We start from the raw sequence: 103,830 nt of genomic DNA on the forward strand, positions 1-103,830 counted from the left end.
CATGAGATGAAATGACCAGTACATTTTCTCCATTGTGATCAAGTTCTCCATAGTTTTTGGTTGGCGAGAGCTTGGACAGTAAATCAGTGAGCCCTGAAACGAAAGCCCCATAAATAAATTGGTTCCAGTGGGCTAGTCACACGATGGATGCTGTATTTTCCAGTCACTGCCATAATTTTAATGAGCCATCCTGGTGATGGATGAAGCTCTTGTGGCACTCTGTCCTTAACGTGGTGAGCGGTGGTCCTGGAGGTTCAGTGTCCTGTCTTTATATTACAGGCCAGATCTTTATCTGTGTTTTGGCAGGTATAGCTTGAAGCATTGCTTGTTTGTTTATTTATTTACTTACTTATTTATTATTTAACTAACAACAAGTTAAGCTTGAGGTCATGCTCAGACTGCCATGATTGAATGCTATAGAGAGAAAGGAATTTCTTCATTTCTTTCTGGAGAGCCAGATGCAGATAAGCAAGCATGTGTTGGTGGCTACCCATTTATCCTCCCCTCCATCCCCCGCCCTTTTGAAAGCATCTTAGTGGTTTTCTGTTGAGCTGATTTATGACAGTGATACCCAGCTAGAGGATACAAAGTGGGATTTTTTTTTTTTTTGAGAAGATCTGAACTTTGGATAAGAAACGATCTATTATATGTACTCTAAATGTTTCACAAGATTATCATTTCTAGACATGGTTTCAGAAACAGGTCAAGAAAACCATTTTTTATTTGAGAAAGTGGGCTCAGCCATCATGTTTTAAAAGGTGATACTTCTCATTGCCTGTGCTGCCCAAAAGCAGCCATTTTCAACCTGTGGGTTGCAACCCCTGTGGGGGTGTAATGACCCTTTCACAAGGGTCACCTAAGACCTTCCTGCATACAGATATTTACAATTCATAACTGTAGCAAGATTATAGTTATGTAGTAGCAATAAAAATAATATTGTGATTAGAGGTTACCATGGAAGTGTATTAAAAGGTCACATCATTAGAAAGAGAGAGAACTGCCCTATAGGATTTCCATGAGCACCTCCTCCCTGCCCTGTTTTCAGGAGATGGTAAAAGGTCATTCTAAAATACATCTCCATGCATACCATAGAGGACTCAGGTGCCAGTTTGGCTTCACTAGAAGGAAAGCTTTTAAGATGTCTGCAAGACTACTAGACTCCAGTTCTGCAATGCTGTTCCTCAGCCACCTTGCTGACCCTGCAAGAGACTGACAGATATTCAGATCTAACTGTCATGCTTGTGGGTTATAATCGTAGCCAGATTGAAAATGGAGTGTTGGAGGGGGGTGCAGATGTTTCTCTCCAACTCCCTCTGTAGATCCTACAAAGAGGCTCAGGAATCTCCAGAATCAGACTTTGTTTCCATAGAGAAGGAGGAGGAGGCCTGGATGGCTTACATGAGTTAGCCAGATTCTCAGAGTTCCTCAGAGAACCACCAGGAAGACAGTCCCTCCCATGGTAAGTTAAATTTCTCTATCTGGAGTCTGTGCCATGAACATACATTGAAGTAACATTTCTAGCACTCATTAATGGAAATACACTTTTTTTGAAATGCTAGAAGCACTCAGAAGAGATGACATAAACAGCTGTTTTCAACCGTTTGTATCCATGAAGAGAGGCTGCAGAATTTGTGGGACAGCAAAGGGACAGCTCTACTCTGAGTCTCAAAGTGAGGGATGAGAGAGTTGTAATATCAACAAGGTCCCAACTGACGCCGATGTGTTCCTCTGTACAAGGTCAAGCTATTTCAGGCCATTCATCATAGGGTACCATGTTCTGTCTATCAGCTGTGTCATATTGTTCAGCCCTTAGCACGAGGGACTACTGGTGACCCCTCTTTGAACTGGTCTGTGCAATTTTTTACATGGGAAGTCTTTAGATTCTGTCCCGGGAGGGAGCATGCCTTGACTTTTAGTGAGGTGGTCTTCTCACTCTGTGTTCTAACAAGTTGCAAGACCTTGAATAAGTCATTAGTTTTTCCTATCTGTTGAATGGGGGTAATACCCCCTCATTTACTTCTAACTTCTAATTGTTGGGGGATTAGAATGGATAAAGCATAGGAGATTAATAGATATAATCACTTGTGTGTCAGAGGCCAGCTGTGAGAAGAGTATAGCCATGTGCCACACGGTGACATTTCAGCTGATTGCGGCGCTCCCCTAAGAGGAGTTTGGGTCGCACATGGTTGTGACACCTGCACAACTTGTCACGTGATTGTGCAAAGGCTGATGCAAACCAACCCACAGTGCGAGCTGACATAAAAAGTAGCACGGGCAGTACCTGAGACCTGACAATCAACAGTTCTCATTGGCTAATGTAGTTGATGTATCCTAGAGCGCACTCCTAATTATAAAATGTTCTCTGCAAGAGTTTGCTACACCAGCACCAGCCCCGGATAGTTTGTTTTATGTCTTGATTGTACCATTTGCTCTAGTGCTTTGTCTACTCTCATATTCGTTCATTTATTTGGGCCCTGGGAGCCCATAGGCACATGTCACACAGCCCAGGTGTAGTCTAATAATCTGCGCCAGCTAGGTGTATGGGAACACGCCCTATGATGCTCACGTAATGACAAAATTATCCCCGCTGCTGGGTACCCGATAGTGCTACTTACAGGCAGAATTAAGGAAGTAGAATTACTCAGCCAATGAAAGGGTTAAAAACCCAAAAGTGGGGTGAGTTCAGAAAACAGAGGGTTAGAAGCAGCATGAGGCTGTAGACGTTCATAAGACTTCAGTGTGAACAGAGCCTTGTCTGGGAGCTGAGCGCACAGGATATCACTCACATAGCAGGAACTGCAGCCATGGTGGGGACTCACTCAGAGAAGCAGGGTCTAAGATCCAGGGAATGACTTTTGTGATACCTGAGAGCTACTGCCATGCGTACCAAGCAACGGACATTGTTGGCATAGAAATAAATGTGGGTCCTCTCACTCTTACACCTAACCCACATCTTTGTCTTCTGGTTTTCGTTTTTTGGTTTTTGGGTTCTGGTTTTTTGGGGGGGTAGGGAGTAATCATTGATTTTTGGGGGTTTTGTTTTATTTTGTTTTGTTTTAAGAGACAGGGTTTCTCTGTGTAGCCCTGGCTATATTAGAACTCCTTCTGTAGACCAGGCTGACTTTCAGCTCAGAGATCTGCCTCCAGAGAGCTGGGATTAAAGGTATCAGACACAACAACCCCACCTAGCAACCTAGGTTCCCTAGCAACCTAGGTTCCCTAGCAACCTCACTGTACTCACACATAAAATGTGTGGCCTCCATACAGCAAACATATACAGTAGTGAGGTCATGGGTTCAACTAGCCAGAAATGTCAGTGGGAAAGTTATTTCACAGTAAAAGCTACTTCTTGAACAGGTGACACAGTGCACACTGGTATTTGGGGATGAAGTTTATAAACAGGGGGCCCTGTTTATAGCTTCAGGTCACATCATGGCATCATGAGTTTAAATAATCCACTGTACAAGAGATACAACCAGAAGCTATCAAAAACCCAAAAGTACTAGTAGATAATTGTGAAGGTTGGGTGGAGGACAGGAAAGATGGAGGGAAATGAGACCCTTTGAATAGCAAGAATATGCCTTAAAATGATATCACCTAGAGGTAATTTTTGTTTCTACCACCAACACATTGAGATGCTATCTAAATAACACCCAGTACATTCGAGTGACCGATTTGTACCTTCAGTTTATAAAATGGAGTTGGAATGGTGAAACCAACAGGTTGGCGGGAGTTTAGAAATGTCTCCGGTGAAAACTAAACTTTCAAATGGAAACTTTTAAGTTTCAAAACAACCTTTATTCTGTTTGAGGACCTAATACAATGCATTAAGCAACTTAAAACAATACATAGCTTCACTGAATCTATAACTTGAACAAAATGTCAAGGAGGCACACTCCCTCCCCACCCCAATCCCAGTTACCTTGTAAAGGCAAAATTACAACCAACCATGACATCCTCCCTCTCGTCAAAAGACCAACTTTAGTTTATCAATGTCATATAAACAGATTTGTAAAAACACTGAACAGAGTGTAGCTTTAAAAAATACACACATATAAATGAGGGTTCTTTTTTTTTTGTTTTGTTTTGCTTTTTTTTTTTTTAAATAGCAGCATCCTGGGCAGCCAATGCTATCTCATGGTGACAAACAAGCTTAGTGTGAAGTGGGAGAGTCTTTCCAATTGAGCCAATTCTTCCCCCTCCCCACCCCCAGTACTAGTTATTTTACATAACTACAGGTTGTTGTAAAAAATAGAAGAATTTGGCATTTTGGAACTTTGTCCCATGTGAGGCATTGTGCTTTTTTTTAACTGCCCCTTTCTTAAGTGACCCTAAATTCAGACAGACAACAACGCCCACTTTCCAACTGACTTGGATACCATGCATTGCGAAAGCACACTTGGGAAAACCAGCAGGAACATCAGTAGACTTCCCAAACAAGTTATAGTTCGGAACCAGATATATGACAAAGCGATTGGTTCCCCACAATGACAGCTCACAGAAACACACTCTGACCTGACAACAGGGACACATCAGGTAAGCAAGTCATGCAGACCCGCTCCCCAAAAGGGAGTAGCTTCTAAAAACAGGAAAACGTCAACTGATGGACTTCTCACTTCACTTGCCGACAAGCTTTACCTTTATAAGACAAAACAAAGCAATAGCGCGCGCACACACACACACACACACACATACACACACACACACAGCGCGTCTACAAGACCTGAACTGGACATCCGCTTGTTACATACTTGAACTCCACTGTGGATCTGCGTGGCTGAAAGGTGTACTGGAAACAGTCCATGCACACTATACATATATACATATATCCAGGGCTGTGAAGTTGTCAAATGTTGCAAAACATGCTTGCTGCCTCATCACGTGGTTATGATCACTCTGGTGTGGAACACGAAGTCCCAACCCTCCCACATCTACAGCCTAGCTCTGTCTCTCAGCAGCTTAGTGTCTGCTGGCTCTAGGATGTGACAGGTCGTGAGAAAAACCGATGCGGGAATGCTCACACCTCAGCCATGCCCTCTCTATCTGCGATCATGCTACTAGAGGAGGCCTGGATGGAATCAGGTCAAGCTTCTCTAAGGACAGAGCTGGTGAGCATACCAGCCTGTCATCAAAAAGGCATTCAGCAGGACGCTGAGTGATTTAACTCAGTGGCTCCTGCCTTCTGACAAATGAAAGCTCTATTGGACGTGTGTCGGTGAGATGAGAAATTGAGGCAACTGCCTAAAAGTTGCAAGTCATCCTGCAAAGAGTGCTGAAGGAAGGAAAAAAAAAAGGAAGAAAGAAAAACCACTGAACAGAACTTGTAACGGTGCAATCTCAGATCCATTTTTAAAATTAAAGTTAGTTGTGTTTGATAGCATACGTGATGTGCTACAAAAAGGAAAAGGGGGAAGGAAAGAGAGAAAGAAAAAGAAACAGAATCCAATTAACCACCAACCTAGCTTACAAACAAGTGTTAAGTCTTCAGTCACATGTGGCATGGCAAAACGCTACCGCTGGAAGTTGCAAAGCCTGGGGTGAAGCCGGGGAATCAATGGCCTGGCAGTCAGGAGGTGGGCAGGTCAAGTCTGCAGGCTGACAGTCTCGCTGACTGACTCTTCCTCTTGAGGATGAGCAGTGGCTTCACAGGAAGGAAAAGAATACATTCGACAGACCATTAACCTGGCCACTGGGCTGCAAATTCTAAGATTCAAACAAGAACGACATTACGGGACCTGCAAACACCTTCACCTTAGTCTAGAAAGGGAAGAGGTAAAGCTGGGGGTGCATCTGGTAATTAAGAGAAACTGAGGATGGCTGGTGAATCTACCTAGGCTGTGACCGTGATTCCCCACGATCACACCAGCTTTTGCACACGTACATGAGGGTAGGCAAACTCAAACTCTTGTCCTAAATTAAGGATGTCACCAACTGCTCCCTTCTCACACCCTGACGTATACAACATGCACCTTTATGCTAACGAGAAGGACCGTCAGAACTGTCAGTTTGCATTTAACAATCTCCTCAGAGCACAGGGACCGCCCACTTGGGTCTACTTGTCTTCCGGTCTAAGCGGAACTGAACAGAGAGCTAGGAAAGTAACAAGTATCCAGCTAGAAGTACTGTTTTTCAGATCACGCCTTTGCTGAAATGAATGGTGACTGGCTGCTGTGACTAGTCCAATGCTGCAAAGAGAAAAGAACACGTTTTCTAAATGCAGGGATTCAACCTTGAGGCCAGTGTGTTATAAGGACAAGAACGGGCGCGTCCCAGGAACCCCAGAATGAACTCAGCACTTCCCTCAGGAGAATGGAGATGCTGGCCAGCTGTGCTGGGTTCGAGTTACATACAGTAGGTCTGGAGTTACTGGTAATAAACTCAGATGGGGAAAGACGGGAGATACACAGCCTCGCTTCTCCCCTTCTCTGGGATCCCAAGAAAGTGCACACCACCTTACCGCCCCCCTCCCCTTAACCCTGCCTGTTACAACCCACGACTGCCTCCCCCTCCCTCCAGATTCAAGAAGTTCACAATTGATAAGGAAACAAACATTGCCAGGTACCGTATTTCAAGAGTCTTCACACTGTTGGACTCAGCCATACTTTGTCATATCATATATCGTTTTCTTTTTCTTTTTTTTTATTGAATAAAGCAGCTTTGAAGCTTATCAGGGCCCTGCCCAACATTTAGTCCAAGAAAAAAAAAATCTGTTATGAACTTTTTAACCTTGGGCTAACAACAGCCAAGTACTCTGTACAAGAAAAACTGTAAAATATTTCATAGTTTTAATTCTGAAGCCATTTTTCCTTTCTGGCATCCTGTACATTTATTTTATTTTATTTTTTTTAAAAAAAAAGTAAGAATAACAAAAACAAATATTAACAAAAATCAGGGACAGTATTTTCAAGCAACAAAATCCTGGGTGAGGGAAGCTTACTCTGAAGGTGATCGGAAACTGGTAACAACGTAGTAAAAATCCAGAATTGCATAGCGCTGCACGTTCAGCCTTTAGCAAAACAAAAACAGAAGCTATTTGGTATTGATACAAATCCATCTATTTGATAGTTAGTCACTCGTTATTATGTACATGTTTTATATACTGAATGTCATTTTTAAGTCCCCTTGTCCACACTCTTTTTCTCTGTTGGCAGGTTGTTGGTTTGACAAGCTTGAACAAAAACGTTTTCTGGTGTCTTTGTTTTTCCTCCGAACGCACTGTATCGATGTTCTCTCTCTGAGCAGTTCTCCCTGTGTGAGCAGACTCGGCTCTCTGCTACATGTCATCCGTTCATTTAAAAAGGAAATAATCCACAGTGTGAGGTGTCTGGATCACCACACCCAGCGACACCCAGGCTAAACCAGGCTGGACCAAGCGGCCCCAGGCGCAGGCTCCTCGGCCCTGTCTACCTTCTGGTCTCCAAAGTCCCAACTTGTAGCTGGTAAAGCTTCAGAAAGCATTCACAAGCACCATGGTTAAAGGCCTCTTTGTCCCTGCACGGAGAGATTTTTGCATTTCTTTTTCCTCTGTGTGTTGTGGCTTTAAATTAAAAGGAAAAAAAAAAAAAAAAAGGAAAGATAAGGTTAGAAACGTCTGGTCATCCAACAGCCCTAGGCTGCGTGTCTTCCCCGACTTCTTTTTGTCCAAGAAAGCTCTAGTCCCATGTGCAGACAGCCGGCTTCGATTCCGCAGCTCAGTTCACAGGTCGGGCTGGAGAGGAGCCCTTTGCTTCCCAGAGGCCTTGGGTGGCTTGAAGGTGAGGAACTGTATCCGAGGGAGGGCAGCGCTTCATCGCCTCTGTTGTGCATATACTGGGTATGCTAGTGTGACATTGAGGGAGTCATTGTGCTGCACCAGGGAGGTGTGTTGGTAATGTAGCACCAGCTCTTTCAGGGAGCTGTACAGGTTGTAGGGCTCGGCGAAGCCATAGCCGGTGGCAGTCTTGTTGATGACGCAATGTTTGACTTCGCCATCTACCCTGGAAAGGGGAAGGGAACAAGAAAAGCCTTTTGAGCTGGTCCCAGACAATCTGGAATGCCGCTGTAGGGCATTTTTAACAAAGCTGTCCTCGTGGAGGGGGCACAGTGAATGCGGTCTGTTTCACTCCTGGAGAACCAAAGCCCCAAAGCCACAGTAGACTATTAGTGCCCTTTATGCTGGGGAAGCGACACACACAGCATTTGAGCCTCCTTCACCGGACTGCTAAACGTTTTAACAAGAAGAGAGGCATAACTCGTGTGTATGGAGTAGGGTTCCTACGAGATGTGAGTGCTTGCTAGATGTGTGGCTGGATGTGCCATGTGGCCAGCATGTGACAAATGGCAGCTTCCGACCCTTTCAGGTGCTGTTGTTACTGTCTCAGTAGGACCACGTGCTAGCTTCCCTCCTCCCAGTTATAATCAACAGGTCTCTTCAGCTCTCCTTGAAATGCCATCAAAGCTCTCCATCTTGGCATTTATCCTGCATTCTCCTAGTCTCTCATCCTAACTCAAAAGCTCTCCCCGTCTTTCTCATAGGGATAGCTCTTAAACGAAGCCGTGGGTTTTTTTTAGTGTCTTTCCATACAAGAGGGTGGTTATTTTTCTGTCCCTGGGATGCTAGTGACTCCCAACCTTCCTTGCATTGTTCTTTCGGCTGACTGGGGTCTCCATGTGGCAGCCTATGCTGAACTCAATCACTCACCATCCTCTTGCCTAAGCCTCGAGTGCTAGGATTACAGGCGCCATACTCCGCCTTCTGACTGTACTTTTCAAAGTACCCCTTCCACAGAGTTAAGGGGTAAAAAGAAACTAGACTACAAGATAGAAATGTGTCCACTTCTGGGGGTATCTCTGAACAATCGCAATGGAGCCCTTGCTCTTGTTTAGGTCGTCCCTGAGGGAGTGCCTGGTCTACTTCAGGTGTTCTCACAGAAACGTGACTGTGCATTCTAACTATATGGACTCTTAGAGGGGTGGGAACAGTGGGCCATCTCTGTTTATAACTAAGAAAGAAAGAAAAAAGGCCTAAAGGCATCTAGGAACCACTTGTCCCAGCTGCCCAACCAAATGGCAGAGGGGTCTCTCCGTTAGGTGTTCTAAACAGAATCGTTTTCAAATTCTAATGGCCGACGAAGAGCTGAAACAGGAGGAGGAAGTGGCTTTGAGCTACTTACACTACAGAGCAGGCATAGCAGCCCTGCTTACTGCTCTCCCGGACCAGGAAAGTGCCATCTCGTTTCCCTCGCAATAGGTTCTCGGCTTTGTTTCGGTTGCTGCTCCCCACATTCCACGTCTTCTCATCATGGTGGGGCAAATCCTCGTCATCTTCTACCAGTGAGTATTGGCTGCACAGGCAGAAGGGAAGGTTTGTGACTGAAGAGCGTGGGAACCCAGCCTGCCCCCAGGTCTCCTTCCAAGCAAGTCATTCAGATGACTCAGCTCTCTCTGCTTGCCTTGTGTCTGGCCTTCTCACCAACCCCCAGGGTGAACGGTGAGCAGAACCTTATTACTATCTCCTCTTGCTAGTCCGAGGCCACCCTTAGATACCCGGGCAGGGGCAGAAACCAGAAGACTGCCCGTTCGGAAATAATTCAAGCCAAACATATACTTAACCTTCAAATTATACTAAACATAATTGTCGGTTTCCTCTCATTGTTCCAAAAAATATTGGGGGATTTTTCTGATATTCAGGGGCATCATTATGGGCATACATACAGGGTCAATTTATACAACTGTGGGTTAAAAAAACAAACAAAGGGGCTGGGGATTTGGCTCAGTGGTAGAGCATTTGCCTAGCAACCGCAAGGCCCTGGGTTCGGTCCCCAGCTCCGAAAAAAACAAACAAACAAACAAACAAACAAAGCCAAAAACCCAATCTTCCTGGGCCCAACTCTCCCTTTGTAAAGCTCTGGGTCCTGCCACTGAGTTTATAGTTTTTCCTTGGGATGTGCCCCAAAGTCAGTGAAAACCCATTGACAAAACTCCCGGCTCCGCGGCTGGCTGCCTCCCTCCCGACTTCCGCGGCTACTTACTCTTCTGTGTTTTCGTTTCCCAACCATTCGTTCAGCTTCTTCTGCCGGACCCCTTTCTGCGTCAGCCACCTGAAAGAGTTTTGCAAAGTAAGGACCTTGAGGATTGCTCCTTGATTTTAGCCACTGTCAGTGTCTCCAGGCCCTATTTCCAACACTCACATCAAGTATTGATCTCTTGTCTTTCTCAGCTGAATGAGGTCCGGCTTAATGCTGTTCATGCGCTTGTCGATCTCGCGATACTCAGCCGCCTGCTTCTTCAAGTCTTCCTCCAGTCTCCTCCTGCTGTCGATGATCTCGCTGATCCGAGACTTCAGCTTATCGTGATTATGCATTATCCTGCAGGCAGGAGCAAACAGACCAGTAAGTGCCTACCCACGCCGGACAAGGCGCCCAGAGGAAACGGAACGCGTTGTTTACTTCATTTGAAAATTGCTCAAATCCCAGGAAGTGAGATCTCCAGTTCGACTGGTCTCAAACACAAGTTTTTGTTACCTCCCGTCACAGGGATAATGGGGACCTCTCATGGGTCATCATCTACCTTTGAATTTCCTTCTCGTTGCCTTCGCGTTTAAACTTCTCTATGTATTCTTTGCTGTACCGCTCCTGGGTTTGGCACTGCTCTTCGAATATTTTTATGGTTTCATTAAATGCTTCGATAGCTGTTCTTTTCATCTGTATTTCCTGCAACACAAGTTTCACATAAGGCAATGTCACTACTTTCAGAGTACGACTTCTGTACCGTCAGAGAGACAGGCTAGCAGGTGATGGACCGCAGATGAGCCGATAGTCAGCACAGCCACCCATAGGGACCAGAAGCCCGTTTGGCCACTAACAGTCAGGTACTTAAGTCCCCTATTGAAGTGATGTAATGGCCACACAGAGCCTGAGCAATTTTGTCATCGACCCCAAACCACCTCTAAATTGCTTGAGCCTGCTCCCACATCAGCGCTACGTAAACAGCTGTGTGGTGTGGCCTAGACTACAGCAGCAAGGGGGCGGGGAAAGTCTGTTCTGTGTCTCATTCCCAGAATGCAACAGCATCAGGATGTAGGAGCAGGAGACAGGGAAGGCCGGTGTAAGCTGTTAGCAGGGCTGGTCAGGAATTCACAAACACTTATCAAATAAATGATAAAGAAACGCATGTTCCTTGTGGAGAATTTTCTGACTACTTTCACTTTTTAAAATTATGTTCTAGTTTTTTTTTAACATTATAATTACATTATTTCCTCCTTCCCTCTCAATCCTCCCATATTTCCCCTCCTTGCTCCTTCAAATTTATATTGCACGCATGCGTGTGTGTGTGTGTGTGTGTGTGTGTGTGTGTGTGTGTGTGTGTGTTGCTAAGTATGAAGTATAAGCTGGTCAGTCTTTTAAAAAGCCATTTTATTTTATGACATCCATGCTGCTTTTTCTGATGATCAGCACGGTCACTTCTCCTCCCAGCAGGAAGAGATGGATCTGAACTTTCCACTCCAGAGCTTGGACAAACTGACATTAGCAGTTATTATCAATGTCCAGCTTAGGCAGAAGTATCCAGTGAGGAATTGTATCAACTGGCAGCTTACAATAACCCTGCCAGTTAGAAGCAAGCTTCATGTGGGACTTTATAAGCACATGGGCTACCCTGAAAAGGGTTAGAGACACTTAATTCTTCTTCTGAATCTGAATATAAGATGTGTTCGTCCAAAATATCTTAAACTCACCTGGGAAGTACGAGTGTATTCCTCATATAACCTATCATATTCCCGACTTTTTTCTTGAAATTGAGTATTATATTCATGTAATTTTTTCCCTACAGCTTCAATATTATCTTCTTTGACTACTTGATCCTGGAAGGAAACAGAAGCAGGGAAAAAGAATTCAGTTGATAAGGTATTTACTTAAATACCAATCCTTAAAGACATAGTCAATGCGGTGTCTGACTTAGCCATTAAAAAGTTCTGGCCAAGGTGTAAATTTGTCGAAACCCAGTTTCAAATCATTTTCTATGTTGGAGAGTCTCTTGGCCCCCATGGTACCGCAGGGTGAGGAGCTCTGTGCGAATTACCTGCTGGTATTTGGACACTGGGTAGAGTAACTTCACATCCAGCTTGGGATTGTACTGAGCTAAGGACTCATTCCGGTAGTGGTTTATTAATTCGACCACAGAGTTGAAGGTTAATGGATCAGAGAACCCGTATTTCCCATCCCGGTGAAAGATTTTGATTAATTTGTTATTTCCTCCTTTCCTGTAAATACAACACAAAAATAATGATTATTAGAGTTTTCTGATGCGGAAGGAGGGCCCTGAGGGGAGGGGAGGAGAAGGCGGCTGACCTCCTGGCTCACCTTAGTGTGAGAGTGTAGTCGCCGTGCATTTTAGTGGATGCATCTCGTACCAGAAAGGTTCCATCAGCAGTGTCTCGGAGTTTTTCATTTACTTCTTCCCTAAAATGGTTTATTTTTCGATGTTGAATAACTACACACTCGCAAAGACAGACAGACAGACAGACAGACAGACAGACACACAGACAGACACACACACACACACACACACACACACACACACGCACACTTTCCCCGCTTCTGCACTGGGGATTGCTTTACCTTAGCCTTAACAGACACTATTCTTTAGGACGCTGAGCTGAAAATCCAGAGGTTCCCTATCTTTACATTCTGCTGTCCTTGGACATTTGCACGTCAGGACTGTTCATTTTCGAACGTCACTAACAGTTTACTCCTTCTTTGCTTATACAGAAGTGTTACAAATTCATCCCACCGAAAATAAGTGCACTACACACACACTTCCATACACACTCCTTTACATTACTGGGGACTATAATACAAAAGTTGTTGTTTTTAAAAAAAAAAAAACAAAAACAAAAACAAAAAGCCAGATTCTGCCAAGTCAGCACAGAAAATCAGGATCCACAGAAAAGGCTCTAGCAGCTTCCTCACTGAGCACCAGCACCCGAAGAGCTAAAGGAGCTCTTCCTGAAACCCTGGCCTAGAGAGAAGGCAGGCAGTGCCCTGTTACCCTGAGCTTCCCTGGCATCTCTGGCAATGGGGAGGCCTCCCGAGTATTCAATGTCCTGTGTCACCCAGCCCCACAGCACTCCAATGCTCAGTGACTTTTCTTGTCGTCTTTGGAGGAGACCCAACTGTGCTTCGTGTTTATGTTGGATGGCGCCCTAAAAATGGAACTGAGCAGGCTGGTGCTTTCTGCTCCTGCAGAAACCTCCCCGCAGCCGGTGAAGGAGAAGGGCTCTGTGGCCTTACCTCGAGATATCTCCCCAGTACCATTCAGCATCCTGTAAGGACATATTGTTGTTCATGCTGTTGTTGGCTACAGTAGTGGGCTTGGGTGGTTTAGGGGGCAGTGCTGCAGGACACAAAGGAGGAGACAAAAGAAAAAAAAAAAGTTGTTTGCAATCCGAACTCCAAGTATACATTTAAAATTAGACTTGCATCTTTTCATTGCAAAAAAACAAAAAAAAAAAAAAAAGTAAAGGGGGTGGGGGTGGGGAAGTGGTGAGATTCTACATCAATTAAAATGTATAAAAATTCAATTCTATTTTCAGTTAAAAAGGCAACTGAATTTGCTAAAAGACATTTACAGTGGGGGTGGGGGAGAGGATGGATACCAGGAATTCATAATATCATGTACCACAGAAGATACTTACTTGCCTTTGAAAGAAACCTCAGAATTGACTTAAAAGGAAAACTTAAAAAGGAAAATAGTAGTAGTGCACGACACTGGGGGGTAGGGAGATGACATAGACAGACGGACAGACAGACCAACAGACCGGCCTAGAGGTTCGAAAATAAATGGGGCTGGCTATGGGAGGAAAAAACCTCATAGCAAACCCAGAGTTGACATCGTCCACCTCTAGATTTTAGCTGTGCTAAAGTTGTGCACCCTGGCAACTTGTCTAAAGTAAGAAAGCAGGAACATCTGAGAAGCAGAAATAAGCGAAGCCTTCATCCCCCTCCTCCTCCTCAATTATGAAAGACAAATGTGGCTGCTGTGTCTTGCCTGAGCACCGCGGTCACATTTTCAAACAGCCCTCGTTTACAGCAAGTATGCTGTAAGAACTGGGTTTTTCTATGTTGGTACTTCAGGCACAGCTCTGCCAAAGCCACTTTAAGAAACTCATCTGTGACCTAAATCTCCTTAGTCTTCATGTTACTATTCTGCTGGGAGGGGGGACACTGGGCTCTACATGCTAGGTCCGGTTAAAAACCCTACCCACTTCTTCAATGTCAAATCAGTATGTACAGGGGTGACAAGAATCCTCTTCAGCCTTCTGAGTCTCCTCATGGTAGGAAGGGCTGACCCCAGAGGGAACAGCCAATGAGCCTAAGATTTTTTTAGCTAAATCCCAAACCATTAACTTAGAAAGCACTGTAACTGCTTTAACTTATGCCCTGGAAGATTTCAGGTGTCTAGCAAGACTATTTTACAGAGGAGAGGAAAGTCGACTTCTTTTCCCATTGTAGTATCTCAGCGAGCGAGCGAGCGAGCGAGCGAGAGAGAGAGAGAGAGCAAGAAAGTCCCCACATCTGATTTACGAGACACTCTCAAGTCATCAGAAACCAGTCTGAGTCACTGCTACATCTCACATGCTTTCTAAAGCACCCCGTGTCATCAAAGTAGCACAGAGTCCAAGCCAGCAAAGGAGAGCAGAGCGGCACAAAAGACGAGTCCCCTTAATGAGAGGAACAATATACAACAGTATAGCCCAACTTGCCAAGGATCACAATTAACAAAAGACAGCAGCAGCGAACGTAGAAAGTAGAAACCAGTTCCCATTCATCCAGCAAGAACTAGCATTTCTCCAACACAGCCTGAGGGAGCCGCTTGCTGCTACAGGCAGGCAAAGAGTCTGTTTAATCTTAAAGTCCTAATCAAACTAATTTTAAACCGTGAAACAAATCAGTAAAAATAGCAACCTCAAGAGGATCTGTTACAGCAGCTTTCAAAAAAAAAAAAAATTAAAGTCACAAAATTAACTATCTCTCTCCGTTAATACTGCAGCATTACCTGGTGGATCCATTTCTATATAAAACATCAAGTCTGTGCCACAGTTTATATCTGTCTTGGCACACTCTAAGTCCAGGTCTTCCATAGTCCAAACCGTGGTGTACATTTGTGCGAGAGTTTCCTTGGCTGTGCTCAGTTACAAGAAAAGAGTCCGGCTTTCTTTGTAATGGTGTCTTGGAATTCATTTTAAAACCTATACGGGGCCGCACTGTAACCTATTACATCACACGCCCCAGCCAATCAAGTCAGAAAAATGTCACCAGACCACTCCTGCTTCGTCAGTTCTCCTGGATGCCAGCTTCACACAGCCCCAGCCTCTCTCTCGGAGAACCTACATGTCACGCAGCTGCGGCGTCTACATGCTCATCGTTTCCAAAGGTGTTTAATTTGCCTGCTCTCTTCCAGCAGTGCGCTCTCTAATTCCCTTTTTATTACTCTGCAGCGTGGTACAGCCCGCTGTTGGCAGACTGACAAAAGCTGATGAACTGCAGCTTCCAGCCCTGTTCCCTTCGTGCATCTGGGCTTAGAGATAGCCTGGCTATTCCTTGGTATATAAAAAAAAAATCTTACAAAGGCATCAAAATAATCTTACGGTCTCTATTACAGCCCTTAGATGTCACCCGCATATTAGGAGCAGAAAGGACCTGAGCACTCTGGATATTTAAATCCAGTCCTCCACAGTTCACCAAGAGCTTGGATCTTAAACTCTGCCATAGATGCACTACATTTTAAAAAAAGGGAAGCTTAGAGACAGCACTTAGACAAAATGCCTCTACCAGATATCCCAAGGTCAAAACAAGACTTTCTCGAACAATCATGAAAATTCAGCCCAGGAATAAAGATGTCTATAATTTTATAGAAATGGCAAGCATTATGGGAGTTTCAGTGTTACTGCCTAATGACACTGGGCAACAGGACGCTTCTGCAAAAACAAACAAACAAACAAACAAAAACAAACAAACAAAAAACCCGAGGCCATATATCAGAATGCAGAGGACAGGTGATCTCTGCCAAGTGTTTCACCCAGGAACCCACCTCACAGCTAGCTGCTTAAAGGAAGGTGATGTAATCTCTCTCTCTCTCTCTGCCCTCCCCCTTCTCTCTTTAGCTCAGAGCCTTACTGGGGGAGGGGAGGAAGGGGGGGGAGACGAACGAATACTCCTTCTTAGTAGTATTCAATATAAAGAAATCAATTCCCCTACAAATGTAACGATTCGTTTTGGTTCTTTAAATCATTCTGCATGCAATTCTGTCACCACAACTGGAGCTTGATGTACGCAGCCCCTGGGAGCCAGAACCTCTTGACATTTACATGATTATTTGGGGAGGGGGGGTAGCTTCAATGTAAATGGCTTCATTTTAAAGAGGCTTTTTAGGGCTGTGGAATGCTGTGCACCCGTGGGATGGTTTCACAGAACACAGCGGCCACTTTAGGTTTCTATCCCATTTGGAATCACACAGCACTAAAAGGCATTCCGTTCTCTGGCTGCCGTCCACTTGCGTCCCCTCTCTAGGGCATTTCTGTATTATTGGAGACTCAACCTGTCCTTTCCAGCTCACACTTCTCTATCTGCCCATAAACTATAAATCCATAGTTTAAGTAAGTCTAAACTCAAAGTCAAATAAAAATGGTAGGGAAATATGTCCTTGGATAAGATCTAAAAAAAAAAAGAAGAATAAAATGTTGAGTTTTCTCCCAAAAAGTAAAAGTGACATGTCTTCTGGGCACATGGCCCAAGGGTTAGCCCTAGGCACATGTGTGAGCACTAGTAAGTCACTAGCTGTAGACTGTTGCTACCAAGGGCAATGGGTCGGGGACCCAATGAGCAGGTCTGGGAGACAGGTGATTTTCCACGGTCTCTGCAAGCCCGGGCTTGGCCCCAACTTCCTGCCCAGTACTTTCTAAACTCCCAACCTAAACCCCATCTCTTCTCCGCAGTGTCCCCCCCTGGAGGACAGAAGGGAGTGTCTCCCCTAATCGCCCATCTGCTCTCCCCAGGCAGCACTCACCCAGGCACACACACTTCCAGAGCTCACACACACCCGCCCGCCCAGCCAAACTAGAGAGGACGGCTTGCAGATAAAGAGGCCGGTGCAGAGAAGTGCATAAATGAAAAACGACTTACTTTGCAGGTTATGCATTTCAACGGTTTCGCTTTGAACTGCCAGTATCCCACCGGGGAAAAAAAAATCCAAAGAAGCTGTTCTTCTACCAAGTGGCTCCAGCCCCCGAGGCTCCCCCGCCCGCCCGGTACCGGCAGTAAGGAACCTAGCTGGAGGTGAGCGCGCAAGGCGGGGCGCGCGACTCAGCCCAACTGTCGGTTCCCTGGGCTAGGCTGCAGCGGGGTCCTCCGCCCCATGCCCCGCCCTGGCAGCAAGTCCCCGGCCAGTTGGCCGAGCTCCCCTGCGCTACTGCAGGGGAAGAAAGGAGCCCCGGCGTTTTCTGTGTCTCTGCTCAGATAAAGATCGCGGCTTCATGATTAACTCGGGCAGGTTCAAATATTTGCTGAGCTAAGGATTTTGGGAGGGGGAGGGGCACCCAAGTCAAAGTCAAAGTTGTCATCGGGCTGACAAGTGGCCGAGGCAAGACTAACTTGCTCATTTTCACCCGGGAAATGAGAAAGGCATTGTTAAGGGGGTGCTGAAAATAGTCCTCCCTGGTGGCCACGGTGCCTGTAATGTGCTGGCAGCCCCCGCTCCGGGGGCTCAAGTGGGCCGCAGTGAAGCAGCACAGGAAGTAATCCACCTAGTTCAGCAAAAAATAGAATCAAAGACGCGCTTGTGAAGGCCTGAACCTCTCAGAACAGCTTAGGACAGGGTGCCTCGCTCTCAGTCCTCCTCCTCCCACGCACTGGCACAGTCTGCCCCGCAGGTGTAACAGGAAAGCCCTTCACATAGCTCATCGCATGCTGGCTGGCAGCCCCAGGAGGGCATCTTCCATGCAAGTCCAAATCTTTAAGGGGTCAACTTCAGCTCACCTTCAAATGGCCCTAGGACTTTCTAATCGGACAATCTAGAGTCGTGTCTGCACTGGGTTAACTGCTGGCTGTGCGAGGCAAAGGGACGGAGAAGGGCGTGCTCTCCCGACTTGGGGATTCTAGTCTTTTATTTGAGAAAGTTGCAGCTAACTTTCTGAGTTTATGATTGCTGGCTGGACAGAAATCAAGTCTTTTCCTGGGAAATGTTCACATGGCATCTACCCAAAAGCCCCCACTTCAATCTTTTGAGCCATTAACGAAAGGAAATCACAAAAGCCCCAAACCTCAACATGACAGTAATTTAGAGACCATTACTTAGCAATTCCTTCATACTATTGGGGGAAGGGGGCCTCACAAAAAGAATTCAACCTTTAGACTTTTGGTCCTAAACTCCATTCTCAGCCCACAGGCCCTATTCTTTGCTTTTCTTGGTATGGAAAGAAAGAACTAACAAACTGAATTTACTTTCTTTTAGCCTACACTGAAAAGAAAAACAAAAACCCTCACACCTATAACAAAACCCTGGCTTTCTTGTTTTCTTCTTTTAGCTTAAGAAAAATAAAGCTGCCTTCTTATTTTCATACATTGCCCTGCTTTCAAAAGAGTTTCTCTGGAAGAAACATCAGACACATTGGCTTCTCATGCATACCTGTCTGGACCTACCTAAGAACCTTCTAGAAGATTAAAATGTAAATCTGACAGTCTATTTTGTCTCAGATCAAAAGTATCTACTGTAAAGCCGTATATACCAGGAAAGATTCCAAATACCCACAGACATGTTGTTTTAGACAAATTCCTCATGATATGTAAAGTCACCTACCACAGAGGCTCTCTTATGAACGCTAACTGCAAGTGCGAGCAGACTCTTTCCCCACTGATACAGACACATGCTCTTTATTAGTTTAAGGAGGGAGCCCTCTGCTGGCAAAACTGAGTAAATCACGCCTGCTTAGGAGAAAACCATCAACTTCCAGTTTCACCTTCTCTGTATCCAAAAGGCCCCACAAATTAATAAAACATAATTATAGATAGCTTATAACCATACATGATTCACTACTAAACCAAAGGCACAGATGTCACAATGCCTAGGAATTAATTTCCATTTGGCTAATAAGCCCCTTTAAGAAACGCTGGCTTTCTTGGTGTCCTATGTATCTGGGGCTGCTGAGACCCATTGCATACAATATGACTCACTTATTCGCCTGGATGCTTCAAGCCAGTGAGCATCCCCTTGCCTAGGGCTTTGTACAACGCGCTTCAGAGGCAAAGACAGGCCAGGACTGTACTTTTCAGTAGATTGCAGCTAGCCAGGAAATGCCCCTGCTCGTTAACATGTGCTTCTCAGTTCTGTGGCATGCTGTCTGCTCTGAACAAGACCTCTTCAGGCCACCGCGGGAGACCTGAAAGCTTGCTGCTTCTCAGAGACTTGCGTGCATCACTGTCAATGAACAAAAACTAGGGAAAACAGGTGTGTGTGTGGGGGTGAATTATCCAAAGTTACCCACGGTTAAAGGAACACGTTCCTTCATAATTCCAACATGAGACATCTTAGAAAGTAGGGCTCTCCCGGATGGGGCTAATCCATGACTCCAGTGAGCTTAATGAACCCACGGGAAGGAAAAACACCCTTTCCAGTTAATAAACAAACCTAGGCTTGCATTAAAAAAAAATCCAGACACAGGCAGGCTACAGGCTTTCTGCGAAGGCACGCCCACACCCACTGTCTAGCAGACAGAGGAACTCCCCCTCCGACTCCCCAGCCCCCATCCCGTGATGTCCATCCCTTCAGAGAAAGCTGTAGCCTGAAAACAAAAGTAAAAACATTGCCTAGCACGTGCCCAGGGCGGCGCTCACAATGCACTTGGGGATCTTGGGTAAACTTTCTAGTTTCCATGAGATGGATCAGGCTCTCCCCCAATACACCTATACCCCTCTTGGGGTCTACATCTATATCGAAGTTTCAATTTTACCTTAGAGACAACTCTCTCGAGTCAGAACATACTTTCAATGCAATGGGAGGGAAAAAAACAAATCAGAGAAAAGTGAAACTCTGAAAGTTATTTCCTTCTGTCTTGGTGTTTGCTTACGTTGTCTACAGCTAAGAACCCAGCCCAAGGTATTTAAAAGCAGATGCATGAATTCAGCTCTTCGGGAGGGATGTTTTGCAATGCACCAGCAGTTAAAAATTAACCTTGACAGGTGTAGGAGAGAGGGGGAGAAGGAGTCACTTCTCTTCCAGGCTTGACGGTGCAATATCAGACTCCAATTATGATACATTACTGTTTCTGAATACATCCATGAAATCCAAAACATGGATTCAGAGGCACCCTGTGTTTGCTGGACCTGTTCCTACTGCAGCTGCCCTGTAGACATCAGCTCGGCTCCCCACTCTGAGGAGTGTAAGGAATTCCAGAAAACCCTGCTACTCAGCTTCAGGAACAATGAAGCCTTCCGGACCACAGGGGATGAACGGCAAGCTAAGAGAGCTCTGAAAATACACTATCCCCATCACCTGTCCACTGTGCCTCCATCCATAAAAGCAAGGGATCTTTACCTCAAAGGATCTTTACCTCAAAGGGCTGCTGGATACAGGAAATCGGTTAGTTGGCTTCTAAGATTTCTTTGAAAACCAAACAGTTTATCAGTGTCTGGGTATATTTGGAGAATTAGTAGACTGTGCCCAGATCTCTAATTGAATGAATCAAAATGAGGAATAGCCTGTCTTTGCTTCTTAGAAATGTAGTTGTAACAATTACAACAAAGGATAAAAAAAAAAAAAAAAAAGCAAGCAAACGAAAACAACAACAAAAACCCACAGGGCAGCTAAAGATAAGGGAACGGGGTCTGAAGGACACCCACAGTGAATGGACCAGGTTAGCCTGCACAGAAAGCTCACCAGGGCAGACTGGGACACAGATAAAGTGAATGGCACTGGGAACGTTGTGTACAGTTGTACATTCTGTGCACTGCGCAAAGGCACGCTGGCAAGGTGACAGAGGGAGTGGCGCTGACATCCAGGCCACTCCACCCACCAAGACACACAGCTTATTCAATCCTAACAACCCAGGGACAGAGGCTCAACTTTCCTTCCACTGTCCATCTCAAACAGTCCACATGGCGCTGTGGCCCTTTGCTGCATATGGCCCCTGGGATCTTCTCTCATTATTAGCTCACTACATTCGGAAGGCCTTTTCATTAGACGCTGAAAGCAGGCCCAGGATTCCTAATGGTTCCAACAATGGAGGCATTGATGATCTGCAGATGGGACAGGCTGGACCCAAAGGTAGCTTCTGGGCAGATTCAGGTGTGGCGAACACTAGTCAGGCAGCATAGAGCAAACCTCTCAGCTCTGTTTCTTCAAAGCCTTATAACACTTAAAATGTGGCCTTGTGTTGGCGCCAGCTTGGAGAAACACATTAAGAGATGGTGATACACAAATGCCCTAGAAAGTACACACACCCTGTAGAGCACAGCCTGCAACACCTCGATTTGTTGTCTGCCAGCAAACCAAAATGCTATTTTCCTTTTCCTTCCCCAGTTAAAATCGGACCTGCTTTTCAAGGCCCTTTTCAGGATGTACTCTTCCCTAAGCTTACCTACTTACTCAATTACCCCAAAAAGTCACCAACAGTGCCTCTAAGGCTCCGCTTCTCTTGGGAGAAGTGCACTCCCAGCTAGTCTGTAGACACTATGTCTTAACGAGCCTTATTTAAGTTGATAGTGTGCCTCAGACGTCAGCCTTATCATTCCAAGTACTACCTGGTAACAGCCCAGAGAAGACGCCTATCTACCCTTCAACAAACACGGCCTTGTAGCCCACACTTAAGGATCCCTTCAACGACTCCTTTCAGAGCAGGAGTCTCTATCAATGACTGGTTTATGAGCCTTCATTTGAGATGTTCTGGAGCTGAACTTCCAAAGCCCTCGGGGACTCTTGCATGCCGGGCTAGCAATGAGGACCTCTGAGAAGACATTACGTTCTCACTGTGGTCCCACACTCCAACCCCCCTGCCTGGGGATGCCAAGCCAATCAATCACTGCACTGGAGCTGTCCTAGCGCCCAAAGGCACCTTCTTTTACCCTCTTGCGGGTGGAGAGTGAAATGTTTTCACAGGTGAGAGACACCGAAGCGTCCATTTCGTCCCATGGGGCCTACAGAGTGCTCAGCACGGCTGAGAAATATCACGCGAAGCGAAAATGGCTCACGGAGGGCTTAAGGATCATTTGGATTTAATCCCCCCCCCTCCCTTCTTTTTTTGAAGAGGCTGCACAAGGACTAGGACAATCCAGTACGTTCAAATCTCTGCCTTTCTCTCCTCGGCGGAGCTGACGGAACTAATCTTCCTTTCAAATTAGTACACCAACTCTGTGCAGGGCCACAGGAGTCCACTCCTGTGTATCGAGGCGCATTATGAAAATGGCTGCTGCTGATACATGCTCGCTTTTGTAAGTCGGCCTTACAGAAGACATTTAATCCATTTATATTAGACTACAGTGGCGACCTCCCCGCAACCCCCCCAGACAAATAAGCCCTTAGTAATCAATTCGTTTGTAAAAGTCCAGTCTGGCTTTGGGCTTCCATGTATATTCCCCATGAGGCCAGAGGGTGTCCCTAAGAAGGCTGTGATGACGGACTCCTCAGATTCCACCCCCCCCCCCACATCCCCACTCCTCACCCCTCACCACCCCAAGTCCTTCAGCCCCAAACAAAGCTCGGCTGTGCCTCCTCTCCAAACAAGTAGCTAAAATGCGGGCAGGAGGAAGTGAACAGTTGCAGCTCGGCCCTTTGGCTCAGGGCCTGGCTATTCTTGGTGCCCCTCTTCCTTCCTAGCCTGTGTGGTTAGCGTCTGGGTAGGCAATCTCTAGGGCTCACAGCCACATCCATGCCTCCATGGGCATTCGGCCCCATTAAGGTCAAAAGCAGCTCCTGAGCATAACCCGGTGCTCCCGAATCCATTATCCGGTAAATTTAGCGTCATATGGGGTGATGATGGTCTTGGCCTCAAATCCCAAGCTAGGCTGAGGTTCCCCGATGTTTATAGCTACGGGCACCCCTGTGAAGTGCTGCTTGCTATGGTTTGGAACCTTTGGAGTGTACCATGCATCTGTGATCTCTAGGGACTGGGCTTCGGGCCCATCCACAGAACCTCTCCCCAGGTCCTGCACATCCCCGGTGCTCAACCAGATGTTTTGAGCCCAAGCCCTGGCCTCTCTCAAGGGGTCTCCATCCAGATGCAAAGAACCACAGCTGGCCACGCAAGGACACTCGGAAAAGCACAGCAGGATGCTCAGTCCCAGGGCTAATTGGTACGAGTTTCCCATCACAAATAGTAGAAGCAGGGTGCTTCATTTAAAAGCCTGGGCACCAAGGGAGAGTACAAGCAGAACTTAACTCTCGCCCGACAACTATGCGCCCCTGCTAAGGCTGACTAGTAATCTACAGGACCAGCCCTGCAAGCTGACTGCTGCTACTAGATCACAGGCTGTTTGAACTCTAAATGAGAAGTTGCTGTTCAGGTGAGTCTACACTTCCTGCCCTGTTAAATGGCTAGCTGAAGGCCCACCTGCTTTCAGAAAGGCATCTGGCTTAGGCTAAATAGCCCCAGCAGAACACTGCTTCCATACTGCCTGCCTGACTGAAAATGTTTATTTTGACAGAAATTTCTTGGCATAACCGCTTCCAAAACACACACGCCAAGAGACTTTAAATTATATAGTAATTATAAATCCCCCGAACTTGGTAAGATTCAGAAAAACAACAACAACAAAATGTCAACAGCTAAAACGAACTCCATAAATGTATTCAGCAGCCTGAAGCCTAAGAGGTGTAAGGTCCAGGGAGCTCTCTCTCCCTCTGTGTTCATCTAAGACAAAAGGATGGAGGTGGGAAGAAATCTTGAGGTCAAGGCCAACCAACCTCTGCTACAAAGTGAGTTCAAGGCCAGCCTGGACATGGTGAGACCTAGTCTCAAGCTAGTAAATTAAATACAAAAAGAGCAAAACCAAGATAAGTTTAAAACCTGCAAAACGCGACATCTGACATTTCACAAATACCTCCAGCCTCCGCCGTTATTCTTCCACGAACCATAAATTAGCATATTACTATCAACTGCAGTGACACCAGAGACCTGTGTGGATTCCAGGGAACTCAAAAACCACCCATTTCAAGGTCCAAAAAAGCTGAGCCGGAAGTGAATGTCAAATGTTGTAAAGCCTTACCTGGTGCTGGCTGTCGCTCACTCCACTCCGTTGAGATTAAAAGCTCTACCGCTTTTATGAGGTGTTCAGTATTATCAGAGCTGCAACCAAGAGCATTCTGTGAGAACCGTCGTTTCTACGAGGAATGCTGTTTTCATTTATCTGCATCCTACTGATGCGTGTGAAGTGAGGCCGCACAAAAGTTCATCTGTGAGCCTTCAATGTAGGGCCACTCATCACCCCCCTACCCCCTACCCCCTCCCCCAACCTTCTTTTCATCCTTCATTTACCTGGCTGCTGGGAATCTGAAAAGCACGTGGCTGAAAATTTCAGAGAGGGCTCTTGCATTCAGAAGGTTCTTGCTGGAGGCTTGAGAGAGCTTGAAGAAGTGCTTGAGCAAATACTGGAGCGTAAGCCAATACTGATGAGGTATATTAGGCGACCGAATGAGCTTCTTCAACAGCTGGATGTAGTCTTCGGAGCTTGGTACTTCTGCAAGTTCAAAACAGAACAAAACAGGAAGCAGAGTGAGGCTAGGTGTAGGTGCCAAGGAGCCAGCGCTTGAAGCATTTCTTCTCTCTCCCTCAGCTACAGGAGGAAGCTCATATGGAAATCTTCAGGAAAGGTACCTAGGGCATCTCTCCCTCTTATTAAGACAGACATTGTGAGAAAGTAAAGATCTCAGGTCAAACGAAATGCAAGCGACTCCGCTTGTAAAGAAACCACAAACTGTTCTGGGTGTGCTCTCCGAAGCCTGGCCTCCATCAGCCAGGACCAAGCATGATTGGCTACTTCCTCGGATCATCAGATAAGTATCACAGGTTAAACTTTGAAGGTCACGGACCACAATTTCCTGTCCCCAAAGTACTGAGCGGAGCCTCGGCTCCCGAGGCTGACTGCTCCACCCTCAACACGTTTTGTTCTGGGTGTTCAGTGAAGAGGGCAAGAATGGTCCTCGGCCTGCAGTCTAGTTCTGGATCTCTGAACCTGACCCTGGTACTTGCATGGCTGTGACCTGCACAGCTGCAGTGGGCTTTGCAGAGAGTGATCAAAAGTTTACAGTTTAACACATGGGCCGGCTTCGGAGCAAACACAAATCTGGGTCTCTACTATTAGATGCTGTGTGGTAAAGAGGAAGATGTGGGGTGATGTGAGGCATGAGGGGGGCAGTTTAGTATTTTCTAGATGCCTTCTACTCCTCCCAGAGTGCCAAGTATGCCTTTATCTCAATATCCATCCCGAGAGCCCTGAAAAGAGAGAACCAACCTTGGGCTAAAGACATCATCTCATTGTAAACAGCTACTGGAATGACAGGATTTGGTAAGTCGGTGAGATAGCGTTTGAAAGCATCTGCTAAAACGTGTACATCGAACATATCCAAGTCCACTGAGGCGGCATCTAGGAGAGAAAACAATTGAAGAAACGTTTGAGGCACTCAGACTTCTGTAGGGCCAATTTTCCAAGTGTGGGACTTAAATGAGACATAGGGAAGGGAGCGATGCGGGGTGGGGTGATAGTGGTGGTGGTCGGGGGAACAGGTGCCGTGGGACACTATCAGCTTGTTTCTCAAAGGGTCATTTCTGAATTTTGGACAGAACAGCTTTTCTTCCTGGAGTTCTGTCTTACACCCAACCATTAGCTATCAGGCTAGTCTCAAATTTCTTAGGGCGACAAAAATCATGCCACTGTTACTGATAGGTTAATACTCTCCACTGATAAGGTGGTGCCCTCCCCATGCCTGGATTAAAAGTCAGAGCCCCAGTGTTCATTAAGTACAGTTTGGAGAAAGATCCTGTAGGGGTAACTAGGTTAAACAAGGTTGTTACAGTAGACCCCATGTCCACGAACCGGCATCATTATAGGAAAAGACAAAGTCACAGACACAGGGACTACATGAACAGAGGAAAGGCCTTACACTGAGAGGCAGCTGTTGGAGAGCCAAGAAAGAGGGTCTCAAAGCAAGCAACGTGGATTTCCAGCCTGCAAGGCTATGTGAGAGATACATTTTGTTCTGTTTTCTGGAGTGGTTCTGCCCTGTCTGAGAAGGCTCTGGCCTAGAAATGGCTAACCAAAGTCTCCTCAAACCACAACAGGAAGATGAGAAGTCCCTGGTTTTCCCAAATCTTAACTGCTAAATGCTGTATGAAATTTAACCCTAACAGAGTGATGGACTGAACATCTAGATACTACAGGCTTTTGGCAAACGATTTCAGGATTACCTCTAGAACAATCTGAACAGTCTCAGAATGCCTCCCCTAATGCTGTTACTATGTAACCATCGGCCAGTAAGGAGGTCACGCCTTACATTCAGCAAAGGGGAAACAGTAACCTAAAGTACTTTTCTGCCCCTGTGAGGCGATGTAGTTCAGTCTCTGGGATGGGAAAGGAAATAAGGGGCACCAAGAGCAAGATGGCGTCTATAAAAAAGGCATTTGGCCATCGAAGCAACATGGGAAGGGTTATCAGGGGAAGAGTGTGCTGAGGAGGACCTGACATTACACATTCTCCTGCCTTCACTTATCACTGGGTTCTGCTGTCAGGGAGCTCTAAGGAGCAAGACAATATAAAGATAATACATAACCCAGCGTGTGGCTGGTGCAGGCAGTGGCTGGGAGATGAGAAAATACCGGAGTCCCTCTGAGATGTTTCTCCATAAGGAGAGGTCAATATTTGGGCTATCCTGGAACTAAAGATGGTAGTGTAAAACAGGGTCCACAAACTTTCCCCATTCAATTAAAAACTGACAAAACCTTTGCCCATTCATGACCTCTTTGTACCCAAGAAATTTCTATATGACCCAAGATAGTTAGGTTCATAAAACAGGCATGCACGCAGAGCAAATAATGAAATTATAAAGTAGTTTATTTCACAAGAATTGCTAAGAATATATATAACTTTTACCATTGATAAATGGAAAAAGCTAATTTGTATACTAATGAGAGATTTCTTTATATATATGCACACAAAACCACACACCCTTGACTGGCCTCAAACTTGAGATTTTCCTGTCTTTACCCTTTTTTTAATTAATTTTTATTTATATGAGTATACTGTAGCTGTCTTCAGACACACCAGAAGAGGGCATCGGATCCCATTACAGATGGTTGTGAGCTACCATGTGGCTGCTGGGAATTGAACTCAGGACCTCTGGAGGAGCAGTCAGTGCTCTTAACCACTGAGCCATCTCTCCAGCCCCTTCTTTGTTTATTCTTATACAGAAGTAAATCTTAGCTGAGTATTTGATGCTTCAAGATATAGAGCATCTTCTTCAGTGCTTTTGGAGGTAATCAATGTTTACATAAAAGAATTGTTAATGCTGGGATGTTGCTTTGTATAAGTACATGATACAAAATGACAGAATTATATGTCAAGGGTCATTCCAAATATTTCTGGATATTCTTTCTTAATGATTCCAACCCAAAATTTATTTAAGTTTTTAAAAAATGAAACTCCAAGAACAATTTTCACAATCTAACATTTCTATATAATGCAATCAAAGGCATACTAATATATATGTATGTGCATATATGTGTGTGTCTGTAAATGTATACAGACATCCTAAAGATACACATTTTGAGGATGGCAGGAAAATTCACACCCAATCACACTGTTTCTACGGAGCAGGAATCCGTGTGTGTATAACCCATAATATACAATAAATAGTGTTGAATCTGAGTTGAGGTGCGTGTGGCCTGACAGCATGGACCGCATACACAGTGAAAAGCGCGAATGTTGTATGTTCGGAACTGAGGAAAGTGGAGCGTGGTGCGTGGGTAAATGTAGCCCAAAACAGCTTAGAATGTTACGGGTTTGGTTTCAACTTAAAAATTTGGCTCACAAACCTTTATTGTTGTGAACTTCTTTATGACCACCACATGAAGTTACCCACCCCTTTATGGGAAATGACCCACAAAAGGAGAAGCTATGGGAATCTGGGCTGAGACTGAGGTACAAAAAAAGCCGTTGGGCATATCGTTCCTTTAAGCAAACCTTGTCCCACTAAGTAGCTCATGACACCACAGCCTAGTATAGGCTGTGTATAGGCCAGGCAGAGAAAAAAACTGTAAAAGTTAAGGCATCAGAGGATAAAACGCTACGCCACTAACTATCCTAGAAAGCTAACCAGAGATACCACAGCTCATCTTAACAAGCATGCACGAGCCATACTGGGCCTTTACATAAAGGGTCTAGCCTGAAACCCAGCAATTATTTGTAAAATTACATAATGCCAATTTAGATTATACGGGCACCTGTACAGACTCCAAAGGCTATCTGAAGCTTCTGGCTCCTCTAGACGCTGCCCTGGTGTGCCTCATGTCCTGGCTCTCTGCCTTGAAAAGGAGAAGCTCTGAAATTGCTCATCCTGAAAAATGTATGCGGCACCATTAGGAGACATGTGTAGACTTCAAGATGTTCCTGTCACATGTCCCTCTCTCAGACACCATCCCCTTGGTGCTCCTTCCTGCAGGGCTCATGAGCAAAGCCTTCACCAGGACACCTGGCAAGCAGTCTGTATGTATCTCACATCACACTTAGGGAGCCTCAAGGACAGAGTGTGCTTCTCCCCTCTTCTTCCAGCCTTGCCTAGCGGCCAACACAGGAACTGTGGCAGCTAAGGTCTGGAACCCTTGGGCAGGTGCTCACTCCCTTCCTAAGAACCTAGGGAGTTCTGTCCACAGGTCTTCACAGTGTGTGAATGAAATTACACCACACGAGCCTGGGGATGAAGTCACCATGTATAAAAGCCCACGGGACTTGACGATAGGGTACACTTGGTTTTACTTATTATTTTTTTTCTGTGAAGTGGCTTCTCACGTGTCCTGGGGTCGCTGACTTGTGCAATGCCTGATTCCTCTTCCGTATGAATGCCACCAGGCAGCACTTAGCTCCCCGCAGCTAAGAGGCAGTGGTCCCTCACTCCACTTTTCACCAAACTACTGATGGGTAACCAGTTCCTCTAAGGCTTCAATACTCTACTTCCCCGGGGAAGTCCCACCCCCAACCCCCAGCCAGCCACCGGTTGATCTCTATCTGGTTTAGTGGTTCCCAGGGCGTGGGGGTAGAGTGGGAAGAGTCTGGCACTATTTGGAGACTGTTCTTGACTGTCGTGACTGGGGGTGGATGCTCCTGGCACCTGGTGGGTAGAGGCTAGGGATGTGGCTAAATACCGGGCTGTGAATGTGACATTCCTCCATTCTTGATCAGCCTTACTTGGGGTTAAGAGAAACCAAAAGGTGTCCGGAGAAAATTTAGACCGTTAAAATTCAAGCAAGTCAACAACAACAACAACAAAAATTGTTTTAGGGTAAAATGAGTAAAGTGAGGGGAATCAGGGACAATCCGAATAATCTGGATATAAATCGCAGCTTTGCCACTCTACCACTAAATCCTGTTAGAGGAATTTGCCGAACGTGGACTTTCTTTTCTACAGATTTAGAGTCACTAATAACATCAGCATTAAGTTACCATGAGATGCTCTAAAAGGAGGAGGTCAGGCAGGCTGCTGCTGCCCACCTGTCTGCCTGGCATTGCAAACACAAGGGTATTTGAAAGCCAGCATTTGTCAGGTGAAACTGAGGCTTCCCATGAATACTGTAATAACTTGATGGGCTGAAACGTCCACGACCCAGAGACACTTTTGGCAGATGCACTCCCAAGTTTGGATAGTGTCTGCTCTTTTGTGGCTAGGAAAGTGTACCAGTCTTCTACATGTGGGTTTTGATGTCAGTGGGGAAGGAAAGAAAGCTGCCTGTCAAAATACATCATTGACGCGAGAGAATCTTGGTGGTTTACGCCATCTCATGAGTGGTGTGAAAAAAAAAAAAAAAAGAAAGAAAGAAAAACTTTTTCCAAAGCTAACCTGGATCGGTTTGTATTGGTAACATTAAAGCCTTAACCACAACTTTTCATAGTCTCATTAGTTTCTGGTGTCTTTTACGTTTCCTGTGACTTTTAGCATGTGTTCAATTTCATACACACACACACACACACACACACACACACACACACACACACACACACACACACACACACACCCTCCCTTTTTTTGTAAGCCAAACATGTAACTCTATTTCAATAGGCAGAGAACAACATTCAGCGTTTCTTTGATGCCCTGGTAAGGCTGTGAGAAACACAGAGAATAGAAAGGTCTCTCACTCTCGACTCTGCTGCCCATCAGCTTCTAATGACCCAGGTGGTAAAAGGTTACGTTTCCCCGTGTGTGCTCAGCTGAATTCAAGGCACACAGGGAACCGCAGCTCAGACACTTGGTTGGGTTTGCTTCAAGAGGAAAGCACGTACTGATAGTCTTTCCTCTAAGAAACACACCTTTTGTAGAAATTCCCGAGTTGCCTAATCCTGGAGTTGCTTCTCTCTTCAGAGTGTTACCTTGTGAGGGTCACATGGGCATCCTCACGCCGGCATAGCTTTGCAGGAACTTTGCGCAGAATAAGAACAAGGGCAAATGCAACCCTTTCCATTTAAATATAAACTCGAGTAAATGAGATGAGGTAGAAAGAAAAAGGGAGGGACAGAACACGGTGAAGGGACTGAAGGACCCGAGAGAGAGACATTGACAGGAGAAGAAAGCCTGCTGGGGTAAGCTGTACTACTTTACCCTGTATGGCAAAGGAAAGAGGAAGCCATACGAAGCCGCCATTTGGCAGAATAAATGAGTGTCTCTTGGGTAATGGTGTGTTGGAGCTGGCTTGCCTGGTTCAGGAGACCAGATGTTCCATGTTCAATGACATCGTGTCAGTCAGCATGAAGTCAGCCACAGAGGGGGATATTTACATCACATGAGGGCCTAATACACTAACTTGGTACTTTCTTTCTGCAGAGAGCAGGGTTCTCATTACACTGTGGAATAAAGCACCCGCTTTCATATTACCTAATGTGTGTAGGGTGTGGAAAAGCAAGCGGGTGAGCCAGCAAGCCAGGTGGGAAGAAAAGAGACGGGGAAGGAAGGGGAAGAGGAAACTGGGAGACATTCCTTAAAGGACACAGACTTAGAACCTTTTTGGCTGACCCCACAGGAATGAGACGCTCCTGACAGCAAGGCTTAGGAACAACGACGGAGACACAGACAGAGCCAGGTAAACGCCAAAAAGATAAATTTCCTCGCTTCCTGCTGGACACAGGGGCTTGTGTCTGTGGAAAGGGTTGAGAGCTTATACTCCAACCCTACCTCGGGAGCCCAGTGCCAAAGCATGTACTGCTCATGCCATGGGGTAGAAGGAACTCCCGCACGTGACTGGAGAATTCTGTATGAATGGGGGTGGGGGCGCATCATCGAAAACAGAAACTTGATCCTCACTTAGAATAGTCCTGTGACACTCACCACAATCAAGAAGCTGTCGTAACTCTGCAGGGTTGCTGGAGCTCTGTGTTCTGTATAGAGTTGAACATTCCAGTCCTAGGACACAAAACAGACCGTGTATGCAAAACACAGCTCTCAGGAGAACCCATGAGCCTGCTTCCAGAGGGACATTCCAATATCCATCCTGTATCTATTCAGATGTGTACTAAATATTCCTGGAAGCCAACTCCAACAATTAATTTTATCTGGTATGTCAATAATTTTGGCAAATCCAGCAGACTATTAAAAAGCAGATTAATCATCTTTATTAAATTAGGAAGAACTGAATAGCTCCCACACAGTAACCACATATTGGTTTCTGAGCAGCAGTTCTCAACCTGTAGATCCTGACCCCTTGGGTGGGCATTGCCTAAGACCACAGGGAAACACAGATATTTACAATATGATTCATAATATCGCAAAACTAGTCATGAAGAGGCAACGAAAATAATTCTATGGTTAGGGTCACCACAACACGGGGAACTATATTAAAGGGTCTCAGCATTAGGAAAACTGAGAACCACTCACGGACCTAGAGTTAGAAATTATCAGCCAGGATTTCTTCCTAGAACAGAGTCCCCACACGACTAGTGTGGGTAGCACAGCCTCTGTTCCCCGCAAATAAGACAGACACATAACGAGTGGTCCAGAGATACATATAAATTATAACAGTCATGAAATAAAACTCGAGTTACCTTTCTTCTCAATGGCTTCCAGGAGCTTTATAAGGAGAGGCGGGGCAACATCAGGAGGGGCAAACTGCTCGGCCAGATCAGGAAGGGTCAACACTGAAAGAGAGACAATGCCAACATTAGACCTCATGCAAGGCAGTCAAGCACATTCAACTGCAATCGGGAATATTTCAATACAAGTAATCCGATTACTCCCAACTATAGGAAACTCAGTTTCCTAAAGGGATTCCTACACCATGCTGTATACTGCTGGGCCCCCCAAGACATAGCTGTTGCTTCCTTCCAGAGAGAGCTCCCTGAAAGCCCATTAAAAATCCCAGAACCCCCGAACAACGGGTTTCTCATGTTCTCACCTCTGGGGCATTTTCCCTAGGACAGACTGCCCTATGTTAGGGCACCTCAGAGTACAGGCTGGGTCTAGGTAGAGGGGATCCAGGCTTCGCTGCAGCTTGTATGTTCAAGAAGAACAAAAAGAGATGTTTCTGCCCCATGTCCTGAACACAACCAGGGGAGTCCAGAAAACCTGAAACCAAGTCTGGCTTCTAGGTTATTATGAAAGAACTGTTGCTTGGGTAGACGAGACTAGATAGAATCTTGAGATAGTCTGTGACCATGGTTCATAACTGACATATCTGAATTCCTACTAGGTTGGTATTCTTTTGTACCCAGCACTCAGTTCTATCAATGCCCAGGGGTCATTGCAAGCCAACACAAGTGACCAGTGGCCAGCCAACAACAAGCCCCTGTTTAACTGTTGTTAAAACGTCTGCTTGCGGGGTTGGGGATTTAGCTCAGTGGTAGAGCGCTTGCCTAGGAAGTGCAAGGCCCTGAGTTCGGTCCCTAGCTCCGAAAAAAAAAAACAAAAAAAAAAAAAAAAAAGTCTGCTTGCATACACACCCACATACACACAGCAGACAGACAGGCAGGCAGGCAGATAAACAGACACACACACACACACACACACACACACACACACACACACACACACACACACACACACACACACACACACACACACACACACACACACACACCTGGATAGGAAATGAGATACTTCCAAAGGTTTTAAGATCTATTTCACATTATGTGTATGAGCGTTCTGCTGGCATGTTATGATATATATATATGATATATATATATGTACCGCTTGTGTGCCTGGTACTTTTGAGGAAAGAAAATGCATCAGATTCCCCGGAACTGGAGTTACAGATGTTTGTGAGTCACTATGTGGGCTCCGGGAACTAAACCTAAATCCTGTCAGAGCAACAAGTACTCTGAACCAAGAATTGCCATGTTTTTATAAGCTGTGCCTTCGCATGTTACGTATACATTTTACCAATGGTGTCTAATAGGGTGACAACCTCAAACGACTCCCTCTGCAACATTACAGTGATGACCACGTTCTTATTCAAAAAGAGTGTGTGAGTGGATGAAGTAAAAGTAGTTTTCAAAACTGTGCCAGAAGAGGGAGCTAAACATTTCATCCCTTAAATTTCTCGAACTCCGAAATCTAGGTTGTGGATCTTACTGACAACATCTTCAGGAGTAACTTGTCGTTAATGCTTACTGTTCAGCTGTCTATAATTATCTAGGACAGACAGTTCAGATACCCTTAGAGACACCAAATGGCCACAATTGGGTTTCAGTGAGGCTTCAGTGTTACAATTATTATAAGACATACACGACGTTAAGACAATTTCTAACTAAACCCATTGTAAGTACCAAAGATCAGCACTGATGTGGGAGTGCAGAACTGTAATCCAGCACTTGGGAGGCTACAGCTGGAAGGTCACAAGGTAAGAGAGCCCAGTCTATCTTCCAATAGCAAGACCCTGGCTAGAAGAAAGCAAACACGCACGCACATACGCACATATGCACGCACGCGCGCACATGCGAGCGCATGCCCAAACACACACACCACTAACAGCACTAACAGCAGCAGCAAAGGGCAAACCATTATTTCCTTTGACAAACTATAAACCACTTCCCTTGGCTTTAGAGTTTCAGCTCACAACAACAGAATCCTCTCCCACAAATACCTTCCCTTCTACAAGGAACAAAATGAAGGTCATCCTGTCCATGTACATCTGTGCTAGAAGAGCTACTGAAGATAAGGGGAAGGGCTAGCCATTAGGATCCAGTACAGCCTTCCTGCTAACAACCCTCAGCACAGCCCTAAGTCCAAAGGCCCAAGGTTAAGTAGTAAAGACACCTACCCATACTGTACCCATACAGCTAATCCTCTCCCGTTCTCTCTACATGGAACACAAGCATTTTTAATGGAGAAAGAAAAAAAAAAACCCACCGGCACAGAGATCGGAATTGCTTAATAAAGTTTATCTCTCTCCAAAATCTTATCAACACAATCATTTCCGCAGGCAAATACGAAAACTAAATTAAATGGTAATTAAAAATTTCATGTTAACTATTATTGAAATATGCGCCCAACAGTTGCTGGTTGGGCAAATGTTGCACATCTGCACATACAGGAGTTTCCATCTCCCTCTACTTCAGCTGGAAAAAAAGACAAAGAAAGAAAGAAAACCAGTCACTGTCCTGAGCTACAGAGAGTCATCTTCTGAAGAAGGCTGCCTATACTACTGTTAGATGAAGTCCCTGAAAGCCACTGTGGTGACCACCAGATGTCTGTGAGAACGCTGGCCTTCTCCAAGCTCTGTGCACACACAGTGAAGCAAGAGTTCTCCCTTTGGCGCCGCATTGAGAGGATGCCCAGCTGAATTTTTTAATACCGAAGGAGCTCGATTGCGCAAAGGCATGACTCACGACAGCTGATCAAGACTTCGCAATAGGAACTTGAAAGGGCGAACTTCACAAGGCAAGACAATGAAAACAACAATTCTAGGATGTCCTACTCCTTAGTATAAGGTCTCTCACTCAGCGCGCTTCCTCTCTGAAATACTTAAGACTCGGAAAGGTCCTATCACCCGCTTTAGGCAAAAAATAGGATTAGCGCTGGAATTCTAAACAGTATTCTAAAACAAGTGTTACTTTCTACAACAATTCTAAACCCGACTATTCTCTAATTCATTAAAAGCACATCTAGACCTGTATTTCTGTCAGTAGGTTTTATCGTAAGAGATTCTAGCAGGAAGTAGCTAGGAATACAGGTTAGCTTTCCCCTGATTAGTCCACGGTGAAGCATCAAATCAAAGTCTGATAAAACATAATGGTACCACAAATTATTTTTTTAAAAATAAACTACAGAACATACGGGTTGGGGCTGTCCAGCAAAACCCGAATTAGCACCATGCACATCTACATTTTACACAGAGTTACGGATATCCGGGATCTGAATCAGAATGCCCTTCGGTTCGGAGGTTTGCCATGCTTTGTTGCCTAAGGTCTGCAGAGCCACAGTCACCCTTAAGCATCTGGAAGCATCAGTAGATTTCCTGACACACCCAAGCCCGGTTTCTCACTTAGCCAAATCGTTTTTTCATGAGGAAAAGCCAACGTTGTGCAAGGGAAAATGAAAACAAAGAACAGTCGAAAGGTCTGAGAGAAGTGAGTCTCAACCACGAATAACTGCTAGGGATAGGCAGATGAGGCTAGCCTTCCGAACTCCAGTGAACCGAGAGCCCCAGGTCATAGAAGGAATTACTCATGCTACATCGGAGGCTGCATTTTCTGTTTGCTCTTTCTGCAGGCCCTGGTGACAGCCAATCACAGACCAGAAGAGAACCTCCCCTCTAAACCGAAGCCCTTCCCAAACTACTAAAGCGGGCAAGCCTCAACACTCCTGGGCACCAGCGGTGTGTGGGGAACAGGAGCATTCTGTGCTCTCAGTGGTGCCAACACTACCAAGTGAAGATGAAACCACACAGCTGCAGCGTTTGAGGCGTTCTCCATTTAAAAATTTTTTTTTTTTAAAAAAAGACATTTTAAAGTTAGTGCCTGGCAGGAGCAAGTGGAAAGTTTAAGCGGAAACATCAAAACGCAGAGACTGCCCAAGCCAAGTATTTCATTCCTAATGGAAGTGGCTTGGAAGTGTGTGAAAAACTGCTCGTTCCCACTCAAAATGTAGCACGAAATACACAGGAAAGAAAGGACATATGCAAATGGGGATCAATATTAAATCAAGATGTTAAACTGTCTACTGACTTGCTGAATCCAAGCTTTACTTCTGTCTGAGCCAATCGTCTCTAGTGACTTCAAAAGAAAAAAAAAAAAAAAAAAAACAGTGGACACAAATCAAAGCAACCCCAATTCTCTTCCTAAACAAACGCTGTGAGCACGCTCATGCTGCCTACCTATGACAGCTAATACCCTGGACTTCAAACTTCTTAAGCTCTGAGGGCTGCAAGCCACATCAAAAGCTGGTGTGCTCTTTGGGCAAGACGGTAAAGACTAAGAATCAAAAACAAAGTAAAAAAAATAAACTAGGGGTTCCTTAATTTTGGTACACAGTGGCTTCGTCAGTAGTGCTGACATGATTAAAAGCACAAAGAGACGTGGGTTTCCATCGTTGGGGTACCACTTAATGACAGTAATCTTGGACAAGTTAATTAACTTAGACCTGAGTTTTTTCATCTGTAAAATGGGTGTAATTATTTGAGTAAGGATTAGTGAGCAAGAGATCCTCAGTGGACAAAGTACCCAGGGTATAGAAAGACAATCATGTGTATCAGGATGATAACTAGATTTAAAAGGTTTCATTTGTACACGCATTAATGTCTGTCTGCATGTCTGTACATGGACCGCATGTGTGCCAGGCGGCCTAGAACTTTAGTTGTTGACAGTTGTGGCAGCCATGTGGGTGCTGGGAACGGATCCTGGGTCCTCTGCAAGAGCAGCCAGTGCTCTTAACTACTAAGCAATCTCCCCAGCTCCGTTAAAAGATTTTTGAATATTCATTCATGACAAAATTTAAGAGCAGACTATAATATTTGGTCAGTTTTCTTAATACTTCTTAAAGGAGGGGAGCTCGAGGTACAGCTGACAGAGTAGATATTAATGTTTTGCCTCTCACTCTGTAAATAATACTCAATCTTTTCAGAAGTCAACTCAAATACTATACTATTTTGAACTTATTATATTTTCTCCCAGTAAGGACCATAAAACTGATCTGTTTAAGCCATTTGACTTCAATTCTCGAATCTGAAGGGAAAAGTAAGTTGGAGTGATTGTGTAATAAATTCTATTAAGCTTCCAGAAGCAAACTAGATTTTGCTTTGGAGGATGAAGGTTGAGGGTTGGGCAATGAAGACGTGAAAGTAAATCTTCAGGTGAAACCACAGTTTTCAGAGGTAACGCGGACATTTTCAAAATGGCTAACAGATCTGAACTGAAGCCTTTGAGTCCTTGTAGGTATTCTACACTCCTTAGTTCTCCAAGTTGTTCATCACCAAGTTCATCCCCCTGCCTCATGCTTTTGCTCTACAAGTAGGAAGAGGAGAAGAATGGGAGATTCTGCCCACTTCATCTTATTTCCAGACTGGCTTCTAGGTTGGCCTCAGAAACAGCAGGCAAAGGTCTTAGGAAGCATAAGCAGGTCTCTACTAAAGCCATAAAGTGGCTTCAGCATACGGAAGTGCAAGGTTACACTTAATCTTTGACCGACAGGCTAATTAATTGTGATCTTTATCACCTAAATTGGAATCCGATGTAAAGATGACAACTTACAGTGCACAGCAAAATTAAAACGCTGAGCAGAAGGTAACTAGGAAGGAAAGTTGAGCTTCTCCCCCTCCTCCCCCATTTCCTACCAAGAAAATAATTTATAGTTGAGTCCAAGGAATTTCAAAGGCCAGTGATTTATTTATAAGGAAGTTGGTCTTTTGGTCTGTTGGCTAAGAAAGATTTCATTTGAAGCATGACTCAGATGACCCATAAAAGAAAGAATGGGGAGGTGGGGGGAGAGAGGAGAGAGAGAGAGAGAGAGAGAGAGAGAGAGAGAGAGAGAGAGAGAGAGAGGGATAGAATCACACTTCACACACATGGTGGTGATGGGCACCTGGCTCTTTGTTGAGTGCGTGAAGAACAGTTAATGACACCAGCTAGGAGCCCTGTCCTGCACCATTTAACATGCATGCTCTTATTTTTTTTTTTTTTTCATACCAGTTCAAAGAGATCTAGTCATTCTTATTCTTGACTTAAAGGCAAGGAAACAGAAGCTGAGAATTAAGTCATTTGGGTCATGCCATAAGCTCCTAAGTTGTGTGCATGTGCTTAGCATGGGCCAATTTTCTCTGCATCAGTCCCTGGCTTGGAAAAGAAACCTACGACGTTTCCCAAAATTTCAAGGTTCCCAGATTTCAGCGGTAACTGCAGTAAGAGTGTCACGTAACACAGAAGGCATGGGACCCTCAGTCCCATCCGGCAATGGCCATAATTTGTTCTGGTGGGTTCAAGAAAAGCCACCTCGATGGCAGCATCTGCTTCTGAATATCCTGCCCCACGTCAGACAGTGGATGTATCTTCTCCTTCCTCACACTAGTCAGACGGACAGGTAGTCAACAGTACACACGGTGGAGCAATGGGCACCCCTGTTCACAGCTGATGGGAGGAGGGACACCTTGCAGGCTAGGTGGGGGGACTGGTAGCAATGCTCATGTCTCGCACATATACATTTGATACTAGACCTCACCGTCCAACTTATCAAACATGCTACAGGTTCTATAATGAAGCCAGATCATAAGGTGGAATGTGAGAAGCCCCCAAAGCAATTAGTGGAAATGGAAGGGACTGGAAAGTTATCATGGTGACACCACAGGCCAGAAAGATGTCTGATGTTGGCTGGCGAGCCACTGCCCAGGCAGAAGCAAGAGTGGTCGAGGGAGGACAGAGCTCAAGAAGGAGAAACTGCCAAAGCAGCAAACTGCTTCAGCTGAACAATGCTCAGAGTTTTAAGAAAGCCTGAATGGACATCAGAGGCAACAGAGAACCACCAAACCCCATCCTACTCAGCCCAAGGAGCCAGGGCTTTTCTCTGACATTTAAAAGTATGCTGAAAACTTGAATGCCTGGATACACTCCACCTTACCCTACAGTTAATATTTTGCCCTAAATGTTATCTGTAATTTTTGGGAGTACATTTCAAGGTAAAGGGGGTGTGAATTAGTTGCCATGGACTGATTGTGTTCCCCAGAACTCTTATGTTGAAGCCCTTCAAGGTACCACTCCCATCCCCAAAGTGATGGCACCCAAGAGACAGCCTCTGGAAGATTATTGAGTTTAAATGGTGTGTGTGTGTGTGTGTGTGTGTGTGTGTGTGTGTGTGTGTGTGTGTGTGTGGTGTGTATGTGTGTGTGTGTGCGTGTGAGAACACTTGTGCATGCTCGAGTGTGCACATGCGTACGGGGCGGGGGTTGTCCTTTTATGATGAGATCAGTGTTCTCGTCCTTTCCAGAGGAGAATCCGTGGAAAGAGGCCATACACAACCCAAGAAGAGTTCTTCACCAGGTCCTTACTAAGTTAGCAGAATTTACTAAGGTTCTATGGTAACTTGAGCTCAAAAGTTAGCAACCACAGCCAAAGTGGAAAAACTTCCTTTGTCTAGGGAAAGTCAGTAGCCGAACTCTTCGAGTATTTAGAAAACTCCTCTGAGCATAAGAACGTTTCTGACAGTGATATAGGGGCCTGCGTAAACTTTCAGGCACATATCAATAATCCCAATTGAGAGAGATCTCAGACCGCAACTTTCAAGGAGCAAGAATTGAGGATGAGTGTCCCAGCTGTAGAGAGAAAAGGATAACAGGACACTGATACCTGCTGCCTACTTGTGCTTGCTTGGTTTCACAGACTGGCTTTACGATGGAACTCAGCAAAGCACCTCAACTTGTGTTGGGCAGATGGTGCTAAGCAGGTCTTCCTGTCTCAGTGATTAGGTCTGATGTCCTACCATTCCTACCGAATGTCATATCAACAGGTATTAGGGGCAGAGAGCTTTGTTGTTCAGTGCATCTCTGTACCACTATGTGAGGAGGACAAGAGTCGCAACTTGACTGAGGTCTGGAGATGAGTTCCGGCCAAGAGCAAGACTCCTTAGTATTCATGTATGGTTTAGAGAGACTGGACAAGCAATGGAGGCCAATTACCACGACTGCAGGTGAGAAGCCCCTTGACTTTAACTCTCAGAACCCAAAGAGCTTTGGGAGGCCGTATAATTGTCCCCATTTTACGGATGAGGAAAAGGAAGATTTAAAATAACGAAGTGATTTGCCCAAAACCAGTCAGTACAGGAGTTAAGTGGCAAACTGATTTGAAAGAACCCAGCTTGCTTTCTTGGGAGGCCCACTTGCATTCTGAAGGCTAGCAAGCCAAGAGCAGGGGCTGCAAAAAGCTTTGCATGAGATATAAACGTTCCTGGCCACGTTTCCGGGCCTTGGTGACTGAGAAGCGTGTTTGTTCGAGTCAGGCTTGGATTGGTGGGCCAGCTTCTCCTTTATCAGGCCTGAGGCCCTGCCAGCCCACTCAGCCAGCCTAAATATTTTTGGGAGAGCATTTATTAAATATTTTTCTCATAAGGCCAAACTAAGCACATTCTTCCTCAGGAATGTCACTGGGTTTATTCAGCTAAAAATAACTCGCCAACTTATCATATTTGGCAAAATATGAAGGGCTCTTTGTGAGTCACCAGGTAGAGGAAAGGTCCAGTAAAGAGTATGGTGACCTGGGGACTGGAGAGGTAGGTGGCTTGGTGGTTATGAGCCTTAGTTGCTCTCCCAAAGGACTCAGGTTCGACTGCCAGCACCGGCACGGCAGTTCACAATGGCTATAACTCCAGTCCCAGCAGATCCAGTGACTTCTGGCTTCTGAAGGCAGTGCATGCATGTGGCACCCAGACAAAACACCCACACATGTAAATTTAAGTGATAAAAACAAAATATATAGTGTCCGGAATATCAGAGGAGGAAGAACAAGAGAAAGATGAATTGCATATGGAATGGGCAAGAAAGATGAATGACTCAAAAATATTGAGTGGGAAATTCCCGATAAAATGGAGGACAGACATGAGAAAAAACTAAGTTTGTAACAGTCAGGTTTAACAAAACCTTAAAAAAAAATAAATAAAAAAAATCACAGGCAGAAAGCTATTCTACCTCCACGGATTAAAGGCAAGTGATCTTGAGATAGAAGGAAACACCGCCTTAATGGCCTGAAGGATCATGGTTTGAAAGAAATCAAGCAATACGTCTTTACTACTTCTGTTCCGGGCAATTAATTCTGGTGGGCTAACACAGTTTCCTCTATCAAAAGACGCCCTGTTCATCAAATAAATGAGCACACGCTTACTCACCTCTTCATTAAAGAAGTGACTTTGGCTTTAAGAACGTTAAATGGGTTGGCTGAAGCAAGATGGGCTGTATCAGTACAGTCTCTCAAAACCACCTCCAGCTGGAAATAGTACTAAACTACAGCGAGCCATTTGTGTCAGCCTAATCTTTTTTTTTTTTTTTTTAATTCCTTAACTGCAGTACCAGGAAGCGCTGCAGAAAGAACTGTAGCAAAATATTAAGTATATATTGATTGCATATGACCCTGTTCCGCCAAAGATTCTCAGAATTAGCTAACAAACAGGGAGATGACATTCGAGGAGTGCCCGCGTGTCATAATAATTGTTTAAAGGTCTGTGGGGGGTGAAGTGGGCTACTCAACATAAGGGAGCAAACCACTGAATGAAAAGGAGCAAAAATAAGCTGCCGCCCAGATGGGAGGCAACCAGTCAGGCTTTTTAATCCACACCTTAGCTCCTAGTGGAAGCGCGGCGTCCTGCAGACAGGACACAGCTGAAACTTCCTGGCCGCAAAGTGGGAATGGTGGGAAAATGCTGATTTTCTATAAATGGAAATACCTGGGAGGTGGTTAATGAAAAAGTCCCAGTGACTCAGTCTGGCGGGGCGCTGGCGGAGGGGAAGGCATTGCCCGCGCTGCTCTGCGGGGTGCTCTCTTCTGCCATTAGCATCTCAGAGAGGACCCTTTTTGTGCGCCTCCCCACCCCCATCGCCCCTCTCTTAGCCACCGCTTCTTCGGAGGGCTGAACAGGAAGTGATAGCGCCCGCGCCATGGGAAGGAGTTTTGTACATTTTGTTCTATCAGATTAGCCCCAGTAACTTTATGAATTATGAGCTGTCAACTCCGTTTTCAACCGCTATAGAATATGCTTCTTAGAAATTGTAGCTATAAATATAACAGCAGATGTTTTCAATTGGCTCCAATAGCGCTTGGGCAACTTCGTTAAAAGGGGGAGGAGTTAAAAGAAATCGTCGTAAGACTGCGTTAGGGCTCCGCCTGTTGGTCACTTTTGCAACAGCCTTGTGAGGACGTTCATTGAGGCCACTTAGGGAAACCAGAGAAGGGGTTAAAACAGTTGTGGTCTCTCTGTGAGTTTTATGTTAAGTATGATTAGATCCTCCTCTAGGCACGACTATCACTATATCTAGAAAAGAAAAAGAAAAAAAAAATCCAAAAGACTTAGAACGTGCCTCCCATGTTCCTGGTTTCTCTATGGCCAATGAGAGTCAGGTAACTTTGAACTAAACACCCAGTATCTCAGAATCCTCGTTGTGCAGCTGAGAAATGATCTCAGATTCGTATGACTAATAAGAACAGCCATATTAAACTGTTTCTCATTCTGAAAGTCTAGGACTGGGGGGAGGAAACATAGCTAAATACTCGAGTATTCAATTAACACGCCTCAGGTGGATTTAAAAATGTCTTCTCAGCTGCCATGCTACTGTGACCCCGGCAATAATGTGAGGTGCCCATAGGGACGGCTGGCGTCAGCAGCACACACGATGTGTGTGCCCAACGTTAGGAAGTGAGAGGGTGGTAGCAGTCACTGACACATCATCTGGTTACAATGACCTCTCCTCCTGAACCTAAGGTGTGGGGCTTAAAGCGGGCTTTGCAAATTTAAGTATTAATTTTCACTTTGCTAGAAATAAAGAGACTTTAGAGCTCTGTCGGCCTCCGAACATGGACCTCACGGAAGACAACGGGCCACGTGGTCTTAAGTGAATCTCAAAGCTCGGACAGCTATAAATCAGACAGTGGCTACAGGACCTTCTACGGGTGCTGATCTGGTGGGGAAGGAAGCATGAAGTCAGTCAGTGAGGGAGGAACAGGGACGGCCAGGCTACACACTCCTCCCGGAGGCGTGACAGCAGACTGGGAAAGAGCATCTGTTTGGGACAGACTCAGAGGCGGGGTGTGTGCACCAACCCCACCCCCAAAACCCCAATGGGTTTTATCCTTGACTCCCCTGTCCTCACCCTTCTGCACTTCTGAGTCATTTGTCAAAGCACCCTCCTGGGATGGTTTTGGATTTCTGAGCAATGCATGTACAGCACTCTAGGGCTCTGAAAGAGGGAAGGGAAGAACAAGTCTACTTGTGAACTACTACAGTCAGTCAATGACAGTACAGGGAAAGGTGGCTTACTCTGAGGAGCTCGCTCTGCTCTCCAGGCCCCAGGGCTTTCTAATTTTATCCATTCCCCTGGAGGGAGATTTGCCATTCAGTCATTTAATTCCTCAAAAAACTGTATGTTCTTTAAAATGTCATGGAAAATAATCCCAAACCACACAAGATCAGAAACCATGCACTAAGCCCAGAGCATCTGAACTGTGGGTACAAAGATGATGGTCATCATGGCCAACATGATGATGCATTTAATACGTGCTACATTCTGGACTTGAGCGCTTGTACTGAAATTTCCAGATATAACTGTCCACCACACCGTGGAGGGCTCTGTCATCATCCCATCTTTATGAGAAGGTGGACAGACCAGTGATCCAGACAAGTTAAAGAATTTGTTCAGTCTCACACAGCTGAACCAACCAGCACTCAATTCAAGGGACCCCCATGTACTACGCACTTTAAAAATGCACTGTTCAGATCCAGAGGGCAACATTAGAAATGGTTCTGTGGCCAGAGAACAGACTCAGGAAGTGAGAACTGCTCCTTGACTGCCCTGGCTTTTACAAAACATATTCTTCTTTTCCTAAGAGAGTTCACTATGCATAGCATATCTGATTGCTGGATCCCCGATGGGAACAGGCTCCATCATGATGACACACACTCCTCCTCACTCTTAAAAAATCACAAGAGTGTCTGTGAAGACAGTTTAGGCAGAGTTCTATCCTTTCCCAACCGATCAGTCACTTTGGAAGGGACAAAGCCGGATCCCAGATGAAACCACACAGAATACACGACACAGCCACCATATAGACTTCCAACCAAGACAGAAAGGAGGCACAGGGCCCTGCAACAGGGGCTCTGAATAGAAGCAGGTATGGAAGTTTAATCCTTTACTCACTCTTATAAATGTAAAATATGACCCCCTCAACATATAACATAAAATGAATTAACCAAAATTTCTACAGTCATTCTTGCCCTAGTCACTCTTAGAACAATGTCAGTATAGAGAAAGGATCTGCCAGCAGCTCAAGGTGGCTGGTGGACTTGGGACTGGACAGCAGTGGTCTTTCAGATAAGTTTTCCAATCTTCCTCTGTGTGGCTTTGACCAATCTGGGGGGACGTATTCATTTTAAAATATAAATTATTAAGGCAAGCTAATGAACTATATTATAGGGTTCCAAGTGGGTCGAATAAGAAGGCACACTTTTCCTGGGGGTACGTAACTACCCAAGATGGTTCAGCCCTCCTGGGAAGGCGTTTGGGCTGAGCTGAGTGGAGCTGGGAACGCCCACAGCCTTCCTGTTGGGACACCACACCAGCGATCCCAGAGCTTGTCATGGTGCCCGGTGTGAGATCAGGATATGAGCAGGGCTCTACTGAAACGGTGTGATTAATAAAGTTCTTGCATCTGATGCTTCTCCATCTGTTCCTGGCTTCCCTTGAAATGAACAGGAAGTTTGACCGTGTGCCTCCTGTTTCGAGACCATCATCTACAGACTGCAGATGACAGAAGGTTCAATTATCAGGGAAAAGGCTGGCATCGCTGAGCCATTAAGTCAGAAAGCCCACGGTCTGCTTAGGTTCACATCTGGACAAGATGAGCAGCAATAATTTCATTTATAAAATTAGGGGTCATTAACATGTCCCCATTTGGCTGAAAGACAAATGAACAGAAGTTACAATATGAAACATCTACCAATAGTAGAGACATAGGCAGGCTCCATGGAGAGCTGAGTTTCTTCTTGACAAGATGGTGAAGCCATCTTGGTATGGATGAACAAAATGGCACACATTTTTATAATACGGTCGTCACCAATCCAGTCTTTATAGAGCATTCGGGCTCATGACCTCACGCTTACAAAGACATGGGACTATTATTCCAGGCTGGTGGTTACAGTCTGAAGTCTGAGGTACACACTGCTTAAGAATGGTGACAGAGAACAGCTGAGCCATGCAGCAGTTCCTTTCGCTGCAATCCTGTCTTCCTGCCTGAGGAGGCTGGGATGCCTGGTGCTCCCCCACTAAAACCCAACTCTTCCTAAGCACACGGATGTGAAACTTCAGCCCAGCACCTGACACGTATAGAAAAGCAATGAGTTCCGTAATTCAAGTAGCCATTAATAGTTCCAGCCAGAAGGCAGTTTCCTTTTCGACAAGTGTGCAGCTTTTGCTCTTTCGTTCCAAGGTGTAGGGGTTGGGGTAGCAGTAGAGTTGCAGATAGAGTTGCATCTTGGACCACATATTATAAAACTACCAAAACCCCACCAAATTAAAAGAGAAAAAAGTTACTTAGGAAAAGCAGCAAGAGAACAGGAAAGTTATGTTCTCCACAGGGGAATCTGCCTTGGAGATGTCACTTCCTGGGTAACAGATGCTGCACGAGTGTTTGAATAAGTAGCTAACACAGGACAGGGACCAGATAATAGGCATGGAATCTCTGTCAGAAAAGACAGTTCTTTTTTTTTTTTTTAAGCTATACAATAAATGTCTGATTAGAAATGTTAATGTACTCTGGAAAAATCCGACAAAGGAAGAATATAATTTTGCAGGCAACATACGAATAAAAGCCATCAGCAAAAAAAGATAATACATTCAGAGTGCTTTACACCCTGTACATGAAATGTTCCAACATTCGCCATGACTTTATTAGGCCAAGCGGTCAAGTTCATGGTTACCCCGTTGTGTCAGCCATCTTTCTGTTAGACAGTTTAAGGGAATTTCCCTGGCTCCACCTGTCTGTATTTCTCTAAGTTCCCAATTCTGTTTCTTGCTCCTTGAACTCACGATGCTAAAGGGAACTTAGGGAAAACCCAGATGTGGTAGTGATCTGGGCCTGCTCCCATCTTGGTCCAGACCACCACCATGCCTGCTTTCTGTGGCACCTATCATAGCAATATCCAAGAAGCCTCTATGAAGTACTTCTGACCTCTCCCCAGTGGCCATACCTAATGATGCTCTATATTGCAAAATAGGTCCCAACGTACCACCTCCCCTGAAATCTGAATGTACTGCAGTTCAATAAGGCCAGCCTAGGAGGCTGAAGGACACCGGGCTTATGTCTGTTGAACAGCTCCCTTTTCTTTCCTTCCTAACCCCTTTTCTTAACTTGCCAATGTCTTCTTTCCTCTATATTCATATATTCTCATTCATTCTCTCTCTCCCTCTCTCTCTCTCTCTCTCTCTCTCTCTCTCTCTCTCTCTCTCTCTCGTCTCTGTCTCCCTGTCTCTTTCCTTCCCCTACCTACCTCTCATTGAGCCATTCTCCCCAGACCAAGGCTTCAAGGTACTCTCTGTCTTTGCTCACACAAAAGCTACCCTCTACAACTCACTAAAAAAAAAAAAACCATTTTACTGATACAGGAAACATGATATGGAAATGACCCAGGCTACCAGGACACGGTCAATTTTCATGGAGCATCAAGCCAAATTCTTCTCATTGCAAAGATGTGAAGAACAGTCTTTCCTGAAAACAACTGCTCACTGACAGGACTCTTGGGAAAGTCTGACCAAGACTACCAACATGCTCCACACAACAGTGGATTTACAGAGATCGAGATAAACAGCCTTGACCAGAATCACATACAATAAGCAAGCCATAAACTTGTGTAGCATGTAAAACTTTACAAAATATTTTTGTATATGTTGTTTAGAGACCCAAAAAAGAAAAACTTAAAAAACCCAAATAATTAAATAGAAACACAGAGTGGGATAGAGAAAATTTACTCTAAGTAAGTACAAATTGTTTCCATTAGAGACTAGGGAAATCAGTCACTTTGAACTCTGCCATTCTGAATCAACAGATATCCATTTTTAAAGACTCTTGTGAGTGTACAAATTCAGGTCTCACTCCCTGAAAGCAGATACTTCAGAGAAGTAATAAAATTGTACCCCTAAAGGCCCTGAGTCACTCAGACTACAAAACCCAAGTGTCTATGGCTCTTGGCTCCTGGCGATCAAACCCCCAAGCAGTCACCACTGCAAGTGACCGAATCGGGAATCAAGTCAATAAATACAGGTAAAGGCATAACGTTCCCTCTGTGTAATTTGCGAAGCCTAATACTCCAAAAGGTGACGTAAGAAGAGTCTCGGAGTTGGAAACCCACGGCCCCCACCATATCCGTGAACGACCACAGGATCTGATGTTGCAGGGAGTCATGGATCCTTGCTGTAGGCTGACTACTGCACTGTCATTCTTCCTCCCTTTAGGTGAGGTACAGTGAGGCCTGAGGAAACCTGGGAAGCTCGAAGAATGCTGTGCAAACATCGAGGCTGAGATGAAAACATAGCTCTCTTCCAGCGCACTTTCGCGTGTTCCCGTCCCTCACCCTCACCATTAATTCCGGCCTCATGTTCCTCAAGGATTATTTTGCAGGCAGGGTTCCATTAGCTCTTGGTCCATGAGAGTCACAAAGCAGTAGTTAACAAGTGATACTCTTTGCTGTGTTCCTGAAGCAGACAATGGAGCTGCACTGGACTGACTCCGGTCATCAAATTATTCCAGTACAGGTAGTCAAGAATGGATACCAACCAAATCTTTGGTTAGGCCCTGACTTCGGTATTTACTCCTGAACATATTAACTGCCCCTCCCCCCTTTTTCTTACAAATGAGTTTTTTACGTGTGTGGCGCTAGAAGATCTTTGACAACCTATTCTTGTAGACTAAATGAGTCCACGAAAACCAACCAAGGATTGATGCTTCTCTGGTAATTTTAGAAAACTGGACAGTGATGAATTCCATCATTTGTTTAGACATCTCACAAGCTCCAAAAGGCTCTCTAACAACCCAGGGGCTACCAGTGTTCCAGGCCCTTCTACATTTATTCCCCTCGAAGGCTCTTCCCCAGAAATGTTGCCTCAGAGCCACATCGAATCCATCCCTGGAGTCAGGGCCTGACTCATGTCAACTGGGGACACAGGCAAGAGAAGGCCTTGGAGGTGACCCAGTGGAAAATTTAGGAATCAGATTCCAGAACCTCAGGAAACTCTGATTTAATTTAAGATACTGTTTTGTTTTGTCTCATGGAAGAAGAAAAAAGCAAGAGGCAACTGAGGTAAGCTTTACCTCTGCACTCTATAAGATTCAAGACTTAAAAGAACACAACAAACAATTACTGGTCTAAACATTACTTAAATGTTTCCAAAGGTAAAACCTAAGTTACAACTGGAAACCAAGACACTTGTCAGTCTAAGCAATCCAAGAGGAAGCATGATGTATTTACATGTTTAACTGATATTTCTTCAGGCCTAGCCTTAGGATCTTGACAGGGTCACATTTTATTGAAAATTTCATTAGACGTTAAATACCTTTGAACAGAAAACACCTTGATGATGCCCCAACCTCTTGGAAAAGAATCCAACATCTCAGTATTACATCATATGCTCCTCTCCTCCTTCTCCTCCTCCTGGGATTTATTTTTTTCTTTTAGAAGGAAAGTGTAGGTGGGGAAGGATAACCCATACAGTCATTTTCTAATCCGAGATCCATGACTCAAAATTCTTTTCAGTAAACTTTCAATTTTCTATTCTAATCGGTAAGAGAAGACAGCAGAAGAGAAAGTAACCACAGAGAACAACAAAACACCTACTGACGGTCCATAGGGGAACAGTCACTGCTTTCTTGGGGATCTCTCCTGGCTGAGCTTTATTTGGGTGACTGCACCCGGTGACTAGGGACCTCACAGGAGTCCCCAGAAGTTTACTCTGACATTGACTTTATCTGTCTTTCAAATGTATGCATTCCTGTTTACTGACCATACAGATGACCAAACGGCCAACATCTCTTGAGATCCTGGAAACATGACTGAGGAGATGGCTTCCTCGATGAAATACGTGCTACACAAGCCAACTGGACTCTAGTTTACATCCCCAATACTGATGGCTGATAGCACTGACTGCTCTTTCAGAGAATGTAGGTACAGTTCCCAGCACACACATAGCAACTAACAACTACCTGTAACTCCAGTTCTTGGGGATCAAACGCCCTCTTCTGGCCTCCAGAGGCACCAAGAATACATATGGTATATAAAAATACATATAGGCAAACACTTACACCCTATATATTAATGTTTTATATATATACATATATATTAATATTATATAGTATTATCTATAGTACATGTAGGTATATATTATATTTTATTTTATTACATATTATAAATTTGTGTGTGTGTGTGTGTGTGTGTGTGTGTGTGTGTGTGTGTGTGTGTGTGTGTGTAGAAAGTAACTGAGAAAGAAACTTGGCTCTGACTTCTGGCCTCAACACACAGAGACCTGAATGAATATGTGCTCACGCATGAAACACATACAAATACACAGATACACCACACACACAGTAAAATCAAAACGAAGTCTATAAGAGTGTAAAACCTAATGCTGGGATCCATGGGATTTCAGAACGCCACTCTCCTAGAGGGGCCACAGGTGGGTTAGATGTTTCTGTTTCAGCCACTCTTCCTGCCAAGGAAATGTCCCCACCTGCTTGATCCAATGTTGGGAGACTATGAACCCACTGAGGTAGGCAAGACGCATGAGTTCCAGTTATGGTAATAAAGAACTCCAGTCAGGCCAGCCAGGCGTGCGCACCAGATTCCAACAGCTCTGCTCTTGGTGCGTACTTGCAAACACATCTGAAGGCCCCAGCTGCTTTTAATTAATAGTACATGCTGGGCGCACCTTGCCCAACTTAGCAAAATATCGCTTTATTTTAAATAGGATTCTGAACATTTTTTATAAGCACTGGATCCATTTATTTTTCAAGGCAAATAAATAACCCCAAAATAAATTTAAACTGGGCTCTTTTAAAAACAGTCATATTTCACGTTGAATGTGCTCCTGAGGCCAGAGGAAATGGTCTTTCCTTCCCTAAACTTTTTAGCCAAGTACTCACAAACCTCCGTTTCTTCCCAAGAATATTTGCTCTTTTTTTTTTTTTTTTTTTTCAATTTCTCAGAGCCCAGTTTTAAAAGGCTGGAACTTTTCACAAGGCAAAATAATTCCATTTGCTAGTTGGCTCCTTCTCTGAGCCCAGCTTAGATCCTATGGGACACATAACCCTTTACTGAAATGCAGGCGAAGTGTCATGAACCATGCTCGGATATTGGCCAACCGCAGCTCAAAGTACAAAAATTCAAAGGGAGATGGGAAGCTAGCTTTAAAGTCTGTGTGTGGAACAGACGCACCACATTAATCCAAAGGAACAGAAATATTCAAGGAGAAAATACACACTTTATACCTAGAAGGGGGAGGAGAGTGGGTAGCCAGATAGCAAGAAGTACCGTTGGGAGGATGGGACAAGGTAAACAGAGTTACAGCTACCCGGAATTCCTCAAGCCCGTGGCAAATTTTCTAGAAATATCACTTTCAGGGGCTGAGAAGCTCTCTCAGTGGCAGGGTGTTAATCTAGCATGGGTTAGGTTCTGGGTTCAATTCCTACCACTGGGTAGGCAGGAAATAGTGCAGATACCATATGGAGAAAAAAATTGAAAATTAAGCAGCAGAGTTAAACAAACAAACAAACAAAAGCCTTGGGAGAAAGAGTGGGTCCGGCTGTCAGCTCCTGTGCTGTGTAGCCAGCCGCCACTGGATGGCAGTGAGGTGTTATTTACCGAAGCTGCTCAGTGAGCATGAATTACTCAGTCTTTTCTCCAACAGGTCTGGCCCCAAGGCCCCAGAGGAAATTGTTGATTTTTTTTTTTTTTTAATGGTTCTTCTCTGCAAAATAAAAAAGATTGGGCACCTCTGACCTAGAAATCACAAATTTCAGTCTGATTTTCACACACACACACACACGCGCGCGCGCACACACACACTCTGAAGTTTGTTATTAAGATACTGTCATCCTGAACCCAGTAAACAAACTGAAACCACATCTTGCCCCTACTTTTTCTGGTGAACTTGATGGCTTCACCACACTTTTCAAAGCTACACATTTCCTCCTTTCCTTGGCATTTGATCCTTTGGTGGGGGAGGGAGGTTAGGGGCAGGGGGGTTAGTAATCTCACCAGTGACAAGCTTTGCTTTCAGTAAGGACATCTGCCAACTTAAACAGCATCTCCCAGGGCAACAGGATAATGAAAGACACATTGAGGTCCTTGCTGTCATCAGATGCAAGCCCAACTCAGCCTGAAATTGAGCCTGTAATTCTGCTGATCCTCAAGTTAGAAGAGGTGGGACCCAGAGGGTCTAGAACACAGCCCTTGACTTAACAGCAGAGAAGGAACCCAGGGGCAAACATTCTCAGTTTGCAGGGCTTCTAACCAGCACTACTTCTGCAGAGGAGACCCAGGAACCAACTACTCTAATACTTGGCAGCTAGACACCTTAACACACTAAGTACTGAAATCGTCCTCACTGTCGCTGATAAAACCAAGGCTCTGCTACCCCACCCTGGACCACAAGATGCCAGCAGAGTATGTCCAGGTGTGTCACTCTCGACCACAGCTAAGGCCCCACAAACCCCAAACCAGAGATTCCCCTAACCTGGAGCTCTAGGTTTCTCTTTTTCCCTCTCTCAGGACATAGGCAACTGTGTGCCTTGCCCTGTGCATCTAGAAAGACGTTTAGACCATGCAAAGTGCAAAAATGGGAAAGAACACAGTCTGGAAAATTTGAAAGAGTGAGCAGAAATTGTAAGAGCGCACAAATCCGCTTCCTACCCTCTGCGGCTGGGTCCAGTGTCAGGAGGCAGTGGCTGATTCATCCACAGGAACTCAAAGCTGCCCCCACCCACAGGCAACTTGACCCAAGAATGGCTTACAAGGACCCAGAGCCTCCTTTTTTTTTTTCTTTCTTGTTTTCTGTGGTACTAGGACTAAACCCAGAGCTTCCTGCATGTTAGGCAAGCATTCTACCACTGTGCTGGCTAGTTTTATTGCAATTAGCCAATTTTGAAAGAAAGAGCCTCAGTTAAGAAAATGCCCCCCACCATATTGGCCCATGGGCAAGCCTGTGGTACATTTTTTGATTGACGATTGCTAAGGGAAGACCTAGCTCACTGTGGGCAGGGCTTCCCTTGGGCTGGTGCTGGGTGCTGTAAAGAAAGCATGTAGAGCAGGCCATGAAGAGCAAGCCAGTCAGCAGCACTCCTCTAACTGCCGAGGCATCGGCAGCCTCTGGGTTTCTGCCTTGAGTTCTTGCCCTAAGGTCCCTGGAATATATCCTGTCACCAAGTTGCTCTTGGCCATGGGGTTTTAGCATAGCAATAGAGACCCTACGAATGTCAGTTACCATTCCTTCACTTCTTCATTTATTTTCAGACTGTGTCTCAAACTTGCTCAGTAGCCCAGGCAGGTCTCAAGCTTGTGATTCTCCTGCCTCAATCTCCCAGACAATTGGGATCACAGTGCACCACTAAGTCTGGCTCAGAGTCCTCAGTACAGCCTAGAAAGTGATAACTTAAAAGGACCACGGGCCATAAGGGACTGTAAGGACATACTCAGTATTAAAAAAAAAAAAAAAAAAGCCTACCTAAATATAACCCTGGAAAACTGGGTTTTCAAAATGGTGCTGATACCATTTGAGCTGAGAACCTGAGTGACCTTGGGTACAACAGGCAGTTGTCAGAAGCACTTTGTAAGCTTTTATCCAAAGTACAAAGTCACTCATACACTATAACATGGCTATTTCAAAGTTCTATTCTAGTTTCTTTTTCTTTCCTTCTCTCTCTCTCCTTTCTTCCCTTCCTTTCTTTGGAAGCAAGGTTTCCATTTGTGTCCCTTGACTGTCTTCCTTGCTTTGGCTTCATAATGGTAAGCCTACATATGTGCACCATCATACCCAACTTTAGAAATTTTCTTATAGTCCAGGTTAGCCCTAAACTCACTATGTAGAGCAGGTTGGCCTCAAAATCCTCTTGCTGCTGTCTTCTAAGTGCTAGGAGTTCCACACTGGAACTTTTACTTCCATTCTAACAAAGGCAGGGCTTGCCTGCACCACCGCTGTGTCATCGGTCCTACAGAGTACAGTGGGCAGCAGAGATAACAAGTGGGCTTGGTGACAGAGCCCGCAATCCCAGCCCTCAGGAGGCACAAGCTAGAAGGTCTCAAATCCAAGGTTAGCCCGGGCTACGCAGCAAAATCCTGTCAACAAAATCCAACAATGTCTATTGGTGCCATCCTTGTTCAGCTTGTGTTTAGGGAGTCATGGAGATGAGACTTTCATGGCTGTAGCTTCTGACATATTTAGGAGACACTGTCTCATAGAGAAGGGGGAAAGCTCACAAGGCCTCAATTATAAAGAAAACAAAACAAAACAAAACTGCGGGCAACCAAGGAATGCTGAGTGTGCAAGAAACAGGCTTCCCCAGGGAAGAGCACACAAACTGGTTCTCCAATACCAAATGATCAGCCTTATAAGTAACATTATACAGACTGAGCAGGTTGTATTTATGTATTTGGTTTTACACACACGCACACACACGCATACACACACACACACACACACACACAAACAGCAATTAAAGAAAACGAAGACATGAATTTGAAAAAGAACAAGGGGGTTCATAGGAGTGTTTGGGTGGGGAAAGGGGAAGAGAAAAAGACATGTAATTATAATCTTAAAATACAAACACACACAAACTAAAGAACCCCTACAACAGAAGGAGCAGGGAGCCAGTAGAGGTGGGTGGTTTGGAAGGGGAGCCTTTAATACTGATCTCTGATCTCTCCTTTTCCCTTGGGAGTTGTGAACAAAGCGCAGAATTAATACAGTTTGTGCAAAGTCTTGGGAAGACACAAAGTCAGTTTCTTTCACAAGAGTCACCTTCATAAACCCAACTTCGCAGTTCATTCCCCTTCCTGGATGCTACTCTTAGGAATAGGACTCGAAGAGAGGAACACAGTCACGTTCCCGAAGCAAGCTCTCCTCACAGGCTGACTGTCGCCACAGGAAGTCTCCAGCCTGCATGTGGATACTATTTCCCAAGCTCATCTGTGAGCTCACTGTATGTTTAAGATCTAAAACATGTGTTTCCCCTAGACATGTTATATATCTGAAGGTTAGGGTTCCAGACTAGGACACCAAAGTCACTTTTCAAGATTGTATGGATGACTGCAAATGGGCACGCCAAGACATTATGGGTCACATCAATTTTAGCCAAAGAATTTAGAAATCTAACACGCTTAGGGAAGTTTCCATTTTATACTGGTATGCTACCAACACAGAGAGTCAGGCCTTCTCCCCTGCCACCTTCATCACAGGCAAGCAGCTGACTAAGCGGGCAAACACAAGAGGCAGAAAAGAGGCAGGAGGAGGGGGCAGGACAGCAATGCATGGGTCTCCACTACCTTATCCCACAGAGCCTACGACTGAGGTCTGGATCCCATGGGATACAGTCCTGCTTCCTGTCTCAACCAGCTGGAAAAAAAAAAAAATCAAACCCCAGCTGTGTAACCCCAGAAGGAAAGGTCAGCCGCTGGTAGGAGTAAGTGGGAGACTAAGGGAGGCACACCACCCTCCAACACATATGCCTCCAACCCAGCTCCAATCCCAAGGGCCACTACTTGCCTGGCAGGATACCATGCAGTCTGTTTCCCACCATTAAGTGATGAGCGTTGACCAGGGCGTCCAGTCCAGGTCAGGACCGGAACCAGAACAGAATGAGTGCATACATACCACACACTCGGGAATTCTCTCCAGTTATCTTGGGAAGGTCAACGGTAGGAGATGGAACACTGTCCTTTCAAGTGTTTGTTCCCTCACCAATAGTCCATCAACCCTCTCTTAGGTGGGGATGTTTATAACTGTTTGCAGAGAAACGCTAGTGTTAACCCTCCTTCCCTGGCCGTTTTCATGCAGAGAGCCCTTGAAATACTTGGTAAGTGATGCCTATAAACACCTATTAAAAGGCAGCTTTGCAGGAGGTTAAATCATTTATAATGGTAGTCCAGTAGTACAGGGTACCAGTTGTAAGAGAACTCCTAGAAGGGCTGGCTGGGTTAACCTGTGTCATCTACATTAGTTATGAAGATGTCCAATAATCTGGCCCAGTGTTATTTAAAAGTGAAACTGTATTTAAAGAGGTCAACGGTGTATCCTTCAATTCTGGATTTTCCAGCAGGGCCACTTTGTGCCAGAGTAGCTTATCTGCCCGGGTAGGATTTTAAAGCCCAGTATATCTGCATTTATGAATCCAAAAGAGAAAGACCAAGGAAGGGTACCGCGATACAGATCTGAAGGATGAGAGGGAGAGCATTTTAAAAAAGGAAGACATCTCAGATAATGGAGACTTGAAAGAAGGACTGAACGTTTCCTGTCGACCTAACTCAATTCTTCTTAAATGTGAGGAACAAAAGCAACCAGACCTGGGAAATGACTTGGAATTGTAAATAACAAGTAAGCATATATTCCTTTTCCTAAAGGAAGGGACAAAAATAGAAGAGAAAGAAAGGTATCATTACTGGTAAGTGGGCAGGCCTTTTCAGAAGGAAATTACACAGCCTGACCTCAACAATGCATCTCAGCTTTGCCCACAAGACATGGCTGTGCCTAGAGTTGCTCGCCGATTTCCATGGCCTGGCCCTTTCTCCTCTAACCCCTCTTTTCACATCACACTACGCCACCCAGGGTGAGCCCAACACTGACCTGTAGCAGACACTATAAACACGACTCCCTCCCTCCTTCAAAACCTCCTGCTTTCTCCAAGCCCCACTCCGACCCGCTTCTTGCTCGAATCGTGCTCTGCTCGTCTCGGTTCATCAATATGTTGCTTTGTGACAGTTTATATATTTGTTTCACACATATATAGGTGTACTGTGTGAAAATGGAAGCAAATAACATATGGGTTTCCTGGTTTCTCTTGTACTACCGCCTCTTTCTCTAGCTGTCATCGTACTTACTTCACAGTGGAAGGCACATGAATTAATTAACTGAACGCCGAACACCCAGATCCCGGGCATCGGATGATTACTTGGGTAGTACATAGCATTTTAAAAAGTTTCACGTTCAAAAATACGAGCAGGCGTGTGTGGAAGAAATAAAGCCGCAAGGTTAAAATGTGAGCCTTATTCATAGTCTGTTAGGGACCTAACACACACACACACACACACACACACACACACACACACACACACACACACACACACACACACACACAACATGGGGGGTAGGACAAGTAAAGCACTAATGTGTATACAATTTAGCTTTCAGGATTTAAGATATTTTTAAATATTAGGGATGGGAAGTATATTTAAAATGATGTATTATTAATAACAAAAATTGTTATACTGGTCCTTTCTATTTAAGTTCAAGCTGTCCTAGTCATTGCGTGCGTGCATGCGTGCGCGTGCGCGTGTGTGTGTGTGTGTGTGTGTGTGTGTGTGTGTGTGTCTCCACCCAATAATAGGAAAGCAACTCTTTCCCCTGTTTACAATTGATTGAGAATTTTCCAAGACATTTCCGAGCCAAATGCATAGATGCCACTACTTAAACCTTGCACATGGTCAAGTTAACGAGACCCCAGCATCAAGAGTCACCAGTTTGCCCATTCTACAGAGCCTGTCTCGTGTCAGCTAGGCAGGAAACACCAGACTCCAGAGGCTAGAAAGAAAGGAAGCCCAAATCAACCACAGAGTTACAAAATCGGCCATCAATTTGTCTAATTAAAACTCCACTTAATATTTCACTAGAGTGGAATTCTGGCGGTCTTAAGAAATATGCATTTAAAAGAGCTATGTAGCCACTTCTCCTTATCATGACTTTCAGAGACCGTCTATGATCAATCAAAACCCTGGGCTTTAGGTTCCTAGTGAGTCATGCATTTTCATACATTTTAGCCAAGAGCTTTACCAAAACAACCTCCCTGTGACTATCATACCACCAGGAATGTGGGCCAAACGTTTCGTTTATTTCTCTCCTTGACCAATAGATGGCGACCTCTACTGGCCAAGAGAACCAGCGTCAGAGCAGGCCAGCATTTCCTCCTCCAAGGTCCTGCTTTTTTTTTTTTTTTTTTTTAAACTAATGAGCTACTTCATAATGAATTAGTGAACGAGAAAACAAAATATTTTTAAGTTATTTTGCTATGACAATTCTGGCTTTGTAAAGGAAAATGGAGTTCTGAAAAAAAAAACAAAAAAAAAACGAAGGTTTTCCTCAAAAAGAAATAGACTAAACAGACAAGGCAGAAGAGAACTGCATTTCTGGGCATGATTTTGCCAGTACTGTGCCCTCTGAAGAAATAGCACGAAGTCTACAAAACTCTGCCTAACAGAATCCATGGCCCTTGGAATGGTTTACACTTAAGTGGCACAAATAGTTGGGCCTGACTGCATACGCCTATAACAACTACCACTAGAGAAGCTGAGGCAGGAGGACTGTCATGAGTTTAAAGGTAAGCTTGGAGAGTGTGTGTAAATGTCAGTCTCCTAGGACTATATAAGAAGAGTAGTCCTGGAAAACAAAACAAGAAACAAACAAAAAAACGAGACACTAGTGAAGCAGGCGAAGGAGGACATAGAGACCCCCAAGAAAGCATCATGGAGGCAACGAGACTCTGTTCAATGATAAATGAAGACTCTGTGTTAAGAAACGAAACCGTTCCAGCGTCCTGTGTCTGGGGGAGCATGCACATAGCTCTGGAGAAAACACAGGGGGCTCTGTCTACCTTCCTTCTCTGTCTACAAGGAGGGGACCTCTCAGGTGAGGGAGCGTTTTTTAGAAGAGGCAGCTGGTCTAACCATGGTTAATTCTGCTGTCATTTAACTTCGTTTCTTCCTGGAACGCCCACAAAGAGAGCGACAGAGTGTTCGCTATCTCCCAGGAACTACTGCTTCGCACGGTTCTCAGCTGTTTAAACTGGCCTTCGGCCTTCATTTCCTGTGGCCGGGCGATTTCAACCCCTTTCATTTTCCTCCGGTTCAGACAGATCACTTAAGTCGGGAGACGCGTTGTGCGTGTCTGTGTTCTACGTGTCCTTCTGGTTTGAGCGTTATCATTAAACAATGAGCTTTAAATCCTCGGGTCCTCTGGGACTCGAGGTGTGACGGAGAGAGCGCCCTCACGGCTCATCCTTGCTCAGTGAGCCTACTGTACAGATGAGAAAGCCAGGGCTATGTATGGACATTACCATCTTTAGGTCGTACAACAAATAATTCACAGTGACTAAGAGGGACTCTTGGCCAAGGATGCCACTGGAAGTCCTTAATGCCTGGCTTGTTCACAAGCTCACTACGTAAGCAAGGCCAACAGGAGGGGACATGGAACCACAGCGCACCAGCCTCACCGATGGCCCTACGACTTCATCCCACGCACTTTCCACCTGACCTAAAGGACTCGCACATGATAAATGATGCAAAACCCGACCAGTTTGTCTTTTTTTTTTCTCTAAAGTATATTTGTACAAATTCCCAGAAAACTGCTCCTGCTGCTGAACGGGTTTGTTTTTACTATAATAGAGAACTGTCAAAGACAATCGAGATTGGCCAGTGCTCTCGAGCCGTCTGATTGCTTTGTTCTACGGATTCTCTTTGGCTAGAAAACGAGATGGGTGACAAGGTTTGTTCAGTGCTATACACGGAGGACGCTGAGATGTGGTCTTCCATCCGGCAGACAACAGCTAAGTCTGAGAGTCAACCTGAAGCCAGCAACTTGGTTTAATCCCACCACGAACTGTGAGTGAGCCCGCTCATCCACTCTGCCTCTGTGTAAGAGGCTGAGAAAGTTGCCACTTTGGATTTCTCAGAAACCCTGTAAAACCCATGGGAGAGACAATGCAATAGCATCAGACAGAATTTTAAAGGAAACACAGTCTAAGCACTGACTCTTTACCTCGAGTTGTATCCAGTCATTTGTATTGATCTGAACAATTCAATCAAATACATTTCTCCAGAACATACTGATTGCTTTGTCACTATTACTGGAAAAACAAAAAAAAAAAAAAAAAAAAAAAAACAATAGGTCTCACCAGTTTAACTATCCCAAAGCAGTCAGTTAGCCAATCAACACAACATTAATATATTTAGCATGAGTTATGATTGTGGTTAGAGCTAAAAGTCTTTTTTGTACCCACAAAAATTTAATTTACTACTTGACGTAAAATAAAATATGCAATTAGAAAAAAATTTTTCCATGAAGCCCACTGAGTTGTGCTTAATATTTCTAATTAAAATAAATAAGCCCCAACGTCTTTAATTATGACCCATTTAGGTAAGGGACTTTTGACACATGCTTTCTGCTAAGTCCTACTGAAAGGAAAAAGAATTTTCCATCACTCAGTCCTGTCTCCATGTAATACACTCATTTGCTTCATGCTTCTGGTTTTTTTGGTTTTTTTCCCTTCTTCTTCTTCTTCTTCTTCTTTTAGGTAACCAGAAAAAGAAAACCAAGTTAAATTATCTTAATTTTAAAAGGTTTTAATATAAACAGAAAGCTAAAACACCACTCAGGGTTTCAGCTAGCAGAATTTCTATTTTCCCTGGGCAAGCACCTTTATGTATCTGTCAAATCCGTAGGAACTTAATCCCAACAGAGAATAGAGTGACTGTAGTCACAGACAACTCCAAATTAATGGTTTGATTTAAGCTACAGCCATTTAATCTGTTCACTGTAAGAGACTAGGATACTTAATGCTTGATTCCAGAGGAGCCGGAAGTGACCATGGGTCAAGAAAGGAAACTGGAGTTATTCAATTGTCCATGAAGCCTAAGGAACCATTTTATTTGGGGGTGAGGGGAGGCTGAGACAGGGTTCCTCTATGTGGCCCTGGCTGTCCTGGAACTCACTCTATTGAACAGGCTGGCCTCAAACTCAGAGATTCACCTGCCTCTGCCTCCAGAGTGCTGGCATGAAGAGTGTGCCCCACCGCTGCCCAGCTAAGGAGCCATTCTATATACTTTCAATCAAGCAGTCCTCTGTCTCCTGGGTCCACATGACTGTGCAACAAATGGCAGACTTGTCCACTCTGGGTGCCAAAGATGACCTGCATCTGATCCTAACCAAAATCAACTCCGTACCTGCTTTATGTGAAAGCTGGGCTGGGGCTGGGGCTGGGGCTGGGTTTGCTGTGAGGGGAGTTTTGGGGAGACAGCGGGCTGAACTGTCCCTTCCACAACCTGTTGACAATGGCTTTCACCTATTTTCTCCAGCAGTCATTTGGGGAAGATATAACTACTGATACGAACTCCTACTAAGGCGGAGGGGGTGTCAGAGAGGGGCTGTTCCTGCCCTGTGCGGGAAGCTGAAATCTATTTTTTAATATTTTATTTAATAGCTATGCATGCATATACATTGATCAAGTCCACTCCACCTTCCCTTCCCTTTCCTGGCCTCCACTACGCTCCCTCCAACTTCATGCTATTTTTTTTTTTAACACTTCCTCCCGAGATTTCTGCAGATGTGTACTACACGTCCCATGAAGGCTGCAGCTCCAGAGAGCAGGGGCTCACACACCAGTCACCCACTGCAGCACTCAGAGCTTCCTAACCCCGCCTGCCCTCTTCTCACTGAAACTTCCCTTCAAGAATTTTGTAGGTTATGACCTCTATGGGCTCCTCCCAGAGCTGAATTTTCTCTGAGGAAAATCTTCTCATCGTCTGGGAGTTCATAGGACAGGGTTGGTTTTTTTTTATTATTATTTTTATTTTTTTATTAAACAGGAAATGAACGACAAAGCTTTATGTGCCTGTTGTTGAGGTTTAGGACTTAACAGTTCTCCCCATCCTGAGGCAGAGATGTGGCTTTCCCAAAAAAAAAAAAAAAAAAGAAAGAAAAGAGGAGGAGGAGGAAGAGGGAGAGAGTATGGAGAGAAGAGAAGGGGGGAGGGGGAAGGGAAGGGAGGGGAAAAGAAGGGGGGGAGAAGGGGAGGAAAAGGAGGGGAGAGGGAAGAGGGGGAGAAGGAAGAGGGGGAGAGGGGAAGGGGAGAAGGGGAGGGGAGGATGAAGCAGCAGCAGCAGCAGCAGCAGCAGCAGCAGTTTTTCTGTAGAAAGCTTGCATTTTCCATTATGTGGTGTCTGGAGAAGGAGGAAGGGGGAAGGGTTTGTTCTCTATCTATAAGCACTGTAATTTACGATGAGTCATGTGAAATATAAATGAAAAATGTGACCCTCCGAGGCAGGGGTCAGCGAATTTGTTTCCCACTTAGATCCAGTGTTCTCTGCCAAGCCACGGGCTTTCCCTGGATAGATGTGCAACTGACCCAGACACGGGGTGCCAAGTCCAAACTCAGGAAGGACTTTTCCACAGTGGGGAGTGCTAAGCTCTCGACTGGCTTTGTGGGCAAGCCTGGGCTTGGTGCACTGCCTACCTGAGCCTGATCTCAGTGCCGGGAATACCCGATTCCTATAAAGGATGGAATGATGTATCCTGGAGCTATGGCATCTCACAGCCTTCTACTCAGCCTTGTGGGCACAACGTGGGAAAACGCTGGAATGCTTCCGAAGACAAGAGCTTTCTTTCTTTGCCCCTCGTCCTCTGGAAACAGGACTTCAAAGATGAACATTGCATCTATCCATCGGCATGCCTTCATGGGACCACCTGACGACCCCTACAAATTTCGACTTCGCAAATTATGCCCAAGATGTGAACCTGTGTCTGACCACTATGCTCTCTGAGGAAGACCAACTTCAAGTCACACGAAAAACATTCACACCCAAGAGCTCACAACTGTTTTTTTTTTTTTGTTTGTTTGTTTGTTTGTTTGTTTTTGTCAGACTGAACATTTCCCTAACTGGTCAGATAAAGCACAAATATTCTTTTAGACGAGGTAGCTATTAAGGATTTCAAATCCAAGTTCCAAAACTAATAATGAACTAATAGTGCCTTTGCTAAATAAAAGGGGTCACTGCTTTCACCTACAAGATCTCACAAAGAAACTGAGAAAGAAATGGATGGGTCTCATGAAAACAAGTATCGGGGGAGGTAGTGGGGAATGCTGGGAAATATGTCCTATGTACATTGAATACATGTATGAAAATAGCCATACCCTATATAATAAGAAGTTAATTAAAATAAAATTTCAGAAGAAATGAGTATACAAATTGTCTCCTGCAGGTCTCTGGTTTAATACATGCTTCAAGTACATGATTTTGACACAAACAGCATCCATCAGCTTAGCATATGGCTATCCATACCCAGAGTATTTGTAAAACTGAGATTAAAAGCAGTGTTATGCAAAAAATAGAGAAATTCGAAACTGTATTAAGTCTATGGTTTAGACACTGCTGTTTCTCAGTGCATGGGGATGACTGGCTAGAGGTCCGTCTTCAGCCTGGCTCTTTGAAGGTTCTGTGTGATGCTGAGAAGCACACGTTCAGAAGCAAGTCTACTGTGATGACTGACTGGCCGCCAGCCTTGCTTGACCCTGGCCTAGTTCCTTCTCCTAAGCCCCAACATGCAATCGGAACGAGTCGGTGCACCACACTGCAGTGCCTGGTGTCCAGGACACCACAAGCACTCCACCATTTCTGCAAACTTACGAACAGCCATGTTGAAGCTAAAGTTTTTCCCGTCCAAGCAGGGCACTTCCTCTTACAGAAAATGTGGAATCTAGGACCAAGAGCTGAACAACGAAAATGTAAATTAAAGTCACGATCACAACCTTTCTAGCAAACCAGATAATTATCCAGGTGCATGCCCACAGATGAGAGGTCCGGGATCAGGTGACCACATTCCTTAGGTCCTGCCCCTCCTTCGCCAGAGTCGCTAAATATTAACTCCTTTTCTGTCCTCTATAAACAAAATATTTTTACCCTCATGTCAAAAGAGTTTACAATCAACTACCCTTTCTTCTCTTAGGAAATTACACATGGAATGTTCGATGGAACTTGGAAGAGTACTAATTCTTCAGTGGGGTGTAAAAAAAAAATCACAACACTTCCACGAGTGAACTAAACACAGTATCTGCTGTTGATAAAAGATGGTCCCTCAGGGAACAACTGAATCCAGGGGCATGGTGTCATCTAAGTAAAAACCAGCGGCAGAGACTCCGTGTGTGCTAGAAAACGGATAAGCATGGCTACCTGAGAGGTGAGGTGGGACGTTGGTTCTACTTCATGAAAGATGGTTGTGAAACTCACCAGCCTCTCACAGTGGACTCTCAAGCACAGGGCAGGTGGGAGGGAGGGAGGGAGGGAGGGAGGGAGGGAGGGAGGGAGGGAGGAAGGAGCCAGTGAGAAGTGTGAAAGGGGGGCAGAAAGGAGAGGGGAAAGATTGTTTTCCCAGTTTAAAAAAAAGTATATAGAATATATTATATATAAGTACATATATATTATATATGTGATAGCTGGGCAGTGGTGGTGCACACCTTTAATCCCAGCACTGTAGAGAGAGTCAGGGGCAGGGGCAGGAGGATCTCTAGGAGTTTGAAGCCTGGTCTAACAGAGTGAGTTCCAGGACAGCCAAAGCTACACAGAGAAACTATGTCTCAAAACAACAACAAAATCACCCAAAAGTATTATCTAGGTTTTAGAATTAAGTCGGAATTGGCCAAAAGCAATTATACAACTAAAATCTGCAGACTGATGACAGGCCAGTTCTTTGACCAAACTGTGATGAGCAAGCAGGTCTCAGATCGGCTGAGCAGACCCCAGGTCTGGCAAAGAAGAGTAAACATTTGTTGCACTGGGTAAAACTTTTCCTTCACGAGAGCCAAAGGGAGCTGACTCCAGCCGCAGAGGGCCTGGAAAGATGTGGTCTGACAAGAATGGGAGTTTAAGCTAAACAATGTTGAAGCCTCTGCGCCAATATGTTTAAACTTCCTCTACTCGAAAAAGCTGACAGCGTTTCTCAAGTTTCCCTTAAGGGGAAGATTAGACCACAAGTGACAGTTACAATGTAACTGTCCATAAAACTCCGAACATGGAGGCTAGTGAAGGAGCAAGTTACGGCTAGCTTGAACCAGCAAGCAGTTCCATCAGAAAGGCATTTTCTTTAAATAATGAACCCAGCAAAACTTTCGCTATGATCTTATATGCTACTATCAGATCTATTTGTGTAAATATAATTTTGTATATATTATGTATAAGTACATAATAATTTGTACAGAAACACAAGTTTGTATGTTGTATACATGTGATATGTAACATTGAGAACCACAAGTCAAGGAGAGGTTAATTTAAGAGTTAATAATTTCATCACTCTTATAAGATGCACAGGGCGCTGAGAGGGAAAGGCTCAGTCACTATAGGGCTGTCCACTTAAGGATAAAGACATGGGTTTGGTCCCCAGAGTTCACAGGAAAATGCTGGTCACAGTGGCTCACACCTGTAAGCCCAGTCCTGGGGAGGCAGAGAGGAGCAGATCCCTGGATCAGCCGGCCTAGTCTGAATGTCATGGTGGAGATAGATGGCCTTCCTAGAATGTCACCTGACCTTGTCCTCTGGCCCCCAAATCAATCAATCAAAATCTCTCTCTCTCTCTCTCTCTCTCTCTCTCTCTCTCACACACACACACACACACACACACACACACACACACACACACACAACAACAACAACAACAACAACAACAATAACAAAGAAGGTTCCATCCAACATGCAGAGGGGATAAACTGTCTTTAAAATCAACCACCTCTTCCGAGTGTGCTGACCTGGCATTCTTTTGATGTAAGGAAAAATGACACTCGTGTCTGCTTCATCCATTAGTCGTTCATGAGTCTATGTCCTGAGACAGGAAGCATCCATTCTGTTTAGCTCCTTTTGTCTTGGCCGACCATAGGTCACTGGAAAGCCGGGAGGGGGGGGGGGCTCTTCTGTTTTGGGCTCCAGGACACACCCTGACTGAACCAGCAGTGGGTGAGTCACACGGCATAACATGATTATCTGTTGGCTCTTGTTAGCATGCTCTATCTGCTTCAGAGCACTGAGGTCAAATCTCAACCCTCCTACTGTGTAACTTGGGGATTTAACTACGCTTTGGCTTTACAATGGGTGTATGGATAAAGTCACCATCATAGAGTTATCATGAAAAGTAAGGAGCTAACACTCAAATAGGTGTTAGCAGAGAACCTGAAATGTGTGCAAAGGCAGGTATAAAAGCTAGTTTTAGGTTTATGTGTGCACACATTGAAACATATACATATATATACACATATATATATACACACACATCGATGCATATACATATATACATATATATATTTCTTTAAAATTTTTATGCAGAGTAAGCCTTTTCCATCCACACTATTATACTTTTGTTATATCATTGTAGTTCTCGGGATTTGGAAGATGCACCCTGCATATGTCTAATCCTTAAATTAATGAAAATCACTTTTAACATATGCTCTAGTTGTGAACTTAAGGATGAAAAATGGAACTTTTGAGCCCCACCCCCAAGTGACGTGACCGGCTTCCTGTGTTGTTCCTGAGTTACTGCGGCCAACATAAAGTATAGGGAGGCAGCCCATCACCCTGGTCCCCATCAGTTCTTCTCAAAACTGGGTTGGAACTCAACAGCTCTTCAACACTGACTGCTAGAGGCAGAAGGCGATTTTGTTGCTTGGCAACAAATACCTTGTTATACATTCTGGCAAAGAACTTTAATATTTTTTTAATCTAATTTTTTTTTTCTAAAACGTATCTTGAGGTGGCTTTACAGTGACGTCATGTGGGAACAGCAGAGAACAGGTTCAGATCCGTGCAGTCCGGAAGCTGTTCCAGCCATGTTCCTATGTGTTACTTGAAATGAGCTCCTCTTCACGGACTCTTGACTTTCTCACCGTGACTCTGAATACTCTCTCCCCCTGCCCACTTCCATTCAGTCTTTTTCTCCGGATTCTACAAGTCCTTTCTTCTCGTATCCTGCTCAGTACAGGTCTTACTTTAACGCTGACCGTTCCCCTTTTTGCTGCCCACCACTAGCACACTTAGTTTCTTCAATAACTCCCTGCTCGTCCTACACCACCCTCATCTCCTCAGCTTGGAGTTGCACAGCTGCTTTCTGTCCACTCAAAGCTTGAAACACTCACTTCTACAAGTCCCTCTTGCCTTTCCACCCACGGGGTGTACAAAATGGTTTCCTGTAGGCTTGGGAGGGCTTTCCTGTTTACCAACGAATAAGCTCTCTCCCAGACATTCTTTTGCCCATCCTCTCCACGGGCTTAGGTCCTGGGTTCAAGGCTAAAGTCAGATGGCAGACTGAAACCAACAATTCCCAGGCAATGTCCAAACTGGTTCTCCTTTCAACATCATTTTGTTAATCTGGAAGGGGAAAAAAATCCTTTCCTGGTATTGATTTGGCTGCCTGAGGTCCTGAATGACCGACAGTCTAGAATGCACGAAGCTTCCCTTAGCTATTTCTTTCGGAGACACCTCTAGCACTCTGTTTCTTTATAGACTCAACTCCACTGTGCCACCCCTCCCAGCTTCATATAAAGATTTTATGCATTTGTTTGCTTCTTTGTTTTTCCGGACAGGATCTCATCAGGTAACCAAGGTTGGCTTTGAACTTGAAATCCTTGAACCTTGTCTCCTGAGCACTGGGATTACAGGTTTGAGCCGACACACATGGCTCTTGGTTATTTTCTGAATTATTACCTTCCACCAAAGAAAGGTAGGGTTGGAGAGATGAGGAAGGGGAGAGAAACATCCCTAGTGATGAAACAGAGACAGGGGCGTCGTGGGGCTACCTGGCTACTTTGAAGCGGTCAAATCTTGCTCTGTTACGTTTTGAAACCGGGTCCACTGAGCTCACAGCAGGCAGACTTTCCAAGTAGAACTGATTCCTGGAATGATCGAGAATGTGTTTTTGTTCTTGCCTCTTATGGCTGTGGTGGGAAGAGAGGTCCTCTTGGAGGCTCTCAGAAAGCTATGCCAGAGCTGCTTCCTGGTTAGGACCTTATAAACTCAGGGAACTTTTTACATAATTTTTTTTTCGACTGAAGGAGAAAAAAAAGTAAAAAATCAAAGTATTCAAGAAGTCTTCCCAGCGTCCAGTGCTTCAGTGACTTCACCAGTAGTGTTACATTGTCATGGCAAGTCCCTAGAAATGGAATTCACCTGTGCCCCACGCAAGCCCTCCTCCATCCACCCTCCTGTCTTTGGAGGTCAGGGAACAGAACACAATGTGTACATTACAGACTTGGCAGTGGCCGTCTCTGCTGAGAAATAGAGTTTGACATTCACAGGAATTCGGTAATTTACTCAGTCCTCTAAAGCAGCATTTACTGCTAACCTTGACATAATTTAGGGAACAAGGCTCCGGATTCATTTGAGTCAGTGAGAGTTCTCGTAGGTACAGACTCCAAGCAGCTGGTCTTCACACGCCAAAACACACAGCTCTTGGACTGGATATCCTCAGGATTTTGTTTGGCTTTGAAGCAGGGCAGGCCTGGCCTGCGTTTCATTCTAATAGAAAGGCTGTGAGCCTGAAATATGAAAACCTGAAACCCGGACGCATGTGAAGCGGCATTTGGCGTCTTCAAAAATAACAGAGGCGGGAGTTTGGGGCATGTTTATAAAACTATATAACTTTATATAGTTTTATATAATCATGGGATGGGGGAGGGGGTAAGGGCATAATTGGCATATACCCAAAACGTGGTCTTCCTTTTGAAGCCCCATCTTTCTCTTTGTAAGTCGACTCTTCAATGTGCGGGTCAGAAAGGAGTCATATATAACACGAGGGTAAGTTCTTTACGGCTGAGTGAATGGAATGACTGATGCCACTTAGCAGATATCTATGAAGACTTCAGCTGCCCGGGACGTCAGAGGGGACAGCAAGTCAAGGCCCATGCTGTAGCTGCCACCATGCCCGGCGTGGCTCTGCCCTTGCAAAGGCTCCTTACTAAGGAGTCCCCCTTCTTTCCAGAGACTAGCTTGTGCTGTATCTCAACACGCTCCTAAGAACCGACCTTTGAAAGGACGAGTGGGTCCTGTTGAGAAATGTCCATAAAAGGCCCAGCAAGAGGCTGGCGATGCTTAAGTCTACACAGTGTTAAGGTGTAACTTGAAACAAAGATTTTCAGTAAACACAGGTATGAGAAAGTATGGGACAGTAATCTTTATTCTAAACATATTTGCTCCACCTCAGTCCTTGAAATTAGATAAATATCAGTGTTCTGGGCTCTTTCAATATATCTCTCTCAAAAATATTCATCTTGGGGCTACCTTTAAAATAACCTAGTAAAGCTTGATATTGATACAGAATGCTTTAAAACTGTACATAATATACGAACGTATAAAGTTTTTAAATGTTATATTTAAAAATTATAAATAATCATACACATCAAGTTTAACAGTGGCACAGATACCCAGCTATAGTAGGAAAGAAATGAGCAAGAGATAGAAAAAGTTCAAATGGATCGTTTAGTGAAAAAGCAATATTCTTAAGTTTAACTAAAATATATATCAAAGGGTTGGGGTGGAGCACAGTATTAGAGTGTCTGCTTAGCATCCACAAGGCTCTCAGTTCAAGTCCCAGCACCAGAAAACAAAAGAAAAACTTGTTTTTAAAACCTGTGGTAAAATTACAGCCAGCAGCAATGAATGCAGTCACAATAGTCTAAAAGTCCACAGCTCATTAGAATACCTAATATCACAAAACAGCACCTTCTCGGCACCTTTAAATAACTCTGAAAACTGCATTTTATCGAAACAAGTAAGACAGCTTCTTCCTTTTTGCTGGGACCAGTATTAGGTGTTTTCCTGTTGAGCAGAAAGCTCGACCAAGATAATGACCATAAAAGACAGGGACTGGCTTCAGGACAGCCCTGCCTAACATGAAAATGTGTTCTACATTTTCTTCTTCTACAGATGTGAAGTCCTCAATAAGCAAAACTTCAGAAGCCAAACGAACACCTTATGACTACTGATCCTTCACTGATCCTGGAGGCTGTAATTCACATATTCCCTGAGATCCCTGGACAAGGGGGAATCCAGAGGCTGCACGGGAAGGGACGGTAGTCCACGGACACCATTTCATTTGCTACTACGATCCTTGAAGAGTCAAGAGCCAATGTGGAAGGCAGCAACTGCCAAGTGCCCACTGATAAATGTACAACTGTTATACCATGGTGAGCTATGTCTTAAGATCGGGTATCATATAGATTGACAAAAAAGTACCAACTGGACTTCATTAGCAATGGCTCCTATAATCGCCAGAGAAACTTCGAGCAGATCTTGTAATGAGCTTCTGTGAGTGTCTCTTCCAGTTATCCTAAGTCGGTCCTCCACATAAACTCAGTTCAGGGCAGTGCTGCTGGACTATTAGAGGGGAAAGAACGTATCACTGGAGGGTAGGAGAGTTAGTTCTCCAACTGTTCTTAGCGGTAGAAATTCATAAGTTGAAACAAAAACAGAGCCTGCTCTCGGAACAGCCAATACTGAACTGTCCGTTTTACAATTCGTATGCCCTGGTATTAACGTGATTATGGACTATTTGGGGAGGCGAGGCAGCTTCTGACCTAAATAACATATCAGAAAGAATCGATAGTTCAAGCATGCCAATATTCCTTCCTGTCCTGGATATCAGAGTTAATCAGATCGTATTCTTCACTAACTTCAATATACATCAAACTGTGACAGGACAGAATGATGGAAGCTTTTCGTAATGCATGACAGGAGCTGAGAACAGGTAAGATGGATGAATACAAGGAGACTGCCAGCATCTATCTCTAATCAAGAAACAGCAAAGAGAAAGCATTCCTACAAATGACACTCAGGCTATCAGGTGGTACAAAGCCACCAGCTGAGAAAGTAGAAGGTTCTGCCACTTTTTTCTCTTTCCAACACAAAGGTGCACTTTAACAATGTACATTGTATTTGACGTTTAGTTACAAGATTGTTCCTTAACAATGTTTACACGGCACTGTAGTAGAATAAGGATAGGCAAGGAAACTTTATAAATAATGACAAAGAGAAATACTTTATAAGTGGTAGCTCACTCCTTCAGTCCCGGCACTCTGGCTGCAGAGGCAGGAGGATCTCTGAGTTCAAGGCCAGCCTAGTCAACAAAGTGAGTTCTAGGACAGCCAGGGCTACACAGACAAAAACAAAAGACAAAAAAACAAACAAACAAAAAAACCTTTATAGAGTATTCTGATACTATTTTGTTAAATGGATGGCAATCGGATCCTAGTTACTGGAATAAAAGCAATTTTTACTTCATCTTGTTGGTCTCTATTTAGATTTGTTTTATTAAAAGATTGCTTTGATATTAAATGCTATAAATTAAACCAAGACATGAAAACATTCGGTAGCGCCTTTGAAGCAATGCGGTTCCTATGTCCAGCTATCAGACCACACGACCCCACCCCCCAGCCCCATCCCGGGCTTCAGTCCATTTTACACCTTCTCCCATGGCAATCTGTCAGCAACAAACAACATGCACACACCTATAAACACCAGCCAGCCGCACAGCTAACATTTACTTTGTTTGTTCGTTACTAACTAAAATATGAATATGCAAATGATATGACACACTTGGCATGCAAACTTGCCACAGGTACAAAATTTTCTCCTTTTGGGATACAACTTAGCAGATGTAAGGCACCATGTGTTGTTGACTTGCAAATTTTCTAATGTTTATTTTCTCGAATGTGAATGTTCTAAAGACATGTTTACTAATCCCTTTTGGACAAAGATACATACATACACCTAGGAACCTGACTAGACATCAAAGACTCTGGTGACAACTGAACTAATGGTATAGTCCACGGAGTTTTATCTTTATGACAGAGAAAACTTAGGAAAATAACATTAATTCAATCGTTAGTGAAGAAAACAGGAGACTTTGGCTTAAATAACTCGTTTGAAGGGAGGTGGGAGGGCTTCATTCACACTGAAAAGGTAAAGCCTGTGGCCCTTCAACACTTCACAAACACACACATACACACATTCCAACACCGCCCCCCAATGCTATGCCCAAAAATTTAACATAGAATATGCAGGAATACTGTCGTTCTAAGACCCTGAGTAGGCACCTAAATACACAAAGAGTTCCGTTCTCTTATATACACCATTGTCTTCCTATGCATACACATCTGTGATAGGAGCAGTGTGTAAACAATACAAACGCAATAATCACAATTACTACAGCAAAAAAGAAAAAAAAAAGAAAAAAATCATGGAAATACAGTCACTTCACCTCTCTCCCTCAAACGCCTACTTGTATAGTAATATGTTCAGATCTCCCTTGACCTCGGGTAACCAAGCGCCTGCCAGGGGTTACTGTATTTCACTTAAGGGAAAAATAAAATGTGGAGCTAGAGAAACGACTCCGTGATTAAGAGCATGTACTGCTCTTTTAGAGGGCCAGAGTTCAGATCCCAGGACCCACGTCAGGAAGCTCACAGCCATCTCTAAGTCTACCTCCGGGGAAATTTGAAGTCACTGTCACTTACCCACAGAACGGTATCTATAATAAAAAGATAGAAATAAATCTGGAAGGGAAGAAAAACAAGGGGCTCAAGCTGCCCGCCTCAGCCATCGATTCTGTAGAGAAGCTCTGGTCTTTCCCTGTGAGTAATACCCAGGAGAAGGACGTGTGTCTCCTCTCAGGGCCGGGAATGCCCAGGGCAGCCGTGACTCAGCTGCCAGAGGGCTCCTCTGTCAGTTCCTAACTAGTTGCTTCAGAAAAGAACTCCTTTTTCTTCTTCTGGACTTCCTTTTACAAATCAGTGTAGATATGCAAATTGTTCTCCAGGATTCCTTTTCTTCCTTGCAAACATTTCTGGGGGGGGAGAATGATTACATTTTAAACTAACAAGAAAAATAGCAAATCAAGGATTTAGTGACGGGAATATCAATTGTCTATATATGGAGGGGAGGGCTATATTGCAATGTCTAATAATTTAAAAGTAATACAGTCTATGATCACAAAATAAGTGGTTAAGGTCATCTTTTCCCAAAATTATGAATCACATTTCTACACAGGCATGGTGACGCTTTTAATCCTGGTACTCCAATGGCAGAGGAAGGCAGATCCCTGGGACTTCCAAGCCGGCCTGGTCTATTTAGTGAGCTCCGGGCCAGCCAGTTACGTGGCGAAATTGTATCTCAAACACCAAAGGAAAAAAGAGCTGCATATGTGGGCTAGGTAGGTGCATGGTATTTGCCTCAGACGCACGAGATCCTGGGTTTGATTCTCAGTACAGAACTATCACTATGGCCAGTAAATTAACTATGACAATTGTGATTAATCAATTACACAAACCATCTTTCAGACACACATTCTGCTTCCTAAGAAAACACAGAAAGGCAAACATTCAAGCTTTCTCTGGCTATCTTGAGCGGAGGCTCAAGAGCCCTCCCATCAAGGGTCCTGCACCTTGCCCTGCTTTCTCCACAGACTGCCATGGTTACAGAATGCAGAACAGGTGAACGCCACCCAAAGTCAGATGCCTGAGACAGTCCTCCAGCTTCCCGGCAATGCTTCCCTCGGAAGGTGGAGAGGAGGTGGAGAACGGTAAGAAAAGGCAGGGTCTCAAACACAAGTCCCACAGACAGGAAGGCCTCTCCGCCTATTGCTTCCCGCAAAGAGTCGTGCATTGAGACCACGGCACCCCACCAAGGTGTATAATTTGGGATCAGGCCTCTCTCTAGCTTCTGTGACCCCTGTGACTTCTGTGATTTATTGCAGCCTCACTTTCTGGACAAGGAGTAAGTAACAAGCATGGAGGGACACTCAAAAGCCAGAGTGTAAAAAAATGTAAAGATACCAAGTCTGGGGAGACCATGAAAACAAACACAAAATGCAGGCTCTTTTCTTCTTGTGTTTAGAAGGGGTTCTTGATCCAAAAGTAAAACAGTTTGCGCCAATGGCTGCGTTTGTTTTATATGTAAAAACCAGCTGGGACCGGCTGTCGTCGGGAGTCCGCCGGGTCATGGGTGCAGGAGGCATGCCTGAGGTTTATGTAAACTCGGGTGCCCAAGTGGCCCCTCAAGTTGGCAGGTTTTACCGCTTTACACAAACTCTCTCGGTCAGAAGCTCCCAGGATGAGATGGACGGGTAAACCTAAGCTGCCTATCTCACGGCGAAGGATGTGTTCAAGCTGCTCAAAGCAGCCCACAGACATCCTCTGCACCAGAGAACGTGTTTGTATCCTTCATCCCCGAATCCTCGCTTACAGCAGCTCGTTTCCTTGTACAGGAAAGGAAACGGGAGACCCCCCACACACACACAAAGGATGGTTGTGTGTAGGGCAGAATGTCCGTCTGTATGTCTCGCATTATCGAGGACAAGACAAAGGAAGAGCGGTCTCCAAAGCTGCTCAAATGGGACACTGGGCTCCAAGAAGGCAAAGTAAAACAGGAAGCCTCGTTTTTGAATACAGTGGCCCTCATGCAGAGGGAGAGCCATAAAAGGCGGTGAGGAGGTAAGGAGGCCACTACAAATAATATAAAATCTGTGCCCTAGGTCACCTGCTGATAGGACACACCTTCTGCTCCCTATCAGCTTCACCCATTTTCCCCAGCAGCGAACGATCGGTCCCAAGGCTGTGGCAGAAGATAAGCATTCTGGAGGCCCAGCCAGCAACTCTGAAGGACAGGGCCACAGGGTACCTCACAGGTGAAGGAAGGAATGGAAGAGCACATAAGGCATGGAGGCCAGGAGCAGGCTCGTCCATTCGGCCTGTGCGCCCACATGTGACACGCAGAGGTCAGGAAATAAACTTATTCCACGCGCAGGCCAAGGTGCTCTAGACAACTGAATGCAAAATGGATTGGTAGAGCAAGTCCTGAGAGGAGGTGCTTAATCAGATGTTCACGTAGATTGCACTGTCGTTTGGTTGGTGTTTGACATTTACTATGTACTTGGCAGTCGCCGGCCTAGCTACGTAACAGTGCCTGCCTGGTCCCCAATTCAAATGCTAGTCTCTTCAACCCTATAACGAACGAAATGCATGCGGTACAAAGAAAGAAAAAGGTAGATCGTATTGCATAAGGAGGAACCGCTCGTAAGAGTCTACTTTGGACCACGGGCTGAATAACACTTTCCTTTGAAACACAGAGTGGTCTCTGGGAGCTGTGGGACCCAGCTGTAGTCACAGGTACTTGGAAGGCACAGGAAGGAGGATGAGGTGAGCCCAGGAGTTTAAAACCTGCTGTCGAACATGAACTGAAAAACAGGGATGCTTGGGGTTAAGGGGAATTGACAGGATAAAAGTAGGTTAGATAGATACACACTGATCCAAGGTTCCTCTGCCTACATTGCTGTCCGTTAACAGGGTGTCTGGTATCCAGGTTCCCAGAAGAGAGAATGCACACAGCTCTTAGGCTTGAAGAGTAGCCTTCAATAAGAAAACCAATGAACTCAAGTTCGATGGAGGGAAAAAGACGAAGAAAAAGACAAGAGTGAAGAAATTATTACCGAGGAGGAGAAAAGAGAGGAAAAGAACTTCCTTTTCTTGCCACCACACAATTGTCCACCACGAAAGCTTTGGAAATGAATATTTACTTGGGCAAAAGAAATCTGCCTCTGTACCTACATGGGCACTGCTGGCTTCACATGTCCCATGAACCACACTGAAGTGAAGTGAGTGTGTGGGGCTGACATTTCTGGAGTATCTGATGAATGCGAACACCATGCCCTCCTGGTGATGCCCTCCCTCTGCTCTCCCCCCCCCCATCCTCACCTTTCCGCTATTTCAAATCTCTCATTTATACTCAGGCCCTTTTCTTTCCAGTACTTCCATGTGCATTATCATGGGAATGATATTATCATATTAGCCTTCTTGAACCCTGCTGAATTTTTTTTCATTTTTCCCTTTTCCCATGTATCAAAAAGAAGAATAAAAGGCTGGGGGCGGGGGAACAGCTCACTGCTGAAGGGAGAAGGAGAGAGCAAACATGCAGCACCTTACGAGAAAGAAAGCCCTGTGCCTGTTAGTCCTATGCCTTGACTGGGTATGACAGCTGAATAAACTCACACCGGATGGCAGCGATCACATGCAATTTTGTTTAGAAACTATTTCACAAAGTCTTTTTTGTCGGTAATTATGACCTGGCACCCTCAACCCCACCTTATGAATCATCTCTAATTTAACTGAGCTTTTTTTTTTTTTTTTTATGGTTCTGCAACCCTTTATATTTTGGGCGCAATGAAGTCATTTTTCTTCTTAAATGAACCTATTTAACCGTTTCTAAGTTTAACGAAGAAGAAGAAGAAGAGGAGGAGGAGGAGGAAGAGGAAGAGGGGAGGAGGAGGAAGAGGAGAGGGAGGAAGGGGAAGAGGAAGAGGTGGAGGAGGAGGAGGATGAGGAGGAGGAGGAGGAAGAGGGGGAGGAAGAAGAGGAGGAAGAGGGGGAGGAAGAAGAGGAAGAAGAGAAGGAGGAAGAGGAGGAGGAGGAAGAGAAGGAGGAAGAAGAGGAGGAGGAAGAGAAGGAGGAGGAAGAGGAGGAAGAAGAGGAAGAGGAAGAGGAGGAAGAGGAGGAGGAGGAAGAGGAGGAAGAGGAGGAAGAAGAGGAAGAGGAGGAGGAGGAGGAAGAGGAAGAGGAAGAGGAGGAGGAGGAGAGGAGGAGGAAGAGGAAGAGGAGGAGGAAGGAGAGGAGGAGGAAGAGGAAGAAGAGGAAGAGGAGGAGGAGGAGGAGGGAGAGAAGAGGCAGCAGTGCAGCAGAAGGAAGAGAGGAGGGGGTGGAGGAGGAGGTGAGGAGGAGGAGGAGGAGGAGGAGGAAGAACAGAGAAAGAGAGTTCCGCAATTAACAGCACTTGCTGCTCTTCCAGATGACCTGTGTGCAGTGGCCAACACCCACATGGTAACTCATAACTTCATGTAACCTCAGTTCCAGGGATCTGATGCCCCGTGCTGCATCTACGCACACCTGGATGCCTCTGGTGCACATGTACACAGGCACACACACACATAAACATGAAATAAAAATAAGTAAATCTTCCAAAACCACAACAGAAAAAGAGAGGCGTCGGGTCAGAAAGCATGGTATTTGATGGAGGGAAAAAAATGACTTTTTTTATCTTCAGTCTGCTAAACCACCATATGAGAGAAACACAGTACTTAGTGCATGTGCCCGGAACACACGCACGCATTCAGAGCTCTTTGATTTGCATGCAAAAAAAAATGTTTTTGATCTTAGTATAGTTTTTAAAACTACATTACTTGTTACGATTAAATATAGTATAAAGGTCTCCAAGTATCCCTTTGGGGAGATGTTAGGTCTGTTCGTTGACTCAGACACTACATTCTCAGTCCTGTTGCCTAGTGCTAAAAGGGTAGCTCTCACCCTTGAAATCTGCCTCTTCGTTCTTAGTCACTCGTTCATCTGGGAAAGCCTTCCAGAAACCCCTTGTGCAGCCTGAGATTTGTCCAACAGAACAGACAGACACCAAAGTGGAGCATGAAGCTCTCCGCAGTAAGAAACCGAATAGAAGACGTCTACCAAGCTGTGCCCAGCCTGAGCGTGGGCTATCTATGGCATGAGGATTTTGAATGGAGGTGGTTTCCATTTAAGAGAAGCACCCCGTGAACCCGAGTTTCTCCTCAGGAAGGCCAGGCAGACTACAGCCATTGCTGCCACAGTGGTACTGCACTGCCCTTGTGGGAACAGAAAATCCTTTCCTTTTATGCTAACTCCAAGCCTAGAGAGGAAACCGAGAGGCCGATTCCGGGTTAGAAAAACAATGGTTTCTTCTCTGCTGAGCCCTGTGGTCACTTTAAGATGCTACATTTTTTCCATACAAACCGCACTGACATTACATATATTTATATTAGACCTACCCTTTGCTTTCCCAAAGCAAGAACAATCGTAAGAATTGTCCGTATGGGTTCATTCGATGGCCACTTCAGTAAGAGTGCTTAATGACACTCACAGAACAGGCTCTCAGAGACCATCTCCCAATATAGACGAACTCCCAACCACACAGAAGCAAACTTCTAGCCATGAAGGGACCAACCAAACTGTTACACTGTATACCAGTTCAGGTCGACTCGCCCAGAGGACTTAGGCCCAAAGATGACTAAGACCTTACCAATTAAAAAGTAAAAAAAATGAAACGGAATCAAAAGGTCATTAAGTAACCAAGCCCTCGTCACACTGACCTGGTTGCTCAGTGTCTGCTTCAGTTTTTGAAGAACCGGGTGCTACAGGAAGAGGTCGAGGGGGCCGTGGCTTAGGAGTGGGGGGTGAAATTCTTTTCCTTCCAATGTACTCAACGTAAGTTCCTGGAAAGTCTCCCCTCTCCCCAGTAGTTTCATTGTAACCATTTAACCAGCCAATATCTTCTGGCCGGGCTTCCTGGCCATCACTGAATCCAAGTGCCACTAAGGAGCCTTTATTCACAGTCAGGATGTCCCCCAAGTGTAGGTCGATGTCTTCCTCTCGTTCCTTTTTGTAGTCGTACAGCGCTCTGTACTGGTACCCCTCTGCACTCATGTCTGCAGCTCTGGTGCCCCGCTACAGAGAAGCCGGCTCACACACCGCAGTCCGAGTTTACGTCTTAAGGGAAAGTGAGTTCAGAGAACGGGCTAGAATCCCTAACAGGTGTCCGTCAGAGCACAAAGGACCACTATCCAAAGGTTTAAGAGAGGTGACTGGCCATCCGGGTGTCCATCTGTCCTCCATCAATGGTGTGACTGAAGACAGGGCTCTCCCTCTGCGCGCCACCGTCCTCCCACGTGTCCTCAGCAACTTGTCAACACCTTGACTTCAGGCTGACTCTCACAGCGAGGCCCAATCCTCTCTGACGTTCTTGTCACACTGTCCATCTGTCGTCTGATTTTACTGTCACACTCCACTCTCGGCTTCATTCACCTAGCAAAGCAAAAACAAGGCTTATGAATGAACGTCACACTTCGCCATCTGTGTGGATTTGAATTTCTACCCCCATTCAACAAGTACTTAATCAACTTGGCAGACGGCATACCCAGGCCCCAGAACGGTGTGCTACTGCTTGACACAGTATACAAAACCACAATTAGTAAGACAGTCCCTGCCTTCTAAGAACACTGGGCGGGACAGGGGTGGAAGGTGCTAGCATGTGGCAATGTTCCCAAGACAGGACTAGTACAGGAGGAACCATAACACTAGGTAGATGCCATACCGTATCGTAACAGACTCTGACACAAATTGCCATGGGGTTCAAGTGAGAGACCACATCCAATTGCAGGAATCTGCAGACAGAATGGAATGTGTGGCATGATTCTGGGTATGGGCGAGACCAAGCAAATGTCATATCAGAGAAAGAAGCACAGGCAGTCTCATCCATCACAAGACAAAGAGGGAGCAGTGAACCTGGACTGGGAAGACAAGAGGGCCACCTGAAATGCACACCAACGGGAAATGAAGTCTCCAAGTGTAAGTGAGCACTGCACGGACCCTGTGGAGAAGCTGCCCTCAATGCCCAGGAGGGAGGGATGTGGACAGGGAGAGAACGGGGTGAGGGCTCCTGAGAGACTACAGGCAGGAGCAGGTCCATAAAGGCGCATGTGGTATGAAGGGAGAAGGTGTGGAAGGTGAAGAATGCTCTCTGGAGGAAGCAATTCCTCACCAACCTTAGGCAAAGGAAGGTGAGGGGCCTGAGGGAGAGGCCTGAGGGCTCACAGGAAGTAAGCATGCACTGCAGGGGTGCTAGTGAGAGCCAAAAACTCTGGGTGAAATCAGGAGTATACCTGAGGCTTTGTAATTAGCTGCAAATGAAGTTGGACTGATTACAGTGGGATGAGAAAACCACGTGAGTGTACACACACACACACACACACACACACACACACACACACACACACACACACATGGGTGTGGGGGGGGGGTTGTGAGGGAGAAACAGAGACAGAGAGAGACAGAGAGCAGGGAAGGTAGAAATCCACACATACAAAAACACTGTGGTTCTGACAATCTGAGAAGGAAAGTCAAGGCTTAGTTAGATACAAAGTAAACCCTAAAAATAGGACTAAGCAAGAGCAGGTAAACACAGGGGATCCCCAGGTCAGGGGACCCCACACTTGGGAGGCTGAATTAAGGCCTGGTCATTCAGGCTTCTGCTCATCCAGGACTCAGTGTCTTTCTGAGATCCCAGACTTGCAGGCCAGTAATGAGGGTGATGAGTAGACTTCATTTCTTGAGCTAAGAAACAAAAGGAAGTAGCCACGCTTACTGCTACGGAAGTACTATGTAAAACAGGTTTGGTGGAGGCCACGGTAATGAAAACTATTTTCTTTTTATTGCCAAAGCAAACTGAGGGCAGAGCAATTGGTGAGCCAAAGCTAAGAGAACTTGGGAGTCATCGTGGACGACCAACAGGACAGCACGCAGTAGAGATCCAGGCTGGCGGCACTCCGCTTTATTTCCCAATGTTACCTTTACTAAACCCAAGCTAAAGGTTTCAGTTCACCAACTGCACAGTAAAGCAAATCAAGGAAAAACCAGCCACACAATCTCAGGGTGCCTCGTCAAAGGGACTTTTCTAAGTCTACGGAATGAAACACTTGAGAGGCTGAGTATTCCAGACACTCTTCAGGGTAGGAATCTTAAGAAGCGAAATCTAATCACAGATTAATTGTTATGTTGGCATTCAGAAGTGTGAAGTATTCAACTTCACATGGCTAAAGCCTCTTACCGTTATACAATAACACTCTAAAGAGGGCAGCATATTCAAAGGAAGTAAAAACAAACACTGGAAATCTTTGTGTAACAGACTATTAATCTGGGGTAGCACTCTACTTCGCATTTCAGGCATCAGAGGGGGAAAAAAAAAAATTAATGCAGCCAGTGGAGCATATGAGAAAAATAAGCTACATTACGTTTGAAGAAGGCCTCTCCTTTGAAAGATCCAGAATCAAATTAAATATTCATTGCATAAATTCACACAAAAATGTAGAACTAGCAAATCTCATTTTTTCTGTACTAATGTGCTCTGTACAAAAGAGACACAGAACTCCAAAGAACATGAAAATTTACATATCCCTAAATGCTTGGAAACCAGGCAATATGCCTAAGAATAATTTAATTCCTTCAAATCTGCCCTGAAATTTTTGTTAGCGTTTCCTGGCAATGGGTGTCTTTTGGGAAGGGGGATGTCCTAAATCAGTAGCCCGGGTAGATAGCTTTCTGCCAGCTGGTGCTGGGCACTTCCTCAATCTCAACCACCCAGAGGCCCAGTTTGGTGGGATTCTCAGTACAACAGGAAAGAAATGTCTCCAGCCCCCAGCAACAGAGTAACAAATCCCGGCGGGCGGCACACAGAACAACTAGGCATGTTCCACACAGGATGCACAGGCCTGCTCCCCACCTTCTCAGGGCCTTCTAAACCTGAGATCCCATTGAGTGTGCCTGGGGCTAAAGTCTTTACAGGGGGTGAAACCTGGGAGGAGGCTGATTAACTTTAGGAGTCCGGATTCTAGAGAAAACAATCCCCACCCCTAGAGGACCTTGAGGCTTCTGCAAATGCCTTGCCTCTGCCCCTATCAGAAGAATCTTAAGACCTCTGCAGGACTCTGGGTCTTAGTCTCTTATGACTCAGGGACTGCAAGGAGAGCATGCCTGTCTTCTCAGATGCCCCAAACACGGCCAGGAGGATCAATGCAGACAGACGGTTAAGGTTAGCAGTCAAGGTGAGCGATGACTCAGTGTCGGTGAAGTGCAGTAAAAATTGAGAGGGCGAAGACAAGTCATTTCTTTGGGTGGGGGCTTGATCATGTGGTGACAAGGTTCTGGGAGACCTTGGCTAGGCAGAGGAGGCAAGCCCTCCCCTCTGGCTGCACCCGGCACACTTTCTCCAGCACGCCATACCCATTTAAATGAGGCCGTTATCACAGCTATCACGTGACGCCTTACTGGGAGCTGCATCTCCATCAACCCAAGATAACCAGGGTACTACAGATATTCTCGCCGACCAGAGGACAAAGCCAAACATCTCCAGCCACTTTTAACACTACCGTGACTTACTTCTGGACTCCAGGGGCCAGCTGCCCCACAGTAGCAGTGTCCTGCCTACTGGGACTGGTCCCCCATGAGAATTTTGTAGACCTGCCTTCATCACAGCCACGCGGATGAGTGGGTCTGGCTCCCACACACCTGCACGGAAAAAAAGCCACAACAGCTGGGCAGCATGCCTGCAAAGTGCAGGGACCCAGCACCTAAACCATGCATGTGCGTCTCCGAAGCACTTCATTAAAATGCAACCTTGCCCAAGAAGTCCATAAATCAGTGACTAACAGGATCCTGAGCAAAGTGCTTCTGGATTCCTGCCTTTCTGTGTCCTACAAACTTCGCTCCTGCCACCTGTATCCCTCTTGGCCTCTCTGCCCACGTCACTCTCCCGGGCCTCCCATTGCACAAGTTCTAACGACTTAGCTCCTCCCTGGGGAGATCAGTGGAGCAGCTATCCAGAGCCACAAGGACTGCCACATCTAGAGGACTGGCAAGCTCTTCTTCAAATTGTCCCCAGGACGACGGGACACCCAGCAGCCTGAAGCATGTGAAAGTGCCCCTGTGGCCCTCCTGAAGTCAATTTGGAGTTCTGACAGAACAGATGCTTGCCCTTTCCTTAAATTATGCCTCCCATTCTCTTTAGATACAAACACCTGCCTGGTGAATATTTCCACCTGGATTCACAGGGTAAAGGTCATTAGCTATGTCATCAACATACTATTACTTTCAGAAAATCCAGGCAACTTTATGATAAAAGCTCTAAGCTGATAGAATATGGTATACCACACACACACACACACACACACACACACACACACACACACACACACACACACACCCCAAAGCATAATGGAATCCTGTGAACAAACTACAAAACTTATTTTTATACAAGGTCACATGCAACCGTCCATAATTTCCTTAAGAGGAATTATTTTGCTCCAGTTTTTTTTTAACCCTTTAATAGCTGTCTACAAGCCCACTCACTGAAAGTAAATTTTCTTTCTCTGGTTAACAAACTGAGAAATTCTCATTGACTCAAAGAAAATTGTGTCTGATGGCTTGACACATAGAAATCCATGACTCCTTAATGCGCGACGGCTTAGAAACGGATTCTCTCTTTTTTCAATCTTCTAACCTGCAGGCATGGCGGAAAAGGGCCAGACAAACTCTCCTCTGAAAGGCCCTCTGGTTTTGCTGACTTACTCTATCCACCTTTTACAAAGGACAGGATTCGAGAAACCCGATTGGAGAGCAGAAATAATGGTTATCTTCAAAGCCCATTTAAAATAAAAATCAAGGTAAAAAAAAAAAATTGTGCATTGCCATCTTGCGCTGAGATAAGTGGTATGACAGTGGGTGGCAGTAACCAGAGTGTCTATAGTGAAGACAAGGAGGACTCTGAGTGGGGTAGCCCACACCACTATATGTAATCCTTCCCCGTTTAATGGGCTAGCTCAGAGTTTCACACGAACATCCTACCTTGACTTATACAAGAATGGTTACTCGAAAATCTGTCTACCCTTCAAAATCCCGGAAGTTATGTTCTATAAACTGGTCCTAGTAAACACCATGTTTGTATACAGGGTAGTGGAGACGCCGAGGAACCTCAGTTAGAGGAGGACAGAAAAATGTTACAGGCATCTAATAGCTCAACTCATTTCCAAACCGACAAGCTAAGCCGAATATGCTACCTGCTGCCACACTTCAGGCTGGGTAGCAGTGTGGGTAAGCAGGGTGTGGAGGCTGTAATTCTTGCCTGCAAGCCCTATAGGGGTAGTGAGTACACACCCAGGTGACACAGTGGAGAGGGAGGGCTGTAAGCACACCAGGAAGAGCAGTGGTGAGAGCTACCCCAGGCCACCCCCAGCAGCCCTACTAGACTGAGAGGGTCATGATGGAGAGTGCCAGGACTAATAGCCATGATATTTTTATTAGCTAAGGAAGAGATCCACACCACCCGGAAGAGGTGTGCCTCCAGCAACACTACCGTATAGAGTGGGACTGAAAGGGGGTCATGGGGGGTTGGGGATTTAGCTCAGTGGTAGCAAGCGCAAGGCCCTGGGTTCGATCCCCAGCTCCGAAAAAAGAAGAAAAAAGAAAAGAAAAAAAGAGGGCCATGGGAGATGTGAACTGAGGGAACTGCCCTAAAGTGCTTCTTCTTGTGAGAAAGCAACGGTACTCTTTTAAATTCAGGGCAGGAAGGGTGAACTTGGAGTGGCAGCTAACAGCGACTGCCCTGGTCCATGCCTAGATATGTAACTATGGACAAGTCAAGTCGCCGTAACTTCCTCTTCTCCATCATCCTGTGAGGCCAGTCACCTGTACAGCCAAGAGGCAGACCTATCTATACCTTACCAGGTCATTATAAGGATTAAAGGCAATTATACTCACAAAAGCACATAGCACCGCGCTTCTCAGTACAAGCTTAGTACAATTAACCCTGACTCAGTGCTCGCCATGTGCCAGACACGGTCCTTGGGGCTTGATGTGAACCCTTACAACTACTCTAGTGTGACTCTCGGCCCCATTTTGCAGATGAGAAAACAAGCCAACTGAAAAGAGTGCCAGCAGTGACAGTCGGCTGAAGTTACGGCATTCCTGTAGCGCTCTTGGTAACAATAGGACTGCTAGGCAATATCGGCATGGAGTGTCACTGCCGTTTGCACAATGCAGATTTAAAACAGAAACAGACAGGTGCCTGCCAGGAATTTTCTCTTGCGCTGCCTTTCAGGGCTGCAAGCAGTTCTAAAAGAAGCCTGAAGCTACCTAAAATAAAACGCTGCTGTAAGTAGAGGCAGATGGAGCCTGCCTGTGTGTGGACTTAATCCAAGTCACTCTCTCCAGACCCAAGGTGGAAGGTGGCTCACGGGAGGTCAGGGGGTGTTGTGTGGGAGGGGGACAGAAGTGTGCCTGGTGGCAGGGCACAGGGTGGGAGTCACGAGGCTGTTGTCCAGTTGGGTTTCGTCGCTGCTCCCGGAGCTGCCCTCAAAGAGGAAAAGCTGAACACAGTCACGCAATGCCCGCAGAGAATGAAGGCGGCTGGTTCCTCTTGGGACAAGCCCAGTTGTCAAGGCCACAGAGGCACTCCAGGAGGAAGGCACCGGGCAAAGGCTGAACGGCTGGGTGGACAGCTTGCCTGTAACAACACCCACTGGTAGAGCCTCCTGACCCTTTGGCCAGGCTATGACTTCAACTCTCCCCCAGGTGATCATTAACCTGAGAACTATTTTGACTACAGGTGCTTTTAGGTATATATTTGATTTACTTTACGATATACAACGGAGGCAGAACCAAGTGACATTTACAGTCTCATTTTTTCTCTTCAGTAAGCTTGTACTACATGTATTACACATTTCTCCAGAAAATGGGGGAGGGGGAGGTTGGAGACTATCATGAGCCAAATGGACAAGCTATACGTTTTTACACGCTCAATCTTTCAGTTCATTTAGCTTGGTGTCCAAAAAAAAATGATGAAGCTTCGAAAACCAGAAAGTCATCTGTGAGTCGAGGGGCTCATTCATTGTATGTGTGACTATGCACTCAGTTTGTAGCAGTGTCTCACGTAGTCCACACTGGTCTTGAACTCTTGATGTAGTAGAACTTGACTTTGCACTCTTGAGCTGTTCTCCTCCACCTCTCAAGCCCTGTGCCACCAAACTCAACTGTCAGTTTTTTTTTTTTTAAAGACAGTTGTAAATTGTATCTTTTTTTAAAAAAGCACTCATTTATTGCAATTTTTAAAGTCTCATTTGTCTCCTCTCTAATGGAAATTTTTTTGGGGGGAGGGAGGTCGTGGTTTTGCCAATACTCTTATTGAAATCACTTGCCTTTATCAGAATGCTTGCTTTCCTGCCTTAGCTAGCAAAGCCCTGCCCACCATGCAAGGGGGGCTTTGTGCTTGACCTGTCTAATATGCCTAACAGACTGATAGGAGCTAATTTCTTCTGCATGTGTACACCTTATTCATGAGAGATTAAAAGTAAAAGCTCACATGCAAACATTGGCTCAGCTTGTATAGACAACCTGACCATAAAACCATTTTTCCCCAGTTGACTCACATTCACTATCTCCTTATCCAATAAAACACATTTTGCAAGTAAAAAATGCAAACACAGTAAAAGCTGGACCAGAATTGCTCCTATCTTAGCAAGTTCTGTGGATAATGTTCTCAAAGTGAATGCCTTTTACAACGCTTTACTGAACTACTTAGGGAAAAGGGGGCAGAAAGGAAATCTCAATCAATACAACAAACTCAAAGTCCCACAGTGTTCTCAGGAACCGTTTAAGGGTTCAAAGTCTGTGTAAGTTGAATAAACTTGAACTTAAGACTCGAAGCCTTTTCAGAGGTTAGCTTGAGAGGGGAAGAGAGACAAGAAAAGGCTAAAGGAGAAATGAATATGAACAAAATGTATAAAAATGTATATTGCGTGTATAAAAATGTTCCCCGAACCCACTGCTATATACAATTAATATATATTTAAGAAAAAAAAAGGGTAAGGGGTGTACCAATCAGGTTAGGTGTAATTAACATTTCCAAAAGATACCTGCACACCACCCACCACCATCAGCAGCCTAAGTACATATTTTCATAATGTGTTCGACTGCTCAGTTTTCCCAATCTAACTTTATACTAGAAATGTACCAAAGACACACACACACACAGAGAGAGAGAGAGAGAGAGAGAGAGAGAGAGAAGAAAGAGAGAGAGCAAGAGCAAGCACTAAAGAAAACAATAAATCAAGTCAGTGGGCAGTGAAAAACTGGTTTTTTTCTTTAACATGACTACAGCGCATCCCAGATGTGAAAAAGCAGAATGCTATCATAAAAACGCAAATAAAACAGTAGATAACAGCGTGCACATGGCGGCGTTGTGTTATGCAACTAGGAACAGGTCCCGGTGCAAGATGAAAGTTAAAAGCAAACTCCCACAACAGCCTGAGAGCCAGCATCAGCTCCATCCAACTTTCTTCAAATCATAAAAACTGACAGATTGCTATGGAAAAGTAGCGTGGCCTGCAACGGGCACTTAGCACTTAGAGGAAGGCAGCCAGCAGTGGTGAGGCACAGAACTTCTGCAAGGCAAGGAGCTCTCCCCCCCACCCCCCATTTAAACCTGCCTTTCAACCACGGGAGGCGCAAGAAAAACCAGGATCATTTTCTTGGTAATAAGCAAAAACACGTGTTTTCCAAAGTTTAAGCAACTTGTGTGCCTAAGAAAATGATCTGCTTGTGTGCAACTGGAGAGGGAGGGAGGGAGGGAGGAAGGAAGGGAGAGAGGGAGGGAGGGGGGAGAGAGAGAGAGAGAGAGAGAGAGAGAGAGAGAGAGAGAGAGAGAGAGAGAGAGAGCGAGCGCTCTTGCTCAGTGACAAAAGCTGCATGGACGTCTCACCTGTGCAAAAGGCCCTAACCTAAGTCCTAATGATATCTACTTTAGAAATCTACGAATCTGCTATCTGTGGCAGAAATAAACCCATCTGCCTACTACAAGCTTTCTCAGCTCATAATTTACCATCTTTCAAGTGCTCAACACGGAACACAAGCTAATGAAATATTAAGATAGGCTTGCACAAGGAGCCTAGGTCAATCAGCTTTGTGAGTAACCCTACCACCTAAAACTTGAAACTCGATCTCACTGAAATGACAATCTCATGCTACACTCAAAACCCGGAACTGCTTCATCCTTTCCTATTTCACACTGTCTGACAAAGGAAAAGAGAGGGAAAGAAAGGGGGGGAAATTAAGTCCTAAAATCATCAAACCCCGAAATAAAGCATAAATTCACACCAGTACAGCAATAGAACCTGCAGCTCCTTCAAGAATTAACGGTGGAAGTGAGACCTTTCCAGTATTACCAGCGCCGGGAGCAGAATTCCCCTGAATCCAGTGCCGGCACACAGCATTCAACATGTCACAGCCACTCCGCTCACACCCTTGCGTTATTGTGCGCGAAAGCTGGTTACCAAAATGCATTTCTGTACATGCGTGCCTGGCCAGAGCGTTTCTATTCTCTTTGTCTCGTGATCTGCCGGGCAGTTTCTGCCTTTGGGAAGGAAGTGGCTTGCAGACAATTCCCCCAGATATTTTAGCTCCGGCTTGCACGCGGGCCGGTTCTCCCTGGCCGGCAGCTTATTGCTGGGCAGGTCCTTCCAGGGTCGCCCCGCGTTAGGAAGAGCTGGATTTCCGGGCGGTGCCAGGATCCCACTCATTATGCCTCCAGCAACCTGCCCAAGCCCGGCGGGCGCCAGACGCCAAGCTAGAGCCCCAGCCACCGGCCGCCCCGAGGCGCACTTCCCCCACCCCGGAAGAGGAGGGAGGCAAACTTTGGAGGGCGGGGGCTGGGGGCGAGCTCCGGGGACCACTGTGGCCGGGCCCAGCCGGAGACCCCGGCTGCGACTGCCGGGCCTGGGAGGGTATGCCGCGCTAACGCAAAGGCAGCGTTCCAGGCGCCCTCCTCGCGCGCTCCCGGCTTCAGAAACCTGCAGGGCGATCGGAGACCCTCGGAAGCGTGAGGTGACGGAGGAGGAGGGGAGCCGGTGACCGCTGGCAACTCCGGGACAGAACGCGCCCGGCGACTAGCAGAGCCGGCCCGGGGTAGCACGGAGGAAATGAAAGCAGGAGGTGGCCGCGACCACACAGGCTGGTTACTGGCCCGAGAAGGCTTCCCAGTGGCCGGGAGATGCTGGCGACTAGGGGCTGGCAGCCGGCTCGCTTCCCCTTGAGTGGCTCGGCAGCAGAAGTGGCTGCTGGTGACAGGAAGAGCAGCGGCCGTGCGCGTTCGCACCGCTTCCCCCTCCCGGGCACACCGGGACCCGCCGCCGCCGCCTACCTCCGGGTCGGCTCGCTTCCTTCCTCTGCCCGGCCAGGGCTTCAGCGGCCTCTCAAGCTCCCAGCTCCCAGGTTCCTTCGATCCAGCTGCGACCGGCCGTTGCTTAGCTGTCCCGGTTCCTTGGCTGCACAGCCGTCCTCGCTGCTGCCGCTGCCGTTGCCGCTGCTTCCTCCAACTCGGCTCCAGCTGCTAGCTACTCCTCGCCCTGAGCCCGCAGCTCCAGCGCCTGGCGCCAGCCCCACCCCGAGCCCGCCCCTACGCCCCGCCCCCAGATACGCACCAATCAGCACCAGAGACCCCGCCCCCGGCGCCCGAGCCGCGCCCTCCGCCTCTGCCAGTCTCCGGGCGGGCTACAAGGGTCCAGTCGCTACGCTCCGTGCTGCGGACCCTATCCCGCCCCCCCGCTGCCCTGGCCTCCGCCCCCGGCACGGGGATGCCCCGGGCGACTGGACGGCTCGCCCTCCGCTACGGAGCGCTCTAACTCTGCGCGCTGGAGGCTGGCTCGGCTGCGGGGCGTCTCCCAGGCCCGAAGCTGGAAGTTCAAATGGGGATTGGGAGAGGTGGGAAATAAGTTCAGGCCTCCCTGGGGCCCGGCTTGCTGCCTGCGAGACCCTGCTTCTTTCGAATCCGCTAGAGCACAGTGGCTGGCTTCAGGAGGATGCAGATACTAGGGCTCGCCAAAGCGGGGAGGCCCTGTAATTCCTGGCCTCGCCTGCCCAGCTTCCCTAGTGGTCAGAAAAACCGCGCCACCCGGCGTGGCACTCCCGGGGTGAAGGAGGGGTGAAAGGGTGAGCTGGAGCAACGAGTGCCCGCAGCCTGCAGCCGCCTGGCACCGCTGCCTCCAGGAACCAAGGCGGGACCTAGAGGAGAAAGAGAGTTCTGTGAGGAGGACTCACCGGATGATCTCTGGCAGTCTTTGCAAGGCAGAGCCAATGTAGGTCATTGAGCCAGTCCACCGCCTTCTCATGCTTCCGATAGGCTGGAGAAGCTCAAATGAAGTCCATGGTTTCTTAAATGTAAAAATATAGATCCTTGGAGTAGAAACCACTATGGAAGCTGCTCAAGAAAAAAAGTGCTATTGACTAAGCTCCCCTTGATAAGGAAAGATGCCAGCCCATGTTTTGTCCTCATTAAAAACGTTCAGAACCTCATGGACTTTTAAAGATTTGCTCCCAAAACATGGTTTATTTTGTAGTTCAGTAACCTATAGCCACCCACCCTTCTTGCCCAAAAGTTCCCTTTCGCATCTATTCTCCAGTGTTCTGACAATACTTCTTTTCCTTAACCAAGTACTTAGTCTATTACCAAATTCTAAATTTGATAGTATATTACTGTGAGTTTTGGGAGTAGAGGAAGGGAAAATGAAATTCAGAGTTTATGTTTAGCAAATGCAATCAGGTTTAAAAGTGACTCCCATTCTAACCACAGAGATCTCAGCACACCATTGAGGTGTTAATGTTTCTGTTACTCTTGGTATCTATTAAAGACCAAAAAAAAAAGCAGTGCCACCCACATCACATTTAAGAATTGGCCTACCATTCAGGATGTGGTGACAAACACCTGTAATCCCAGTCCTTTGAAGCCGGGGCCATAGTCTCAAGTTCAAGCCAGCCCAGTCTTTATAGAATCTCTCTAAATATTATGCTAATTGGTGAAGGGAGATCCATCTTAACTGTGAGTAGAATCACTCCCTGGACAGGAAATTCTGTTCTGTTCGAATGAAAAAAGCAAAGTGAGTGCCATGCATGCAAGCATTTTCTGATCGAGGCCATAAGGTGACCAACTCATTCAAGTTCCGGTGGCCTTGACTTACCCACGATGGTAGACTACTCTGAACTTCGAGTTAAACGTTTTCTCCTCTAAGTTGCTTCAGTCAGAGTATTCAGTCATGGCAATTAGAACCCAAGATAGCAAGGTGCATTGTTCTTCGCAGTCTGTGAAACGATGAACCTCCTGGGAGAAGGCAATAGTGCTAAAGTCCTTGGACCCAATCCAAACCAAGAAGACTAAAGTAACAAAACGTTCACAAATGGTTTCCTTAGTTTCCCTCTCCTCTGAAGAAGCTGAAAACACAAGCATTTCTAGCTCTCTCCTCCCTTGGTGCTCGCTAGAGTCTTGGGAAGAGGCTCCAACAGAGGTTACTATTCAGCCATAAAACAGTGTATAATCCCCAATCGCACCTCCCCTTACAGAAAAGTCCTCAGCAATTGATCACGCACTCACACTTTCTGTGAGTTTTTTTTTTTCATTATAATTGAACACAACACACAACTATGTCCAAAGAGGGTCACGTGAAATGAAAATAAATTTTCCATACAAAGGCACTAAATAATCCATCTGTTTCACTTGTATCAAACTGATACCTTCCCACCCATCACTGGTATGATATTTTGTTTCCGTTTCCCATATATTTTACGAATTAAAAGCAATAGCAAAACAATAAGAATATTCATACTTGGAGTGGGTGCCTATGTGCATATACATATATATATATATATATTTCACTATTTCATGTGTAGACATGATGTGCGGGCACACACATACACTTAACAATGGAGTCTTCTTCACTCTCCACATGATGTACTGAGGCAGGGTCTCCCACGTGAACCTGAAGCACCCTATCAGACAGTAAAGTTAGCCAGTTTGTGCCAAAGATTTTTCTGCCTCTGCACATTGTAGGTTGGGATTTATGGTCGAGCCCCCGTGCCCACGCAGCATTTATATGATAGCTAGGGATCTGAACTCAGGTACTTACCCTTGCGTGACGAGTTCTATCCTTAAGCTTGTGTTTTTTTGGTAACCTTTTCCTGAGCAAAATCTTATCTGGAAACACAAAAGGTAACTGTTCTAAAGCAAGAGGCTGATATGATAAGACAAAGGGGGCCCCTGTGCCACGAGCTTTCCCTTCATTTCTACAAAACCGCCAGATAGCCAGTACTATGAGAATCTCATTGGAATTTACTGGAATATAAGTTATCTGTCTTCCCTAAACCAAAAACGTCAGACTGGAGTATAAAGGGGGAGGGAGGTGTTTTAGGAAACTTTCCAAGCCATTTGTATGCTGGGGGTTGAGAATGATTGCCCTGGGCCTTCTGGGACATACTGGAACTCACCCCAGTAAAATGCTCATATGTCATACAGACACAGTGTTCTAGTTTGCTTTCTATTGGTGGGAGAAAGCAAAAGCAACTTTCGGGGGCAAGGGAAGGGCTTACTTCCTTTTACAGCCCACAGTCCATCGTGGAGGAAAGACCAAGCAGGATTCCTCCATTACCTCTGCTTCAGTTCCTGCTCCTCAGCTTTCCTTTTCGTACAATCCAGGATCATCTCACCAGGGGTGACATCACCCACAGTGGGCTGCACCCTTCCACATCAATCATAAATAAATAAATAACCCCCAGTTTTGCCTACTAGCCAATATAATAAATTGGCCTTTGTCAATTGAGAAGCTCTCTTCACAGAAGACTCTACCTCGTGTCAAACTGACAAACAAGCAAACAAACAAACGGCATGCACAACCCAACCAATCCTTGTCATGCTGTTGGCTTTGGTTATTGCCTAAAAACGTCAGAAGACGTGAAATTTCCAACAGGGATACCAGAGTATCACTGCTTCTTGCATAGCAGCGAAGATGGCGTGGAAATCAGTCAATCAAGTACCTGCATTACAGAGAACGTCTTTGAGTAACCAAAACAAATTGAGACTCTATCCTCAAAAGCGAAAAAAACTCAAGCATCCACTGGCCACCTGTAGTAACTGTGATGTTAGAATATTCTTCCACTGGGCTTGAAACCTAAGTGTATATTTTAGGGTTTCAAACACAAACCAAATGAGTACCAGTGTCCTGGAGTCTTACTCAGCACCAGACCCACAGACCAGCTGCACTGGCAGAAATTAAGACGGTGTTACAAATGCAGAATACCAGGTCCTATCCTAGACTTCCTGGATCACAAGCTGCAGTTGAACAAGATTGCCAGGTGATGCGTATGCAGGCTAAAGGATGTACCTAAGTGCCCTCAATCTTAACCATAGAACAATATTGCCCGGAGAGTTTACCAAAATCCCTGGTCTGCTCTATATCCCCGAGATGGATTCTATAAAATGTCTAGAGGTGAGCCATTAACATCAATCATTTCTAAGTCTCTTCACAGGACACCAAGGTAAATCCTGCTTTTAAAGACTACTACCTTGGAGAATCCAAGTAGGAAAGGTATCTTCAGCAATGTCAACAGGAGTCAAAACATCTGACCTCATGAAGAACAGCTGATGCTGGAGGTCAACTGATGGGCGCCACTTAGACTGTAAGCCAGGTTTTCCATACCTTCTGGTTTTCAGAGAGAAGCTGGAAATCTGTTTATGGGAAATTTCCTGATTATTACACGGTAGTGACTAAGTCAGAAAGTTATTGTTTAATTTTTTTTTTTAACGTGGACTAAGCGAACAGTGTGGTGGTCATCTTTGTGGATTTAAAATAAGTAAGTTCAGCCGAGAGTGCTCAGGTTATCCCAGTGCTGACAGGAAGGTATGAGCATCCAACATCTTCTGCTCTTCATGAACATTGTAGGCAACTGATGCCTCAGAGCTGGTGGCTACTGAGGATCATGTAAGCTTTTGCCCAGTGTTTTTCTTTCCCCTTTCTAAATGCCTAATGGTTGAGAAGTACTTGGGGTGAATCCAAGCTGTGTGTTACTTACCTCAATATCTTCAACTATTGTAAATATCTAGGTTGAGCACATATTATACAGAACTCTGGGGGCGGGGGAGAGGGTGGAATTATTGACCAGGATGCTTAATACCAGAGTAAAAATTGAAAAAACTAGCATTCCTATGATTCTCATCCAGTTGTAATGAGCTTCTGTGAATTATGGCGTGTGAATTCTGCAAGAGGGAACCTCCCCACTGTGTTCTAGAGAGTGGATTAGTGCAGAAGTGCATGCTTTACAGATCTCTGGTGATGGCATTCGGTCTAGAGGCTTTTGCAAGTGTATGTAAGTATGAGCATGCATGCATGGGTACACGTAGGATGCTGGTAATTGGATCCAGAACTCCACAGGCAAGTGCAGTCATGCTTTGCGACTGCCTCCATAGGTATGAGAGAGAAGCAAGTATTCAGTGGGCATTTCAATTAAAGTTTGTCCAATATCGTCTCTTAAAACCATCTTCAAAAAGAAGGTAGACTTTGAAGCTATAAGATTGGTTAAGTACACAAAATATAAAACAAGCAAATTTTATGCATTTCCTTGGAAACCAGTATGTTTTCTCATTTTTACAGCTTTATCAGATGGTAGAGTACCTTGTGTGCACTCAGGAAGGGAGAGGGGTCTGAAGGATGGGATTTAAGACTCACTGCTGGGTTACTATGTCTGCGACTGTTAAAATAATACAACGTAAGTGCTGTTCAGGCAGCACATGAGGGAGGCAGCGCCAGACTTGAAGACAGATCAATGGGGACAACAGACCACTAATCTGTACATGGTGTAACCCATCACTGGGCATGGGACATGTGAGAAGGTATGTACAAGGAAAAGAGAGCCTTAATCTTACCTCTCACCACATAAAAGTTAACTTGAAATGGATCAACTTACATTTAACAGCCAAAACAATAGGGCTTCTCAAAGTTTTGGGAAGCCTTCGAAAAGCTTTCTAAAACATTAGAACAAACACACACACGGAACTTGCTTTGCGTGAAAGGAAAAGAAATATGTTGGACTTTATCAAAATTCAAAAAAATTCTCCCCAAATGACATGAAAATAAAAACCCAAACTTGGTAAACACACACACACACACACACACACACACACACACACACACACACTGGAAAATTTTATAACTGAACAATAAAAATTGTAGTTTTGACAAATGGTCAAAAGGCTTTTGAACAAAACTTCAACAAAGAAAATATGTGGATGGCAAACCAGCTCATATATAAGAACCCGTAAGGAAGTACAAATTAAAACTACAAATGCCCATCAGACATTACATGCATCATGTCCACGTGAGCTGCATTCAACAGTAGCTCAAAGATTGAAACTATCCAAAGGTTTATCACTACATGAGTGATAAATACTGCCATATAACACAGAGCGTATGTGTGTGTGTGCATATGTGTGTATGTGTATGTGTGTGTATGTATGTGTGTGTGCATGTGTATGTGCGTATGTGTATATGTATGTGTGTGCATGTGTATCTGTGTGTATGTGCGTATGTGTATATGTATGTGTGTGTGCATGTGTATGTATGTGTGTATATGTGTGTGTATATGTGTGTGTATGTATGTGTGTATGTGTGTGTATGTGTGTATGTGTGTGTATGTTGTGTGTGTGTGTATATGTGTATGTGTATGTGTGTGTGCATGTGTGTGCATGTATGTGTGTATATGTGTGTGTATATATGTCTATGTGTATGTATGTCTGTGTGTATGTGTGTATGTTGTATGCGTGTGTATATGTGTATGTGTATGTATGTGCGTATGTGTTTATGTATGTATGTGTGCATGTGTGTGCATGTATGTGTGTATGTGTGTGTATATATGTCTGTGTATATATATGTCTGTGTGTATATATGTCTGTGTATGTGTGTATGTGTGTGTATGTGTATGTTGTATGTGTGTATATATGTGTATGTGTATGTATGTGTGTATGTGTGTGTATATATGTCTGTGTATATATATGTCTGTGTGTATATATGTCTGTGTATGTGTGTATGTGTGTGTATGTGTATGTTGTATGTGTGTATATATGTGTATGTGTATGTATGTGCGTATGTGTGTATGTATGTGTGTGTGCATGTGTGTATATGTGTGTATATGTGTGTATATATATGTGTGTGTATGTGTGTGTATGTGTGTGTATGTTGTGTGTATATATGTGTGCATGTATATGTGTGTGTGCATGTGTATGTGTGTGTATGTGTGTGTATGTGTGTGTGTGCGTGTATGTTGTGTGCATGCTTGTATGTATATGTGTGTATATGTGTGTGCATGTGAGTATGTGTATGTGTGCGCCCGCATGTGTATTTGTATGTGTATATGTGTATATATGTGTGTGTGTGAGTGCATGTGTATGTGCATGTTTGTGTATGTACATGTTTGTATATGTATGTGTATGTATGTGTATGTGCATGTGTGTGTATGTGTGTATATGTATGTGAGTGCATGTGTGTGCACGTGTGTGAATGTATATGTGTGTATGTGCGCGTGTATATGTGTGTGTGTGTGTGTGTGTGTGTGTGTGTATGTGTGTGTATGTGTGGGTGTGTGTGTGTAGGAATACTTTTCAGTGAACTTACTGAACACAGATGAACTTTTTAAAAACATCATGCCTAGTGAGAGGGAAAAAAAGACACAAACACCATGACATGAGATATGTAGACTAGGAAAATTTGTAGAAAGTGAGTTTTCAGAGTAGGGTGGCAGGAAGGGTTTGGTGGGTGCACATTTCCATTTGATGCAAACAGTAGTCGTGGTTGCATAATGCTGTAAGAATAATAAATGCTGGGCTGGAGAGATGGCTCAGCCGTTAAAGGCTAGGCTCACAACCAAAATATAAGAACAATAAATGCTACTGCATTGCACCCTTACAGTAGAAAAGATGGTTAATCTTATCGTATTCACTTTAATGAAATAACATTTTTTTAATTAAGGATCAAATTTACTTAAGGAATGTTATTTTGCATTTTCTAAGTGCTCAGTAAGTGATTGTTGGATTGAAAAAGGGATATTTGAATAGATAACATCTATGTGACTAATGGAATGCTGAAAATTCTAAAGGTTGACTACGGTGTCGATTCGGTTTATTGCTTATATTATGTTAATTGGGTTTCCCGACTGTGTGTGTGAGACGCTGATGGTCCCTGCCTTCTGCTGGTTCTAATTGGTAAATAAAGTTGCTGGCAGCCAATGGCTGGGCAGGGAGACAGAAGAGGGACTTTGAGGTTCCCTGGCAAGTAATGTGAGGGAATCAGAGAATAGCCTTTGCCAGGGAGAAGGTCCCAGCCTGAGGACGATAGGAGAGAGGGAGGGAGGGAGGGAGGGAGGGGAGGAGAGAGGAGAGAGAGAGAGAGAGAGAGAGAGAGAAGAAACACTGTTAAGATATCGGGGTCACGGCCCACATGAGCTGCAGGCCTGGGTCCATGGTGGCCAGAATGGAAGATGAGTTTTAGTAATAATTCAGGAGTGGAGGGTATGTTAGCTGCGGGGAGGTTTGGAAGTACTCAGCCATTGCAATGTTTAAGACATATTAAAATAGAAGGGTGTGTGTGTGTGTGTGTGTGTGTGTGTGTGTGTGTGTGTGTGTCTTTCAAACAGCTAGGCAGGTAGTGAGGAGTGTGCACACCCACCAGGGAGTTTAGAGTGGACTAACTACTGCCTCTTCGTCACTATGTGAAGTATTGGCAAGCAGGCGGGACACATGCAATCCCATTACACTGGCAGAGATGATATGGAATGGGGCAGTCAAGGACACAGTTGTGTCGTTTACTTAAATACTACAATAGTACCAAGCTGTCCCCCTCCTGTAGAGGAGTGGTTCTGATGTTCTGATTGAATTGGGAATCTGTGAGTAGTGACATGGAAAGTCCTTGTCCCCAACTGACTCTTGATCAATCAATAAAGGTGCCAGCAGCCAGTGGCTGGTCGGAGAGAAAGAGGAGGAGCTTCCAGGTTTCTGTAGGCTAGGGGAGAAGACGGACATACTTGGTGGAGACAGATGGCACAGACTCAAGAGCTATAGGGAAGATCTGCCAAAATGTAAGTGGAAGAGGAAAGTGGCCTGTGGAATGGCAGCCTGAAAGCGTCTTGGGCAGCAAGACCGGTGATCTCCACAGAGGGCAACGGTGCCGCTACACTGAGGACAGATGTAGAGGTGTTGAGCTAAGAGTGAAGGGAAGGGCACGCTAGCTGCTGGAGGCTTAGAAGAGCCCAGCCACAGAGCCAATAAAGCAGGTTAAAAATGATCTAACCTGTCTTTCATCTGTGGATCTGAGGTAGCTCCTGGGCGGTTGAGCGCCTGCGACTCGCTGGGAGCTCAAAGCAGAGCAGCCGAAACTACTCACTACACCCTCCTCAGTATTTTGGTCGAGAGAAATGAAAGCATAGGCTCACAAGGAGATCCGCAAACGTCCATACAAGTTTTATTTTGCAGTTCTAGCAGCAACGAATGGACGAGCACGTAAACAAACTTTGGTATCCTCTCATAGTGGGATATTACTACTTGTCAGGGGAAGAAGGAGGAGAAGAGTGAAAAGAGGAAGAAGGAGAAAAAAAACCAAACTGTTGATACACACATTCTGATCAATTTCAAATTATGATGCTGAGAGGAAAAAGGGGTCCAAAATAAATGGTCTACATGGGGCGTGGTTAAATGTACTTAAAATGTTAGAGAAAACAAGCTAACCTGGGATTAATGATTGACTGCTGGTCTGCCTGGATGATATAGGTGCAGAGAGATGCATAGTCTAAGCAAAGGCATGTCGAAATTTTGAGGCACGGTGACTATGTTCATTGTATGTATTATGCTGTTGGATTCTTGGCCTCAGGTTTTTGTCAAAATTCACTTAATGTTACCCATCAAATACGTGCTGTCTGTTCTGCCAAGCACACCATGGTAAAGATAGAAGAAAAAGGAAAGGGATATCTTTCCCCAAAGCATTCTACGTTCACAAGTTGCAATGAATAACTGATTCAGTTTAAAAATCATGGGAGTTTTCTAATGTCTTCCATAAAGTTGCTATAATAAACATTGAAGTCTACAAAGCACATGCCATAACTAATGTTCTCCTTGATATGATTGATAACTCTTGTCTAGTACACAGCGCGCATAGGAACCTGAAAGCCTTCTTGCTCACCTTAATTCCTTCCTGGTTCTAAGGCAACTGAGAAGCGGAACGATCCGGTGAAAGATTGCTGTCTGTGCAGCTGCTGTTTCGAAATGGGCCTCACCATGCAGCCCAGGCTGACCCGAAGCTGGCGACCGTCCAGCCTCAGACTTCCGAGGAATTGAATTAAAGGTGTGCCCTGACACGTCTGGATTGAAAGGTTGCTGTTAATGGGTAAATGGTGGTGGAGACTCTTGTAGTGTATTTCCTCCTGACTACAAAGACCCCTGTTGAAATCTCCCAAGTGCCTGGTGGAATGCAGATCCGAATGCTGTGGATTGTCTGATGAGGAGGAACACACTCCTGTTCCCTCTCTTCCTAATTTTTTCTGGATGGCACACTTACCACGCTTTTAATTAAAACCTTTTCCACAAAAAGTACAATTTTCCTAGATTTTGGACTTCTTGACACGGCATTGGATTTCAGCTCTACTTCTTAGAGACTATAAAACTTAAATTACTTATTTCGGACTTGATGGTACCAGATTTCCCCACTGCCATTCACAGACGGTCTCCCAGAATGATTCATGTAGGTATCAATTACCACACTGATTTCTTTTCTTTGAGGTCATTTTTCCCCCAGTGTTCTAGAGTGGCCTTACTCTGACCCAAGCAACAGTCTGAGATCATAGGAAGCATGCCAACTGAATTCCAGAAGCAACTCCAAGGCATTCTCTCCTCTTTTCAGTCTGAAAAATGAGCTTGCATCAGGAAGAAACAGGGAGGGCGAACACGACCTAAGAGCGAGCTAATAAATTACGTTCCTTGTTGATTCAGCTAATTGGAAATTTAGCCCAGGGTTGATTGCACTCCACACCCAAGCCTGCAGCGCTGGCGCACATTGTCGGGGTGCCGCTACAGCTGTCAGGGTAAAAGGATTTGCTTAAATATGCTCTCGTTGGCACTGCCAGCATAAAAACCAAGGGTAAAGTCACACGGATAGATAATGAGCCCTTTATCAAAGAAACTGTGTTGGACAATGTCACCGCTCAGAGACTTTGCTAAAAGAAACCCCAGTCTTTGTTCCCTCCATTGAATGAGCCCCAGAACTGTTGGAACTGCTGACACAACCTAGTCCGGAGTGCTCACGCAGGATGCAGGAAGCACATGACCATCAGCCCCCTCCATCTAACTCCAATCGCATAGCCTTTTCTCCGGTCCCACCATGATGTGCATGTTATGAAAATGCTTCTGGCCAGGTGAGACTGGGTTGACAGCATGATTTTTCCAGCAGCCCTGGTATCTTTTTTGTCACTCAAAGTCCTTATTGGGTGAACATCAGGATGCTAATGAGCGCTTTCTCCCAGCCGTCATAAACGAAGTGTGTGTTGAAGGTGTGACTAACAGCCATGTAGCTGGTTTCTTGAGATGTTGATCTCTTTACTGCAGTGTTGGAAGCGGCACTTTCTGTCTTTCTGTCTTTCTGTCCATGGGGATCTATTAGGTTGGCTTTCATGTCAGATTTGAGTGTTTGGTTCCTACAGGGGCTTTTACAAAAGTTGTTTTCGATTCATTGGCCCTAGATCATAGGTAGAAATTGTATGATGAGTTTCATATTGAAAATGACATTAACAGTCTCAGGGAGGTCACATCCTCGGGCCCTGGTCCCAGGAGTATACAAGAAAGAACAGAACCTCTGCTTCCCACCTGAGGACCACACCACCTGTTGCCCAGTTTGCTCCCAATTCTGCATTCGTCACCTGCCATATCTAGGCACTTTCACCTAAGACTATAATTAACTAACCTATTATCTGTGCACATTGGGGAGGAACTCTGGGAGAGTTCTAAGAGGATGTCAGACGGCTTTACCCCATCTTTGTATAATGAGCAGGTGTCATATGCTGCTAGCTTGACTTTGGGGTTTCTGATGAGGAAGCTGAGCTCTAAAAATGTTTGACAATTGTCTCTCTGCTGCAAAGGTATTTGCTGCCCTAAGTCACAGAGCTGGTTCTTGCTAGAACCATGATAAGAGCTGAAGTACATACCAGCCCCAAACCTGGCTGTATGGACTCTGGCCTTATGGTACCGTTCTGGATCTGCTTGGTGCCTGGCAATACTTGGTAAATATAGCAGGCACCGTCAACTTACTGAAGAAGAGCTTTATGGCACAAATAAACGATGACAAGAAAAGTCAACAATGCCCTTGTAAAAGATTAGTAATTGTGTACGAAATTCAGGCGTCATGCCATAAGAAAAACACGAGGAGCAATACAGCCGATGATGCAATCCGCGGTAGAACTTACCCAGACCTGGAATCCTACAAAATCCTGTACCACAGAATTCTGGGTAAAGAAACGGCAGGTTCCTTGCCTTTTCTTTAGCTACTGAGCTTGAAAGGAAAAGAGAATACACAGCCATTGTTCCCAAACATGCATGTTTGCAAACACCCTTGTTCCCAATTCTATCACACAACCCAGATCAGGCCCCATTAAAGCTGCATGCCCACATCCTCCTCATCCATGACACAAGCTCTGTATCGTGCTGAAAAACTGGGGTTACTAACAGTGAAAGTGTGAGGTGAGCGTTCTGAGGTGAGCATTCTGAGGTGAGCATTCTTCCCAACTTGTAGTCAGCACTGTAGCAGAGAGAACTTCCCCGAGTTTCTGGTTTTTCTTTTCTCCCTCTTTCCTTTTTACAGAAAAACACAGGAGTGAAGCGTTGAGCACAAGCCGGTTTGCTGCAGATAAGGATCTGTATACCACACCGTGTAGAGTGACTCAGGTCCATACCTGCTCTTTTACTGTTTGCAGCTCTGGACATCAAGCTCAGACTTCCAAGTGAGGCGAGTGCTCTCCAGCTTAGCTTTACTTCCAGATCTGACCTAATCTGATGGCTGCTTTCATGAAGTGAGCGTGGGGGGACACAACTGTTTCGGTGGACACCACTGAAACCCACCCGTATGGCTCACAACGCTCAAGATGGATGCTGTTTGGCTGTTTTCAGGATGGGCCATTGACTCTTGTAATTTTTGCCCCTCTGTCACCTTGCAAACAGACAAGTACATATGAGGGCTATTTTCCTCTGTTTTTTACATTTATTTATTTACTTATTTATTTATTTGGTAAGGGTGGGGAAGAGGGGTATATGAGGGTAGTTTTTTTTCCTCTATTTTTAACAGTTATTGATTGATTGATTGGCTGGTTGGTTGGTAGGGGTGGGGAAGAGGGGTATATGTGGGTAGTATTTTCCTCTATTTTTAACAGTTATTGGTTGGTTGGTTGATTGGTTGGTTGGTGGGGGTGGGGAAGAGAGGTATATGTCACGGTATGGATATGGAAGTCAGATGACAACTGCTGAGGGATGGGGATCAAATTCAGGGTATGAGGTTTGAAGGTGAGTGACTATATCTGCTGACCCATCCTGCCAGTTCCCTGTTGTATAGATCAACAGCTTAATAACTGAGGATCATTTATCATCTAGTTTCTCACCACTCAGATTGATATGAGAAAGGGGAGAATAAACTGCTCTTAAATTACCCTATGGGAGAGGACCCTGACAGATCTGTTATGCTTCACACTTAACTGTCAATGACATCTTTGAGAGGAAATTCATGCCCTTACAATTCAGGAAGTCAGACTGCCAGGAATGTTAGGTAGCACCCAGCAGGAGGATGAAGTTAGTAGTAAATGCAGGAAGGCTAAAGGAAGACACACCAGCCTCTGCTTTGTCCAGGCCAGCCCTTGGAAGGACTATCTAGCCTGTACGGACTCTTGCTGTCTCTCTGTGCCTACTGAGCACTCAGTGATGGATTATTTTATACATGTTTTTGGTCATATATGTGTTTAATAGGTTTTCTCTGCCAAAAAAATAAGCCAATTAAAGCTGAATTGAGAGTAAAAGAGGGCAAGTTTATTTGTGGGCAGCTCTTGGATGAATTCACTGATCCTCAAAAGCAGGACCATGCAGACTGGGAGACAGAGGAGGGAAGGGAGAGAGAAAGCCCATACAGCAAGGGGAAAATGCCAAGAGAGAGACAGAGACAGAGACAGAGAGACAGACAGAGGGGGAAGAGAGACAGAAAAAGAGATAGAGAGATAGAGAGACAGAGAGCAAATTGTCTGATCTATATAGGGAAGAGCCTCTGGAGAGGAAGGAAAGCCCAGCCCCTGGGCTGGAGAGTTCAGGGTAGAGGGCGGGGTATGCCAGTCATACGCTGTAACAGGTAGGGACTGAAGAATGCTGGGAGAGCCTTGAGGCCAGGTCTGTTTTGATATGTTACACAGGCATCTCAGCTACTTGTCCCGGGTCTGAAACGCAACCTCCTTGCTGCATGTTGACTAAAAATGAATATGGGGTGAGATAATCATCTATGATTACTTCCTGCTGACACTGGGGCATCAGTACGGAGGGCCCCAAAAGCTAGAATGTTGGCCAAGTCCAGGAAGAGCAGACTGTTTCACTTGTCCAGGCTCTGCAGGAACATCTGGGGCTAGAGACGTGAAGGGAGCAGTTAGAGCAGTTTGCAGTCTTTGATTGATTGGAAAAATCTGCTGGAACAGATATATGCTAGGGATAGGAGATAAAGTTAAGGAGTTTGGTAGAAAATTTTTTTCTTAGGTGTATACTTGAAACTTTTAGACCCATGGTCTTGGCAGTTAGAGGAAAGAGGGTTTCAACTTCAGGGAAAGGGATCCCACCCTCTGGAAAAGGCTGGTGGGGAAACAGGTTTTGATGCACAGTGTTTATCTGGAGTCCATTTGACCTGTGACCGGCTGATCTAAATCTATTGCCTGAAGTTGGCAAAAGTCTTTTAAATTTACAAAACAAGATAAGCTTTAGACATGTTAGCATTCCCATTGTTTATAATTTGTACTGAAAACCACACAGGCACAACTTTGTATCAGAGTAGAAGCTTGGGAAATGTATCACCATTTAAGCTTTCCACCCCCTCCAAACTACGTAACTTGCATTTGCCAACCTTGAAACACTTTCTTAGCTCTTCACACCAGAAACTTTCCCATCCTCAGAACTTACATAAACTTTACGCTTTTCCTATCCAGTTATTCACAAGACATAGGTGGTTGATTACTGGGAGCAGTCACTGTAAAGAGAGCTCCTTTAGATAAAGGAATAATAAAAAGTTACTTTGGAACCTGTTTTCTGAGTCTGGTAAACTGTGTCTAGACCTAGTAGTGGCAGCTATAGGAGAATGAGGCCTGTGGCCTGATTTTTACATATGAAGAAAAAGCAACTGAAACCTTGGATTTCTGCTGTTAAACTAATCAGTCTTCTGAGAGTGTAGTCTTCCCACACATTGGAGACCTGAGAAGGATACATTTCACCTGAGTAAGCAGGAAGTGCAGACCAACCTGCTTCTGAGTCTATAAAAGTGGCAGAGACTTACCACTACCTAGACAATCTGTCACCAAAGGTTCCTCTGCAGTGGGTGGGACATCCATCTTCGGCCACCAGGCCCAGAAGATCTGACAGACTTTTCTATGAAGCAGGAATCTGGGGGAGGGAAGCTATCCTACCTTCGTTTAGGTAAAGTGGAACAATCCACTTCCCAATGTTCTGCCTATTCAGTTTGGACAGTGTACTGTCAGCAGTTGACGCAAGTTTACAGCCCAGTGGCCGGATTTGCCTCATGTAAAGCAAGTTTCAGGTGCCCATTCTTCTTTTGAGGAGATTAGGGGTACTATCAGGAGCTAGCATGTCTATCACAAAAAAAAGTTTTTATTAAACATTTTAAATATCGTATTCTATAGACCTCTGAAGTGTTTAAGCACAATCTGTCTATCTAAAGTT

General features: G+C 45.2%; 1 protein-coding gene across 3 annotated transcripts; it reads right to left on the bottom strand.

Moving 5' to 3' along the window:
- Window positions 1-3,776: 3,776 nt before the first annotated feature.
- Window positions 3,777-88,436, bottom strand: Pik3r1 (phosphoinositide-3-kinase regulatory subunit 1). Of its 3 annotated transcripts, XM_032898969.1 has the most exons (16): window positions 88,210-88,436; window positions 77,558-78,269; window positions 32,262-32,354; window positions 31,549-31,623; window positions 25,476-25,607; window positions 24,500-24,701; window positions 24,231-24,310; window positions 13,269-13,371; window positions 12,339-12,437; window positions 12,058-12,238; window positions 11,714-11,839; window positions 10,549-10,691; window positions 10,170-10,346; window positions 10,011-10,079; window positions 9,153-9,323; window positions 3,777-7,976 (listed from the first exon to the last, which is right to left on the bottom strand). In XM_032898969.1, the coding sequence occupies exons 2-16, from the start codon at window positions 77,889-77,891 to the stop codon at window positions 7,787-7,789; spliced, it is 2,175 nt and encodes a 724-aa protein (XP_032754860.1). In that variant the 5' UTR covers window positions 77,892-78,269; window positions 88,210-88,436; the 3' UTR covers window positions 3,777-7,786. The 3 variants fall into 3 exon arrangements, with proteins under 3 accessions (XP_032754860.1, XP_032754862.1, XP_032754861.1); XM_032898971.1 differs by lacking the exons at window positions 24,231-24,310; window positions 24,500-24,701; window positions 25,476-25,607; ... (2 more) ...; window positions 77,558-78,269; window positions 88,210-88,436 and adding an exon at window positions 17,160-17,274; XM_032898970.1 differs by lacking the exons at window positions 24,231-24,310; window positions 24,500-24,701; window positions 25,476-25,607; ... (2 more) ...; window positions 77,558-78,269; window positions 88,210-88,436 and adding an exon at window positions 15,034-15,539.
- Window positions 88,437-103,830: the final 15,394 nt, after the last annotated feature.

Source organism: Rattus rattus, chromosome 3 (genome assembly GCF_011064425.1).
Source record: "Rattus rattus isolate New Zealand chromosome 3, Rrattus_CSIRO_v1, whole genome shotgun sequence".
NCBI lineage: Eukaryota > Metazoa > Chordata > Mammalia > Rodentia > Muridae > Rattus > Rattus rattus.

Bases quoted from the DNA above. Each gene is read 5' to 3' on its own strand.
- Pik3r1 (XM_032898969.1), bottom strand. From the start codon at position 77,891: ATGAGTGCAGAGGGGTACCAGTACAGAGCGCTGTACGACTACAAAAAG. The intron at 10,692-11,713 runs GTGAGTTTAAGA...CTTGTGTTGCAG, and splicing joins AATACACTCGTACTTCCCAG to GAAATACAGATGAAAAGAAC. The intron at 10,080-10,169 runs GTGAGTGTTGGA...AAACTCTTTCAG, and splicing joins ACAAGAGATCAATACTTGAT to GTGGCTGACGCAGAAAGGGG.